Here is a 144,179-nt window from a genome sequence, read left to right as displayed (position 1 = left end):
TCCATGCCCGAGGCAGGATTCGAACCTGCGACTGTAGCAGTCGAGCGGTTCCGGACTGAGCGCCTAGAACCGCTAGACCACCGCGGCCGGCTGTAAGCTTAGGGACTGATGACCTTAGCAGTTAAGTCCCATAAGATTTCACACACATTTGAACATTTGAACCATTAAATACAGATACAACAGATAATGCTTTAAAAGCAAGCCACTGTGATCTGGGCAGAAGGCCTTACACGCCACGAATAGCAATAAATTAAGAATTCCAGAATGAGATTCTCACTCTGCAGCGGAGTGTGCGCTCATATGAAACTTCCTGGGACATTAAAAGTGTGTGCCCGACCGAGACTCGAAGTCGCAACCTTTCCCTTTCGCGGGAAAGTGCTCTCCCACCTTCCAAACTTTATAGGAGACGAGACGGCTTGGCTACCACACAGCTTACGGCTTGATTGTCAGTCTCTAGCTGAAATACTCTATGTTTGAGATAGTAACGGTACTTACCCAGCGCGAACAAGACGGACAATGCCTCATATTCGTAAACAGATTATTTAAGCTCGGCACTGGTTAACCGATGAGACGCGTATGCTAATGGCTGCCTTTGACCCTCCTCCTGGAGGAGGACTGCCGAAATTCCCGCATTAGAAGCGTCGGTTTGGATAGTTGAGACCTGGTGGTAGTCAAGGGAAGACACGATTCGGTTATGATTTTGGACGGGGCCGTAATCAGTTACTATTGGTTGCCTTTTACAATTACACACAATTTATTTTAAACCAGTAATTCCAGACTCAACAATAAATAAAAAATACTACACGTTATTAATGAAGGAATAAACTACAGTGTGAATAATAGTGTTTTCCGTGAGTTACAATTTAGCAAATCACCATTAAATACAGATACAACAGATAATATTTTAAAACAAGCCATTGTGATTTGGGCAGAAGGCCTTACACGCCAGGAATAGCAATATATTAAGAATTGTTTAAAACTCGCTGCAACTTACAAATCACATGTATTGAAATATTAAAGGCAAGTGGCCACAAATACATCAGAAGGCATCAGACTCCAGGAACAGCAGAAAATAAGGTATTAAGGCTTACTGCTAAAATACAAATACCAAATTAGAATTTTAAGGCAAATGACCAGAATCACAGCTGAAGGCCTTACACTCCAGGAGCGGCAATAATACAAAAAAAATTTTGAAACCTGCTGTAAAACGGCAAATGAAATAGCAAAGTTAATTAAAAAAACAAGCAACTAATCCAGAAGGTGCTCCAGGAATCGACCACTGAGAAGGTCCAGCAACAAACACTTTCGCGAACAATGAGATAGGCAGCCAAGAGTTGCATTTTCTTCACAAGATGGTAACTCAAACTAGTGGCAGACTAACGAATGAGTACTGCACTACATCCCCAGAATACTGTGTTTAGAGCGCCTGGTACGAGAAAGGAACCACTACCATCAGAGTAAAAGAATCATCCAGCATCCCTGCTCTTCGCCTCGGAGACACTGCTAGCAGCAACAACAACACAGGTCACTGGAGAATAGCGAGATATCCCAATGGTGGAGGCTTCTCTACTGGGATTGAAATGTGCTCTTCTTCAACCTTGCTGGATCCGGTTTACGAAGAGGTCGTGCATCTTCATGATCTCAGCCCTTCCATGCGGCAGTCCGTGCTAGCCGTCAGCGGTCCCAGTCTGTTCTGGCACTGCACCCGGACCTGGATCCTCCTGAGTCCCCAACCGAACTGGCTCACTCACATGACCCGAAAAAACTACGACGTCGCCCCAAAGTTAGGACAACAGTTACTTTTTTTTTGGTCATCAGTCTACTGACTGGTTTGATGCGGCCCGCCACGAATTCCTTTCCTGTGCTAACCGCTTCATCTCAGAGTAGCACTTGCAACCTACGTCCTCAATTATTTGCTTGACGTATTCCAATCTCTGTCTTCCTCTACAGTTTTTCCCCTATACAGCTCCCTCTAGTACCATGGAAGTCATTTCCTCATGTCTTAGCAGATGTCCTATCATCCTGTCCCTTCTCCTTATCAATGTTTTCCACATATTCCTTTCCTCTCCGATTCTGCGTAGAACCTCCTCATTCCTTACCTTATCAGTCCACCTAATTTTCAACATTCGTCTATAGCACCACATATCAAATGCTTCGATTCTCTTCTGTTCCGGTTTTCCCACAGTCCATGTTTCACTACCATACAATGCTGTACTCCAGACGTACATCCTCAGAAATTTCTTCCTCAAATTAAGGCCGGTATTTGATATTAGTAGACTTCTCTTGGCCAGAAATGCCCTTTTTGCCATAGCGAGTCTGCTTTTGATGTCCTCCTTGCTCCGTCCGTCGTTGGTTATTTTACTGCCTAGGTAGCAGAATTCCTTAACTTCATTGACTTCGTGACCATCAATCATGATGTTAAGTTTCTCGCTGTTCTCATTTCTACTACTTCTCATTACCTTCGTCTTTCTCCGATTTACTCTCAAACCATACTGTGTACTCATTAGATTGTTCATTCCGTTCAGCAGATCATTTAATTCTTCTTCACTTTCACTCAGGATAGCAATGTCATCAGCGAATCGTATCACTGATATCCTTTCAACTTGTATTTTAATTCCACTCCTGAACCTTTCTTTTATTTCCATCATTGCTTCCTCGATGTACAGACTGAATAGTAGGGGCGAAAGGCTACAGCCTTGTCTTACACCCTTCTTAATACGAGCACTTCATTCTTGATCGTCCACTCTTATTGTTCCCTCTTGGTTGTTGTACATATTATATATGACCCGTCTCTCCCTATAGATTACCCCCACTTTTTTCAGAAACTCGAACAGCTTGCACCATTTTATATTGTCGAACGCTTTTTCCAGGTCGACAAATCCTATGAAAGTGTCTTGATTTTTCTTTAGCCTTGCTTCCATTATTAGCCGTAACGTCAGAATTACCTCTCTCGTCCCTTTACTTCTCCTAAAGCCAAACTGATCGTCACCTAGCGCATTCTCAATTTTATTTTCCATTCTTCTGTATATTATTCTTGTAAGCAGCTTCGATGCATGAGCTGTTAAGCTGATTGTGCGATAATTCTCGCACTTGTCAGCTCTTGCCGTCTTCGGAATTGTGTGGATGATGCTTTTCCGAAAGTCAGATGGTATATCGCCAGACTCATATATTCTACACACCAACGTGAATAGTCGTTTCGTTGCCACTTCCCCCAATGATTTTAGAAATTCTGATGGAATGTTATCTATCCCTTCTGCCTTATTTGACCGTAAGTCCTCCAAAGCTCTTTTAAATTCAGATTCTAATACTGGATCCCCTATCACTTCTAAATCGACTCCTGTTTCTTCTTCTATCACATCAGACAAATCTTCACCCTCATAGAGGCTTTCAATGTATTCTTTCCACCTATCTGCTCTCTCCTCTGCATTTAACAGTGGAATTCCCGTTGCACTCTTAATGTTACCACCGTTGCCTTTTTTTAATGTCACCAAAGGTTGTTTTGACTTTCCTGTATGCTGAGTCTGTCCTTCCGACAATCATATCTTTTTCAATGTCTTCACATTTTTCCTGCAGCCATTTCGTCTTAGCTTCCCTGCACTTCCTATTTATTTCATTCCTCAGCGACTTGTATTTCTGTATTCCTGATTTTCCCGGAACATGTTTGTACTTCCTCCTTTCATCAGTCAACTGAAGTATTTCTTCTGTTACCCATGGTTTCTTCGCAGCTACCTTCTTTGTAGCTATGTTTTCCTTCCCAACTTCTGTGATGGCCCTTTTTATAGATGTCCCTTCCTCTTCAACTGTACTGCCTACTGCGCTATTCCTTATCGCTGTATCTATAGCTTTAGAGAACTTCAAACGTATCTCGTCATTCCTTCGTACTTCCGTATCCCACTTCTTTGCCTATTGATCTTCCTGACTAATGTCTTGAACTTCAGCCTACTCTTCATCACTACTATATTGTGATCTGAGTCTATATCTGCTGTTGGGTACGCCTTAAAATCCAGTATCTGATTTCGGAATCTCTGTCTGACCATGATGTAATCTAATTGAAATCTTCCCGTATCTCCCGGCCTTTTCCAAGTATACCTCCTCCTCTTGTGATTTTTGAACAGGGTATTCGCTATTACTAGCTGAAACTTGCTACAGAAGTCTATTACTCTTTCTCCTGTTTCATTCCTTGTCCCAAGCCCATATTCTCATGTAACCTTTTCTTCTACTCCTTCCCCTACAACTGCATTCCAGTCGCCCATGACTATTAGATTTTCGTCCCCCTTTACATACTGCATAACCTTTTCAGTATCCTCGTACACTTTCTCTATCTGTTCATCTTCAGCTTGCGACGTCGGCATGTATACCTGAACTATCGTTGTCGGTGTTGGTCTGCTGTCGATTCTGATTAGAACAACCCGGTCACTGAACTGTTCACAGTAACACACCCTCTGCCCTACCTTCCTATTCATAACGAATCCTACACCTGTTATACCATTTTCTGCTGCTGTTGATATTACCCGATACTCATCTGACCAGAAATCCTTGTCTTCCTTTCACTTCACTTCACTGACCCCTACTATATCTAGATTGAGCCTTTGCATTTCCCTTTTCAGATTTTCTAGTTTCCCTACCACGTTCAAGCTTCTGACATTCCACGCCCCGACTCGTAGAACGTTATCCTTTCGTAGTTTATTCGATCTTTTTCTCCTGATCACCACCCCCTTGGCAGTCCCCCACCGTATATCCGGAAAGGGGGCTAGTCCGGAATCTTTTGTCAATGACAGTTTTTCATAACAGGCCACATGTCCTGGGGATACACACTGTGTGTCTTTAGTGGTTTTCATTGCCTTCTGCATCCTCATCATTGCTGATTTTTCCGGCTTTAGGGGCAGTTTCCCGCCCCAAGGGCGAGAGAGTGTCCTGAACCTCTGTCTGCCCTCCGCCCTCCTTGGCGAGACCGTTGGCAGAATGAGGGTGACTTCTTATGCCGTAAATCTTCAGCCACCCTTGCTGATGATTTTTGTTCAAAATTTAAACGATGACGCTCGGAACCCGGGACCGAGAACGTTTTGATTCGTAGTCAAAGACGCCACCCCTAGAACACGTGTGCAATATAGCAGTGACAACGTCACGAAGGAGGCATGCGCCCATGAAAAATTTTGTAGACTAGATACAATACCCAGTTACGGCAAAGCCAGAATTGAAATATATTCACCCACGGCGGACTGCATGACAAACACAGCAACTGAGCATGTAGAACTAATGGATTGACATCAACTGAAAGATGAAATATTAGCAAAGATAAACGTAACTCCCAGGTTTACACAACTACTGACTTTAACCTCTGAAGCCGGCAATCGGAAAACCTCAGGATAAAAACGTACGTAGAAAGAGGTGTAAAATATAGAGCAAAGCAAACAAAATTAATATCTAATGAATGAATGAACTTATGAAAACAACAATATAACCGAAATTGAACTAAACTAAAAAAGAGCAAAACTGAAAGATCGCCAAACAAAACAGAGAAAATACATAAACAAAATGTCAAATACGCAGACATAAGCTGGATGTAAGAAAAATTTTGCAAACCGTTAAGGAAAAACCAAACAAATATGTAATTGCTATTCTAAACTAAGATGGCAAAAACAAAAACTATAGTTAATTTTAGTTTGAAGTAAGCTAAAAATAAGTTAGGTTAAGAATTAGTGCCCAAATGAAAAAATAAATTGAAGCTTCAACGTCAGATCCGATAAAGTCAAATTTCTGTGGTCCGACTAGTCTCCTCAAGACTGAAAAAAAAGAAAAGGCAAATCAGTCGTTAAGACCACCTAAGGATAACAAAAGTCAGATTACTGAAATACTGCACCGCTTCGACGGAGCCATCTAGCTGAAAACCCGAGAACATCCAAAATACCACATTCCGACATTATGATGAATTTCTCTGAACTCTTCATAACTAATTGTGGTTGTGCACGAAGTTAAATTGATAACGCGAAAATTACGGACCTAGGCATAGCTCTTAAAGTGGGTAATTTGGAAAACAAACATCTGGCTCTTACTAACGCTATCTGATTGGTGTAATATGTAGGTGATAAGTTTTGAACTGATTGTCAATATCTTCCAGTATACATATTAGAAGCCTACAATTTAAAGTGTGTGAAGGGGTGAACAGAAACAATGCTTAAACTCAATATTCATATTTATTCATAACCACATTTATGAGTTCAACATATCAACGAATAATCAAAATATGTGATGATTATATCTACCCACATTTATATAAAGATGGAATGCAATGTCACTGCCTATCGGTTATTACTTCTGGCCCCCTTAAGAATTTACTCTCTCCTGATTTTCATTGATAACTGACAACTATTAAATCTCGTAATGCTTGATAGGAACAATGACTTAAAGTTGCTGATTAAAAATCCAGAACATCACAAATTCATTACCAGTGCAAAACAGATGAGACATGCGATCATCCTGGATTCTACAACTGTGAAATCAGTTTAACTATGCCTGTGCTGCCAGATACTCTCACCGTAAGTAAAACTGTGATTCGTCAATCTGCTCAGAGCAGACGTGCAGGCTAAATCGGCAGCACCTGAGCTGGACTCCAAGATGCCGCACCTTCTAACGCGCTGCTGCTCCAAGTCGATCCGGACAGTTTCCATGTCCTGTCTCCAAGATCTTTTCCGATGTGGATACCGTGACCTACTGGCCAGAGCTTCTCTTGAGGCGCTCACGTACGCTTTGAGTATTACTTGCCGCCAAAACAGGTCCAGTCAGCAACCGCAAACTACGAACCACTGCCGTGCAACCTCGAGGATTCCCTCCAACAGAGAATCTCGTCAGAGGTTGCGCGTCTTTTACAGCCTCCAATTTCAATATGAAATTCTTCCCTACTACCGAAAAGTGTTCATTTGAACAATGCGGTCTAACGCCACACTTCTTTACGCCAATCGCACTTCCTCCCGCCTATGTCCATAGCCTCGCAACTGGATTCGGAAAATTCAGGGAGAACCACTACGAGTCTAGAGATTGTTTCTGGTGGCCTGCACCTTCTGTAAGTGGCAGCTACTACTCTTGGAAAGAACACAGAAACCCACCTAAAACACACTTCAGACCCCTGCACGTGGCGCCCTTCCACCCGAGGCCGGACCTTAGCCCCCAGCGTCGTGGGAGGACAATTCTCACCGCCCCCTATAGGTTCAGGCCCTACCTCGCTTCCCAGAATCTTGCCATCCAGGCTGAGATCCTGTACACCGGTCGCTGACCTGCTCGGGCAAAGCGTTTCCTGTCGCGCTTTCTCGAATCCTCTGCAAATTCGCACCCACCCGAGACAATCACAGTCCATTAAAAACCATCACCGGGTTAATAAGAAGGGAACGCAAATTACTTAGTGCACCCTACTGCCAATCACCGTGTTTTATGATATTCATAACATTTTTCATACTGGATTTGCATGTTGTTAGCCTCATAATGCTAAATCTAGTACACAAAATGCTTACCGCTTTTCACATTATTTTTCGACAGGACATATCGCTTTGAGAGATACATATTCGTCGAACAGGAGAGGCTTTCGTCAACACATACGTTTAAAGTGGAGAGTGGATCTGAAAGTTTCTGTTATGTGCCCACCAACAGATCGTATCTTTAACATTTCCTCTTCTGCAGGTCGATTTGCATTACCGCAAAATAGGAGAGAGTTGGCCGCGGATATGATACACTAACTGGGGTGGCAATCATTGAAACATTGGCGTTTTTCGTCACTGTAGAATCTTCTCGTGAACTTTTATTCACCAACTTTCTCCTCCGGATACGAAAATATTTCGTAAAGCCTCCATCTACATAGAGAGAAATGATCATTGTAATAAAATAACAGAAATTAGAGCTCACACGGTAAGATTTAAGTGTTCGTTTTTCCCGCACGCTGTTATAGAAGGTAGTTCGATGAACCCTCTGCCAGGCACTTAATTGTGAGCTGCAGAGTAGTTTTATAGATGTAATCGTAGATGTAAGATGAACATCGAAAACCTGAAGAACGTTTTTATCACCCTCCAGATGCTGCAGGGCCATAGTCGACCACAGCAGCAATATCGTCGTCCGAAGACGAAGGAAAATCAGTCCTCTGTATCATTATTCAGAAACGGTCTTTCTACTTCCACATTTGGCAGTCCGCAATTCCACAACTCCGAGCTGCTTCGTACACGCTCCGGCGCTATAGTCTCGCCAGCAGGAGCGAATGGCAGTCAGTCAGTAATAATAGATATTTATTAATAAGATAAACAACCGCACGAAGTGCTGCAGGTCATGTCGTGTACTCATGTTGCGATACATCCGTCACTCCCTCTTCTGGCACACTGTTGGGTCCTCCAGTGTTGTTAGCATAGGCGGAGCACAATTCAAGTAGTAACAGTGTTAACGGATTCTTCAGTCGCAAGCTCGCACAGAAATTTCGCATTAACAATGGAATACGGAATCATCTAACTTTTACTGTGCAATGTCGCTTTCGAATAATTACGGGGTAAAAGCGAAGTCTTGTAAACGGAGATGAAGTATTAGCCGTGTCTAATGTTGCTTGGAGTAAAGGAAAAAAATGTTCAGTACACAGGATTGAAGACCAATCCACTCAAAACCAAAGCGATCCTGTTTCGTGATTCTAGCTTCGTTAATCTGAAATTTCGTAATCTCTTTTATTTCTAGTCTAAACGGGATAAATATAAATATCTCTCCGTCAGCTAAGAGCCTATAAATAATACATGAAAATCTAAAGTGGAGTGAACATATTTTATAAGAAGGCAACAGATATTTACATGCCCTAAAAAAATTGATCTAGGAAATACATGCGTTCCAACATGTGTAGTTACAGTTGTTCTTTACAGCTATGTTGTGCTAAAAGGCCTTCCTCAGAAAACCTAACAGTGGATGCACTTGGACGCCTACTTACGATGCACAAGTGATGTTTTAATTTTTATTGTATTTCACCATCTTATGTACACTGTCTCGTGAACTGACATACGGCCGGGAGAGCAGTGTGCTAACCACATGCCCCTCCATATCCGCATCCATACGGCGGCCGGTCGCTACAGTTAGGCCTTCATAGTCTCTTCGGGAGGAGTTTCGTTTTTTATCTTATGTACAGCTAACGTGGGTACGCAGAAATTTCTTCATACACTGCTTCCTCTAAGTCTTACAAACGTATACAGTCCCTCATCTCTCTTCTGGACTCTCTTTTCTTAACAACACAGTAGAGACACGTGCTCCCATCAGACTAAAATCCTTTCTGTACCATTTCGCCACAAAGCGGTCTTTTATATGTCCTTTTCAGTACCAGAAATTTATATCGGAGAACATCTCCACCATCCAAAGGAAGTTTATGCTTAATCTGGAGCATTTGTGCCTCCGCAGCTGAATTATGTGAATGTTAATAAGAACTACACAGCTGTTATTTCATGTGCGTTTGTTACGCCACAGCCGGTTTTGTTCTAAATGAATATCTTCAGGTGAGTGAAATATGCATATCTATGCTGGTATGCAAAATTTTCGCATGATACACTATATGATCAAAAGTATCCGGACCTCGCCAAAAACATACCTTTTTCATATTAGGTGCATATTGCTGCCACCTACTGCCAGGTACTCCATATCAGCGACCTCAGTAGTCATTAGACATCGTGAGAGGGCCGAGTGGGGCACTCTACGGAACTCACGGACTTCGAACGTGGTCAGGAGATTGGGTGTCATTTGTGTCATGCATCTGTGCGCTAGATTTTCCCACTCTTAAGCATCCCTAGGTCCACTGATCAGATGTGACAGTGAAGTGGAAAAGTGAAGGGACACGTGCAGCACAAAAGCGTACAGACCGACCTCGTCTGTTGACTGACAGAGACCGCCGATAGTTGAAGAGCGTCGTAATGTGTAATAGGCAGGCATCTATCCAGACCATCGTAAAGGAATTCCAAACTGCATCAGGATGAACTGCAAGTACTATGACAGACAGGCGGGAGGTGACAAAACTTGGATTTCATGGTCGAGCGGCTGCTCATAAGCCACACTATCACGCCGGTAAATGCCTCGCTTGGTGTAAGGAGCGTAACACTGGACGATTGAACAGTGGAAAAAGTTGTTTGGAGTGACGAATCACGGTACACAATGTGGCGATCCTATGGTAGTGTGTGGGTACGGTGAATGCCTGGTGAACGTCATCTGCCATCGAGTGTAGTGCCAACAGTAAAATTCGGAGGCGGTGTTGTTACGGAGTGGCCGTGTTTTTCAAGGAGGGGCCTTGCACCCCTTGTTGTTTTACGCGGCACTGTCACAGCACAGGCCTACATTGATGCTTTAAGCACCTTCCTGCTTCCCACTGTTGAAGAGCAATTCGGGGAGGGCGATTACATCTTTTAACACGATCGAGCAGCAGTTGACAATGCACGGCCTGTGGCGGAGTGGTTACACAGTAACATCCCTGACCTTAATCCTATAGATGTTTGGGATGTTTTGGAACGCCGACTTCGTGTCAGGCCTCACCGACCGACATCGATACCTCTCCACAGTGCAGCACTCTGTGAAGAACGGGCTGCCATTCCCCAAGAAACCTTCCAGCACCTGACTGAACGTATGCCTGCGAGATTGGAAGGTGTGATCAAGTGAAAGAGTGGGCCAACACAATACTGAATTCCAGCATTACCGATGGAGGGCGCCACAAACTTTTAAGTCTTTTTCAGCCAGATGTCCGAATACTTTAGATCACGTAGTTAATATTATTGCCAAGTAACATAGCGCCATAAAACTTGAGCCATACATAGGTAGAGCAGCTACAGTATAGTACAAGAGCAATTCAAAGAAGACTATGACTATATTGAAGTCACAGTGATTCATATGATGGTCCCCTGTACATTACAAACGGAGAGAATTGTTGTCTACAGGATGACAATGCGTGCACTGCAGCTTGCTTCCATTCTGATCACAAGGATGGTAAGGAGTTCTTGAGGTAGAGCTTTCCATTCCTTCACAGCGTGGCTGATAATCGCTGGACAGTCGTTGGTGTGTATTACGTGCTGCAATATGTCTTCCCAACACATCCACTCCAAGTGCTTAAATGCGGTACACTCACGGGTCAACGTCACTGTGACACTACGCTGCTTCCCCATTTGCGTGCTGTCAGGAGTGCACTAGTACCTGACTCCGTTTTTACGGTTGGCAAAGAGCGACAGCAACGAAGAGCGCAGGTACAGGAGCTCTTGGAAGGAGTTGATATTCAGCTAAAGGATTGGTCTGGTCGCACCCCAGTTTAAATCCCATTGGGAACGTGTGTGACGCTTTGGGGAGACATACTGCAGGGCGTGTTCGTGAACCAACGACTATCCAATAGGAGTCCGTCGAGCTGATGGATGAATGGAACTCTCTTCTACAAAAACTTCTTACTGATCTTGTGCGTTGGAGCACTTTGAAGTGCATGCATGGCCGTCCGGGGTGATCACAAATCCTGTAAGAGACTACGTTTCGGCGTTTGAGATGTCCAGGTGACCATCACGAATGATGGTGGCTTCAATGTGATTATTGTCTTGTCTTACCTGTTCCTCTCATTGCGTATTTCTTGCAGCTACGTTTGCATTATACTGTAGCAATGTTCGCTGCATAACGTTTAGGCTTCATCGAGGTAAGTTGCATGGCAGCGAAATATCATGCGAAAGTTTTGCACACCTGTATACGATAAGTAAACGACGTCCAATATTCACTAACAGACTTCATGACTAAATCTCACATAGCAGCAGAAATGTGCCGGTGTTGTGACTCTAAAATGCCTGGGGCACAGGGTCCCGGGTTCGATCCCTGCCGGGTTGGGGATTTTCTCTACCCGGGGACTCGGTGTGGCCGCTGTGGCCGCGCGGTTCTAGGCGCTTCAGTCCGGAACCGCACGGCTGCTGCGGTCGCAGGTTCGAATCATGCCTCGGGCATGGATGTGTGTGATGTCCTTAGGTTAGTTAGGTTTAAGTAGTTCTAAGTCTAGGGGACTGATGAGCTCAGATGTTAAGTTCCATAGTGCTTAAAGCCATTTGAACTTTGTACGGGCGCCGGTGACCGCTCAGTTGAGCGCCCCAAAGCCAAACATCGGCATCTAAAATTGCTTATCACCAGACAAAACGGTAAAATTCACTTTCTGGAACACCAGAACACCTACCCATTTCACTGAGAGCCTGGCGTAAGGGGCAGCCTGGCATAAGCGCTGTCAACTGTTGGTGCAGGAATATCATAACACGTCGCGCTATACTTGAGTGTCCATGCGGGGCCGCTCAGCGGAAAGATGTGAACATATTAATATCATGACTGGCATATATCAAGTGTGATATATCGATTGTGGGTCATTCTAATCATTTCAAAAGAAGGTAATGTCCTTAAGTGGGTGAACGTAATACGCATAGATACTAGTTGAGCTGAAAGGTAAAAAGTAAAATTACTTAACACACTGTTCATGCCGTGAATCAGTAAATGAAATTTTTAGATGAACAAGTTATGAATACGGTAGTCAAGTGTAAAAGACACCACCCAATTGTCCAAACAATCTGAATAAACCGCATAAAAACAAGAGTAGAAAGAATATTTATGTTCAATAGCCGGCCGGAGTGGCCGAGCGGTTGTAGGCGCTTCAGTCTGGATCTGTGCGACCGCTACGGTTGCAGGTTCGAATCCTGCCTCGGGCATGGATGTGTGTGATGTCCTGAGGTTAGTTAGGTTTATGTAGTTCTAAGTTCTAGGGGACCTCAGAAGTTAAGTCCCATAGTGCTCAGAGCCATTAGAACCATTTTTATGTTCAATACAAGAAGAACAGAAAGTCATATCGTTATTGCACATGTAACATAATAAGTAACTGAGATTATAGAAACTCATGTTGGCGTTGCATACAAAGAGTGTAACGGGCATAAGTGCAGATATTCTTATTGGTGACTGACGATGGTGTACTGAACAACATTGCGTTAGTATTTACGTCATTTTCAGACTAGTACTTATAGCTGTTACAAATACCACGCTTTTAGATTGGGTACTATCTCCATGTGTGCAGGATACAAGTAGCCCAATAATGCTTATTTCCCCTCGGCAGCAGATCAGGTGCTGAAGTGTGGATGCGTGGACGCAAAGAGGTTAGTCTATATTGGCTAGCGTAGTCCACTTACAGGTGCAGTCGCGGCCATGCAGAAAACATAGGGTGGTAAAGTTTGTAATGTATTGTGGGAAGACTGTTCTACATAGAGAAAAAACAATCAACCCTCTGATGTGAGTAAATATCAAGGTACCACATATTAAAATATTTGCACTTATACCAATTACATTCTGTATAAATTGTGTGAGTCATTCAATTAGGTGGTTTCAGTCATCTTGTTAACAAAAAATAGATCAAAACATTTATTTACAATACAATAGAAACAGTAATTGTAATCATACAGAATGACCATGACCCACGAATAAGAATTATCTGCAAAAACTCGCATTGTCGTTAAGTATGTATAGCAGCTGAATGAATAAACTTCATGATTCAGCCATCTGTTGTTGACAATAATAAAATCTAGTTATTTTAAAATTGATCAGTTGTGTTTAGCGAAGTCGTTGCAAAAGTATGTTAAGGTAACCTTCATTTCTAAATTTTTTGTTAACGACACAAGAGTAATTCGTTTGTTTCTGGAAATTTATCCATCTACTATTACAATGTTATGATGACACAATTTTTGTAGTTAATGTTCTTAATACCCAACGGCAACACAAACGCCGCATACATAAATTTATTCTAGTCCATTCATGATGATATAACACTCTAGTCTTGCGCTGTTTTTGGAATTGTATGTGTGCCAGCAGTTTCTTACACTATTTGCATTAAAATTCGTCTTGCCACACTCGTGAAACGTCAGTGTTTAACACACCATAGCAAGTTATAGTTTAGTACTCTGCTTTCTCACCACATCACCTAGTTTTCCAAAGTCTCTAGATTGTGTATTCTATCTGACATTGTCTCAATCACTACTTCCTACGTCATAAAATCTTTTATCGTACATCCATGAACACAATCTGTAGCTTTTACTGAAAGTATTATTAATTTATAATTATTATTATTATTAATATTAGCAGCAGCAGCAGTAGTATTGTTCCTGCTAGAATTATTGAAATTCTGTCTTGGTAAGTACAATTACTCCATATGGAATGATATAAACATCTTGTTTCAAGTAATCCTATCATTCTATTGCTTCTATTTTAGATACTATTTGTTTTTTTTTGCAATTACCATTCTCTAATAAACTTTGATGTTGAATGTGCAAAACCTGATTCGACGTTTGGGAGGTCGACAAGGGGTTGATCTGAGCAGATCAAATACATAAATTAATAAAAATGTGCAGTGCTGTTAAAGTGATGTCTATACGAGGCGAGGGCCAAAGGTCCCAGATGAGTACTAAATCAAACAATGCCACAATAAATATGACGCATGCATTTTTAACGTTCGCTGAGACTTGGAAACTTAATTCGCTTACACTGTAATGCACCAAGCGCTAGTTGTCTTTCTATTCAGTTCGAAACAATTTTTCAGCTATCAGGTTTCGTTTTTTATAGTATCACGTCAGCCTCAGTACTATTTTATTGCACATTCACAAAGTTAAATTTATTGACACGAGGGACGTTTTACCCATTTTCCGTCAGCAGTAGGGTCTTCTCCGAAAAAGCATTTGGTTTCGAGGTCGTAAAATTCACTGCTGCAGCAACAGCCGTCGGTTTCCGACTGCAGGCTGGCAACCCTCGACCCCTGCTATCTTCGATTTCTATACAGCACGTCACTTGTTTGAGCAGGGCCGCAAAGCAAGGACACGGCGTGGAGTGAAATATCAGTCACTGCTTCCACTGTTCCACGTCAGCCTGAACTCTGAACACATTGCTGTGACCAACAACAATGGAAAACCAATCACGATACATGGAAAAGTCAAGTCCAACACATACATGAATAAGATGAAAAACACAAGTTTCTTACAAATTTTGCTACTCAGATGGTAATGAGAAAAATAGTAATGAAAGATTTGCGTTCCAACAAGAAATTACAACAGTGGCAGAGTTAATTAAGTCAAATATAACTAAGGCAGTTATATCTATTGTCTGTAATCACGCTGCTCAAAGCTCTGTAGTGTCGGAAAATCCAGTTGCTAGAGATGTCTTTCTAGTATTCAGTTCGGCGCGATGAAGTCAGGCAGCTCGCTAACAGCTCTGATAACGTTCTTTGCTATACTACTGGCCATTAAAATTGCTACACAAAGAAGAAATGCAGATGATAAACGGGTATTCATTGTACAAATGTATTATACTAGAACTGACATGTGATTACATTTTCACGCAATTTGGGTGCATAGATCCTGAGAAATCAGTACCCAGAACAACCACCACTGGCCATAATAAAGGCCTTGAAACGCATGGGCATTGAGTCCAACAAAGCTTGGATGACATGTACAGCTACAGCTGCCCATGCAGCTTCAACACGATACCACAATTCACCAAGAGTAGTGACTGGCGTATTGTGACGAGCCAGTTGGTCGTCCACCATTGACCAGGCGTTTTATTTGGTGAGAGATCTGGATAATGTGCTGGACAGGGCAGCAGTTGAACATTTTCTGTATCCAGAAAGGCCCGTACAGGACCTGCAACATGCGGTCGTGCATTATCCTGCTGAAATGTAGGGTTTCGCAGGGATCGAATGTAGGGTAGAGCCACGGGTCCTAAAACATCTGAAATGTAACGTCTACTGTTCAAAGTGCCGTCAATGCGAACAAGAGGTGACCGAGATGTGTAACCAATGGCACCCCATACAATGACGCCGGGTGATACGCCAGTATGGTGATTACGAATACACGCTTCCAATGTGCGTTCAGCTCGATGTCGCCAAACACGGGTGCGACCATCATGATGCTGTAAACAGAATCTGGATTCATCCGAAAAAATGACGTTTTGCCATTCGTGCACCCAGGTTTGCCGTTGAGTACACCATCGCAGGCGCTCCTGTCTGTGATGCAGCGTCAAGGAAACCGCAACCATGGTCTCCGAGATGATAGTCCATGCTGCTGCAAACGTCGTCGAACTGTTCGTGCAGATGGTTTTTGTCTTGCAAACGTCTCCATTTGTTGACTCAGGTATCGAGACGTGGCTGCACGATCCTTTACAGCCATGCGGATAAGACGCCTGTCATCTCGACTGCTAGTGATACGAGGCCGTTGGGATCCAGTACGGCGTTCCGTATTACCCTCCTGAACACACAGATTCCATATTCTGCTTACAGTCATTGGATCTCGACCAACGCGAGCAGCAATGTTGCGATACGATAAACCGCAATCGCGACAGGATACAAAACGACCTTTATCAAAGTCGGATACGTGGTGGTAGGCATTTCTCCTCCTTACACGAGGCATCACAATAACGTTTCACCAGGCAATGTCGGTCAACTGCTGTTTGTGTATGAGAAATCGGTTGGAAACTTTACTCATGTCAGTACGTTGTAGGTGTCACCGCCGGCGGCAGCCTTATGTGAATGCTCTGAAAAGCTAATCATTTGCATATCAGAGCATCTTCTTGCTGTCGGTTAAATTTCTCGTCTGTAGAAAGTCATCTTCGTGGTGTAGCAATTTTAATGGCCAGTAGTGTATCTACACTGCTAACACTGTCCAGCACTGCACGTCCTACGGAAGAAGCACCACCTTCAGCAACACCTACAGCTATACCGCCTTTTTGCCAGTTCTGTGAACAAGAAGGGGAATCGCTCAAGTGGTTGCAACAGTTTGAATTACACGTAACTGCCCACAACGTACCAGGTACTGTGAAAAGCCATTACGCCATTACTTTTTCTCAACACTAGGAAATGAGTGCTTAGGCTGGTCAACACACTATTTCCTAACGTCACTCCGAGTGAACTTTCGTATGATTAGGTTGTAGATTCGCTAACTATTATTACCAACAAGTGAATGTGGTAGCAGCTAGGTAATCAGTTCATTAATTGTAAAAAACTGTCAGAACAAACTTATCGCGAGAGGGTACCAGATTTGCAGGGTATGACGAGAAAATGCTAATTCGAATGTTCTTGTGGTGGTTTATATTCAGATACTATGTTGCGTGATGCCATCATGTACAGTGTACCTGATGTCAAACTCAGAGAACAAATTTTGAAACAGTCCCATCCATCATTTCAGCAGGTAGTGCAAATACTAGATCAGTACGATTCACGTGCTCCGTCGGCCGATAAATTTCAGCAGCCGGCTATTTGCAACACCGACTCAAAGGAAGACCTCGGCGCTTGTTGGTGACGTCATGTCAGCTAGGCGCGGCGAACGCCAGGTCTGTTGCAGGCAGAAACGCCTGGGCGTGTTTATCACTATAAATCTCTTATTTTTGGACAAACTAATTGGTATTGTTTTGGATTCTGCAGTTTTATTTAGATGAAAGATTTTCTTACTATCGTAAAGCTACAAATGAAGATCATAGTTCCGTATTACTGAATCCTGTCGAAACAAACGTAGATCAATATGAGAAGATGCTTTGCACCATTGCAAGCTTCGGAAATTTTACGTTCAAGAAACTATATTTACTTGATCCATTTTGTTATCGGAACTTACCCCAACCTTCTTACAATGAACTCGTTTCTTTTATATATTCGTTTATTTTCGTTTGACATCGTCACTGGAAATGTGAACTAATTTACATGTGTAATTGTCCAACTATTGCCAGTCATTAGATCACAGTCGTTCTCAACGAAAGCAATTTTAAACAGGAAACAAAATAGCTTCACACATCGAAAATACTGCTGAGCTTAAACTTTTTTAAACATGTACATTAGAAAAGATAATTATTCCCCTCTTGCAACTGAAAGGAGAAACTTTATAAGATAAAAAAATTTTATTTGATAAAACAAGTATCTCTCTTTTTCCTCTTCTTCTGTCCCCCACCCCCTCCCCCAACGTGTACAATCGCAAGATATTTCATTAACATTCAGTGCTCCTCACCCCGTAGTCAACCAAGATACCAAAAGAAGAGCACCAATATGTTCACAGTTTCTTTTAAAAGCAACCCAGTACAAACGTAACTTCCTCAGATTTGCAAATAAAGTAAAGAAGCACGAATTCTGTTGCTGCTGGACCATGAAGTTAGTTTTGTATGTCAATCCTTAAAACAGGTGGAAATTTAAGTTCAGGAGTACACTATTTGTTAAGAAGTGTAATGAACTGCACAATTAATTGATTGCAGAAATCTCTCAGAAGAATGTGTGTTGCCGGCCGGTGTGGCCGAGTGGTTCTAGGCGCTTCAGTATGGAACTGCGCGACCGCTACGGTCGCAGGTTCGAATCTTGCCTCGGGCATGGGTGTGCGTGATGTCCTTAGGTTAGTTAGGTTTAAGTAATTCTAAGTTCTAGGGGACTGATGACCTCAGATGTTAAGTCTCATAGCGCTCAGAGCCATTTGAACCATTTTTTGAATGTGTGTTGGTCAACTGCCGCCAATAGTTTCACATTTTCCTGTGTCAGAGAGGGAGACACCACCATTATGTCTGTAACAGACCTAGCGTTCGCTGTGCCTAGCTGACGTGACGTCACGAACAAGCGCCGAGGCCTTCCTTTGAGTCGGTGTTGCTATTTGTCGGGTTGAGACCCCTGTTTGCGACCGGCCCATTCATCGGCAGCTTGTGCTCGCCATGCGGCGTAAACACCACTCCACACAATGTAAGCAGCTCGCTAAACATGCGGCTACACAGGCAACCAGGATTAGGTCTTACCCTCGGTGTTCCTCACGGCACAAGCCCCAAAAACGCCCCTCCCAACAAGATCAGTATTACGCTTGTGGCAAGAAAGGACATGTACAATCTGTATGTTTGCAACGGAACAAACATAAGAATTCAGCCCACTCACCGAAACCTAGTCATTAATCCAGAATATTCAAAGTCTGCAACAGGCCTTAGCAAAACTAAAAAGCGACCAGTTTTTTCAGTGATACGCCAGTCCAACAAACTTTCTTTTCGATTTCTTTCTTGTGGGAAGCGTGTGAAATATCAGTTGAAAATAGCTGTCTCTGTCAAATTGCTAAACCGTCACACATATGAACTGTTAGGCTCCTCATGCCTGTCTAGAAGTAGCACGTAACTGATGGCTTATAATGGACAACACATTCCCATTCTTGGACAATGTACTTTACCTGCCACATATCGTTCGCACAGGTGAACAGTGACATTTACAGTGCTACAATCACGCAATGTGAGAACATATTTGGTCTTGATTCATTTGATTTGTTTGGCTTAAACATTCAGGACAATGTGCTGTCGGTGTCAGCATTCCATGCAAAAGATAGTGTAGCTAGCTTGCTAAAAGAATTCCTGGAACTCTTTTCTCAAGGTTTAGGCAAGGCTAACAACTTTGTTGCACATATTACTCTGAAAGACAATGCTCAGCCAAAAATTTGCCGGGCCATAACTGTTTCCATTGCATTACGGGACAAAGTCGCTGATGAACTTGAAGAACTGCAAGATAGCGGAGCTATTGCGCCCACACAAGCTAGTCAGTGGGCAAGTCCACTGGTTTTGCTCCCCAAAAATGTAGGTCGCATTCGCCTCTGCGTTGACTTGAAGTCTGCAGTCAGCCCACCAACTGTGATTGATACTTATCCATTACCAAGGCTGTAGGATCTCGTGAACAGATTAGGCGTTGGTCACTACTTTTCAAAAACTGATATGCGCAACGCGTATCTTCAAATACGGCTCGATGAATAATCTCAAAACGTATATGTAGTAAATACTCATTTGGGATTGTTCGAATATTTGCGTCTGCCTTTTGGCAGTATATCCTCACCCGCCATTTTCCAACTGTATTTGGAGCAGCTCAAGTGCCAAACTGTTCAAACAAGTTGGACGATATTGTCGTAGCAGGACGTACGCCTGCGTGAAGAACATGTTGCAAATCTGCCTGCTTTCTTTCGTATGTTATCTGATGCAGGACTAAAGTGTAGACTGGACAAGTGTGATTTTTTTAAAACTTGAGTTGGAGTATCTTGGCAATCTCATAAACAGTCAGGGTGTAAATGCTCCTCAGTCGCATTTGTTAGCCATGCGAGATTTGCCAATTCCTCGCAATATCACAGACTTGCAGTCATTCTTAGGTAAAATGAACTATTATATTCGGTTCATACCAAATGCTGCACAAATCGCAGCTCCATCACATCGCTTGCGTCGGAAGAATGTACAATTTGTTTGAACAGATGAGTGCCAAGTATCTTTTCAAAAAGTTAAAGATGCATTGCATAGTGATCGATGCTTAGTTCACTTTCATCCTGACAAACCAGTTCTATTGAAAGTTGACGCTTCTTCTTACGGAATCGGTGCAGTGCTTTCGCACGGAATTGGTCATAAAGAAAGGCCTAATGCTTTCGCTTCAAAAGTGTTACCCAAAGCTCAGTGTAACTATTCACAAATTGAGAAAGAGGCTTGTCACGCACTGAAGAGCCTGTAACGCCGGAAATGCATATCCTCCTATTTCCATCTATTGTACTATTATTTTTTTCCTTGTTTTGTTACCTCAAGATATGACATTTCTGTCTCTTTATATATTGTAATTGCTTTACTGTTTGGATATATATATATTTATGCACTTATGTCGATGTATAATTGGTTTGTTTCGTAAATATTATTTGTATTTTTACGCTGGGTCTTGCCTAGGGAAAACTGCTATCGAACGATTACGTCGATAGGTCGTGTGAAGAATCAAAGTGTGTAGGATCTTTGGTAGTGTTAACTCTGCCGCGTGGAGCGCGGGCTGAGCAGTGAGAGTCTGGCGGGAGTAGCGAGTGGAGCAGGTGTTGTGTGACGCTCCCGCGAGTTGCCGCGCTTTCGGGGTTTGGCAGCATGTAATTGCGCTCGACTCGCGATGATAGTTTCTGACATGGTGTCGCGGACGGGAAGCATTAACTGGCGCACATCAAGAGCCCGTTTCGCCTGGTGACCGTGTCGAGAAGAAGGCGCGCCAACATCCAGCTTCTGCAACAGCGACGGCCGACAATGAGTGACTGTCGCCACCTCCTCGATCGACGGCTTCAAACCTTCAATCAACCAACAAGGAAGACTAAAAGCACGTAAAGTTTCAGAACTGTATGGCAGACCTCAGCTTTTCAAATTGTTCCATTTGTCTCGCAAAATTACAGCAACTTAGCATGAACCTTTGTTGCTCATTGTCCCAATTTCATTGCCAAGCAGGGTCCCTTCCTTTTCCGAAATGAACCCGAGTGTCGTTGAAATTCAAACGCCAGCATAATTCCATTTCACTGCTTTAATTTCAAAGTTCAGTTAAAGTCTCAGAGCTGGCTACAATATTCAGATTACACAAGCACGAATTAAGAGTGCGAGCTTTGTTACCGTATTTTAGCTTACCTGTGACTGCAGCTCAGCTTGGTACGTACTACATTTTACTATTGTTAATTGTTCAGAATCATTTAATTCAAGATCAAAGTTAAATCTCTTATTTCTAAATTGCGTAGATTCAAGTAGCTTTTGAAACGATTGTTGAGGTAGTCCAAGACTAACTGTATTTTACTGAATTTCGATGTGCTTCAGAAAGAAAGCTCACTATTAACTTAAGTCACTAAATTAACTTTCGATTTTCCGGTTTTATTAATTCTTTTGCTAAATTAAGTCAGAGTGTAGCGAAATTTATTACTTCTGACAAACTTTCAGTTTTCACACTACACGTGTCAACCTTCAGTTGCCACGCTTCTAGTGTTAATTATATGTGTAATAACCTTTCTTTTTCAGTTACTATAGTAATTGTCCTTAGGACTGGCGACCGTGATTTCTCCCAAATCTCAAATATCTAATTACCGCTAGTTAATTGTTAACGTAACGGCCGCACATTTACTTTCTTTATTAACTCTACCCCTTTTAAAAATTAATTTCCACCAGTTTCATTTGCATTTTTCCTTTCATTTAGATGTAACCCTTTCCTCCCTCTTTACCGACAGGTTAACTTCGGTGACGATTGCTTTTCCAAAACTCCCATTAGGTACACGCGGTTTCATTTTTCACTGTCATTAAGGTCGGTAAGTGAGGGGGGAGGTTACACGTGGCGACCTGGTGACAGGACAATCTTCAGATTTGAGGTTGTTCTGGACACGAATTTTCTTTGGTGCAAATGTCGTAACAAAGTACTGGTTACGTACAGGCCGTTACGTCAGCGAGAATAAGTAGTGGGAGTAATCCTAATTACATTTGAGATTTGTCATTTATATTGAAAATTATTAAAATGAGTGAAGGCAACAATTACCAAAATTTGGTAGACTTGGATACGGAACAATCGGTCGAACAGTGGGAAACGCGCACGGCGGTTCCCATTGTTCAGGGGCAGGCGGCTAGCATGAAAGACGCGACCGCCGAAACGCAACAAAGAGCAAAAATGGAATTCCAAACTTTAGAAAATGTTTCGGAATCGGAAGCGAAAATCAAATCAGTACCCCTTGATGATGAATACGGGGGAACATGTATAGAGGAACCAGCTACGGAAGTAAAACCGGTAGTCTCCGGGAATTTAACTGATTTATTGAATGTTTTGATTAATGAAATCAAGAGTCAATCGGCAGAAATTATAGCTCTGTCTGCCAAGCAAGAAGCTCAGTCTGAAAAGATTGAACGAAAGCTAGACAATCAGAACAAAGCTATTAATGTTGTTAACAACAATGTTGGAGTTGTTAATACAAAAGTTGATAAAATCAAAGAAGATATTGTTGTAATTAATAACGAAATCGGTAATCTTAAACAGGAAATGATAGGCGTTCAGGCGGAAATTGCGAGCATAAATACTCGCTTTGATTCCGAAATTAGCAGAATCGAGAAAAGTGTAGGAGAAGCAGTTGCTCCGATCATCGAGAATAAGGTGACGGAACAAATTCAATTAGTGAAAAAGAGGATCAACAGAAGGTGGAAACTTTAAAGGCTTTAGTGTCCGAAGTAGACACTAAAGTGAGGGAGCAGGCTAATACCTGTGAAGAGAAAAAGAGGGAAGTGGAAACGCTTGCGACAACCACTTGCCAAGTAATTACGAGAGTGTCGGAATTAGAAAAGAAACTTGACGAAAAACAGAGCTATGTGCCAATCTGTACACATAGTTCGGAATTGTTGACGAAAGAGGAGCGGTTCGACCCCTTGAAGAAAGGCGGTATACACGCGACGGATTTCATTAAAAATTGTGAAAGAGTTTTACCCAGATCATGGACTAATGAGAGAAAAATTAATGCGGTTATTGATGTGCTGGCTGGTGATGCCAAGCGTTGGGGCTTAAACCTCGACATTACGAACCTGACTTTTGACGACTTTAAAAATTTGTTTCTGGCTGAATACTGGTCAGAGCAAAAACAGCAAAGTGTCTGGCGCGAATTTGTCGTATCGAGGCCTTTCGATGCGAATTCGCGCGGTTCGATGAGGGAGTTTTGTGAGGGCTGGATCCGCAAGTTGGAATATTTGCGTGATCGCCGCACGGAATCCGAAATAGTCTGGGAACTCTACAAGAAGCTTCCAGATGATACAAAACGCTACGTAGGAAGCAATTACAGGACAATCAATGATTTCCTGGAAAGAGTTGAGGACGAGGACAATTGGCGCAATAATCGCGACAGTGGTAGAGGCCGTGGTAACAACAACGGGTACCACCCCAACCATAACAACGATAACCATGGGAATAATGCATACCGCAGCAATAACAATAATGGTTCGGACCGTAATAACAATCGGTACAATGCAAATAATAACAGGAATGACAGAAACCAGTATCATACTAACGTGATACGGGCTTCACAGAATAGTAATTACGCCAGAGGGTGTGATCAGCCGCCTCAGCAGCATCCGGGGAGCGTATCTGCTGGGACGAGACATGGAAACCATTAGCCGCGCCGGTGAGGGGCCGAGCGGGCGTGGAGAAATTTTGGCGGCCCAATAACAAGAGAAAACCCAGGTGTCGCCGTTATGAAAATTCCGTATGGAATAATCAACGGCGGGAGAGTGTGCCAGTGTTAAGAGAAAGGAGTGCGCCCACAAGTAGTAGATCAGCAGTATACACGGCAGTAGGTAGTACATTCACTGTCAGTGAGAACAATTTAAGTAGTGTTCCGGAAATCGATTATAAAGTGGCAGCTGTAATACCCACAGCGGAACTGGAGATTGAGTTTAAGAATGGTTCGCAATTGTTGAGAGAAGATCAGATGTCGGATAAAACGTCCGTCATCGAGCGAGGGGATGCAGAGAGGGATGAGGTCTGGTTAAGGCAGTTCGGTCGCTTATACGACGAACTAAGAGATTATAGGGGCCTGTACGGGAGGAGTGTTTATAGGGAGCGCGGGCAGGATTTGCCGCGTCTCGTCCCACAGGAAGATAGTATTTGTGAAGTGATGGAAAGTTCTGGCCCTAATCGGCAGACTTTACTAGAAATAGTTGATGTTAAGGGGGAGCACGAGCAAGATTCGTCGTGTCTCGTCCCACAGGAGTTAGATGTTGAAGTAGTAACGGAAAATTCTGGCCCTAACCGGCAGACTTTACCGAAAGTTATAGTGGTAGAAGTAGCCGACCCATCCGACGCAAACTTCCAGTTTAAACATTGCGAGAGTATTAAGGAGAAAGATTACGAAAATTTTAGTGATAGCCGGACACGATTGGTAGAAAAGCACATAGATTACAGCGTGTATGAGGTTAGAGCTGACGTTATACGGTCAGACGGTAGCAGTGTGGGTTGCGCAGATCCAGAGGAAGTAATTTCAGATGCTACTGGGCACATTCCTCCAGGTAGATTGGCAGATGAGATCAATCTGACCAAAGTGGAATCAACGAAGGTGACAATTAGTGAACTGATAGCAAAGCAACACTCACTAGTTGACGAGTTACAGGAAAAGGTTTCGGTATTGGAGGCGAAGCTACAGACTAAGCCTCAGGACAAACGTGTTAAAATTAAAACTGTATGTAAACAGAGGCTGAAAAAGCCGCCAGATAAATCGGATTTAGGATCAAAGCCGAATGGTTTTTTCTGGAATGACCTGGATATAGACGAGGATTTATTGTGGGAAAATAAAGAAACAGTCGAGGACAAGTGTAGACAGATAGTAGTGTCTGTTAATATGCACGACCTACAACTAAACGTGTTGATTGACACCGGTGCAGAATTGAGTGCTGTATCTGGGAAAATATTTTAGTTACTGAAAGACAGACCTGGCATCGTAGTTATGCCAGTAACAGGAGTGAAAATTATCGGTGCTACTGGGAAGGCCAGTAAACCGGTCACAAAACAGATTTTTGTCAACTTCGAGATATGTGGGGCACGATTTGAACAAGAGTTTGTCGTCGTGCCAGACTTAACTACGGAAGTAATTATCGGGTTAGATTGGCTATTAAAGTACCGTGCAGTGATTAACTGCGAAAGCAAAACTTTGACATGTATGTCACTAGATAAAACAATGGTAGTTGGTTTTGACGAGGCAGGAGACGGTGTGCATAGGCAATACCAGCCTATACACATTGTTAACTGGCCGGATGACATTGACGTAGGAATGAGTTTGAACTGCCATAACATGAGGAATTTCGGCATTGACAAAAGTGTAGAAAGTGAATTGGAAGAGATAATCAAATTCCCTCCACGGATTAACATTAGTATTGGTGTGAAAAAAGATCGTTTGCGAGAAGTAATGAAGCTAAAAGCCGATGCTCGCATACGTCGTCATGACGCTAAAGCGCGTTTTGCTAAGTTTGCAATCGGAGACTTAGTACTTGTAAAAGCTCATGAGAAATCGAGCGAGATAGACCATGAAAACTCTAAATTTAAGTTTGTTTATAATGGACCATATAAAGTCATTGGTATGCCTCACACAAATGCTTACGGAATATTGTAGACTTGAAATTGTACCAACCTAGGATCGATTAATACCACACAATGGGTAATTTATACAGTATGTAAAATAGAGTGTAAGATTTAACGATTTGCTAGATTGCCGTGCTTTTGACTGACCAAGGTCATTAAAGAAGTTGTAATTAATAAGTAATTAATTTTGATTAATCAATTTAATTTTAATCAATTTAATCATGATCTAATCAACTGAAAAATCCAAGCTGCTAGTTTAAGTTTTCAGCTGAGTCACAGTAGATTAAGGAATGTAAATATGATTTTGTAAATAACTGTAAGATTTCATAAATATGAGATTTACTAGTCATTGCCGATGTACTTAGACGCTGCTTTAAGTTTCAGGCTAGTACATGCGTGTGATGATGGACAGTGTTGAGTTATCCACTGTGATAGTGTTTAAGGACTCCTTGAGATTACTCGGGAGTGAGTTTTTCCGAAAGAATTCAGTGAAACGGACGTTCTGGAAACGCCGTCACAAGGGCGAGTGAGATCAAGCGTGCCGCACACGCGGGCGCAACAATACTGGCGAGGTGAGCCGCTGTCGGCTCTTGTGCCGCTGTTGGCTCTTGGGCCGCTGTCGGCATTCTTTGTACTTGCGAGTACGGAAGGCGGAATTGTTTTTCTTCCTGGACAGCTGAAAGAATTCTACTGTCAATATTTATGTTTTTTTCGATCTGATGTGTGTTATTTTCTTGTTTAGCGTTTAATTGACTCCCATGACGAGAATATTAATTATGAAAAGGTTATGTAAAAATGTGTATTCTATGTAATTAATTATTAGTTTGCGTATTTTGATATACCTGTTTTTTATGACCATGTACTCTGATCAATTTTGCAAATAGTATTCCATTTCTTATAGTGTTACGAATTTTAATGATTTTGGAATAGCTAAACCGTTTTCTATGTTTTCTATGAATTTTGATATGTTGTCAACCTGTTTTATTTTGTGCAAGATGACAGAGTGGAATAAGATTAGGAGTTTCTCCACTCAATTATTATTGTCTACAAATTGGTTTATGGTTAATTAGACGAATGCTAAATTTTTTTTGATGTTTTGAGCATATGCATTTCCGCTGTTTCTTTTTTGGGACATTTTCTGAGTCTGTTTACGTTACACGAACATCCTCAGACAATGTGGGGCACGTGTAACGCCGGAAATGCATATCCTCCTATTTCCATCTATTGTACTATTATTTTTTTCCTTGTTTTGTTACCTCAAGATATGACATTTCTGTCTCTTTATATATTGTAATTGCTTTACTGTTTGGATATATATATATTTATGCACTTATGTCGATGTATAATTGGTTTGTTTCGTAAATATTATTTGTATTTTTACGCTGGGTCTTGCCTAGGGAAAACTGCTATCGAACGATTACGTCGATAGGTCGTGTGAAGAATCAAAGTGTGTAGGATCTTTGGTAGTGTTAACTCTGCCGCGTGGAGCGCGGGCTGAGCAGTGAGAGTCTGGCGGGAGTAGCGGGTGGAGCAGGTGTTGTGTGACGCTCCCGCGAGTTGCCGCGCTTTCGGGGTTTGGCAGCATGTAATTGCGCTCGACTCGCGATGATAGTTTCTGACATGGTGTCGCGGACGGGAAGCATTAACTGGCGCACATCAAGAGCCCGTTTCGCCTGGTGACTGTGTCGAGAAGAAGGCGCGCCAACATCCAGCTTCTGCAACAGCGACGGCCGACAATGAGTGACTGTCGCCACCTCCTCGATCGACGGCTTCAAACCTTCAATCAACCAACAAGGAAGACTAAAAGCACGTAAAGTTTCAGAACTGTATGGCAGACCTCAGCTTTTCAAATTGTTCCATTTGTCTCGCAAAATTACAGCAACTTAGCATGAACCTTTGTTGCTCATTGTCCCAATTTCATTGCCAAGCAGGGTCCCTTCCTTTTCCGAAATGAACCCGAGTGTCGTTGAAATTCAAACGCCAGCATAATTCCATTTCACTGCTTTAATTTCAAAGTTCAGTTAAAGTCTCAGAGCTGGCTACAATATTCAGATTACACAAGCACGAATTAAGAGTGCGAGCTTTGTTACCGTATTTTAGCTTACCTGTGACTGCAGCTCAGCTTGGTACGTACTACATTTTACTATTGTTAATTGTTCAGAATCATTTAATTCAAGATCAAAGTTAAATCTCTTATTTCTAAATTGCGTAGATTCAAGTAGCTTTTGAAACGATTGTTGAGGTAGTCCAAGACTAACTGTATTTTGCTGAATTTCGATGTGCTTCAGAAAGAAAGCTCACTATTAACTTAAGTCACTAAATTAACTTTCGATTTTCCGGTTTTATTAATTCTTTTGCTAAATTAAGTCAGAGTGTAGCGAAATTTATTACTTCTGACAAACTTTCAGTTTTCACACTACACGTGTCAACCTTCAGTTGCCACGCTTCTAGTGTTAATTATATGTGTAATAACCTTTCTTTTTCAGTTACTATAGTAATTGTCCTTAGGACTGGCGACCGTGATTTCTCCCAAATCTCAAATATCTAATTACCGCTAGTTAATTGTTAACGTAACGGCCGCACATTTACTTTCTTTATTAACTCTACCCCTTTTAAAAATTAATTTCCACCAGTTTCATTTGCATTTTTCCTTTCATTTAGATGTAACCCTTTCCTCCCTCTTTACCGATAGATTAACTTCGGTGACGATTGCTTTTCCCAAATTTCCATTAGGTACACGCGGTTTAATTTTTCACTGTCATTAAGGTCGATAAGTGAGGGGGGAGGTTACAAGCCGAAGAAACTGGTACACCTGCCCAATATCGTGTAGGGCCCCCGCAAGCACGCAGAAGGGCCTCAACACGACGTGGCATGGACTCGACTAATGTCTGAAGTAGTGCTGGAGGAAACTGACGCAATGAATCCAGCAGCGCTGTTCATAAATCCGTAAAAACCTGTATAAAAATAAAGACGGCATATGAAACTATACAACAGACCGCAGCTGTGTGCTGGACAAGGAGACGAACATGGAATATTACTATATATTTCCAAGCTGATAGAAAGCTAGCAAGGTTACTACCCATTATTCTAATAAATTAATTGAGACAGAAATGTGCACCTGGTAAATCATTACAGTCTCTAGTAAAAAAATAAAATTTGGTTCTGGGTTCACCATCAAGTATTATCGTTGAAGTACAATATTTTCGTCTTTGATAGTTTTACTTATAAGTCAGCACAGACGTTTATGTTTCATCCACCCATTTTGTACGAGAATTCTTTATCCAACATGAGTTTGTACAGTGCTAGAATTTGATGACATTTCCTCCTGTGTTTCACCAAGCTACCAGATTATAAGCAGTGCTATAGCCTGTTGTTGTGGCCAGTTAGTGATTTCTTCCATATCGCTTGTCATATATTACGTGTCTGTTCGAGCACACTCGACACTGTATCGAGAGCTGCGATTTAACGGGAAATCTCAAACCCGTTCGAAAGCCAGTTTGTTTTGCTCAGACTTAATTTTTAGTCAACAGTGAAGTTTGTCGAATCTTGAGCAGTAGTAACAACACGACGCGAATGTTAGCGTAAAGATATGAGAGTGAGGATCATAAAGTAAGTTAACACCTTATGTTTGACGATTGCAAATGACTGGACGAATTTTCACTGCAAATGGACTTACGAGTATGAAAGGTAAAATTGTGAGCTCAATAGAGTAATTGCAAGAGCTAGAAGTAATATAGATTGCCGTATGATAATAAATTACAAAGTTGATAAATTAAAAAGTTGATTTGAGCTGTTATTACAAAGTACTTTTGCCTTCATACTTTTAACAGTGAATTCAACTATGGCTGTGTTAGTTAAGAGCTTGCTCTCGTTGCCAGTAACGAATACAAAGAACATATGTGAGCTCTGACACTAATTAAACAAACAGATTATGAAAAATTAATTAAAATGTGATAATTATGTAGTAAACAATTGCTATACGGACTGAGCTCTCCAGATACAGTTCACAATCTGCCCTCATAGTTTTTCTTCAGCCAGTATCTCACTATGATCATCGTCACCCCTTCATCATCATCATCATCATCATCATCATCACCATCATCATCATCCTTTCTGCCACTACCACCACCAACACGACCATTATCATCGTTCTCTCCACCACCACCAACACTACTATCGTCAGCATCGTAATGTATTTCATGAGTCAGATCTATAGGTTTGTTTCACGTATCATTTCGCCGCTTCCTCGCTCTTTCCCAACATTAATAAAGAGTCTAATTTTAAGAAGTCTTCATCATATCTGAAGAGTTTTAAACAAGGTATAAAGTAAAGTGAGAGGTAACTGAACTGGAAAATGAGCTTCACCTTTTTTTACTATAAACCTAATTTCACCTCTACAACTGTTAGATGCATTTGTCAGGAATCTTATTCTTTTTTTGGCCTTATCCCTTATACACGGTGTTTCCTTAAGAGCGTGCAAAAATGTAACAGGACATAGAGAGTGCTCCAGTTCTCCACTGAACAATTTGTGACAGGGAGCCTGGGATCAGAGAAGCCAGCATAAGGAGATATGGAAGTAAACTTGTCTACCGCTTTGTCTAGCATTACTATTTTCCAGCTTATTTACAAATGACATGCGTACAAGATTACACATACTGTGCTGTTTATTTACGAGCGAATTCTTTATTTCCTGCAAGAAAACAAGGAGGATGAGCATGATTACTATGAAGCCACGATGCAGGTTTTGTTTACTTGCGGTTCGTGCAAAGAGTTCTACGTGAGTTGTTGGAGAACGTACCTTTGGCTGTTCGTGAGAGGATGTGTATACAGCATGGCGATGCACTGCCTCACTTCAGGGTGGATGGCCGCAACCATCTCAGTGCTATATTTCCTGGTCGCTGGACTGGAAGGGGAGGTCCTATTCCTTGATCGATTGCTGCTTCTACAATGGCAGGTTATCAAGATTTAAATGAGTTTGGACGTGGTGTTATAGTCGACGCACGAGCGATGGAACACAGCATCTCCGAGGTAGAGATGACGTGGGGATTTTCCCTTCAGACCATTTCACGAATGTACCGTGAGTATCAGAAATACGGTAAAACATCAAAGATCCGACGTCGCTGCGGCCGGAAAAGATCCTGCAAGACCGGGAACAATGACGAATGAAGAGAATTGTTCTATGTGACAGAAGGGCAGCTCTTCCGCAAATTGTTGCAGATTTCAATGTTGGTCCATCAATGTTGCGAAACATTCGATGAAACATCACCAAAATGGGCTTAGGGACCCGAAGGCCCACTCGTGTATCTTTGATGACCACACAACACTTCGCCTGGGCCCTTCAACACCGACATTGGACTGTAGATGACTGGAAACATGTCGCCACGTCGGACGAGTCTCGTTTCAGATTGTATCTAGCGGATGGGTGTGTACGGGTATGGAGACCGCCCCATGAATCCATGGACCCTATTTTACAGTGAAGCACCTTGGCATTTACAAAGCACACATCCGTGATATCAACATGATTTACTAAGTCGAAATTGCACGAAGATTGATGTGTAAAGGCATTCTTCAGATTTCGTATAAAGAATTTTAACTATCAGTTTGCAGCTCCATTAATTAAAATGGGAAATAAAATGCTATATTCAGCGGCTTTCACCGAGATTGGAACTGCAATCTCATATAGCACTAGCATCGTAACGCACAAGGGAACCACTGAGCTAACGACACACTGGCGGCAACAGGCGGACTACAGTCATTGCGATATTGCCTGAGCCTCAAAACGCAATCTTAAACACACAAACAGGTACTACTTATGTGAAGAACGCCGTTTTTGGAGTCCGGAAATTAAATATACTTTATAAGTATCTCATCTTACAGTGGACTATATCATGTGAGTCTTCGCTGTGGAAAATGAATGTTAAGTGAATTTAGCGAGGTAATGGCGGGCTACACCCGGAAGTAAATGCACTATCACAGTGTTGACAAATACTTGCTACGACGCTGCCAATTCTCGGCTCTCTTACGAGGCAGCTCTCTAGCGAAATGCTTGTCGTGGTTGTCCTATACGGTTCTTCAGAGGGCAAACGCGCGCGCATGTTTGCTTTTTATGCGGCGTTCTCCCCTGATAGTTTCTGACGTCGTCTTGTGGGCTACGTATACATTTGAGCCATTCATTTATCATTAATGCAGAATGACACAAGTTTCAGCTTCCGGCGAGGAAGAAGGCTGATGACGTCGACATTATATCATTTCAACGTAGGGAAAGCAAAACCGATGATTCAGTGTTTCCTATTCAGTATAAAGTATATGAGATAATTTTCTTGGAATTCATGAAACAGACCACTGTGCCGCGTAACCCCCCCCCCCGCCCCCCCCCCCCCTCGAGGGTTAGGTCTCAAAACTAAACCGTTTTTTATCCAATGGCATAATTTATTCAGACAAAATCAACAAAAGGTTATCAAACAAAGCCTTCTATTTACAGTTGCAACACTAACCAGCAGCTGACCCAAGGGTAATCCACAGTCATGGTCCGAAATTAGCAGCTTTCTCCTACTGTTGCAAAGTCCGTACTACATTTTCGATTCCGCAGCACCAGTTTATCTGTTAACACTGTGTTAAATCAACATGAGTAGTTGCAGAGTTGTGCCAGAATATCTGTCCTCCCATTGTCAACTTTCTGTATCTCACTTCTCCTGTAGCGTTGATTACGAAGAGCCGAAGTAAGTGAGTGTATGCTGCATGACGTCACTCTTCAGGTGCATCGATACCAAATTGGGGTGTGAAAACTCTTGCTAGTGAGAGAATGACAATAATAATCGTAACAAGAACAAGCATATAATGAATAAAGTTTATTGCAATGCAGAACGAGAATGGCTGTGAAAATAAAAATGTATAAAAATAGCTTGACTTTGACTGGAGTAGAGTAATCTTTTCGGATGAAAAAAATATTTTCTTCCTGTAGCGACGCCCCTGTTCAGGTGAGACACGAAATTTTCTCCATAAAGTTATTAGTTTATGCTGTTAGTGATTTTACATTTGTAGTAGACACAAAATAATAAATATAAGCAGTTCCCTATATCATGATTTTGGTAGTTTATCCGTCATGTGATAAGTACATGTGAATCATGATTTGTGAATATTTGCTTAACACGCAAATGTTTTTGCGTTAGGTATACCACCCCCGAGACAACGCTTCCATTTAATGTATCTTAACGAAAGACAAAGAAGTGGACGGTTCTCTGTGGCTGTATGGAGCTATATCTCGGCTCATGGGGCAGGTCCTCTTTGGAGAATAGAGGGTATTCTCAACGGAGAGGCCTACATTAACATACTGAATTCTATTATAAAGCCGAGTGCTGAAATGCTGTACCCAGACGGTGAAATATACCTTCCGCGGGTATGAACAGTGGACGTGTGAAACAATTAGGAGTATTTCCGGTTTTTCCTACGATTTATTCATTGCTTTGATAAGCTCTACTTCTTATCGAAGCAACTACTCTACTTTATCAGTCGTATAATTTTGATTTCTCCACCTTGATTTGATATTGATGGCCGTGAGCTTTCCCGGGCATCATCTTAGTGCCTCGTTCCATAATTGTATGTGTAAGGAAGACGCCGTGTATAAATAACTGATATATATATATATATATATATATATATATATATATATATATATATATATATATTTCATTTTCCTACTTACCTTTTTTCTTCTTAGGCTTCTCTCCACAGTTACTTCTTATACGACTCTGTGATTTGTTTCTGTCTCCTTCTACCTTGTTTTGGTCATTTTCCGCTACATTCAGTATCCTGTTACCTGTAGGCAGACCATACTTTATTTTTTCAGATCCAGTCTTTCACTTCCAAAGAAAAGAGTACTGCGCATCATCCATTTTGCAGTGTGTTTCTATATTTTTATCAATTGTATGTTTACTTGAAAGAATATTATTCGTAAACATAAATGGTTTGCTGGCCCTGTTATTCGCTTTACTGTCTCTCTCATTCTGGTCCTGAAGTGGCTGAAGAGCTGTACTTTTAATGCCATTAGTTTTTATTGCTGTGTTCATATGTTTATTACTTTTTCTCATTGCCATTACCATTTGTTGTTGTTCTTACATTCCAGTGTTATTATTTTCTCGATTTTCGGATAATACCTACAAAATGTTGTTAATTTTGTTTCTAAGTCTGGAACTATTAGGAAATTGTTAACAAATGTGATGTAGCGTATCTTTTTATAGTTGAATTTAACTGTTAATGTTAACTGTTCCGTTGTTTGTATTGCTTCTGAAATATATATACACGGTGTTAAGGAAAGTGGTATTCCATACTTTGCGAGTCGGTAGTAAGGACTGAAACAAGACAAACTGCATATCATAAGAGCTAGACTCACTTCTTCAGTACAAGAGAAGTGTTTTAAGAAGAACAACAGATGTGTTTCATTGTGGTAAAGGTGAAGAAGTGCTCATTGCTCTTAAGATATTCATTTCAGACTCATTGCTCTTGTTTACTGGATATATTTGTCTCGTTTCTGTCCATCCTATCAGCTCTCCAAATATGGATTACTTGTTTTTAATACTTATGTTCGAAGCAGATATGTAGACAAAGGACGTCCTAGCTTACTCATTTCCAGACGTTAGATTCCTATTTTACTACATTTGTATTGATTATTAGGCTCTAATGTATTCAAAAATTGGAACTAATCAGCTCAATCCAGGCTAGTTTTTTTTATAATAGTAAAATTATACCTTCCATTTCGAACCATTCCTAAATCAATGAAGGAATTATTTCTTTATTCGGTTCACTTCTTCTCTTTTAACTAGCAGCACATACGAACCTGTAACTGGATTTGGTTGTTCTTACTTTGTTGCCGAATAAGCCTGCCCCAATAAACCGATCTATATTTCCTTTTATTAAAATCGTACGATATTCGTACGTTTCTTGGAGGCATGCTGTACTTTTCACTGTTGACAGCCTTGGCTGATTTTTCTTTTAGAGTTAAGAATAAGATGAAATATACTTTACAGTACTTTACTAACATTACAGTCATTTGAGGTTCCTGGTGTCTCAACCTAAAGCCGTTTACCCTAGCGTGCTTTCTGTCAGGAAATATCGTCCTTGAAAAGTGGACAGGATGGTTTTCTCATCCTTTGAAATTGTGAGATAGCCGCATCAGCACGTTTCCAGGATAGTACACAGTTGTTCATGGGTTCAAGATTTGTTTCTCGTATATCTTTTTCTTTATTCCTCCTTTACATTAAATTTTGATATCAGCTGGGAACTGCCCGCATTGCCTTGATTAAAACTTATATGACAAAGAGACAAATTATTTTTGTGTTTAATATTGCGTAGGTGCACGCAAATATATGAACTGGGTTACGATTTACAGATTTTATGATCTTAATCATAACAGCAACGTTGCATACACGAATTGTTCTTGAGCAATGAGCATTACATAAAGACACGTACTCGTAGTGGTATTTAGTTCTCACTGATAAGAAGGTTAGACTTATTTCATTAACATTCCTGAAATCAGCTAGTTGTCTCAACTGTAGGCGTTTACTCCGAGTGCGGGGACGCGTTGACACGAGGCGTGAACAGGCGACGTCAGCGGCCACTGTCGCCTTCGGTAAATGCAACACATTGAGCGAACGAGCACGTGCAGAGTCCGTAGAGAATATCTCGCTATAAAACAGATTTGTTTCTTCTATATATCTTCGTCAGTGGAAAGATAGAAATAAGAATTCTATAGTGAAGGCTAGCAATTGTTTTGAATAAGCGAAGCAGATTAGCTTTACAACCAGCAACAGAGTCTAACAGTTCAACAGACTGCTGCACTGTATTGAACAACTTACACTCCACCTCATCATTACCAAAGCATAGGAGGGCGGTACATTCTGAAAGAAGGCTTACCTGCGTGTTATAACTGGCGCCTTAAACTATATTACCATTCGCTCTGTATTCTGATCTCCGTCCCAGCACCCTCCCCTTGTCAATGAAGGTTTTTGTCAACAGCTATCAACAAAGTATTTTGTAGTGTGGAATCCTCCGAATAATTTATAAATCTGTAGCTTAGACTACACAGCCATTGCAGTTGTCGAATTTTTTCACAGTATGGAAATTAAGTATTCATAGTATTAGAAGTATTGAATTTCTAAGTTAATGGATGTTCATTTCTTTACAGGGCCATAGCGCGATTCATAATAGCAGAGCCGTCCAGAACTGGTTCCAAGGACAGCAGCGAATAAAACTTCTACCTTTCGTGCCAAAATCACCAGACCTCAACCCCATTGAAAATATGTGGGTGGAGGTTACGAGGTCGTTACCACCTGGGTCAAGGTATTCAGAAACCCTGTGGGAAAATATAGAGAATACATGGTGGGAGAGAAACGACCATCACAATCTCTCGAGGAATTGAGCCTTATCACTTCCCTGACACCTTCGAGCAATTATAGGAAACGAGGGAGGATGGGTACTGTACTGAAAGAAAAATAAAGGCCAAACCAGTTGCGAGGTCCTAAAGTATTCCGAAAACCTAATAAAGCTAAATGGTGCATGTGTATTCTCATTAAATGTGTCACTGCGTGATTCTTACACATAGCAACTACTAATTAAATTCTTTACTCAAAGAAATGAATAAACAAATATATGCGCAACAGATAAATGTTTGATTTTGTAGTATTAACCCCAAATTTGGTACACTGTTAATCACCCAACTGTGTTTCAAGAAAATGAATAAGTAACCGGAATCGCAACTGGACCTGCATAATAATCCCTTCTCCGTTCTGTAAGCTATTTCTTTTCATTCTGTCTTACTTTCATCTCTCTAAGCATAATAACTGTTATATCCTAGCCAGTAATGCCACCCGAGCATCAAAGTCCGGACGCCGTCCGCATAAGCAGCGCCAGCGAGACAGGAAATCGCCGCAAGTCTGCGCGCGCCACCGCTGGCTTCTGGGTTCTTAAGCGCTGGAGTCGCGAGCGCTAGGACAGTTCTGTATTCACCGCTCAGTTGTATACTCGCCACCGAATTGTGTACTTGCTAGTCAGTTGTGTGTTCATCGCAGCAGAGTTGTTTGTCGTCAGCCGACGCTGACCTAGCCGCTCCGACTCGAACTAGACAGATCTCTGTAGACACGGAGTTCACTACTGTGTTCTGTATCTTCGTTAACAAAGATAAGTACCGACTTCTATTTAATCAGAGTGTTTGGGTTTTCATCTTTCTGTTCACTGTTCCAGCGGACCGGTCGGCCCGCTATTAAAAGTGTGGCGATGACTTCGTAAGCCGTTTCTACAGCGAATTGCTTGTCGCTACGAACGCCGCCACAAAACTGGCGACGAGGACTTCCGAACTCGTGTGCAGGGCTGGTTCAACTTGTTTCTGGTTATACTAATTATAGCGATAAAATTTTGGGGGCTGGTTTAATTTGTGTTCACTATGTCTGCCGAATTACAACAGTTGATCTTGTTACAGAGTCAGCAAGTACAAAGTCTGGTGGAAGCAATCGCCAAACAAACGGCTAATCCTCCACCACAAAAGGAACAAGCACAGGCAGCACCACCTTCCCGTGCTTTTGATGCATCAAGAGAAGAATGGCGAGAATATTTCGCGCAGTTGCAGGCGCACATGACAGTCTACAAAATCACGGGTACTGAGCGGCAGCTTTATTTAATTTCCACTGCAGGCGTGGAAATCTATCGACTACTTTGTAAGTTGTTCCCGGAATCCAAGCCAGAAGCTTTAGACTATGACGTTGTTGTTAACAGGCTTGCTGAGTATTTCGAGTCGCGAGTTCATGTGGCAGCAGCCAGATTCAAGTTCTTCAGATTAAAGAAACTGCCACATCAATCTAATAAACAGTGGTTAACAGATTTACGGGGCCTCACCCGTCAGTGCCGATTTAATTGTGTGTGTGGAGCTTCCTACAGTGATGTCATGTTACGAGACGCTATTACTCAAAACATTGCAGATTCTCGTATTCGTGCTGCTATCTTAAAGTTGCCTGACCCGTCATTAGAGACTGTGATGAACATCATTGAAGCCCAAGATACTTTTGACCATGCCGAGTGTGAGTTAGATCAGCCATGTATTTCTAAAATTGCCTGTGCTAAGCAAGTTATGTCACGCCCGCGGCCCCACCGGCAGAGTCAGACTGTAAACACTAGCCGGCCGCGTCATGTTAAACACATTCGTCAGCCGCGTGTGCAAAATGATAGAGTTTAGTCTTGCCCTAAGTGTGTTCTTGCTCATCCTCGTGAACGTTGCCCGTTAAGAAACGCGGTTTGTCACTTTTGTCAAAGGAAAGGACACATCCAGACTGTTTGTTTGCATAAACGCAAGAACAATTCTAGTGCTGCCCAGCCCATGGATGTTCATGTTCTTCAAAGCCAGCCCGCCCAGAAGGTCGCGTTTAAAGACTCTTCCACGGTTCGTGTGGGTAATAAACTTGTTCGCAATAAGCCACCCACCCATCCCTCTGCTATGCGGCCCAAGCGTAATTCAAACGCTGTAACAAGTAATGTACAGACTGCAAGTGAAGCGGGAGTTGTTGTTCCACCCGCCCAACCCACGAGTTGTCGTAAGCAGTGAACACGCGCTAAACGCGCTGATTTTGTGTCTTCCGCCTCCACTGCACCGATCCAGAGACAGTGTAATAAACTATTTGTGAAGCTACGCATCCAGGATAAGACCTTCAATTTTCAATTAGACACTGGTGCGTCTGTGACTCTCATAAACAGTGCTACGTATGCGGCTATCGGCCGCCCTAAACTTTCAGCGGCAAAACATTCTTTGGCTACTTATAGTGGAGAACAAATTCCTGTGTTAGCTGTATGTAGCGTGCCAGCCACATTCCGTGGCAATACAAAAAGTTTCATTCACAGTGCTCCGCGCTACAGACAGTGTAAACATTTTCGGATTAGACTGTTTTGACTTGTTTGGCCTGTCTATCCAAGACAATGTGTTGCAAATTAATTCTGTTGTTGTTCCTCAAGACAGCATAACCGATTTGTGTAAACGATACAGTGACATATTTAAAGACGAACTAGGTTGTGCTGCGAACTTTGCCGCTCATATTACGTTAAAAGATAATGCTCAGCCTCGATTTTGTCGTGCTCGTCCAGTGCCTCACGCCCTCCGGGCACCTGTAGAAGATGAACTTCGTCGTTGGCAAAACAACGGTGTTATTCAACCCGTTTCAGCGAGCCAGTGGGCTTCTCCCTTAGTTATTATAAAGAAACCGTCTGGCAAGTTACGTTTGTGTGCTGATTTTAAGTCGACAGTTAATCCTCAGACTGTCATTGATTCTTTTCCTTTGCCTAGACCGGACGAGCTGATGGATAAGTTAGTGGAAGCTCGTTTCTTTTCCAAAATTGATCTCCGTGACGCATATTTGCAATTGCCCCTCGACGAGCAATCACAACAGTATTTTGTCATAAACACGTCGTTGGGGTTGTTCCGTTTTCTGCGTTTGCCTTTTGGTTGTGCGTCAGCTCCAGCTGTTTTTCAGCGTTTTTTGTCACAACTTCTGGCTAATGTGCCATCGTGTTGCAACTATTTAGACGATATTGTTGTGTCCGGTCGGACGCCTGCTGAACATTTCCGTAATGTGGAGTGTTTGTTTACAGTGTTGTCTCAGGCAGGCCTACGTTGCAACATCGATAAATGTTCATTTTTCCTTACGGAGATGGAGTATCTGGGACATGTTATTAATGCTCAAGGCATTCATCCCTCCCAGTCACATTTAGCAGCTATTCGTGATTTGCCCGCCCCTCGCAATCTGCATGAATTGCAAGCAGTTCTTGGCAAATTGACATATTATATTAGGTTTATACCTAATGCATCACAGATTGCTGCACCGTTGCATCGTCTCCGCCGTAAGAATGTTCCGTTTGTGTGGTCAGCTGATTGCCAATCAGCCTTTCAGCAGCTTAAAGAGGATTTATTGAATGATCGTTGTCTGGTCCATTACGACCCTAACAAGCCTCTGGTGTTAGCTTGTGATGCCTCTTCTTTCGGCCTCGGTGCTGTGTTGTCTCACCGAGTCGGTAACACCGAACGTCCTATTGCGTTCGCATCTAAATTGCTAAACAAAGCTCAGTGTAATTATAGCCAATTGGACAAGGAAGCGTTGGCTATTGTGTTCGGTGTCACAAAATTCCATCACTACCTCTATGGTAGACCATTCTATTTAGTAACAGATCACAAGCCCCTGACGTCACTGTTTCATCCGTCTAAACCAGTTCCTCAGCGGACAGCTCAGAGACTACAACGTTGGGCTCTTTTGTTATCACAATACCAGTATGAGATACTGTATCGCCCTACAGCTCAGCATGCAAACGCTGACGCGCTTTCTAGATTGCCGATTGCTGCGGATGATGTCTTCGATTTCTCTGACGACTCTTGCCATCAGATTGACGCCGATGAGCATCAATCCCTCCGGGATTTTCCGATTGATTATCGTCAGGTGGCACGTGAGACAGCTACGGATCCTCATCTGAGTTTACTATTACGTTTTGTTCAACGTGGTTGGCCGTCCAAGGCAAAGGACATATCGGATCCTGCGGTTCGTCGCTATTATCCGCAACGTCATCTGTTGTCTGTTTCGCACGGAGTTTTGCTGTTACGCACCGAGAATGACCAGCTTCGTGTAGTGGTTCCCCAAGTGCTCCAATCCAAGGTCCTCGACTTGTTGCATCAATGTCATTAGGGAGTGGTCCGCACCAAGCAGCTTGCCCGCCGTCATTGTACATGGATCGGCATTGATAAGCAGATTACGCAGATGTCTACAGATTGTTCGACGTGTGCCGAACACCGCGCTGCTCCGCCTCAACGCTATTTTGAGTGGGCACGCCCTGCCGGTCCCTGGCAGCGAGTACATATTGATTTCGCTGGTCCATATTGGAATTCTCGATGGCTCATCGTGATAGATGCATTTAGTAATTTTCCGTTTGTTGTGCCCATGCAGTCTACAACGTCTGCACAAACTATACAGGCGTTGACTTCAATTTTTTGTATTGAGGGTCTTCCAGAAGTTTTAGTGTCTGACAATGGTCCACAATTTACCTCTGCTGAATTTGAAAGTTTTTGTTCTGCCAATGGCATTCGCCATGTTCTTACTCCGCCGTTCCACCCTCAATCGAATGGTGCAGCGGAACGTTTTGTACGCACATTCAAGGATCATATGGACCGCCTTCGTGCTACGCACTCTCGTCAGCAGGCCCTCATCACGTTCCTGTCGTCGTACCGGACCACGCCACGCGACGGCCCTTCGCCTGCGGAGCTTCTCCACGGCCGTCGTCATCGCACCCTACTACGGTTGTTGCACCCCCCGGATCGACCCGCCGCTTCTGAGCATCGCACGCGTTTTCAGCGCAACGACGCCGTTTTTTTCAGAGTTTATCACGGTCGCCGTCGTTGGGAACGTGGTACCGTGATAAGTGTCCAGGGTCGCGGTTTTTATACTGTTCAAGGTGCTACTGGGGTGTACAGGAGGCATCAGAACCAGTTGCGCCGCGCTGGCCGCCCGGATTCTGCCGCTCGTTCTTTGTCCACAGATTTGGTCCGCGGCGGGTTCCAGCCGCGCCTTCCGACTTCGCTGCCGCCCCCAGGGCAGCAGCAGCAGCCCTCGCCGCTACCACGCCGACAGCCCGTCCCGTTGATGCCTCCCGCGCAGCTTCCTCCGGGAGCGCCCCAGGTGGTCGCTCCGGCGCCTGCGGTCCCTCTTCAGTCGCCACCGCCTTCGGAGCTGATGGACGTCGACCCCTCAGCCGGGCCGCCTTCCCAAGCGGTGGCTGTGCAGCCTGTCCTGCAGCCGCTTTCCTTGGGCACCCCCAAGGAGTCTGACACCGCAGCGCCTTGTCCGGCGCCCACTCAGCAGCCGTCGACGCAGCGTCAGGAGACGCTGCCTCTCTTCGTGGGTCCCGACGCCCCGTCGCGTCCAGTACCAGAAGCTGCGCCCGTGGTTACAGGCGTGCACCCTGACCTCGGTTTTCAGTCGGTGTTTCCCGAGGCCCCGCGCAGCCAATGCTGGGGTGCGGACCGGGGACTGCCACCGACAACAGTCTCCGCCCCGGTCTCTTCTGCTACGCCTGCGGCCAGACCCCTCCCCCGCCGTCGACGCTCGCCACGTCATTACTCAACGACGGTGCGGCGATTTGGGGGGGAGGAGTGTTATATCCTAGCCAGTAATGCCACCCGAACCCGCTGCCAAAAGGTTGGCAGCATCAAAGTCCGGACGCCGTCCGCATAAGCAGCGCCAGCGAGACAGGAAATCGCCGCAAGTCTGCGCGCGCCACCGTTGGCTTCTGGGTTCTTAAGCGCTGGAGTCGCGAGCGCTAGGACAGTTCTGTATTCGCCGCTCAGTTGTATACTCGCCACCGAATTGTGTACTTGCTAGTCAGTTGTGTGTTCATCGCAGCAGAGTTGTTGTTTGTCGTCAGCCGACGCTGACCTAGCCGCTCCGACTCGAACTAGACAGATCTCTGTAGACATGGAGTTCACTACTGTGTTCTGTATCTTCGTTAATAAAGATAAGTACCGACTTCTATTTAATCAGAGTGTTTGGGTTTTCATCTTTCTGTTCACTGTTCCAGCGGACCGGTCGGCCCGCTATTAAAAGTGTGGCGATGACTTCGTAAGCCGTTTCTACAGCGAATTGCTTGTCGCTACGAACGCCGCCACAAAAATAACGGTATTACCAGTGACATACAGGATTAAATTGCCTAACAGCTGATCTTGTAACAGCACATATAAAGATATTTATACTTCCTATGATCTCTTATGAAGATAACCTTTTTATTACCCACGGGAAGGAATGAAGGATAGCCCACAATGCTTGATTCACAACGTCACAACAACATACTATCACTCTTAATACCATTGGGCAAAGCAATTATCGTATCTCCACGCGGACTAGTACTAGAAATATTCTGCAACTTCTTCAGTCACTGCCTGATCCCAAAAACACCTCTCACTTATTGACGTGCCTCGATATGAACTAAGTCTCGCGTGGTTGGAAAGTTCGCGCGGTCGCGATTCTGAAATTTACGTTCCCCTCATATTCGTATGCGGCACGATATTGTAACTGAAAAAAAAACCTCCACAAGTTACTTAGATTGATTTCCTAATTATATCTCGGCACCATTAAATAATATACCATCCAAAACCTCCCCTCCACAAGGTACATAAATACACACACAGAACTTTTCACAATACTTACAGTTAGTGTATAGCGTGCAAAGCATGGCTACACGAATTACTATTATGCTGTTGTCCCTTTATTTAATTCAGGAAAGCGATCTCACTGATTCCCAAGTATCTTTCAAATACCGTTGTTCTAAAAATCAGCTTCACACGTAAATTTCTACTGACTCGTTTCACAAAAGGTGACTTCTCATTCTTTCGTATTAAATTAGCAACCTTGCCTTTATTCTTGAATTTCAGAAACTAGTCAAATTACAAATTGGAACACATGCAAGCTACAAATGGCTTCTTTGAAAACTATTTCTTTCGGATCAAAATTAAGAGCATTACTTTCTACCATGAATTTCTGTTAGCAGCTCGATTGGTTAAAGCCACGAGATAATATTTTCCTGCACTTCCAGGTCAGATTTTGAAACAAACAAACCAAAATCGTGTATTTGAGTTGACCATTAATAAAAATAATTATGGTAAATCAACACATTCCTACTTATAAACTAATGGTTCCTAGCACTCAGTCATCCGCACTTCATTATTTTCTTTATCAGCCGCATGTGGTGAGTGCCAGGTCTTTAGGCTATAATAGTTCATCACATGCATCCTATTTGTGTCGAACCTGCTTTACAATTGAATTCTAACATTTTACTGTTCACTGAATTACTCAAACGAAATATCAAATTCCGTTAACTTTCAAGTTACTCTTCACGGTCGCGACATAGTATTATCACATTCGCCTAACTTTTACCTGCCTATATGCAATTTGTTTCACTCCAAAATATTATATTAAATTAAATTTACCTTGAAAGACAAGGTTTCCACCTAAGGTGGAACATTAAAGCCTAAAATATCTCATTTCCTTTCTCTTTGCGGAGAGCATTTTGCTCCGCCACTTCCTCAGTCCATCCGGCTGCTTGAGTCGTCCTTCTTGATGGGGGTAAGGATGCTAATATATATATATATATATATATATATATATATATATATATATATATATATATATATATGAGGTTCAGGAAACCTTCTCTGAAAGTTATTGACAGGCTTCCTGCTATTATGTAATGTCGCTTGTTTTCAGTAGACATACAGATAACCCATGGCAGGGCTTTCTCCTCATCCGAATCACATAAATCGGAATAACAATCAGAGGGTTATTACTAAATTGTGGGAACATGGCCACACCACATAAAATTTGGAGAGCAAAATCTCTCGCGATAGACTGGATGTCTGGATCCTATAATGAAATATTCAGACTACGAAAACACGTTCTTCTTGCTGTCAGCGTGGTCCAGATTGCAACGTTGTAGGCATCCTTTGGCAACCCTGTTGGCATAAGAATGATTTGCAGCTGTGGGACAGATTTATCCTGCTAAATTCGCCTGACATTTTCTTGTCATCTGTATGACCTTTTCTGAATATTTTGTGAGTACAATTTCATGAATAAGCTACCCCTTGTCTCATCCTTCTCGTGGCGAGTTATCAGTTATCTACTGCAGCCGCGATTATGGCAATGACAGTGTTTATGCAGGAATTCCTTGGCAGCGTAGTTGTAAAGTAGTGACTTTATAAAATGTAGTTGCCTCCGAAAGCAGTTCCAGGTTTGCTGAAAAAGATGTATCAATTCCTTTAGGTAAGTTTTAAATCAGGTACTGCCTGTCACATGTAAGTGTGTCCTAGCAAGCTCGCAGGAGTTGCCATGATCGTAGACCTCAATAATCTTAAGTCACATCAAAATTACTGACAAAATTACTGAACAGATTCGAAGCATCTGTAAGAGTCACGAATTTGTACTATTTTTAATCAACCCGGTCTGAAATAAGAGGGAAAAAATTACAGGGACAATGACCAAGTTTGTTAGTATGCACTATCTATGGTAGATCTGGAGGTGAAAACGAACGAAAATGCAAAACCACACTTTTGCGAACTTCTGTTTTATTTTCGCATCAATAGTGTTGTGAATCCACCATCTGGTATCAATGCATTACATTAGCATCCATTATATACAATCATTTTGACAGTACACTTGATATTATATATGAGTAGCACACAAGGCAGGACGTAGATAATGTCCGTTTAACGTCAACAGTGTGTAACATTTTACTTTTTTTGAATAGGACAATGCTGCTCTCCAATCATTTTTAGATTAGTTGCAATAAACTTACTCTGCAAGAGAATTCGCTTGTATTTTTCAATATGTGGTCTCTTGTCGGTTTGAAGGCCTTCCATTATATCGGCAACTTAGTGCAGCTCCACCGAGGGATGTCTGGAGTAGGGTGCATATAGCAATGTGAAAGCTACGAGCTATCGAAGACGATCTTCATATTGTTAGTGCGATTGGGACTTTGTATATATTTGACGACGTTTAGCACTTGTGCGGTCAAGCACCCAATTTCAGAATTCATGTTGAGTAATCCTGCTCAATTCCAATAATAGTGTCTTTTTATACTGATGAGTAATCTGAAGAGGCGTCACGTTCATGTGCCATATACATCGCAAATTTAGTATCACGATCCTAGGAATTAACCTGCAATACGTTTTGTATATCGTAATCAGAACTATCTGCATAAACCATCATCAGAGCAATGTCAGGGAACACAATGCAGCATTGCCTTGGTAGCAACTTGGGGACCTGCTTGAGTCGTGTTCTAAGGAAAGGGTAGTTGCTGGTTCACATTATATTACCCTAGCGAGAAGTACCGACTTTTCCTTTTTCTCTGGAAACATCCAGAACTAAATTCAGTAATAAAATGCTAAGAAGATATTTGCATTGTGCCAACTCAACGATCAACCTATTTTTAAAGATTTATATTTTAACAGCCATTCTCGTTCTGCATTGCAATAAACTTCATTCATTATATGCTTGTTCTTGTTACGATTATTATTGTCATTCTCTCACTAGCAAGACTTTTCACACCCCAATTTGGTATCGATGCACCTGAAGAGTGACTATGAAAGAAGGGAATACTGAATGTTACGTCATGCAGAATACACTCATTTCCTTCGGCTCTTCGTAATCAACGCTACAGGATAAGTGAGATACAGAAAGTTGACAATGGGAGGACGGATATTCTGGCACAACTCTGCAACTACTCATGTTGATTTAACACAGTGTTAACAGATAAACTGGTGCTGCGGAATCGAAAATGTAGTACGGACTTTGCAACAGTAGGAGAGAGCTGCTAATTTCGGACCATGACTGTGGATTACCCTTGGGTCAGCTGCTGGTAGTGTTGCAACTGTGAATAGAAGGCTTTGTTTGATAATCTTTTGTTGATTTTGTCTGAATAAATTATGCCATTGGATAAAAAACGGTTTAGTTTTGAGACCTAACCCTCGAAGGGTGGGGGGGGGGGGGGGGGGGGCGTGCGAGGCACAGTGGTCTGTTTCATGAATTCCAAGAAAAAAAACACAAAAAACAACGCAGGAAGGGTTCGAACAACTACTTTCATGCAGAGACATGCATTTGGAATCTATTCAACGTTAAGGGGCCAATCAAGAGGGTAACATTACGGAAACAATGATCAGGCTACTTAGTATATAACTAAGTATACAGATTTCGAGGAGGAAACGTATGAAGACGCAGATTTCCTCGTTATCCATATGTGCGTCATATCTTTCGTGTTAACGAAAGTAATATCCCGCTTTACCTCTTCTTACATCTCAAATGAAATGAATGCCATAAGGAATGGAATATTTGTTGACTTCGTCTCTTCTTGCTTCCATCCCTACCAACAAATTTCTTCTTCTCATGGTAATCATGACATTCTATATGTATGATGCTAAAGACTGCGCGTGGACACATTCGACATCGAGATGCAAAGCGTTTGATATCTTTCATTATGTTCAATTCAAATAAGCTTCCGATGTATTTTTACTTCGTTTGTATTTTTAGATGATTATGGACGTTACGGAAAATTATCTCACATACTTTATACTGAATAGGAAACACTGAATAATCGGTTTTGCTTTCCCTACGTTGAAATGATATAATGTCGACGTGATCAGCCTTCTTCCTCGCCGGAAGCTGAAACTTGTATCATTCTGCATTAATGATAAATGAATGCCTCAAATGTATACGTAGCCCACAAGGCGACGTCAGAAACTATCAGGGGAGAACGCCGCATAAAAAGCAAACGTGCGCGCTCGTCTGCCCTCTGAAGAACCGTATGGGACAATCACGACGAGCATTTCGCTAGAGAGCTGCCTCGTAAGAGAGCCGAGAATTGGCAGCGTCGTAGCAAGTATTTGTCAACACTGTGATGTGCATTTACTTCCGGGTGTAGCCCGGCATTACCTCGATAAATTCACTTGACATTCATTTACCACATCGAAGACTCACATGATATAATCCACTGTAAGATGAGATACTTATAAAGTATATTTAATTTCTGGACTCCAAGAACGGCGTTCTTCACATAAGTAGTACCTGTTTGTGTGTTTAAGGTTGCGTTTTGAGGCTCAGGCAATATCGCAATGACTGTAGTCCGCCTGTTGCCGCCAGTGTGTCGATAGCTCAGTGGTTCCCTTGTGCGTTGCGATGCTAGTGCTATATGAGATTGCAGTTCCAATCTCGGTGAAAGCCGCTGAATATAGCATTTTATTTTCCATTTTCATTAATGGAGCTGCAAAATGCTAGTGAAAATTTTTAATACGAAATCTCAAGGATGCCTTTACACATCAATCTTCGTGCAATTTCGACTTAGTAAATTATTTTGATATCATGGATGTGTGCTTTGTAAATGCCAAGGTGCTTCACTGTAAAATAGTTCCTGAAAAGATTTAGACCGATTGTCAACGATACGAATTTGAGCTATGTTCGTCATATAGGTCTAACGTGTCAGGAGGTTCAAAATGGCTCTGAGCTCTAAGGGACTTACCTTCTAAGGTCATCAGTCCCCTAGAACTTAGAACTACTTAAAACTAACTAACCTAAGAACATCACACACATCCATGCCCGAGGCAGGATTCGAACCTGCGACCGGAGCAGTCGCGCGGTTCCAGACTGTAGCGCCTTTAACCGCTTGGTCACCACGGCCGGCCGTATCAGGAGGCTGTTTATGAAGTGCACAAGTTGATTAATATAATTCCTCTCTTCTAAATTTTTGCAATAGCATGTAACTACCGCGATCGCTACGGTCGCAGATTCAAATCCTGCCTAGGTCATGGATTTGTGTGATGTCCTTAGTTTAGTTAGGTTTAAGTAGTTCTACGTTCTAGGGAACTGATGACCTCAGAACTTAAGTCCCATAGTGCTCAGAGCCATTTGAACCATTTTTAGCCATTTAACTGCAGACGTTTTCTGACACCGGCTTTATCAAATCATTTCCGTTCTCTGAAACCTCCAAAACGATAAATTTTTCTGGTATAAATCTGATGACCTTAACTATCACTTCCGATCAATGTTAAATACTTCATTAATCCGTACATGGAACTCCAAATGTGCAGTGTTCCTGCACTGCTACAGAGCATGCATTGCAAGGTATTCACACAGTTTATCGCATAGACTTACCTTAAGGAATGAAACAAGAACTGTAATACACTTTACACCAAAGGCGCTCTCTCTGGCTTCACGAAAACATCCGAATATTGGCCAAAAGTTCCACAAATAATTGACTTTGAAAGGAAAAGAAACGATGTATGAAGCATTTATAAATTCATCGAATGTAGTGAGGTGGTTTAATTTCGTGCCAGTATATAAAATTAATTTCGGGCCGTACTCAGCTCTTGCTGATTAATGTAATGTAGTACCCACCTCCTAATCAGGGCGTCTGTTTCCGTTGCTTTCGAGCGTGAATGGAATTCGTGGAAATTTTGTGTGGAGCAACATTTAATAAAAGGCGTTTTAAACTGTCAAAAGCGATGAGCGGAAGCAGGTCGAGTTTTATGTCAATGAGTGTACGTGTCACCTGTCAGAATCGTATCTAGACGTATCAGGGGTTCCATATCATTCCAACTGCACACGACCCACACCAACACAGAGCCTCCACCAGCTTGAACAGCCCGCTGCTGTCATGCAGGGTCCATGGATTCATGGGGCTGTCTCCATACCCGTACACGCCCATCCGCTAGATACAATGTGAAACGAGACTCGTCCGACGTGGCGACATTTTTCCAGTCATCTACAGTCCAATGTCGGTGTTGAAGGGTCCAGGCGAAGTGTTCTGTGGTCATCAAGGATACATGAGCGGGCCTTCGGGTCCCTAACCCCATTTTGGTGATGTTTCGTCGAATGTTTCGCATGCTGCCGCCTGTTGATGGACCAACATTGAAATCTGCAACAATTTGCGGAAGAGCTGCCCTTCTGTCACATAGAACAATTCTCTTCATTCGTCATTGTTCCCGGTCTTGCAGGATCTTTTCCGGCCGCAGCGACGTCGGATCTTTGATGTTTTACCGTATTTCTGATACTCACGGTACACTCGTGAAATGGTCTGAAGGGAAAATCTCCACGTCATCGCTACCTCGGAGATGCTGTGTTCCATCGCTCGTGCGTCGACTATAACACCACGTCCAAACTCTTTTAAATTTTGATAACCTGCCATTGTAGAAGCTGCAATCGATCAAGCAATAGGACCTCCCCTTCCAGTCCAGCGACCTGGAAATATAGCGCTGAGATGGTTGCGGCCATCCACCCTGAAGTGAGGCAGTGCATCGCCATGTTGTATCCACATCCTCTCACGAACAGCCAAAGGTACGTTCTCCAACAACCCACGTAGAACTCTTTGCACGAACCGCAAGTAAACAAAACCTGCATCGTGGCTTCATAGTAATCATGCTCATCCTCCTTGTTTTCTTGCAGGAAATAAAGAATTCGCTCGTAAATAAACAGCACAGTATGTGTAATCTTGTACGCATGTCATTTGTAAATACGCTGGAAAACAGTAATGCTGGACAAAGCGGTAGACAAGTTTACTTCCATATCTCCTTAAGCTGGCTTCTCTGACCCCAGGCTCCCTGTCACAAATTGTTCAGTGGAGCACTGGAGCACTCTCTATGTCCTGTTACATTTTTGCACGCTCTTAAGGAAACACCGGGTATAAGGGATAAGGCCAAAAAAAAGAATAAGATTCCTGACAAATGCATCTAACAGTTATAGAGGTGAAATTAGGTTTATAGTAAAAAAAGGTGAAGCTCATTTTCCAGTTCAATTACCTCTCACCTTACTTTATACCTTGTTTAAAACTCTTCAGATATGATAAAGACTTCTTAAAATCTAGACTCTTTATTAATGTTGGGAAAGAGCAAGGAAGAGGCGAAATGATACGTGAAACAAACCTATAGATCTAACTCATGAAATACATTACGATGCTGACGATAGTAGTGTTGGTGGTGGTGGAGAGAACGATGATAATGGTCGTGTTGGTGGTGGTAGTGGCAGAAAGGATGATGATGATGGTGATGATGATGATGATGATGATGATGATGATGATTATGAAGGAGATGACGATGATAGTAGTGAGATACTGGCTGAAGAAAAACTATGACGGCAGATTGTGAACTGTATCTGGAGAGCTCAGTCCGTATAGCAATTGTTTACTACATAATTATCACATTTTAATTAGTTTCTCATAATCTGTTTGTTTAATTAGTGGCAGAGCTCACATATGTTCTTTGTATTCGTTACTGGCAACGAGAGCAAGCCCTTAACTAATACAGCCATAGTTAAATTCACTGTTAAAAGTATGAAGGCAAAAGTACTGTGTCATAACAGCTCAAATCAACTTTGTAATGTATCAACTTTGTAATTTATTATCACACAGCAATCTCTATTACTTCTAGCTCTTGCAATTACTCTATTGAAATCACAATTTTACGTTTCATACTCTTAAGACCATTAGCAGTGACAATTCGTCCAGTCATTTGCAGTCGTCAAACATAAGGTGTTAACTTACTTTGTCATCCTCACTTTCATATCTTTACGCTAACATTCGCGTCGTGTTGTTACTACTGCTCAAGATTCGACAAACTTCACACTGTTGACTAAAAATTAAGTATGAGCAAAACAAACTCGCGTTCGAACGGGTTTGAGATTTCCCGTTAGATCGCAGCTCTCGATACAGTGTCGAGTGTGCTCGAACAGACACGTAATATATGACAAGCGATATGGAAGAAATCACTAACTGGCCACAACAACAGGCTATAGCACTGCTTATAATCTGGTAGCTTGGTGAAACACAGGAGGAAATGTCATCAAATTCTAGCACTGTACAAACTCATGTTGGATAAAGAATTCTCGTACAAAATGGGTGGATGAAACATAAACGTCTGTGCTGACTTATAAGTAAAACTATCAAAGACGAAAATATTGTACTTCAACGATAATACTTGAGGGTGAACCCAGGACCTAATTTTATTTTTTTACTAGAGACTGTAATGATTTACCAGGTGCACATTTCTATCTCTCTTAATTTATTATAATAATGGGTAAAAACGTTGCTAGCTTTCGATCAGCTTGGAAATAGATCGTAATATTAAGATGGAACTATGAAGAAAAGTAATCAAGTAATTATTTATTTAGTCTTCGTTTTTACGTATGAACTTCACTCCAGAAATACTGCAGTGTGTGTTTCAGTTCTTTTTATTATTAAAATCAAAGCACAGCATTACTAACAGTAACTACCGACCAATGCCGGGATGGTTCCTTTGAAAGGGCACGGCCGATTTCCTTTCTCATCCTTCCCTAACCCGAGCTTGTGCTCCGTCTCTAATGACCTCGTTGTCGACGGGACGTTAAAAAAAACACTAACCTAACCTACCGACCACATTACCAATGTGAATACCGTGCATGTGGGCTTAATTATTATTAAATTGAAAATAATTTTTATTTTTCGTAGCTGTCTGTCCGATTACGCAAGTCTCGTAAACGGTTGGCCCTGATTAGTATTTGTACGCAATCTGACTGCATAGAACAACAACAAATAATGAAATGAAAATTTTCGTTAACACAATTGATTAATTAAGTTCCCAGCAACTATAAAACCTACGAAGCCAACAAAGCACAAGTGTAGCTGTTCTGTGTGTGGAAGTGTGAATCAACGTACACATCTGGCACGGTTCTTCTTCAATAAGACAAGAAATTTTAAATATCATTTATACTGAAGTAATTAAGAAAATAGAAATACTATAATCACGCAAGAAAACCAGAATTACACTCTAATACAAGAACACACGCCAGATGCTTTGTTGACTGAACCTGTAATGCTGCATTGTTTAAGACATTGTGATAATAAAAAGAAAACGAAAAATTTTTTTCTTTTACCTTCATATATTGACGAAAATCACTCTAATCATTACAATATATCTCCACACCGACTCTCTACTACCACATCTCAACAAGAACTCTACACCGCGACTTCTCGGCAAGCATTTTTCACTAGCACATCTCAACAAGCACTCCCTACGAGTTCTCCCCAAGCACTGCCAGTGGAGGCGGCTGAATAATACTCTTTGGCGCAATCTCTGGGGCAGTGGCTCAGTGTAGCCACCTTTCATATGCCCCTCCTCTACGGGCCAGAATTTGATGGTATTTTTGCCAGCATTAGTGGTGAAAATACCACCAAATTCGTCCACAAAAATACAGACAAAAATAAAAGATAATATTAATACCTAAATATCACATAATTAGTCAAAATTTTGGGTTTGCACTGACCTTTCAATAACCTAATATATGAAATACAGTAAGCAATACAAATTCTTTCATACATGTGACTTTACATAATAGTTTACACAATACACAAAAAATCAGTTTATACAAATGTTCACAGAGAATGCTTTCAATGATTAAAAAAAAGTAATTGATAGTTCCAGCAGTAGCACCCAGCAATGGTCTACAGGTGCAGACACCAACAAGTGACATCATTCAGTAGAAGCAGTTCCATCAGTGGCACCCAGTAATGTTGAACAAGTGCAGACACCAACAAGTGACATTATTCAGTAGAAGCAGTTCCATCAGTGGCACCCAGTAATGTTGAACAAGTGCAGACACCAACAAGTGACATTATTCAGTAGAAGCAGTTCCATCTGTGGCACCCAGCAATGTTGAAGAGGTACACACAGCAACAAGTCACATTTCTCAGCAGAAGCGGTTCCATTAGTGACATCCAGCATTGTTGAACAGGTGCAGACACCAACAAGTGACATTATTTCAGTAGAAGCAGTTCATCAGTGGCACCCAGCAATGTTGAGTAGGTGCAGACACCAACAAGTGACATTATGTCAGTAGAAACAGTCCATCAGTGGCACCCAGCAATGTTGAACAAGTGCAGACAACAACAAGTGACATTATCTCAGTAGAAGCAGTCCATCAGTGGCACCCAGCAATGTTGAGCAGGTGCAGACACCAACAAGTGACATCATTTCAGTAGAAGCAGTTCATCAGTGGCACCCAGCAATGTTGACAGGTGCAAACACCAAGTGACATCTTCTCAGTTGAAGCAATTCCACCAGTGGCACCCAGCAATGTTGAACAGGTGCAGAAACCAACTAGTGAGATTATTTCAGTACAAGCAGTACATCAGTGGCACCCAACAATGTTGAGCAGGTGCAGACAGCAACAAGTGACATCACTCAGCAGAAACAGTTCCATTAGTGGCACCCAGCATTGTTGAACAGGTACACACAGCAACAAGTCACATTATTTCAGTAGAAGCAGTTCATCAGTGGCACCCAGTAGTGTTGACAGGTGCAGACACCAACAAGTGACACCATTTCAGTAGAAGCAGTCCATCAGTGGCACCCAGCAATGTTGAACAGGTGCACACAGCAACAGGTCACATTATTTCAGTAGAAGCAGTTCATCAGTGACACCCAGCAAAGATGAGCAGGTCCAGAGAGCAGTCCATAATATTCCCTATCACTGATCACACTGTTCATCAGAGTTTATAAGCAGAAATTAAACATGTCCTAGTGGCACCAATCATGTAGAAAAAGTACAAGTAACAGTCCATAATATTCACTATCCTAATCACACAGTTCATCAGCAGAAATTAATCATTTCTAAGTGGCACCCATTATGTTGAAAAAGTGCAGGTAACAGTCCATAATATTCACTATCCTAATCACACTTTTCATCAGCAGAAATTAATCATTTCTAAGTGGCACCTATTATGTTGAAAAAGTGCACGTAACAGTCCATAATATTCACTATCCTAATCACACAGTTCATCAGCAGAAATTAATAATTTCTAAGTGTCACACATCAATGTTGAACAAGTGCAGGTAACAGTCCATAATATTCACTATCACTAATCAGACAGTTCAGGCATGAACAATAGTTTGAATACACATACAAATGCTTTTACACACTAAACATATAAATTCTAATAAACACACAAATGATATCAGATAATTGTCATATTAACTATTACAAATACTCAAATATCAGTAAACCTATAATATTTATGGGTGTCAGTGCAAGCCACTACATACAAATAAAATAATATTTAGGAGATAGGTGGGTAGGATTAGGAAAGGAAAACACACAAAACACACTCACTCATCTTTCATCCATATTAAGTACTACTGTGTAACTGAAAAGTGTTAACTGTGTAAATGCAATTCTGTCAAAATTTCATGTTCATCATGTGTATCAAGTAGTAGTGGCAGCAATGTATAACAGTCAATAATAGTTAAGTCAACGTCATAGTCATCATGTCAAGACCAATGTTTGCCAAGCCAGATCAAAATATATGGTTGCTGAACAACTGTCAGTGAGCCAAGATATGCAATTACTTCCTCTCTCCAAAAAAAAAAAAAATATGTACTGCTTATTGACTTAACAAAGTGTGTGTATAGACTATCTGCCTTCTACTTGAGTGTTCTAGTCTGCTATCTTCATCCTCCTTGTTCCATATAGACCAAAAAAAATATGCACCTCACTTACTTTACCTCTTATACACCAAAACTCCAATAATCATCAGCATCACATAATCTCAATACTTCAATAATACCTCTTCAATACGTCAATACATATAAATCTTATCATCAATATCATTTACCTTACCTCTTGTCCACAAAAACTCCAATAATCATCAACTTCATATAATCTCAATACCTCAATAATACCTCTTCAACACGTCGACACATATAAACCTTATCGCCAATATCATTTCACTTCCATAACAACTCTTTCCTCTAGTCAGTCTCCTCGAACAAGTACAGATAAAATCCTAATGCAAACCTCATCATCCCATACAATCCGAAGACACACTGTCAACACACAACCTCTGTGTAATCCATCTGAGCCAAATCTTCTACTCATTATGAATTATAAACAAAAGAAATGCATACATGACCTCTAACAGACTTAGTTCGAATAATTCTCAGAAATTAAGTACGATTACGGAGTGTGAATGATCATAATATTTCACAGTGTGTACACCACTTCAAGAATTATGGCAGAAGCAAACATGTGGAGTATTTTTTGTGTCAAGTGTCACATACTATTTCAATTGCTCACGAAAAATGCAGTGTAATGGCTGTCAATGGTCTAAACCTAGTGTTGGTATGTCACGTCGTTAGCTTCCTTCCTATTAGCATAAATTTATACAGCTTCCATAAAACGTCCAACTCATGTGACTTCTATGAAGTTTCTTGTGCTAATGTCGTTTATGTCGAATTATAGCAGTTCATTTTCCTATCTTAAAAATATAAGGCACTAAGCGTAAGCAAAATACGCAATAGCGAGTAAGTATACCAGTAGAGAACAGAATGTCAACAAGTGGATGCAGCACAATTCTTACAACGAGGCTCTGCCAAGCGAACAATCTATAATTAATACCATAGTGTAACCTAAACTCTATGTTTGTACACAGTACATCAGCATTTCTATATACCAAATTAAAGAGTAGTTATGACAACAAACAGAAATGTGTAAATATGCAATCCATAAGCAAGGCAGCAAATATGTTATCTAACATAATAAACAGTTCATTAGCATCATATCAGCATAAGCAAATAAATGTTCATATGTAATCTTAATAAGTAAACATGAAGGCGCAAGCAGATAAATCACAAAGTATAACTTACATACCTAACCACATCAGCACAATTAATCAGGTGACAATTATAATTAAATAAATAAGCACAGCAGGCATATAATAAAAAAAATATGACATCAGTGAAAAAGCAGTGCAGCCAAGCGATGCATAATATATACAAATTACAACCCAGTTCATTAATAATCATTGTCAAAATCAGTTAACGTACGCAAGCACGTCGCTTCACAAGTAATTTCATAGAACATGAAATTTGCACAAAGTATGAATCACATAATTGCGAGCAGCAAATTACGTCTAAAGTACGTACCTAAGTGGAAATTTGTTATCTGAAAAATGAACTCAATTAATAGTTACCTTTTTAGTTTATTAGTTTCTTCTTGGAAATTACATTCTTTCTGAAATTTTCTCGATAGCAAGTCCTCTTAACGTCGGAGACACACAGAATTTACCTGAAGTTCTTAAATATTTCATAGAACCGTATCCTGAAAAATACTGAATGTTAATAACATAATTCATCAAGTCACTATAGCTTTATACTGAATTTAGTCGGAGAAATTAGACTGTGTATTTGTTTACGGCTGTCAGTGCATTCGCGCTGAGCGCTCCATCAGCTGTAGGCGCGTGACGTAGGAAGTAATTGTTGGCGGTCAACGACTGCCTTCTGCGGCGCGCAGACTTGACTGTTGCTTTGAGTATATGCCGCCGCCAAAACACAGCGCGGTATCCTTGTATTCTCTGCATGTTTACGTAAACTGCTGGTTTCTCGAAAGTATGTCATTCCACAAAAATTTTAACGTTTGATATATGATGTATTCCCTTAGAGCGTCGTGATTTAAGAGTTTCTACTTCAACAGTGTTATCATGAATAATTTTGCGAATTCTATATGGACCGTTATAAAGCAGAAAAACTTTGCGACACAAGCCTTTTCCTTTGTGAGACAAACGATGAGACTTAATTAACACCTTCTGACCAACTGACAAGATTTTTAAACGACCAGGATGTTTAGCTGATTTCTCTCTTCTAGCAGCCGCAGATGCAATATTTTGCAGAGCCAGGTTGACAACTTCAGAATGCCGCAGTTTCCGTGAAGGCGGAAAAGGAACGATTTCAGATATGTGATTTGTCGGTGCTTTGTTTTTTAATATCAGTATAGGCGGTAAAGAAGTTGAATCATTAGGGAGTTCATTCAGAATGTTTTGAAAAATATGAAGATACTGATCCCACGTTCTGTGATTCTGATGACAATAAAAACGACACAATTTATTGATTTCCTTCATCCATATCTCTGAAGTGTTAGATTGAGGGTGAAAAAGTGAAATGAAAATTGGTTTAATTTTACGATGCCGTAGAGTACGAAGCCAAATTTTAGAACGAAACTGTGATCCATTATCTGATATAACCTTATCAACATGACCAACTTCTTTAAGAAAATGGTTAATGAAAGCGTTAGATACTGAACGAGCTGTTGCTTTGCGTAAAGGTGTAAGACACACATATTTTAATGTCAACTCCACTGCTACGAAAATGTGCGCAAAACCATTAGTAGAACGAACCACTGGACCGAACAAATCGACTGCAGCCATATCCTTTAATTTCGCTGGAATGACAGGAAACAACGGCGCTCTGTGAGAAATTGTTGGCGGCTTAGCCTTTTGACATAATTTGCATTTGGCAAGAACAGATCGAATACGTTTTACCATATTACTGAAGTAGTAATTTTCCTGTAATTTACGAAAGCATTTTCTGGGACCAAAGTGTGCATAACTGAAATGCGTATACCAAATCAGCTTATTAACCCACTCATCAGGAATACAAACTAACCAAACAGAGTTGTCGACCGATTTTCGTTTAAAAAGAATTTTTCAGACAGTTCGCAAAAACGAGGTGTGGCCAAATCGTCCAATCTAACAAATCGCCTAAGAAAATTACATACACCAAGGAAACTACGAATATCACGTTTTGTGGTAGGAACAGCATAATTACGAATAGCATCTAGTTTCTCTGGATCAGGAAGAATACCTTCTGTAGAAATAATGTGACCGAGAAATTTCACCTGAGACCGACCAAACTCAGATTTTTCCAAGTTCACTGTAATGCCAACTCGTGCAAAAATACGTAATAATGAATCCAAAATTTTGTTGTGCTCACTCCAAGAACGTTTAGCAATAAGAATATCGTCAACATATGAAGTAATATTGTCACGAAGATAAACAGGTAAAATTTCGTTTAAACTACGAATGAATGCTGATGAAGATACAGTAAGTCCAAACGGTAATTTCCGAAATCACATTTAGGTAAAATAGTCATATCAGGTTATTGATTACTTACTCACTAGATAGATTGATAGTCGAAGAGTTGTTTTGACAGATGCAAAGAATAGTAAAAGAGTAGGCAGTGGTACAGAAAACTAAAAGAGAAATAGCACCACTACAGCTCGGGGCCCTATGCTCGCTACGGCACATATTCACTTAGAGTAGTGAATCCCCTGAGGACCTTAATAGCCGCACATAATTTCTAATTTGTGACTTAATGGCCAATTTAGTGGAAGTGCGTACATAAATTGATCTAACCATGAACATGGATGTATGTTATTCTTAGAATTGCGAGAGATCTTAAATTTCCGAACAGTCAAGAAGTGTTTATAGTCACAGTTTTCGCCTCGTGGCGACAAAGACCTACCGCGACTGTTCCAGTCCGAATGTCGATTATTGTTAAGTTCACGCGCCTCGCGCTCTCTTATTGCACCCCGTAAATGAAATAAATTACTTTCTTCAAGCCCCTCTGCTAAACTAAGACTTGCCAATTTATCTGAGATCTCCTCAACTCTTTCCGATGAGTCACTTAATTGTCCTTTCTGTTTACTTACATCTTCCGTAAGTGTCGCGACTCGGGTTTCAGTATTGACACATTTGGTAGTTAACTGCTCATATTGTTGTGTTATGTTATTTAATCTGTCATTTGATACGGACTCCTCGATTCTCTCAAGTATTTCTTCCTTATCGTGTGCACGTTGTAAATTTAACTCTGAAAATTTCTGTACTATCACGCGATCTTTTTCTTCCTGTTCCCTGCCCTGTTCCTCTTGTCTGATTTCTGTTGAAATTAAGCTATTATTGTGAGCCTTCAAAATCGGTTGTACTTCTTCTCTAATTTCTTTATTTGATTCGTCTTTCATGTATTTGAAACATGTCCCTGTTCGTGAGCCTAACTGTGTTTCCATTGTTCCCATCTCGGTTTTACTTGTTCCTATTTGTGAGCCTAACCGTGTTGTCATTGCTTTCATCTTGGTTTCAATTGTTCCTATTTTTGATCCCAAATTTAATATAGCACTCATCAACTGCTCCATTTCGTCTGTCGTTAACTACGCAATCTGAGAATTTTTCGATTGTGAAAAATTTTGAACTGTTTCCGGACTATTTTCCCTACTTATTAAATTGTTTTCCACTACATTATTCATCACACTGTTCTCCTGTGTTGGCGAGTTCGCCATGTTAACAATTTCGTCATTCTCACTATTCATCATTTTTACCTTTTTCATTTATCGCGTAATCATTTACAAAATATACAAAACTCGTCACTATATGAAAATTGCACACAATGACACTTTATCTCCAACAATACCATTCACACGAAATGTTTCCTTCAAACACGATTAACGAACAATTGAAATAATTGCACTAAATTGTCAAACGCGTATACAAGGCAACAAATCAAATTCTGAGAAAAAAATACCATTAGAAGAATGACAATTACCAAATCTACACATGCAAAATAGACTACAATTACTAAACTACAAATTACTACATCAATACTACTGTCTACTATTTTTACAATCAGAAGAATTCCAAGGGACGATCCGAAGCAGCGGTCGCCACGTGCATGGGGGCTTAATTATTATTATTTGAAAATAATTTTTTTTTATTTTGGTGGCTGTAAGTCCGATTACGTAGTCTCGTAAACGGTTGGCCCTGATTAGTATTTGTACGCAATCTGACTGCATAGAACAACAACAAATAATGAAATGAAAATTTTCGTTAACACAATTGATTAATTAAGTTCCCAGCAACTATAAAACCTACGAAGCCAACAAAGCACAAGTGTAGCTGTTCTGTGTGTGGAAGTGTGACTGAACGTACACATCTGGCACGGTTCTTCTTCAATAAGACAAGAAATTTTAAATATCATTTATACTGAAGTAATTAAGAAAATAGAAATACTATAATCACGCAAGAAAACCAGAATTACACTCTAATACAAGAACACACGCCAGATGCTTTGTTGACTGAACCTGTAATGCTGCATTGTTTAAGACATTGTGATAATAAAAAGAAAACGAAAAATTTTTTTCTTTTACCTTCATATATTGACGAAAATCACTCTAATCATTACAATATATCTCCACACCGACTCTCTACTACCACATCTCAACAAGAACTCTCCACCGTGACTTCTCGACAAGCATTTTTCACTAGCACATCTCAACAAGCACTCCCTACGAGTTCTCCCCAAGCACTGCCAGTGGAGGCGGCTGAATAATACTCTTTGGCCCAATCTCTGGCGCAGTGGCTCAGTGTAGCAACCTTTCAACCGCTGGTTAAAGACATGGCCAAGGAGAGAATTATGCTGACAGATTCCATGTTCGTCTCCTTGTCCAGCACACAGCTGCAGTCTGTTATATAGTTTCATATGCCGTCTTTATTATTACACAGATGACAGTCGTCACATGTATGCTACATTCAATAAACTGCCATACAAGATGATTGATGGAAAAGATATTGCTAGATTTTGGGGTTTTTATTTGAAGTACAGTTATTTATTTGCAACCTTCAACTTGAAAAATAACTGAAAATTCATCAAAGTAAAAGCCGAAAAAGTATTAATCGCAGTTAGCCTGAGACAATAATTCAAATATATCATCACTGAATAAACGTCGTTAGTAGCTCAATAATAACAAACTACAGTAAAATAAGAACACTTAATCTTGAAAGTCTCCTGATTTCTACAATGAATCGTTGCAAAACATTCGATTCCAAAAAGACTTGGAAAAGAAAATAAATACAATAAGAGTATTACGACAATTTACGAATATAGTTGGTAAGAAAAGATATATATTCAGATTCGTGTACTTTCGTCACATTGTTAAGAAGACCGATGCAAATAATGATGTACAGTCTGAATCAAACAGCAAAACCGAAACTACAAGGAACACCACAACGTCAGTTTCAAACATAGAAACTTAACAGTGTTGTGTTTGGCATACTTGGAGAACAACATCGTACTGTGGAGTAAAAAGAATTTTGGCCTATTAGTAATTCACGTGAAAGACTTCTTTTTCTCATGGAGCGATGCCTCACACTAGACACGGGAGAATGAAAAGTTGCTCCTCTGCTATACATTGCTTTCACGTGCATCAGGGATACAACGCCCCTAACAAATCTTAAGGAGCCCTCACACTTAACCCCTCGTAAGTTTCATAGAAACTTCCGTAAGGGGTCTGCAACATTCTCAGACAGTAGAACGAAAGAAACACTGCAATTACTTTATTTTCTGCGATTAATCGTTGGCTTCCCTTGACACAGTTTTAATTTAATCATCTGAGAGGAAAAAAGAAAGAATTAATGGTCTCCTAACGAACGCCTGGAGTTTTTTCGGTCCACTTATTAAATTTATCAAATAAATGCCGTTACGGTTTGGTAATTGCACCATAAAAGTGTTTTACGTGGGACCTGCAGTTGTAACTTGGCGAAACGGGCAAATTATTCTAGGCCTCGCACCCAGTGTTTCCGTCCGCGCGGATTCGGCGTAAATTCGCAGAATTTACCTCGCGGCACGCCTGCATGTCTTTGAGGTCACACACCACCACTCCGGTGAAACCTTCTCGCCCCTACTGCAGAGCAGGGTGTCTAATTAACGTACAAATCTCGTGTTGAAATATTAACCTGCTGGTGTTCGTTGAACGTGACCTGCGCCAGTAAAACCGCAGGCAGCCTCACTTAGCGGTTACCTGCATTTCGTTGAAATTATTGATGCAGAGTGTACATGTACACGCCAGACTCTTACTGATCCCTGAATGACAATAGTAACGAAAGTATACCTAACCCACCTGCAAATTAGCCAATTCAGTAAAAAAAATTCTGATGCTATTGGTAAACTATCATCAATTTTGATGTTTTAATACGATTACACATGACAGTATTTTAAAAACTAGGTGAGGCTTCTGTTTATCTGATCATCATCATACGTGTTAAACAACCAGAATATGATGAATTCATCGTCTTATGAGTACTCCAAGGTGTTTAAAACACAAGGCAAGCGACTGAATGGAGACAGGATGCGGATATGTTTTAGTATTTATTCTCTTCTTCTTTAAACTTAATACGAGGTAATATTTTACTTCTTACACGTTTTATACATTATACCAAAATGATACTATCTGTACTGGTAGCCGGCCTCAGTTGTCGAGCGGTTCTAGGCGCTTCAGTCTGGAACCGCGCGACCGCTACGGTCGCAGGTTCGAATCCTACCTCGGGCATGGATGTGTGTGATGTCCTTAGGTTAGTTAGGTTTAAGTAGTTCTAAGTTCTAGGGGACTGATGACCTCAGAAGTTAGTCCCATAGTGCTCAGAGCCATTTGAACCATTTGTACTGGAAATGCTGCATTGTTTCCGTGCAGGAATCTGGACAATAAGAATATGAGAATCTGTAGTCCTTGACGCATTTTTATATTTAAGAAGAATGAAACACAGAATATAAAATACATAGGTATATTCAACTGCCATAACCTCAGCATCAGTTGTAGCCGCTCACCGCCACCATAGCCTGCCATATATCGAAAGGATGTCGTAAAACCAGAGGAAATACATGTACACATACAAAGAAAACTCGAGCCCAATCAGTTTCATAAAACGTTAGCTCAACTCATTTGATTTCGAACATTTTTAAATGTTCTCTAATCACAAATTTTGAATGTTGGTCCACGAGTAAACCGAAAAAGGAAAAATAATATATAGTATATTTTTTGTAAAGACAGGTAATGCCACAGAGAAATTGATTTCTTGTTGCTGACGAATCAAATCTCATTTTTATATTTAAATGCAGTTGCCACTCTCAGTAATATGTATTTAGTTATAGACTGAAATTGATTCTGACGCCTGTACTTCCCATTTTTTGCAGTCGGTGTAGCAAACCACGTTTTTATACTTAAGGTCAGCTGCCACACTCAAGAGCAAATTTGTAGTTATTAATTACCAGAAACTTTTCACTCCGTAGGTATTGTGATTTAATATTTTCTCGATACCTGTTCTGCAAGCCGGCCGGTGTGGCCGTGCGGTTAAAGGCGCTTCAGTCTGGAACCGCGTGACCGCTACGGTCGCAGGTTCGAATCCTGCCTCGGGCATGGATGTGTGTGATGTCCTTAGGTTAGTTAGGTTTAACTAGTTCTAAGTTCTAGGGGACTAATGACCTCAGAAGTTGAGTCCCATAGTGCTCAGAGCCATTTGAACCATCTGCGGTCATCAGTCCCCTAAAATTACAGGTACACTACTGGCCATTAAAATTACTACACCACGAAGATGACGCTCTACAGACGCGAAGTTTAACCGACAGGAAGAAGATGCTGTGATATGCAAATGATTAGCTTTTCAGAATATTCACACAAGGTTGGCGCCGGTGGGGACACCTACAACGTGCAGACGTGAGGAAAGTTTCCAACCGATTTCCCATACACAAACAGCAGTTGACCGGCGTTGCCTGGTGAAACGTTTTTGTGATGCCTAGTGTAAGGAGGAGAAATGCGTACCATTACGTTTCCGACATTGATAAAGGTCGGATTGTAGCCTATGGCCATTGCGGTTTATCGTATCGCTACATTGCTGCTCGCGTTGGTCGAGATCCAATGACTGTAAGCAGTATAGGGAATCGGTGGGTTCAGGAGGGTAATACGGAACGCCGTGCTGGATTCCAACGGCCTCGTATCACCAGCAGTCGAGATGACAGGCATCTTATCCGCATGGCTGTAACGGGTCGTGCAGCCACGTCTCGATCTCTGAGTCAATAGATGGGGACGTTTGCAAGACAACAACCATCTGCACGAACAGTTCGACGACGTTTGCAGCAGCATGGACTATCAGCTCGGAGAACATGGCTGCGGTGACCCTTGACGCCGCATCACAGACAGGAGCGCCTGCGATGGTGTACTCAACGACAAACCTGGGTGCACGAATGGCAAAACGTCATTATTTCGGACGAATCCACGTTCTGTTTACAGCATGATGATGGTCGCATCCGTGTTTGGCGACATCGCTGTGAACGCATATTGGAAGCGTGTATTCGTCATCGCCATACTGGCGTATCATCCGGCGTGATGGTATGGGGCACCGTTGGTTACACGTCTCAGTCACCTCTTGTTCGCATTGATGGCACTTCGAACAATGGACGTTACATTTCAGATGTGTTACGACCCCTGGCTCTACCCTTCATTCGATGCCTGCGAGACCCTACATTTCAGCTTGATAATGCACGACCGCATGTTGCAGGTCCTGTACGGGCCTTTCTGGATACAGAAAATGTTCGACTATTGCCCTGGCCAGCACATTCTCCAGATCTCTCACCAATTGAAAACGCCTGGTCAATGGTGGCCGAGCAACTGGCTCGTCACAATACGCCAGTCACTACTCTTGATGAACTGTGGTATCGTGTTGAAGTTGCGTGGGCAGCTGTACCTGTACACGCCATCCGAGCTCTGTTTGACTCAATGCCCAGGCGTATGAAGGCCGTTATTGCGGCCAGAGGTGGTTGTTCTGGGTACTTATTTTTCAGGATCTATACACCCAAATTGCGTGAAAATGTAATCACATGTGAGTTCTAGTATAATATATTTGTCCAATGAATACCCGTTTATCATCTGCATTTCTTCTTGGTGTAGCAATTTTAATGGACAGTAGTGTAGTTAAACCCAATTAACCTAAGGACATCACACACATCCATGCCCGAGGCAGGATTCGAACCTGCGACTGTAGCAGCAGCGCGGTTCCGGACTGAAGCGCCTAGAACCGCACGGTCACAGCGGCCGGCAGCTGGTTGTTAATAGAGTGTGATCACCAGGGACGGGAACGTGCTCCCATGCTGGCCATAAGGTTGTTAAGGATTGTGGTGTGGCGTTCCATTCCTCCACCAGCACAGTCTGCCAACTGATGGGTGGTCGTTGGTGCGTGTCGACGTGTTGCAATATCTCTCCCCCAAAGTATTTAACATGTGCTCTACGGGAGTTAAGCAGCTGCTACGAACAGGCCAGTCCATTCAATGAACATCATCTCTTTCCAAGCGCTCCCCCACCTCGACTGTTCGGTTAGGTCGCATATTGTCATCCATAACAATAAAGTCAGGGCCGAATACACTCACGAAAAGACGCACGTGGAGGAGGATTACAGTGTCACAACAACATTGACCGGTGACTCTACCGTGTTCAAAGTCTCTGAGTTACTTGTTTTGTTTCAGAGAGCAAAAACAACTACGGTCGCGCCTATGTCAGAACCGTTGAACACGAAGACGAAAAATAATTTAAAAGGGACTACCGCTAAGCCCAATCTAGGAACGGAAAGACAGCTGAAACAGGGACTTTCTCTCGGAGAAATGGCCACAAAAGACTTCATAGTGGCAAGTTAGGTCCTGAACTAAAGATTAAATGTCCATCGCTATATTTCTACGACAAAATAAAACTCGGTCTACAGCCGTTGCATCGTTTGCTAAAACGGCCGATAACTCAGACGGCCAACATAAATTAGAACGCAAGTGTTTTAAAAAAGTACATTCCGTCAGGAAATGGCGAACCGTGAAAGGTTGATCACAATGAGCACAGAGTGGTGGGGGTCACCACTAGTCAAATGGCGATGGTTGAAAAGACAGTACCCAATACGCAATCTAGCTAAAATGATTTGTCGACGAGAGGGCCGAGAGGAGGTCAGCCAAGCCTCTGGGAGAGGTTTAATTGCCCAGAGCTTGTTCCCATAAAGCGAAGACCAATGGTGATGCCAAAGTGACATCAACCGCTGACCCAGAGATCATCGGAGGGAATGGAAGAAATAGGGGATCGAGGTACGAGGAGTGCAGCCTTGGCACCAGCGTCAGACGGACGTGACCAGTGACCCACACAAACATCACAGTGGCTCTATCAATAGTGAGTAACTGAAAGCTTTCTTGGGCCTGTAACGCCGGAAATGCATATCCTCCTATTTCCATCTATTGTACTATAAATTTCTTCCTTGTTTTGTTACCAGAAGATATATTTCTGTGTCTTTATATATTGTAATTGTTTTACTATTTATATATATATATATATATATATATATATATATATATATATATGCATTTATGTCGATGTATAATTGTTTTGTTTTGTAAGTATTATTTGTATTTTTACGCTGGGTCTTGCCTAGGGAAAACTATGCTGTCGAACGATTACATCGATAGGTCGTGTGGAGAACCAAAATGTTTAGGATCTTTGGCAGTGTTAACTCTTCCGTGTGGAGCCCGGGCAGAGCGGAGTCTGGCTGGAGTAGGGCGGTGGATCAGGTGTGTCGAGTGACGCTCCCGCGAGTTGCCGCGCTTTTGGGGTTTGGCAGCATGTAATTGCGCTCGACTTGCTGTGATAGTTTTTGACACGGCGTCGCGGACGGGAAGCATTAGCTGGTGCACGTCAAGAGCCCGTTTCGCCTGGTGACAGTGTCGAGAAGAAGGCGCGCCAACATCCAGCTTCTGCAACAGCGACGGCCGACAATGAGTGACTGTCGCCACCTCCTCGACCGGCGACTTCAAACCTTAAATCAGACTGGAAGCACGTAAAGTTTTAGAACTGTATGGCTGACCTCAGCTTTTAAAATTGTTCCATTTGCCTCACATAATTACAGCAACTTAGCGTGAACCTTTGTTGCTCATTGTCCCAATTGCATAACCAAGCAGGGTCCCTTCCTTTTCTGGAATGAACCCGAGTGTCGTTGAAATTCAAACGCCAGCATTAAAGTAATATCATTCCATTTCACTGTTTTAATTTCTTTGTTCAGTTAAAGTATTCATAGCTGGCTACAATATTTAGATTAGACAAGCACAAATTAAGAGTGCGAGTTTTGTTACCATATTTTAGCTTACCTGTGACTGCAGCTCATCTTGGTACGTACTAAATTTTACTATTATTAATTGTTCAGAATCATTTAATTCAAGTTCAAAGTTAAATCTCTTATTTCTAAATTGCGTAGATTCAAGTAGCTTTTGAAATGACTGTTGAGGTAGCCCAAGACTAACCTTACTTTATTGAATTTCGTAGTGCTTCAGAAACAAAGTTCACTATTAATTTCAGTCACTAAATTAATTTTCAATTTTCCAGTTTTATTAATTCTTTTGCTAAATTAAGTCAGAGTGTAGCGAAATTTATTACTTCTGACAAACTTTCAGTTTTCACACAACATGTGTCAACCTTCAGTTGCCACGCTTTTAGTGCTAATTATATGTGCAATAACCTTTCTTTTTCAGTTATTATAGTAGTTGTCCATAGGACTGGTGACCGTAATTTTCCCCAAATCTCAAATATCTAATTAACGCCAATTAATTGTTAACGGAACGACCGCACATTTGCTTTCTTTATTAATTTTACCCTTTTCTCAAAATTAATTTCCACCAATTTCATTTGCATTTTTCGTTTCATTTAGATGTAACCCTTTCCTCCCTCTTTACCGACAAATTAACTTCGGTGACGATTGCTTTTCCCAAATTTCCATTAGCTGCACGCGGTTTAATTTTTTGCTGTCATTAAGGTCGATAAGTGAGAGGGAGGTTACAGGCCCGTTGCACTGAGGGATGGACGGTACACAGTGCACAGAGGCGCTGACGAACACAATCGGATCAGATGACACAATCGAAGAGCCTTTTCCGCAGGATGTACTGCGTTGCCTAATACAGGGCGGAGAGCTCCGCTGTAAATACTAAAAGTGTTCCGAAAGCCGATACCGAAAATCGCGACACGACGGTCAGCCCGAGAGCCTTCAGTGTAGGCAAAGGTACTATCACGAAATTCCTTGCGAAGGCCGAGAAGCTTACGGCGATAGAGCGAGTCTGGAGTAGTGTCCTTAGGAAGCGAATGAAGTCTAAGGTGAACGTGGACCGCCGAACGAAGCCAATGAGATGAAGGGTTCACACCTATCGGCGAAGTGGCAGATAGCGAGGAGTTAAGCTGCCGGAGATATAGCCGAAAACGATCTCCAGGAGGTAAAAGAGAAGAGGGACGCGCCCCGTACTGGCGGTCAAAGGAGTCGTCGAATATGGAGGCACAGAATGGGCATGGCAGACAATCGGCATGAGTATCCGCTGCGGAGAACATGACTTCGGTATGACCACGATAATTCGGCGGCATCGGCATTCACCAGGCTAGTGTAAAAGGCGCCAGTAGCCCAACGGAGGCGATTGATTGTACTGAGGCGGTCCATGAGGGACGGACATGTAGATGCGTATAAGAAACACTCATAGTCAGGTTCCGGATGGACAAGGGATCGGTACAAACGGAGGTGGGTGATCCATTCTGCTCCCCAGGAAGTACTGCTAAGGACACGTAGGACACTGCAGGACTGAGTGCAGCAGGCGTATTAAGAACCAAGTCCTGCCTTTTTAATTGTCTAGACGACCATCATAAATCGTGTTAAGTTCATGGTAATTATTACCTTTGAACAAAGGTGTCACACTCTCTTCGTCTCATTGTGTGTTGCTTTTAGTTATCTTTTGTACTGTACTGTACTGTCCTGTACTGTACGGTATTGTATTGTATTTTATTGTATCGTATTGCAGCAGTTCCTTTTACGTTTATCGAACCGGTGTAGATGTAGGTAAAAATGCAGCAAAACAAAAGTCAATTAATCATGGTATTTTAAACTGGTTTTACTGACACTCATAAAAGGATTTCTGGTTAACTTGCTTTTCTTGTAGTCTGATCTTTTTTTATTTTGTTGTTTGTATTTTTTGCTTGCCGTTACGTCAGCGTACACCGAAAATCCGCCGTGTACTCAGGATGGGGTTCTTTGCGGAATTTTCATATCGGCCCTGTTTGTGTTAAGCGCTGGTAGACGTGCTCTTGTTATTGCCCGTCTTGAGATTTTTGTGGCTTTTTGTACAGAAAACGTGAATACCGAATCACCTACCTCCCTTTGTCAGCAAGTTACTGTCCTGTACCGCTGTATGCAGCTCATTTTCTTTCGCATACATTGATTAAATTTTCTGCGTCTTTTGAAAATACCATGGAGCCTCGAACTACGATATTGACATGCCTCTTACAAGTTATTTTCCGTTCCACTTGGTCACTGCATGTCAGTATCCTATGATTACAGTGTTTCTCTTACTTACACTCTCAGATCTCAGTGGTCATTACTGACTCGAATTGTTACATGTGTTTGATTGGAAATAAAAGCTGCAACACTTTCGTTTTTACTTATTTTAACTTCTACTCATTCTCAATAAAAAGACCCTTCCACAGGTATTGAAAGCTTAAGAATTACCTTATGTAACCATATTATATTCCCTCAACTAGGATTGTTCAAATCGTTCAAATTGCTCTAAGCACTATGGGACTTAACATCTGAGGTCATCAGTTACCTAGACGTAGAACTACTTAAACCTAACTAACCTAAAGACATCACACACATCCATGCCCGAGGCAGGATTCGAACCTGCGACCGTAGCAACAGCGCGGTTCTGGACTGAAGCGCCTAGAGCCGCTCGGTCACAACGAACGACAACAAGGACTTGTCTCACTGACTTTCAGAGCAGACCGACGCAGCTGTTCCTTGAACACTAAGGCATTTCTGACAACAAAGAAAGCTGCTTCTGCGGTTCACTCATGTTTGACAGTGGTGTAACAGAAACATCTCTGCCGCAACCCAAAACAAGCAGAAAAATGTAAAGTTTCATACCTCAGACATATCACTATTACACAACCCGATGAGGCGTAGCGCCGTATAACGATCCCGCTACGGTCGCAGGTTCAAATCCTGCCTCGGGCATGGATGTGTGTGATGTCCTTAGGTTAGTTAGGTTTAATTAGTTCTAAGTTCTAGGCGACTGATGACCTCAGCAGTTAAGTCGCATAGTGCTCAGAACCATTTGATTTTCGTATAACGATCCTTCCTTGGGGGCGGTTAAGTGGAAGATGTATCTCAGAGCTGTATAGTGATAGCTGGTGACGCGAGACTGGACGCGCACGTAGTTTATGTATCAGCCGATAGAGGACAATATTGGATAGGGAGACTTTGATTTTACTTTCGATTGTGCCCACTAGAGTGCATTAAAGTAATAGAATGTTTTTCATAAACTGTTCTAGTATTTTCATAAAGTGTTATTATGTCTTTTTGTGTATGTAAAATGTTATAAATGTGTTTTAGTAGTATGAATGATGCGTGAGTGTGGTTTAAGGTTAATATGAAGATAACTGTTTAACGAGTTATGTAGTAGGATTTAGTGTGGGAACATTGCGAAGAGGTATGGATATGGACAAAGGGGATTTTTGTAGAATAGTTTTGTAAAGTAAGTTTATGGTTAAGGGAATGTTAATTCAGGTATAAATAACAATAGTAAATAACTTTATGCATAAGAAAAACTTCAGCGTATTAGATAATTACTTCGGTAAAAAGTGCAGTCGTGAGGTTTAGTATTTTGCGATTGGTTATGGATGAAAAGCGCGGACTGAAGCGGGAGAATGTTGTTTAGCTATTGGCTGTTGAGTAAACTGACCAATGGTAAAGCAATATTCCTCGCGCGCCTTTCTCTGCTGGTAGAGAAAACAGAGTATTCTAGAGAAGAGTGGGAGCCTAGCCATGAAACAGTTCGGACGTGTGTAGTAGCAGTTCCGATGGAAATGATAAGTTGCCGGATCTAGCAGTGTTTCACACATCAGAAGTGTTGTAAAGTGACGGCAGAATTATTCCGATAGGTGTGTAGAAATTTCGGAATTTTTAAGGGAATTTTGAGACGAGAAAAGACATAAATTCCGCGTGGCATATTGAGCAGGTCAGTGGCTAAAATCTGTGATGGCATTTGGTACCGACAGACTTAATATTTGGCGAGCATTATCAATCAAAAACAATCAGTATTTTTGTAGCTATTATGTTTTCGGGAAATGCAATACCATAAACTTGCTAACGTGAGTGAAAGGGATTGTGAGTGACTGTGTTAAGACTAGCACGGGCTTGGCAGTGATACTTGTTCACCTAAGTTTCAGAATATATTAACTGAGGACAAAATTTCCAAACTTTCATTTGTGTGAAAACTATCTCCCGAAACGTAGATTAGTGACTTAAATTGCAGCCTGGTTTACGTCGAAGTACAGTAGGTTTCACTCGGCTTTCCTACTGATGATCTGCTGAAACAATGTTCACAGGTAGGTGCAGGTTCGTCGCAAAGGGACGGAAAGAACCGCGCCGCCGCACGTGGTGCATCGGCCGGGAAACACTAAAGCCGTAGTATTTTGTATCCGCGGTCGAGAGAAAGATTTTGATGGATTGAACAGTGAATGTTAGTGAAAGAATTTAGTGAACCGCTACTAGCACAAGTTTGAACCGTTGATGACCATGCAGCTTTGTTAGAATGAAATGATTATTAAATGGACACCCTACCTCCAAACAGGCGTTGATATACTTCATTGGGGCATGTTGTAAATGTGTGCCCCGACCGGGACTCGAACCCGGGATCTCCTACTTATATGGCAGACGCTCTATCCATCTGAGCCACTGAGGGCACAGAGGATAGTGCGCCTGCAGGGACTTATCCCTTGCACGCTCCCCGTGAGACCCACATTCCCAACATGTCCACACCACTACATTCGTAGTACAGGCGCAATATCCTCTGTGTCCTCGGTGGCTCAGATGGATAGAGCGTCTGTCATACAAGCAGGAGATCCCGGGTTCGAGTTCCAGTCAGGGCACACATTTTCAACATGTCCCCAATTAAATATATCAACGCCTGCTTGCAGGTAGGGTGTCCATTTAATTATCATTACTGCTATTACGAAAAGGGCCTTCTAAAGACAACGAAAATAGGAGCTTTGTAAAACACTGCCTTTTATAGTGAATGATCAAATTGAGTCTATTACATTTTGTATTGATCAAAGTAAGAAAAAATATCTAAGAAAAAAATTAACAAGATTTCCCTCCCTAAAAACATTCTTCAGTCTTTTTTTTTTTTTTAATTTCAATACAAGTCTTTTGCTATTGGTTATCTGTCTTGAGTTGACTGTAGTCAGCTTTACCTGATACTGAAGTAGGCTGGAGATGTCAGTCACAACAGCCACGAAACTGCATCTATCTATCGTGTAATAATAGAAACAACATGAGGCAAAAAATTATTACTAAGATGAATATATTCAACAAAGTCCTATGAAGCAACATCCTGTAAGGTACTGTAAAAACTCTTACTCATATACGTCAGCAGATTACTAGACTCAAGTGATAACAGAAATAATTGCCACGATAACAAATAAGGACATCATACATTGTCGTCGACTCTCGCAAGGTTAATGTTTCAGAATTAGAATGCCATCAATTTTATTACAGTTTTTTAACTTAATAGAAGAGAAGCTCACCGAAATTTACAATGAACACTTACTAAGTAACATTTTCCCGCCACAAATAACGGAGAGAAAACTATTTCTGATAACAAATACTACCGTGAATAACAGGCTGCAAAATCTCCATCGTATTATTACATAGCTCAATGCTGACTTTAAAATTCTAACGCGCGTTGTAAACAATAGAATAAAACGACTACTGCTTTAAGTAACAGGGCAGTATTAACCCAGTACAACTATAGGATGTTCAAATGTAAATTTTTTGGTATAGAGATGTACATTTTACATTAATATGCAAGCTGAGATTAGCAATAGCTTTCCTAGATTTTAACCACAGTTTTTAATTAAAACTACGGAGAAAATGGAGGCTAGACACTAATCGATGACTGACAGCTCCAGAGCCTATCCACAGTGATAACAACTGCATATGGAAGTGGACTAGGATAATAATGCCAGACGGTCATCCGACATTCGAGACATTAATAAGAGTCTAAGATATTATAAAACCCGTCTGGAAATTATGCTCTCATACAAAGAATAACACTTCCTCGGAATTTTTGTCTCGTAATTTCAGGTTAAAACCTCAAGCTTTTGACGACTACCTCCACCGTCTTCGTCAGAAGAAACTGACAATGGAGATAATCGTCGAAAGCCCGAGGATTTACCATAAAATAAAGCATCAAGAATTCCGAAAATGTTTTATACGGCATTGCCGTTACGAAAGACTTCGTTGCCACAAAGAGTAACAGCTGAACCTGAATTGTTAGTCATTATCATCATTATGTGATGACAAAGAAGGGACAACATGCTATAGCAGAGGCAGTTACCTGCAACAAGAACTGCCAAGCTACGAAGTCTTGACTGGCGAATTTCCATGCATAACATCTCTACCATCATCCGACGGATGCCCAAAACACCCCAGCATTTTTTATTTCATTTATTTTATTTTTAAGTTAGCCACTGACAGTCATCAAGAGAACATATGGCACGAATCTCGACACCCACAATGCTATTAGCGCCATGTCGCCATCAGTGACCAGCGGTACTATATTCACGCGCGCTAGTGCTTGTGTACTGATCGCTTTTCCACCAAGCACCATTTAATTGCTTGCAGTACGTTGAGGAGTTCCTAGAATAATTGAGCTGATTCTTATGTTACATTGTTGATTGCGTTTACTTAAACATCTTGCATGACTTTTTTTGAGTTCATAAACGTTTCATCTGTTGTAATTTCATGTACTGACACGTTCCATGACCTTGGAGATTTGCTCCTCAATTTGGTTCTACGAAACTAGACGTATAAATAAATACAAATAAATAAATAACCTGATATCCATCTGCCAGACATGCTCTTAAGATGCTACCCAGTTGCTAGTGAGACATTTCAGTTCCCTCAGCGAGTGAATCTATACCTCATCATGAGCAGCCAGCAGTCACAGTCAGAGCCCTGGCCTCCTCGAACCTCACCTTACTTGGACAGTGTGCTCCTGAGATAGTTACACCGGATAACTGAGATATTTCGATCTTGCCGATTAACTGTCATCCAGTCATACTTGGAATTGCGCCATTTAATTGCTGCAGTGATAGGCGTTCAGTTGGGCCTGTAATTATTCCAAGTGTCGTTGTTATAATCGTATCAGAGACTATAATTTCTCATCTAAATTCAAATCAGGACAGTTGTTACTTAGGTGTCATCAGATTTAATTACTTTAATTCCTAGAGGACATTGTGTTGGATTTTTCATTTCAAATCCTTTTTCTAATAAAATGTGTATTTTGTTACTCTCTCGGAATCTTGTTGGAGTATGTGTACTCACATAGGTCACCAAACAACACTATTGGAACATTCTGAATATCTTTGGCAGTGAACTCCTTGTAACAAAACATCCCAAATACCACGAGTGGTTTTAGAGATTTTTAGTTTTTGACTTTTTAAAAGAAGGAGTATTACTCAGCTCAAGAGGAATGGCTTTATTCCATTTCGCAAAAATTGAGTGATGAACTTTACTTCACAGTCATAATAAATGTCTCAGTTTCAGTTTCTTATTTATTTTTTACCAAACTGCTAGAAGTATAGTTTATATTACATATGTTATACAAATTATTTATATGGCCTCAAATTTCATATTCTAAGGAATGGAAGACATTAATTCATTTATTGTCCATTTACTACTAACAAATATCTTGTGTTTAATTTCCAGTTTACATGTATTCCACTTGATGCGAATAACGAAGTCAATTTCATAGGAGATGACTCTGTAAAAAAAATAAAAAAATAAAAAAATGGCTTATAGATCAAATAAAAACTTACACTTAAAAAGAAAGTTTTTTTAAAAAAAACAAGTTTTTAATTACGTCTAAAGAAGAATAATTTAGTTGATTTAGGAAAACACGAATACAGTTAAATTAAGCATTATCTGGTGAGCGCAAGGACAGTTTGTAAAGGTGGAAGGAGTGCCCCCTCCCAAATAAAGGAAGCGTGGCTTATGTGGCTAGCAATGAAAACGTTCTGCGCCCCAGGTTCCACCCCACTCTGCCAGACACTGGTTACACTTTGAATATAACACATGGGATGTTGCAGAAGTGTCATATTAATAATTATGTATTTGACGTAAGCTGCTTTTTGATATCAGTTTCTTTTATAAGACTAGTTTCGACCCCTCAGCCACCTTATTTTATTATGTGTTGTTTACAGTGTATAGCGATTTTTGAGTAGACTATCGTAGATGGATGTTAACTTTCAAATTCTAAAGGCAGTAGGGGTAAAATACAGGTAGCGAAAGGCTATTTTAAAACTTGTGTAGAAACCAGAAGGAAAAAGGAAAGAGTGGTTGAGAAGGGAGTGAGACAGGTTTGCAGCTTTTCCCCAATTGTGTTCAATCTGTACATTGAGCAAGCAGTGAAGGAAACAAAAGAAAAATTTGGGTCAGGAATTATTCAGGTAGAAGAAATAAAACCTTTGAGGTTTGCGGATGACACTTAATTCTGTCAGAGACAGCAAAGGGCTTGGAAGAGCAGTTGAATGGAATAGACAGTGTCTTGGAAACAGGATATAAGATGAACATCAACAAAAGTAAAACAAGGGTAATGGAGTGTAATCGAATTAAATCAGGTGATTCTGAGGGAATTATGTAAGGAAATGCGACACTTAAAGTAGTAGATGAGTTTTGCTATTAGGGTAGCAAAATGACTGAGGTGGTCGGAGTAGGGAGGATATAAAATATAGACTGGTAATGGTAAAAGAAAGTTGTATACCTCGAAGAATCCTGGAGATACTAAAAGGTATCAGATAGATTATATAATGGTAAGACAGAGATTTAGGAACCAGGTTTTAAATTGTAAGACATTTCCAGGGGCAGATGTGGATTCTGACCACAATCTATTGGTTATGAACTGTAGATTGAAACTGAAGAAACTGCAAAAAGGTGGGAATTTAAGGAGATGGGACCTGGATAAACTGAAAGAACCAGAGGTTGTAGAGAGTTTCAGGGAGAGCATAAGGGAACAATTGACAGGAATGGGGGAAAGAAATACAATAGAAGAAGAATGGGTAGCTCTGAGGGATGAAGTAGTGAAGGCAGCAGACGATCAAGTAGGTAAAAAGACGAGGGCTAATAGAAATCCTTGGGTAACAGAAGAAATATTGAATTTAATTGATGAAAGGAGAAAATATAAAAATGCAGTAAATGAAGCAGGCAGAAAGGAATACAAACGTCTCAAAAATGATATCGACAGGAAGTGCAAAACGGCTAAGCAGGGATGGCTAGAGGACAAATGTAAGGATGTAGAGGCTTGTCTCACTAGGGGTAAGATAGATACTGCCTACAGGAAAATTAAAGAGACCTTTGGAGAAAGGAGAACCACTTGTATGAATATCAAGAGCTCAGATGGCAACCCAGTTCTAAGCAAAGAATGGAAGGCAGAAAGATGAAGGGAGTATATAGAGGGTTTATACAAGGGCGATGTACTTGAGGACAATATTATGGAAATGGAAGAGGATGTAGATGAAGGAAACAAAAGAAAAATTCGGAGTAGGTATTAAAATTCATGGAGAAGAAGTAAAAACTTTGAGGTTCGCCGATGACATTGTAATTCTGTCAGAGACAGCAAAGGGCTTGGAAGAGCTGTTGAACGGAATGGACAGTGTCTTGAAAGGAGGATATAAGATGAACATCAACAAAAGCAAAACGAGGATAATGGAATGTAGTCAAATTAAGTCGGGTGATGCTGAGGGAATTAGATTAGGAAATGAGACACTTAAAATAGTCAAGGAGTTTTGCTATTTAGGGAATAAAATAACATAATGGTCGAAGTAGAGAGGATATAAAATGTAGACTGTCAATGGCAAGGAAAGCGTTTCTGAAGAAGAGAAATTTGCTAACATCGAGTATCGATTTAAGTGTCAGGAAGTCGTTTCTGAAAGTATTTGTGTGGAGTGTAGCCATGTATGGAAGTGAAACATGGACGATAAATAGTTTGGACGAGAAGAGAATAGAAGCTTTCGAAATGTGGTGCTACAGAAGAATGCTGAAGATAAGGTGGGTAGATCACGGATAAGGTGGGTGGATCACGTAACTAATGAGGAGGTATTGAATAGGATTGGGGAGAAGTTTGTGGCACAACTTGATTAGAATAAGGGATCGGTTGGTAGGACATGTTTTGAGACATCAAGGGATCACAAATTTAGCATTGGAGGGCACCGTGGAGGGTAAAAATCGTAGAGGGAGACCAAGAGATGAATACACTAAGCAGATTCAGAAGGATGTAGGTTGCAGTAGCTACTGGTAGATGAAGAAGCTTGCACAGGATAGAGTAGCATGGAGAGCTGCATCAAACCAGTCTCAGGACTGAAGACCACAACAACAACAATGGTAAGAAAAGAGTTTCTGAAGAAGAGGAATATGTTTACATGGAGTGTAGATTTAAGTGCCAGGAAGTCTTTTCTGAAAGTATCTGTAGGAAGTGTGGCCACGTATGGGAATGAAACATGGACGATAAACAGTTACGACAAGAACCGAAGCTTATGTAATGTGGTGCTACAGAAGAATGTTGAAATTTAGATGGGTAGATCACGTAACTAATGAGGGGGTACTAATAGAATTGGGGAGAAGAGAAATTTGTGGCACACTCTGATTAGAAGAAGGGATCGTTTGGTAAGACATTCTGAGGCATAAAGGGATCACCAGTTTAGTACTTGAGGAAAGTTGGGGAGGGGGGATGAGAAGGGTAACGTCGTAGAGGGAGATTCACAGGTGAATACAGTAAACAGATTCAAAAGGGTGTAGGTTGCAGCAGTTCAGTCTTAGCACTGAGGACCACAACAACAACAACAACGTGAGTACATGCTTTTCTACATTATCATATAGTGACGCCTTTTATACGTACTGATTTTTAGCATAAGCCAAAGACTTGCATGAATGCGTAATCGGCACCAGTTATTTTTACGTAGCCACTTTCGTACATGCCAAGATCATTGCTATACAAAATGATACCGTAATAATGTTATTAATCTTCAGGAATAATGGAGAAGAGTAGATGTACTAATCTGAGATAAGGGGTCCTGGTCCAGAAACAACAATCGTTGTCATACCTCTGACAGTGGAATACATTTACCAGTACGGTTGTTACTAAGACTGTAAAGCAGGCAATCGCAATGAGAACTTAGGTGTAGAGGTTTGGATGATAACTCAAATACTATGTAGATGGCGCACTAACATGAGCAGTCCTGCTACACAATGTCTGTGCTGTAGTAGACTGTTGTTTGTGTTTATAAGTTGAACTATTGACGCCTGACCAAATGTAATTCTACCCGGTGGTGTAACTTGCAGAAATGATTTTTGTGTATGAGAAAGCAACTGGAAGTAGCAGAGAAGCAGAAAGGTTGCACAGAGCCAAATATCCATGTACAAGATATACGGCTCGCACTATGTTTCCAAGACACTTCAACTGAGTAAGTAAAACAGGGCAACAGTTAACACGGTACAACGACTGAGGAGGGCGACAAACTGTATAGATTACTGACTTAGAAGATGCAGTGCTTATCGAGAGGATGAAGTGCCTGCAGCCAACACTCGATCAGCTGCAGCTGAAATGAATGTTTCGCAGAGTACCGTGTGGCGAGTATTACGTCAAACGCAGCTACACCAGTAACATCCAAAGAAGGTGTATCCTTTGACTCCTACAGACTTAGGCCTCGTGTCGTGTTCAGCCAATGGTTCACTTTCCTGAGTATGAACTTCCCATAAATGAAGCTTGTTTCGCCAGAGATGGGATGCCGAAAAGTCGTAATAGGCATGGGCCGATGAGAACCCCCCATACTATAGTTGTGAGGAACTATCAGTTCAGATTATCAACACGTGAGTGATTACATATTAGGCCTACTTAAACCCCCAAGCGTACACAATATTCAGAAACATACTAGCCAGGCTCCGGAATCATATCCTCCTCGTTATTCGTCAGAGGCTGTGGTTCGATTATGATGGAACCCAACCTCACTTTGGAGTGAGGGTTCATGAACATCGACATAAGACATTCCCAGAAAAGTGGACAGGCAGAGGAAGTACTGTTTCGTGGCCAGGTGATCTCATCCCACTTGATTTCTTCTTGTCTGGCCATGCCAAAAGTCTTGTGTATCAGATACCTATCCAGACAGAAGAATTCTCGCTGAATGCAACGCTGTTCAAACTGGCACGGCAGAATATTGTGCCTGCATTGACACAGCGGGACGCCATTTTGAACAACTGTTGTAAATGCACCAGCCTCTGAAACTTGTGTAAGAAAAAAGAATTCATTTTTATTCTACCTTAGGAATTCCGATCTCTCTGACATCAAATTACATTCCCGTTCCTAGGTCATCAGTAGGGGTATTATCTCAGTCTATTGAGAAGTATTCAGCTGGAATTCGGTACATCATTACCAGGTTCGGAAGTTGGAGCCCTTACTTTGAGCGCTGCGCGAGGCTAAGGCGGAAGATGAGTAGATTTTAGCTTAAACCTGTCAACTCAGTGGTTTCCAGACTATGCTCCCTTACCTCAGATTGTCACTTTTTTCAGGCAGCCATTCCCTAAAACTCGTACGACCGTCAGGGAATTACTGTGTATGCCATGTACTATAAATAACGTTACTTCCAATTTATGTTGTATTCTAAGGATTACTACTGAAATTTTCGAAAAAATTTTGTTGGTTTAAGGATACAGGGTACTTTTCCGGCTCAATATTATGTAGAATTCAACACCTACTTCTTTCAGGCACTGTTTATAATGTATTTGTATTACAGATTTTTTGTTGATACCAAGTAATGCAAAACACCTTCTAAACAAATCAGAAGTACTTTGAATATTTTTGAACCTGCTTAGGGTTATTAAGAAAATTACAAAAAAATTATCATTTTTTTCCAATATGCTTCCTCAAATTGAGGTACCATTTAATCCAATGTTATCCGTTTGAAGGAGATCAATTTTTTACCAGATGTGCATGACATGATGGCTGGGGTACTACACCTGTTTAATTCCACCTACTATGTATATTACAAGGATGAAATATCATATCTTACATTTTAATTTTTATAATTTTTTCCCAATAAAAACGTTATTTTTTCTATAATTTAGTTCATTCTGCAATAAAGATTACGTCTACTACATAAGTATAGATTATTGCAAGTTACAAAACAATTAGAGCAATGCTTTATAATCTTTAGGAAATATTTGTACCTGAATTCTGAAAAATACAATTTGTGGGAAATTGCAAATGGAGATATGAGTCCAATTAAACTGTGCCTCAGAACATTCCGGAAGAATAGTCTTCATCCTGCAGCATTTCTTCATCCCCAAGCTTCCCCTTGGCATTCGTTTTAGCACTTCTTGCTTCTTTGGTAACTTGAAGAGCGAATCTTTCAGCTTCATGCACCCGTTTTCTGTCACACGCAAGCAAATTATCCTCCATATTAGAGCCACATTTTATGGCTAGATTTCTCACGACATCCAACCTTCCTATCACTCCATGATTGAAACGTATCACTGCATCCAGTACACCAACTTTTAATGCATTTAGTCCTGCAAAAACATTCTTGAATAATCTTTCCCATATGCAATGGCTGAAACTTTCATTTGTATTCTGAGTGCCCCTATGAAGACATTTGCTAAGCAAAACAGGGTCACTCAGGTCTCTAAAAATTGGTTTAATTTCATTCATAACAGGGTCAGGAAGAGAATGCTTATGACGATATATTTGACCACTTTCCTTAGCTTTTTGGTAACCACACCACGAATCTGCTCCTTTAGGGCAAAGTCCGTGAACAGGGTGGTCATCTGTGGACTAGTTCTGAAATTAGGTGGCCCATACAGCTATTCTCATTGCTGTAACATCATTCAGAGATGCAGTTCGTCTAATGGCCAGTCCATAATAACTCTGAAGAAGGTCTCCTTCAGTTTCCGTCTATCTGCCCCGGCCAGATAGAAATTTTCCATCAGATAACAACTTTTCTTTCATTTCTCTTCGTAGCTTCCTCAATCTAGCACCCATCCTCTTTTGCACATGTCCACAACATTACGGTTTATATCATCATAAACATTGAACTCAATAATTAATTTTATTGAAAGTTTTAGAGTCCCCATCGCCTAGGTACTTCATATGTCTACTGTTATAAATGGGCACCATCCTCTGAAATATTTTTAGAGCTCCATCACACTCCATACATCCACTGTAACTATCTTAATTCTTAGAACACTGATGTTTAATATGTCCTTCAGTGTTACCATGGCAGGTGTGGCAGTACGTAGATAAGCACTAAACGTCAACAATTTTTCCATTCTCCATAGAAGTAATACTTACAACATCGTTCCAGGAACTATGTCCTCAGCCGGCCGCTGCAGACGAGCGGTTCTAGGTGCTTCAGTTTGGAAACGTGCGACCGCTATGGTCGCAGGTTCGAATCCTGCCTCGGGCATGGATGTGTGTGATGTCCTTTGGTTAGTTAGGTTTAAGTAGTTCTAAGTTCTAGGGGACTGATGACCTCATATGTTAAGTCCCATAGTGCTCAGAGCCATTTTTGAACCAAGTCCTCAACGTTGCCATGTCTCATCAAGTGCAACAGCAATGTCCCTGGTTACACTAATATTTACAGTTTCTTCTACACGTTTCATAGATGCTTTAGACACAACCGTCAAGGCACATGAAACTATTTTTATATACTTGCTGAACCTACTGGGAGGAGGAGGATGGTCCATGAAACCACAAAACGTTTGAGCAGCCTTTTTTCCTTTTCCTATTGCACGCATTGCATACACTAACTTCAAATTCACATCATATGAATTATGGACAAAGTCATTTTCGAGGTAGATTTATTGCAGGATCTACACAGAACAACTAATTTTGACACTAAACCCTTCCTGCTACTTTGTTGTTCAGTTATTTCCAGACAGTCTACACCATCATGTTGTTTACATTTCGCCACTTCCTTTATTGAAGAAGATAAGATGCCCACATCAACAACAACAAATCCATTACAAACAGAGTCATTGTTAACACAAAAATTTGAATCACCTGGAGGTGTGCCATGCGGGAGTTTCTTCCCTGAAGAACTGATTCATATGTTACTTTCATCAGTGTGGTTTGCTTTGCTTGTGAACTGGTCCGCAGCCAGCCAGCGGTGGGCCACGCTTCTGCTTGCTGGAGTCTTCTGAGGCAAGGGCCGCAGATTCGGACGCCGGATCGCAGGTGGTCGTTGCTGCCGTGTTCTCAGCTACGCCAGCAAGGAAGAAGCAGCAGTGGGGCTGGCCTATGGCTCCTGGCAGGCTCTACTGTCTGGAGCCGAGCGACCGCTATGGTCGCAGGTTCGAATCCTGCCTCGGGCATGGATGTGTGTGATGTCCTTAGGTTAGTTAGGTGTAACTAGTTCTAAGTTCTAGGGGACTGATGACCTCAGAAGGTAAGTCGAAAAGTGCTCAGAGCCTTTTTTTTTTTTTTTTTTTTTTTTTACAACGCCGGCACGACACAGCGTTTCGTTGCACAGGCTTCTGGGGTGGTTCCTCAGCATTGCAGGGTCCAGTGACGCAAACTGAGGTGAATGGAGCACTGTAGTGGAAACAAATAAATCATTTGGAAAGTTCTCGCCAAGTTTCAATACGCCACATTTGACGTCTGATACCACAACACCAAGGAATTTCCTTTTATCGAATTTCTTGTTGCGTTCCATAGTTCGCATTTATTGGACACTAAAGGATATGTACATCCACAAAAATATGTAGCACATGGGCAATAAACATTCAGTAACACCTGAACAAAGTGCCTCAGTGAAACAAAAGTAAATACTAGAAAAGATAATCATTTACAGACACTATAAACCTGCACTGTTACCAACATATACGATGTATTATACATATAATCGCTGTAAACACAAAGTTCACAGTTCTTTTCCAAATAATACTGGTTTCTATAACAGAAACAAAGGGGGTTTGGCACCTGAGCCTTGGCACATGTTAGTCCTAACTATGAGGTGTAATAAAGATTCTAAAGTTTCTCAGATGGTGGAGTTCCTTTTACAACCGCGGTGGCCAATGGAAGTGGGTCATAGGCCTATTTGCAATATCAGCGAACATGAAAACTTGAAAATTTTTATAATGCATGGCTCTGCACACAATGCCCTGTTTACAGCTCCACTGTGTAGATGCATCCCTTCAGTCCGTTGCCCCCAGCCCAGCCTTCCACTGGCGCCATGGCAGGTAGCTCAGCATTGTTCTGCTGGATACCTGTCTCAACTAGGGTCTACTCTGTCTTCCCTGTGTGGCTGTGGGCCTGTCTGGCAAGATTTACCGAGGGATGGGCTCGCAACCAATTGCTTTCAACTTCTAACATGCTGTTTCTGTGAGCTATGAACCATACTAAGAACCATAAAAATACCTCATGCCTTTAGCGCCCTACCAGGTCCCATCTACGTCTGCTCAGGCCGTTAACTTTCTAGAGTCTCGCTCAAGATGCGTAAGGTTGTAACACATTCTTTAATAATTTTCCATGTATGAAAAATAGGTGAGGGAGTAACTTGTCCTCTCTCACTGCCCTCTACCTGCTGTTGATCTCTGTATGGGTACTGCCTCACTTCGGTATTAGTTAGTGTGACATGAACCAGAGGAAATCATTGAAAATAGTAGGAGAATCTCATCCTTATAACCGGTATATATGTGTGAAAGAAGGTAACTTTGTCCATCAGGATTTCCCATGGCTAAAACACATCCTAGCTTGACCTCATTCATTCCAGGGGTCATTCACTCACATGAAGCTGCAAACCAGCAAGAGTACATGGAAAGTTTGTTGTGAGTAGTTTGAATTATGGTAGACCCAGGAGTCATTGCTACATCACAGACTTCCAATAAGCGTTTGATAGGAGGTTAAAAGGCCTTGCAGCAAAGAAATATACCCATTCACACCATATTCTGCTGAGCTGCATCAAACCAATCTTTGGACTGAAGACAATAAATTTGTGACTGTAATATGTTGTGTGTCCTGAAGCTTATTTTTAAGTTAAAGTGAAAATCTAAGTTTGTATGAAATTATTTTCCAATATGGTGTGGCAGTTAATTGTATGCTTTATCTACTATTAGTGCTTATTAGGACAAAACATCTTTTATTTTGTTTTCCTCTGAATGTAGCCCCTGGCATAAATTTTCTAGAACAAGCCACGGTTGTGACCATTACATTTTGTTACTCTTCTTAGCGTCTTCAGTTCAGATGTGTTGTACGAGCCAAAATTGCATGCGCTATGTATATGCTTTTAATATTTCTAAAATTTAAAGAACCTCTCTCACACCGGCCTGATTTAGCTTCACTGATCAGGGTAGTAAAAACATGCGTATATTAAGGGAATTTTCATTGACAAAGCAGGCTTATCACATTCACACAGTTCAATACTGTTCTGTCCTGATTAAATTAAGCTTAACTTAAATTCCATAAGGCACTGAAGCAATTTCGAAGTCTCGGTGCGACGAAAATTGTCAGTTGATCTCCTGGAAACATTTGTAATAATAATTATTTTTCGGTAATCACATGGGGAAGACCGGAGATCTGCTGGTAAGACCGTGTTAGCCTATTTATTTGAAGTAACTGGACATCTTGAGCATTCAAAACGGCAGGTTCGTCCAGTGTAAATCAGACGTTCCCCACTGATCCCGTGCAACACAACGTAGTAAGCAGACACTGTCAATAATAATAATCCGTTAAATAATACGCGAACACATTTACTTTAGTTTAGTTCATGTATCAAATTCCTTCTCATACAGAATCTCATCAAGATGCCGACTCGCTCAACAATACGTACATATAGATTCTTCTTTCTCGACTAATCGGCAAGAAGTTTTTATTCTTTTCATAAGAGAAAACACAGATAGCAGAGAAGCTATACCATGGAGTAAATGGACGCTCCAAGGAATAATTGGGCTTGAAACTACTTTGCATTAATAATCGGTAAGATAAGAAAAGATATTTCGAGATATGTACTGAGTTATATAATTTATAAAATTTCTGAAAATATCGCGGAGAGACCGCTGCAAGAGACATTACATGCTGTAACTTAGGTGTCATTTGTAAGCCTATACGTAGAATTTTCCTGTCTTGATAGGTCATAATTGTTCTTTATCACTTTGTTCATTTCAACTTTACCTACACCACTGTGGCACACTGTAAACAGGATTTCTTTACACAATATAGATAGTCTATTGTATAACATATATATTTTTAGAAAAAGGAGCATCCTCCTGCTGTTCCAGGTAGTCCAGTAACCCTTTGTCCAACTGAAGTGCGAGACATATTCCCTGCATGAACAGCATTGAAACTGCAAGAACATAGTCTTGTAAAATCTCTTATGCTGACTGGATATGTATTCACACATAAATCATATACAGTGTACTCTTGACTATCTGTGGTAATTGGGGACTTGAACATCGCGGATAACCCGCAATTAAAGTATATGGTAATGTATTGTAGTTCTTAAAAAATCGTTACAGTGCCATAATTAAAATCACTTAACTAAAGTTTATATTAAATTCTGCTTTATTCATCGTATTTTGTGAGAGAATACAGTACTTACAAAGAATAGAGTGCAAGCCAATTTCACATTACATTGCACTGCTTTGAAACAAAACAGTCTTGAATTGATTTCTGCCTCAGTGAAGTAGCGTTTCCTTTACGTACTGTGCTACAATTATACACCAGCTTGTCAGAGAAGGAAGAATCTTCTTGCTGTTCCAGGTAATCCAGTAACCCTTCGGCCAGTTGAAGTGTGTGACTACTGTTTCTAGAATTAGAGGTATGTTGCCATCTTCGTCACTGTCATTCACCTACTCGGGTTTCCCCTTGTACTCACTGAACAACAGCACTGTCACACAACATCTCTTAATATGGCTGTGTATAGTCAACATCGAACCATTCATAAATATTTTCTAGTTACAAACCCAGGAGTACTTTTAAAAATAGCAGCCAACATTGCTATTGAGCAGTCTTCTTCGTCATCGCGATCACTGATTCCATCCATTTCAGGATTAATGATTTTATCCTGACTTGGCTATCGTTGATTGTTTTATCTTACACCACACCTTCGGCACATCATAAATTGCGTCTAACACAGTCAACTGTTTCCAAAAGTTTGAAGATTGCTGCCCTCACCAATAAGTTTTGTAGCGGATTTCCCCTGTAAATATTCTTCACTGCAGCAATAACATCTTGATCCATGAGCTGAATTAAGGCTCTCACATCACGGGGTAAGTATTTTAGAAGTATCATCTCGTCATCCGATTTCAGAACTAGTTCATTCACATGCTATGATCCATTGTCCAGTAAAAATACAGCCCTTACAGGTACGCCCTTCAACGTTAAATATTCTCCCACCTTTGTCACAAAGGAAAATAACAGACAGGTGAACTGCGAATTTCTACTCTTTTGAAACAGAGCGGTGTTTTAGCTTTACGTGTTATACCAACCTTAACTTTACGTGATCCTGTAGCATTATCATACTACCCAACGCAGTTATCCTTCCCTTATTTGATTTATAATCAGGTGCACTACGCTATGTCTCGAAAGCTGAAGTCTGTGTTAATAGACGTTTCCAAAGCAGCCTAGTTTCGTCCTTGTTGTGTATGTGCTTCAGCTCTAAATTGTTTCGTGCAATAAACTTCTAGAAACCATAACAAAGTTGGGAAGCAGCCTTATTATCTGCGCTTAAGTTTTCACCTTGAACGGCAATCTCCTGGATACCATGACGATGTTTAAATCTTCTTAGCCAAACGGAAGATAGATTAAAATCTCCTTCGATCTCCAAGAGTTTGAAGTAAAACTGGGTCTGTTTTGCGCATATTTGACCAGTACTTGTGTTTCCTCTGCTCTTTTCTACTGAAACCAACATGGTTTTTCCACGTCTGCATATGTAGACATTTTGATAGCGTTCCACTTTAACAAATCTTTAGATGATCCAGAACTTCTGACAAATTTAATTATTTTGTGTTTGTTATTCCGAATATCAAGGATTGCTTCCCAGTTTCTACAGTATCGTCAGTGCAACACGTTTTCTCTTTTCAGACAACTGTCTGGCACAAAGAAAGAAAAAATGAAGTCACCATACGTTAACACAGAAAACTTTCTACACATAAATCACTATACACAATAGATCAGCAGATACATTGTAAGAAGTATTTGACTTCTGTAGTAGCCACCAATGATGGTGAACGCCTGAAACAAGTTCGACAAAATAAGCTATCATCAAAGTCAGCTTATGTCAAACAGATTATTATTAATATGACATTTGCAAGTCCTCCAAGCTGCGGAGCACCACAAGTACAAAGCAAAACTCCTCAGCAGTGGTGGCCTAAGACTTTTGGTATAAGGAGGCATCATCCTTCTTTTGATAACCTTACACGTTACCCCGTGTAAATTATCGAGTATCGACGTCACTTGGGCTGTGATTTATCATAAGGGCGCCGAACTGTCAGGGTAGTGTTCACTGTCATTTTCGTCTGTCTTTCTTATGCTTGTTGGATATGGACGCCCGTGTCTCCATTATATTCAAAGGGGAATGTGATTGCAAGATCCGGTAGACATTCAGACTGATTCATTGGCTGATATCTCAGTATAATGTTTTATATGTTAAACTTCCGTGTTGCTTGTGAACCTTTAGCCAGTACAAGGAGCCATTTTCCAGAACAAAGCTTATTTTGAAGATTGGCGGTGTGCATTACTATATGTTTACCTGTTCTTGTCCACCTCCCCTTAATTCTTCTGATTTTCAAAGTAGATGATTAGTCATGTAATTTTCAATTGGTACAGTGAAATGCAGTTGCCACGGGTGATTAATTGTTCGTGTCCGAATGCATGCCTGTTTTGCTGTTTTATAGGCCTAGTTTTAATTTCCTTTTGTTGTTTAGGTTTCTTTGAAGCTAATGCTACAGGCCAATGTTGTCTAAGAAGTTATATAGTGTGTCTGTTCTGTTTAAGTGTTTGAGATAAATTTTAGTCTTTTCCAGAAAGCATTTCTTCTGTCCGAACCGCTGTGGACTAATGTGTGTTCTGACGAGCTTTCAATGTCATGCTAGTGTTCTTGTGGCTGATTTAATGGTTTGCTAGAAAGAAAAAGTTTTCTTATATTGCCATTTTATTACTGAAATTATTTTTTTAATATTTATAACTGGTTTCTTAATTTTTTTATTAATTTATTAAAATGGAGTGTCACAGTTTTTGGTAAGAGTTCAGATTAATTCTACCCTAAGAGTTAGCTATTTGATGCTTGGCTGTATGTTGGAATTCTAGCAAATTAAAATTATTTGTGCTACAGGAAACTGACGTCAACAATCCTTTGTACTCCATTCCTGGTGCTTGTTCCCCAGGATCGGGCCCCACTTAGTCATGCCCCGTCGGCTTCCTTAGCCGGCTGTGTACGTCATTTGGAGTTCATATACTCGGCAGCTCTCGCCGCTGCGTGTCTTCCAAGCTGTTTCCTCCAGCCGCAGCCGCACTACTTAATGTTCCTGTTGAAGTTAAGTCTATACTTGGAATAATTCTGAATTTGTATCCGTTAGTTTGGGATCCCAACACATACCTTAATCTGTTGTAGCTTAATTATTTTTGTGTTATTGGAAAATGTGTTAAATCTTCAATTGATGTGTTTCTGGATTTAAAATTATCTTGCCTAGACACTGATGTTAAATTGTTTTACATTGGTTTAAGTATGGTTTTAGGTTTGTAATATGTCAAGTTTAAATCTTGTTCTGCTCTCGCCACTTGGTAACTAAGGCCATTCTGATCTGTTCTGGTATTGTATAGATATACGTCTGCCTTTAGTACAGGCTCACCCTTATTACATTCTATGTCTTATATAGGACATGTCTTGCCTCAGAAAATATTAAGTCATTTGGGTAAAATTTAACTTTAAATTTTCTGTAAATTATTTAAATTGGCCTTGAATTTTAAACGAGTCTCATTGCTTGGCCTTTTAATTAATTAAAGTAATAAAAGCTTAATTGGCTGCTACATGAATAAAACTGTGTAAAGTAAATGAAATGCCTGGGCTAGCAGGACAGAGCAGCTTAGGTTGTGGAAAGGGGTCAAAATAAGTTGCTACCAGTTGCACTCAACATACAAACTTTATTTATCAACACACAGTATTACAACAACGATGCAAAACACTCAAAACTTTAATCGACTTCCTTTGATTAAATTTAGATCAGCTGAAGGCCACACGCAAAATGCAAGACACAAGGCCTAAGCAAGAAATTGAAATATAACGTTCTTCTGGAGGTTTGACCCAAAAATATTTTCTTAATCTTCAATCTAAACAGGCTGAAGGCCTTAGCAATTTAATTTCAATGGAACTTGGCTGGAGCCCGCATATCAAGCAATAAGAACAGTTTCAATCAAAAGGCAGAAGGCCATATCTTCATCTCATGTACAATTCGGCTGAAGGCCCCATATAAAAGAATAACAATATCATGCCTTAAGGGCAAGACAAGAACTTAAGTTTAAGAGATATTGATACTCAGCTGAAGGCCACACATCAACCAAATAACTAAAACCCAAACAGGGAAATTACTATGTAACACACAAAGCATGGCGCTCAGAAGTTTCCAAGGGTCGGCCTGAGATTGAAACACTAACTCCCGTTTAGGTGAGACAGGCAGCCTGTCCAACGACTTCTTAATCTGAAGGCAACTCAATCGACAGACAGCCGACCGACTAACCAACAAAATCAGTTCCGCTCCACGCAACCAGCAAAACGGCCACAAGGCAGAAGATACCGCTGGTCAACTTCAATAACAGGGAAAAAATTGAGTTAAACTCCACAGGAAGACGACTGGAATCTTGGCCGACTGGAATAGACACATTGTTGAACAGAGGAATGTCCCAAAGCGACAACCAGGATCAAACGAAGAAATGTAAACAGTTGAGGCTCGGTAGTAAGTTAAGTGAAATATCGGTGATCGACGAACTTCGTAGCACTCGCAAGCAGCACCTCATACTCCAACCGGGCGTGCACACCGCCAGCGGCCCTGGGCAGAGTACGCGCGACGGAGACTTCCTTGCTGCTCCAAGCCAACCGACCGACTGGTCACACGCCGCCCAACCGGAAACTATATCCGCCACACCAAAGGTAGTACAGCAGTACTGGTAACCATACACGCTGCTGCTGCCACTCACGGAGAGGACAGCAACATTATCGCGATAACCGTGGGAGAAATAGAACCACAGGACTGAAACCAGGTTTTAACCCAAGGCAAGCATGACTCGAGCCAGCCACGGCTCAATAAATTAGAATTATAGTGAACGAAGTGTGTAAAATCACCACTTATCCAGCCCTTCTCGGTTTTCCTTCCTGGTTGAATTAAGAGACCATAAATATCACCATTTCATAATCCTTCAGTAAAAGTTGAACCAGCATATGGACCTTTGCACCAGCCGCCTGATCCATGCACTCATGATGACAGCTGCGCATCGGCGACAAAGGCTGCGATTTGCAAACCAATACGGCAGCTGGGCGTCCACTGAGTACACAGGTGGCCTTTTCAGATGACTCATGTTTTATGTTTCTTCGGACAGATGAGCGTCGGCTTGTACGGCGTGAAATGTGCGAAATCAAACACCTTGCAACGAGGAGGGTCCTGCCCGGAGGAAGGAGCGCGATGGTGTGGCGAATATTTTCGTGGGATTCCCTGGCTGATCTCGTCATTCTGGAAGGCCCTGTGGATCAGCAAAAGTATGCGTCTATTCTTGGGGACGATTTCCACCACTACATGCAGTTTGCTTTTCCTCCGCACGATGGCCATATTCCTTGAATTCCGGACACACTGCAGACTCCTAACTAAGGTACGAACATATGGGATTGGTGCCCAAGTATGTGAGTGGCTCGAAGGCTTCTTAAGTAATAGAAACCAGAATGTTGTCCTCGATGGTGAGTGTTCGTCGGAGGTGAGGGTATCATCTGGAGTGCCCCTGGGAAGTGTGGTAGGTCCGCTGTTGTTTTCTATCTACGTAAATGATCTTTTGGATAGGGTGGATAGCAATATGCGGCTGTTTGCTGATGATGCTGTGGTGCACGGGAAGGTGTCGTCGTTGAGTGACTGTAGGAGGATACAAGATGACTTGGGTGGGATTTGTGATTGGTGTAAAGAACGGCAGCTAACTCTAAATATAGATAAATGTAAATTAATGCAGATGAATAGGAAAAAGAATCCCATAATGTTTGTATACTCCATTAGTAGTGTAGCGCTTGACACAGTCACGTCGATTAAATATTTGGGCGTAACATTGCAGAGCGTTATGAAGTGCGACAAGCATGTAATGGCAGTTGTGGGCAAGGCGGATAGTCGTCTTCGGTTCATTGGTAGAATTTTGGGAAGATGTGGTTCATCTGTAAAGGAGCCCGCTTATAAAACACTAATACGACCTATTCTTGAGTACTGCTAGAGCGTTTGGGATCCCTATCAGGTCGGATTGAGCGGGGACATAGAAGCAACTCAGAGGCGGGCTGCTAGATTTGTTACTGGTAGGTTTGATCATCACGCGAGTGTTACGGAAATGCTTCAGGAACTCGGGTGGGAGTCTCTAGAGGAAAGGAGGCGTTCTTTTCGTGAATCGCTACTGAGGAAATTTAGAGAACCAGCATTTGAGGCTGACTGCAGTACAATTTTACTGCCGCAAATTTACATTTCGCGGAAAGACCACAAAGATTAGATAAGAGAGATTAGGGCTCGTACAGAGGCATATAGGCAGTGATTTTTCCCTCGTTCTGTTTGCGAGTGGAACAGGGAGAGAAGATGCTAGTTGTGGTACGAGGTACCCTCCGCCACGCACCGTATGGTGCATTGCGGAGTATGTATGTAGAGGTAGATGTAGATGGCATCAACTAGCAGTACAATGCAACGTGTGCCACAGCTGTGACATAAGTTGTCCGACGACTACGAGGATGAGTTACCGTACTCCCCTGGCCACTGAACTCTACGGATTTTTACCCAATCGTGACATATCATCATCATCATCAACAACAACAACATCATCGGGCTGTTCACACATGGGTCTTCAGCAGAGAAACCTAGCACAGCTGACCACGGCTCTGCAGTCGGCATGGCTTTACATCCCTTTCGATACAATACCTCACTGACGCTCTACCTGCACGTTTCGAAGCGGTACGTGCGTCAAAAATTGTTACTCGAGCTTTTGACAGGTGGTCACATTAATGTGACAGGATACTGTATGTGCTTGCCCTTTCGTATCCTCTTGATGAGGTACCCTATGATTTCTACCTCTTTTCTCTGACGAAGAAACCATTGTGCGGTAGCCAATGCGAGAATGACGATTACGTCATTTTCGCGGTGGAACGTTACCTGAATAGCCAAATTGCTACCCTCTGTAACCAAATTCTCCGCCATCCGTCGTTGAAGAAATGTGTCACACTGAAAGTTGAATATGTAGAGTTGGACCAGTACCATGACCAAGTTTGACATTCTGCGACGTGATAATGAAAATTTAATAGCTACCTCTCCTCTATTGACGTTACTCCCATGGCTTTAGACATCACTCCGTTCAGTTCGTGCGTCACGTCCTTGAGCCGACATGCCAACGCGCCGGGAAGCTAACCGCTGGAATGCGGCAGGCATTCCTATTACGCACATATTCGGTCTACATCGATCGGATACGCATAGCACTTACTTTACAATGGAAGACGAACGTAAGCCAATGGATTTTAATTTACCCATATCCGTTAGTGTGGCAGAACGTGTCTCAAGTAGGAATGCTTTCGCGGTGTCTTTGAAGAACAGCGCCAGCGCACATTTTGGGAAACTCTGTAACAAAACGATTGTCAAGCTTAAAATCACAGGATCAAAGATGGACTTTTTTTTGTGAGTCGTCAGTCTCCTGCGCCAACCTCTTCGTCTCAAAGTCGAACTTGCAACCTACGTCTTCAGTTAAATTAGTTGTTGCATATAATACAGTCTGTCTTTCTCTGTAGTTTTTACTCTCCGCAGCTCAAGAGAGGCCATTTCCTCATGTTCCACCAGATATCATCTGTTCCCTTCTTCTTGTCAGTGTTTTCGATATATTTCTTACTTCGCCGATTTTGCAGAGAACCTCATCATTCCTTACCTTGTAATTCCACCTAATATTCAACATTTTCCTGTAATACCACTTCTCAAAAGCTTCGGTTCTCTTCTGTTCCGGTTTTACCACAATTCATGATTCACTACCATATGATACTGTGCTACTATCTAAAAAATTTCTTCCTCAAATTAACGCTTAGTTTCGATTTTTTTTCCTTTATTGAATTTCGATTCCTCCCCAAAGGGGGTGGGCTGGTAGCAGCTTAGTACGCTGATCTTCAGCCTATAGAATTTTTAAAACGCTAGAAGATAAGAAACAATAAAAGCAGGCGATAAAACGGAGACGTAAAGTATAAAAAGGCGGAAAATTGTGGAAAGTTAAAACATAAAACAAATGGTGGGCGATGACAATAAAATACGCCCGAACATCTGTGAGGCGGGGGTTAAGTTTGTAAAAATAAATGAATTGCTGTATAAATGCTTGCAAGTTGAATCAATTTCTGGCTTTTAGAATGTTGTTAATGCTGTCTTTCGCCGTTCTCAACACTGGCTCTCTATTTACTTTTTAGCACCCAGAAAGTGATTTAACAAAACGTGAAGCCAGTACTTAGAGATCCTAGTGCCCACTTCATCTGAGAATACCATTATAGCTGCAGCTTATAGCTCTGAGGAATTAGGAGATTGTCTGGGATTTCTAATCTAAAACGGTTTTCCAAAATAGTTGAGTATATTCTGAAATTCACTGATAAAAAACACAAGTATCCCTACAACCTAACTAACAGAGCAGTTCAGAGTCTAATGCGCTGATGCAACTATAAATGTCCGAATTAAATGTTAAAAAGAATGCTCGCCATAATTTGATGAAAATATTTCATCAAACGCCACGCTAAATAATTGGTAGAATGTCTGTCCCGCGACGGCACGTGAAAATACGACAATACGCAAACTGAAGCTAGTTAATGAAAATCATCCCAGAATTAACCCTTCACTTGAAATGATTTCATGGTTCCGCGTATCTCTAGTAACTTAATGCGGCACCCGAGGCTGTTTGTAGCAGTGATACCGATGCGACGCGACTCCCGACACAGATGGCGTGTTATTAAGCGTCTGGAGAGAACTGGGGCCTTGCTTCCTCGCGCAACGTTCTTATATATAAAGCCGCGGTGCGGACGGCGAAGGGAACGCCTGATCAAATCGGCACTCCCGACTAGCCGCTGGGCTAGTAACGCACCACTTCAAGTTACATAATAATTTATAGCTTCTTTTGCTGATGGCCGATGAAGCTCTTAATTTAAACGTGCATTCAGCACGCAGATAAGTATTGATAATAAAATTTCGATGTGGCTAAGTTAAATATTTTGGGCGAGAGAATTAATTTAATTACACTGCACGCAGTAGATGAGCTCTGAACTGGCCCTTTTGAGATCCGCTATCGCTATAATTTTATAGGTATTCAAAAGAAACTTTTCACATCTTCATAGTCATAGCGGATCTCCAACCTATTTAAATCTAAACATTCTAGCCTTATTTATTAGCCTACTTAATCTATCTTGCTTCCTTCAGTTTTGAGATGAAAACCAGAAAATCATGAATTTCTACTAAAATCTTAATTTGTGAAATCCAAAGTACTGTTTTTATTAAATCATTATGAAAGATGAATCTAAATATAAATTTTGAAGTCTCTAGCTCTTTTCTGTTGCGCCAATGATTTTTTCAGAAAAACGTCCAAATTTCGAAAATGGCTGAAGTTATCGAACTGATATTTAACACACACTAATTTAGTATTATTCCTGACATGCTAGAAAAGTTTTAGGTCATTTGCTTGATTTTTAAGGTATTGCACAACATTTATCACGTCAGAGCTAGTTACAGCAGACTGGCTGGCACACAATGGAAACTGATGTGAATTTACTACAGCGTGAGTAGGCTGCTTCCCTACACATCGGACATTCCCGTGAGCACGGTCCGTAAAATCCTACGAAACATCCGTCTTTGATATCCATTCAAAATTACTCATATGCACGAGTTGCTTCCTGTTGACCTGTCAGCAAGAGAGACTTTGTTTTAGAATTTCTTGCTCGCATGGAAGTGTAAAATGATAGGCCGTGGAAGTTCTTCAGTACAGACGAAGCCCACTTCCATTCGACAGTATATGTCATCACACAAAATTGTCAAATACGGGCAACGGAAAATACACATGTAAATCAGCCAGTACCGCTTCATCCTGAAAAGGTCACTGTGTAGTTCGGATTTACGGCATCATTTATCATAGAGCCATATTTTTTTGAAGAGACAGGTGCTTCAAGTCCTGTTACCTGTATTGTCACTGGTAAGGGCTGTGAGTGTCTTTTGCGCAACCACGTCATTTCAGCTCTAAAACAGCGTGGATGGGATCATTTTTATGCAAGATGGCGCACCTCTGCACATTGCAAATCCACTTAAGCAGCTGCCATTTCGGAAATGCTAGAATTATCAGCCGCCAATTCCCTACAGCCTGGCCGTCCCTATCAGCTGATCTCAAACCGTGTGACCTCTGGCTGTTGCGCTATTTGAAAGATGTTACGTTCAGTGTTGCGATTGCAAACTTAGCTGCATTGAAGGCATGCATTGAGCAACACATTCTGAACGTGACCCCAGAAATACTTCGATCAGTTGTGGAACATGCTGTTTCTCGATTTCAGCTTGTTGCAGGAAACGGTGGACAGGATATTGAACAAGTTTTGCGCCGGTCACACGGAAATTAATAATCCGATTCGGTTTTGATTGATGCTTTTTATGTGGCTTTTGGCCTCAGGGCAATTAAACACCGATGTGGGTGATGCTTTTTATGAGGTTTTTGGCCTCAGGACAATTAGAAACCGACTTGCTTCGCCTTCTAGATGTCTTCAGTATAGTCTCTCCACTTATGCGCTATTCCCTCCACGCTTAATAGAGGAATTCCTATTGCATTCTAAATGCTGCCGTCCTTCTTATTAATTTCAAAGAAGGATTTTTTTGAACTTTTCTGTATGCTGAGTCAGTTCTTCCAAAGATCATTTCTTTTTCAATTTCTTGTACTTCTTACAAATTTTGATTTGACGCAACCTGCCATGCCTTCAAATACCAAGTGCAAAATTTTTATATACACTTGGTCGTGCGTCCGAACTATTGGTCCTACAGAAAAATTGAACAGGATCTTTTTGTAGCCACTAGAGACGGTAGTTCTCGAATTATTCCGGAAAACGCACAAAAGTAACCTTAAATAACTCTAAAACCATGGCCTGCAGCGAAAACTTATTACAGTACAGAATTTAACTACACTAAATTTTCTATAAAAAGGTTCTCTTCATCTTTTCTGTAGGACTAATAGCGCGTAGCGAGTGACAGAACATGAAAATGTTGTGCGTGTTTTTTGAAGGCACCGTGGGTTGCATGAACGCATAGATTGGGGCAGCTTTATCACCTTGTATATAAAGGTCGGTAATCAATTAAAAATTGTGTGTTTTTATACGCTGCAGTCTAATCAACAGAATAATGCAAGCCACCACTCATCAAAAACATTACGAAAAAAATGGGATAGTACATTGAGAAAAACGCTCTTGACATGTGAATCATTTTCCGAAATACGTTGTGAAAAATATAATTATAAGAACATGTCCAAAAGACCAGACACCACTCCCATAGAGACATACGCGACATGGAAGCTAATATGATCATTCAGCGCAGACCACTCTTCGTCCGAACTCATGCGGAACTTAGCGTGATGCGACGCACAAAAAAAAGGGAAAAGGACCAGGAGACGGTAGCTTGACAGTGTGCGACAAATGGGAATTTGGACTAAGGAGGGAGGTGTGCTTGGGTAGTCCATGCTGTTGCGTCTAATCACTGTGCCAAGGTGGGGTGGATGGATAAAGCTTCGTCCTAGTAAACAGGAGACTTGCGTTCGAATCCCGGCCTTGGTACAAGTTTTCATTTGTCGGAAATGATTTGTTTTATTGCTCAAATGGAGCAGAGAACGGAACCTCTCCTTTCTGAACACATTCTACGCCCGGCCGCGGGATCAAACACAAATATGGTACCTGTTCTTTCGGACATGTCGGAGCAACAGACGCCACTTATACAGACAGTTTACTCCACTTACAACAACTTATTTGTGCATGCTGGGTTTTCAGCTGTCACTGTAATAATGAGTAGAGAGATGAAAATAGGAAATGAGAGTACATCTGTGGCCTTGTGTCTTAAAAATAAGTCTCAGGTCTTGAAAATTGATGAAAGTACACCATAGCCACCATGGGACGCCTCGTCTGTTGGCAGGGGGGGCTCGAACATCTTGAATGATGCACCACTGTGCAGAGCGTGGAATTACAGGTTGTTGAGAGCCCTAACGTTGAGGTCTACATAAACTATCAGACCTGTTTGTCAAATTTGCTGTTTAGCATCCTTGAGTTTGTCAAACAAGCACCAAGACATACAAAACAAGTATGTCAAATTTAACCTCAGTTTTGAAGTAGCTGTAACACTGTTCATAGCGTATGGCGAAGAATCTTAACACCAGTGGGCAATCTACGAGGTACAATGCAGGATGCAAAGATTCTAAACCTCCTGCAATCGCCAGATATTTCAAAGTTATAGATAAAAGTCCGACAAGCAACTGCCCTTTTGACAAGCGCATGCATAAACGGTCAAACGGCATCCAGTCAAAATTGTACTGAAACTTGTCAACACGGCTTATGTTTGACAAGCACGCAAACAAAGCAGTCACCTGCAAAACAATTTTACAAACTACTGAAGCTTGACATATTATTTGACCGTTTACATGGCCTTTTATGCGGGTGATGGAAAACAGCAGACGGGTCTGGAAGGGAGTCCACTGACGATACTGTACGCTTGCTGGATGTAGTGAGGGTGGGAGAAGTGGGACGAGTGGGGACGGGTTCGTCCGAGATGTGGCGGACGCTCTGCTGGCGGCTATTGAGAGCTGTGGGCGCAATCGTCTCGAAACCGTAGTTCTTGTCGTCACGAATTACGTCCGCCGCCTGGGTTCAGAGGCCATCGTCCGTTTCTATTGCTGTGAGCATCCTGCGTTTGATGGAAGCTGAAGCAGCTGTATTATGCAGCATCGTTCTCAGAATCTATCCGTTCCCAGAACCTGTCGTGGTCTGATTTGGTGCCGAGTGATGATTCTAAAGTACACTCGGACTATTCTGTGATTCATGGATGCAGATTTCTATGGTGGAGAACTATAGGACATCTCTTGCTGTGTGAATCTGGTGAGGTGTGGTCGATTCACCTTAAGCTTTAGAACCACCTTTCGTTGTGCTCTGATTACGTTACTCGATTCAAATTACTTGCTTACTTTAGTTAATCACATCAAGACAAAATTTCTAAATGCAGAGAGCAAACACATAAACAGAAACACAGAATTAATCAGAGAACGACCACGGAAATAAACCCTCATGCTCGGTAGTGTAAGATGCTTAAACAGACCGCAGAGAGGAAGAGAACTATGAATTCAAAAATTTATTACATAAAACAGTTACAAAATTAATTAGCAGTGGAAAGTCATGAAATTAAATGACTACAATACTGCATTCAACAAATGATTCTAGTTGCGAAAGCAAACAGCTACAGGTCCTCATTGAACCCCAACATCACCTGAGATCCGCTTTATACAAGAGTTTACCACTGTATGGACAGGAATTTTTAAATCAGACTTAAAGTAAAACAGTTGCCATATACGACATATTTCAATAAATCACTTAGTTAATATTAAACGCTTTTTAAAAGAAAACCCACCTGAGCTCGGGACTATAGGTGAATTTTAACCAACAAATGGATAACTAATTAACATCACTTAAACGAGATGAAAAACATAGATTGCCCAAACGCGCTGAAATTAGAACAAGGTTAAAAAGATTATCTACGAAACAAATGAAAGTTTAAACTAAGCCGGCGAGTACTGCAATTAAAATTAACAGATAAAACTAAAATTTGAAATAGCTACACTAACTGTTAACTGCTCTGGTTTCAAATTACGGGTAGGCACAGTTGTGAATTAAATGAGCCGGAATGTGCTTTAAATTAATAACGGAAAAATAAAGCTGCACACGGCTTGGCATTAAACTTTACGGAATCAAAAGAAGAATTAAATTTTTCAAAACCACGAAAGCTGCAGAAGCAGCACAACAAGAAATCGCCACAACGTTATACAGAAGCAAGTTCCTAACAGCTCAGTACTGTCAAAGCATAACACTAACTACGTTAAGGGAGAGTGCCACTCTCAACTATTTATCTCATGACGAAGGCAAGAAATCACCTATATGTAAACTGATCGATGATCACCATTATCACCATTTTCAAAATGCAGACCAGCAGAGCCTCCACAAATAGGTTCCGTGAGCCAGTTATCCATCCACTGTGAGCGCTCGACAACGGTGAAGACAGCATTTAGCAGATGCATCCGTCTATCCAAATTCTGTCCACCAAACTCCTTTTGCTTTGGACCGTGAACGCCATCGGACACCGTGGCTATAACAGCCGGCCCTACTTAAAGTTCAATGTGGCAACGGATACACAGCACAGTGTGCTCCAGTGCAGGCTTCACACCACAACGGGCCTTGTACGAATTCATCCACTCGGAACGAAAGATTCGAGACAGGCTAACACTTTAGCCAAGGCACAAGGCAGCAATGGAAATGAGCGTACGGTATTGTCAACCAGTCTCCCATTCAGGGAAGTTCGGCCGCCGAGGGCAAGTACTTATTGCATTCGACGCCACATTGGGCGACTTGCGCGTCGGAAATAATGATGAGGACAACACAACACTCAGTCCCTGAGCGGAGAAAATCTCCTGCCCCAACCGGGAATCGAACCCGGGCCCCTTGGCGTGGTATTCCGCCGCGCTGACCACTCAGTAAACGGGAGCCGACGCCCAAGGCAGAGAGTGCCACAGACAGTCCCCGTGCCGATCCGCATACCAAATTAAACTATCGAAGAAACAACTTGCCCGCCTACAGATTCAAATTTTTCAATGCATTTAAAAGAGAATCATGAAGTCATGACAGCATCACTGAATATGGCTATAAATAGGAATGTAAAAAAGGACGATATTTCTGACTGGTAAGTCAGGCAAGTTTCAGGTTTCTTGATCAACCAGCATGACACATACATATTGGAGACCGAAAAAGTTAAGCGGGCTAAACGTCAAGAGTATTGTACAATAGGACTGAGATAAGTATGTGCTGAACAAAGTTGTGGAGAATGGAACTACCCGCTGTGGTTCGATTGCCGTCTTAGGAAGCTGACCTGAAACCAGAAGGAGCTTGACCGCGGATTCACAAGTAGTCAAAGCCTCGTAGGCTAACAATAGCTTAGTGAGAGCAGGGAAATAACGTTAGTTTCAAGACAGTCTGTACTGTAGCCAAATTTATTGAAGATGGCAACTCACCCTGGGTAGTAGATGTGGCAATGTCGCACAGATTACGTAACCACACCCACACCTCCCACCTCCCACCTCCCCCCTCCCCCCACTTCCCCTCCCCTCATCCACTTGGGAATTGGCGGGAAAAAGAGTCAATCTGTACTGAGCTGCTGGAAATGAACGACATAAGGCACTGTCTTCTGAATTGTGTTCATTTATTTATGTGTGTGTTATACTGATGAAACAATTTCCTAAACTTTTGATGGGGAAACCAAACTGACAGTTACCCTACAGCATTGCTGTTTGATATTCAAAGAAACTCAACTGCTTAAAATTCCCAGGGTGACAGAAGAAATCTCTGATGAAAAAGCTGATCTCGTGACATAAAATAAACAGTAAATTCGATCAATATATTGTTTATTTATTTAAACATGAGTTAAATTAATTCATTAAATTGCAGGAAGATGAGCTCAACTGATGAAATGTTGGTGTTGGGCAGAGAGCAGTTAAATAAGTGTATTACATGTAAGCATACAGCTGAAGACTGCGTCCATGGCCTCCTTCATGAGGAATGGAAGGAGGTGATAATGCATTAACATAGGGGGAATACTTTTCAGCAAATAATTGTGATGCAGCAGGATGTGCTGAGGATGCGTTTCGCAGCTCATAGAGACCACTGACTGTGCTGGAGCTGTCCATATTTTCGAAATGACCAGTCAATTCACAGCGCAGAAGACAACTTCGTCCTGTTCGACTACTCCAGACTGAAAGAACCAGAGATGCTCGCCTTGGTGTAAAGGACGCTTGAAACGAGTTAACAGGTTTTATTTCCACTTGCATTCACGTGTGTATGTACATTCAGCATGCAGTGCTCCCTAGTCCACAACACACACGAAGTTGGCAGGGAACTATGCTCAGACGAATTACCTCCTACTGATCTGCATGTGTGTAGCTTCTGAGTAACTTGCACACAGATACATTGTAAGAAGGGATAGGATAGCTAACTATCACTGAAGTGTAACAAGTGTAGCTTCCTACCGATCTACAAGTGAAATGGCTGCTGAGGAAGTAGCACGGAAGCACAAATACATGGTAAGAAGGGATTGGACAGCAAACGATTACTTAAGTGTACGAGGAGTTGCCTCCTATTGATCTACAAGTGTATAAATGCTGACGAATTGGCACGCACACACACACACACACATGGCAAGAAGGGTTAGGGCAGAAAACTACCCCTGAAGTGTAGGAAGCCCAATACATGCTACTACTAGCTATAGATGTGGACATTCTTCTTGACGAAAATTATATTAAATAGCTGATATTGTGATAAATTTGTTATGTCTTTTGGTGGGCTTAAAAGAGCAAATTACTTTTGTTGAAATTATGTTATAACTTTCCTGCTGTTTATGCCTCTTAAACTTGATAATGGTCAATGAGCGAAACTAGCAGCGAATTTACAAAATAAATGACAGCTGAAGATTTCACCATGAATTTTAAGACGCTACCACAACTGTCACAGAATGCTTCACTGCTCTAATTACACATCTGAATTGCCTTGAAACTAGGACCATCATAAACAACAGACCACAATACAAGACACGCACTTGGAGTGGCGAGTAATCATTGAAATAACACAACGACCACAAAAACCAACTTCAAAAGATGTCACCAGGAGAGAGTGGCGTCAGCTGCACATACATGTACGTTCACTTCAGTGTGTGTGGGTACAACTAAACAGCTTAGAGCCAGTCTTGACTCTCTACCTACCTCCCCACCTTCCTCTCTTTCCTTCCCCCTTCCCCCCTCCCCCCACCACCTCCTCTCCTTCCTTTCTGTCCTTCGCCTTGCCCCCTCAACCCCCATAGTTTCCCAGGACTGTTCTAATCTGTCGTTGATGGTACACAACGAGACTCATCTGCTGGCAGTGAAATACCGCTTCTCGTCTGCTGAAATCAGTCACTGATGGACAAAAGACTCAAGAACGCTCCCTGGAAGCCATTAAACTTATTTCTTGGAAATTTATTTCTTGGAAATTCAGGCTCCCCTGGAACAATAGCGAAAGATCTGACTATTCGTCACAGATGAAGAAATAAGAGGTCAACAGCCACGTGCTTTGAAACGTCCTGAATGTGCCAGTACTGTCTGAAAGCGGTCCTCAGCTACTCACTTAAATGAGATACATGTGGGTCTACATACTATTTGTCTCACCGTGCGACGATCTGCCCGCTCTGTCCCCAACGGATGGAGAGCAGTGCCCGCCTCCACCGCTGCATGAAGCTATAGCCAGTCATCACTCACATTTATTCTACACTTCAGATAAACTATCCGATAGCTGTCTGACAGAAGTTTCAGACGCTCCACTGCACCGAATAACAGCTTTGTGTACGTGTGTGTGAGTGTGTGTGTGTGGGTGTGTGAGACAGAGGAATAGACGATGGAGTAACTTTGCACAGGTCACTTACTCCCCGTGAAGTAACACACTGTGTGTTTGCCTGAAGTATTGCTGTTCTTCACAGCTCAACTGCTGTGACATAAGCTCATTTTTTTTTAAAAAAAAAGTGACTGAATAAACACGAACACGCATTTGCTGCTTGAAGTATTACCATCGTGTATTCTCCAGGTGTGATTTTTTATCATTGCTACAAGGAAAATTGTACAAACACACCTTACCTCACATCGTGTAAAGGGTGTAGGCTTATGCTTTTAAAACGAATAATGTGACAGTGCAATTAGTGGCTGTTGTACTAAAATAAATGAAATCTCCAGCTAAATAAGTGCATACTCACTGTCCAGGTGCGACTCTTATGCTTGCTACAATGAATATTCTACTGACAGACCTCACCTCGCATCATAGAAGGGATATTGTGTTGTGCCTTTTAAATGAATACTGTGATGGCCAAGTGCAAGTAGCGGATGTAGAACTAAAATCAATGAAATGTAAATTAGTGTAAACTCACTCTTATGGTATGAACTTACGCTTGTTACAACGAATATTTAACTGAGAACATCGAATCTTCCATTGAATACAGTGCAGAATAAGCACTTGACATCATCCAACAGTCCTTAAGCATACATTCAATACAAAGTTCCTCTCACTATGGTGAGTAGAAAACTTCACCAATAACATAATGCTAGAAGAACCAAACAACATCATGATAACCAATATTGAGCAAACATTCTGGATTGGATAGACATGTTTTCTTGTGAGTGGTACCAGTGGGTCTTAGGAGGACGGAGATGTAATCCTCTTAAAAGTGAGCAACTTTCTTTAAAAAAATAGCAATGATTATATTATGCTATGAATGCATCCCGACCTTGGTTCAACAAAAAGACGAAATTTTCACCACAACAGTGCGTGTGTCTTCACCTCGATGTATGGATTCATACCAAGCAGCTAAGAACCGGTCCTACTTCTCCTCCTACCTCCCTCCCACCCCTCTCCACCTTTATTGGTTTTCCAGGTCTTTTCTAACCCGTCGCTGCTGGTATACAAAGAGATCCATTCATTGGAAGTACTCTACTTTGGTCGGTGTTCGGTATACTGTTGCAGGTCCGCAACTGGACCCTCCCTTAGGTAGTGGTTCTGCTTGTCCAGGCCTGATCTAACCTCTCATTGATCGTACACAAAGAAATTCATCTGCTGGCGATGCTCTGCTCTGGTTCGTGTTGGGCTGACATGATACACCGTTTCAGATCTGCAGGAATCAAACGTATTTCTAGGAAATGCTGACCTCTGGAACGTAGCGAAATACTTGACTATTCGTCACCACGGGACCCGACGTCAAGAATAATGAGGAAGACATCAGAACTTCTAAATCAGTCAACAATGGAAGAGGGCGTTATTAAGAATCTCCTCCCTCAGGCGTCGAGACCACCTACGCTTTATGGACTACCAAAAATCCACAAATCGGATTCTCCTCTTCGTCCCATTGCGAGCACCATTGGGTCACCCACTTACACATTGGCGAAACACCTGGCCAGCCTCCTTGCACCGCATGTGGGTCGTTGTGTGCATCACATCAAGAACACCGACGACTTCATCAACAGAATCAAACAAGTGCGACTTAATCAAGGAGATATAATGGTTAGTTTTGATGTGGTCTCCCTGTTTACACGTGTTCCGGTCAAAGACTGTATAGATATCCTCTCCCAGTTATTTGATAGCACAATTGTGGGACTGTTTAAGCACACGTTGACATCGTCGTATCTCCTACATGGCGGCCAGTATTTCGACCGGTTGGATGGCGTGGCTATGGGAAGCCCATTAGCTCTATCTACAGCCAACCTTTTTATCGAAAATTTTGAAGACGTCGCCTTGGACACGGCTCCAGCTAAGCCAAGTTGCTTTTATCGTTACGCCGATGACACTTCTATCATCTGGCCCCATGGTCGTGAAAAACTGGGAGAATTCTTACAACACCTGAACAGCATTCACGGCCACATCAAGTTTACGATGGAAGTCGAGACAGATGCCGGCCTTTGTGGCCGATCGGTTCTAGGCGCTTCACTCTGCAACCGCGCGACCGCTACGGTCGCAGGTTCGAATCCTGCTTTGGGCATGGATGTGTGTGATGTCCTTAGGTTAGTTAGGTTTAAGTAGTTATAAGTTCTAGGGGACTAATGACCTCAGATGTTAAGTCCCATAGTGCTCAGAGCCATTTGAACCATTTTTTCGAGCCAGATGGTGCAGTGCCCTTCCTTGACGTCCTCGTTCGACGGAAAACCAATGGGCACCTCAGCCACAGTGTCTACAGGAAACCGACACACACATATCGGTATCTGCACGCTCTCAGCCACGACCATCCGGCACAAAGACGCGGTGTTCTGAATACCCTCTTCCGTCGTGCTAAAGTCGTCTCAGACGTTGAAAGTCTGCCACTAGAACTGAGCCAACACCGGAAAGTCTTCCGGGAAAACGGGTACAGCCACATACTGGTGTCACAGGCTACATCTGGTGTGACACGCAAGAAATACACCAACAGAAAAGAGAACACCGCCGAAGAAGAAAACAAGAAACTTGTGTTTTTGCCTTTCTGTGGTACAGTGGCAGGAAAGATCAACCGGCTCCTGAAGAGATATAACATTTCATTAGTGTTCAGGCCACCATCAAAAATTCGTCAGCTCATAAGGCCTGTGAATGACGATCTAGGGCTTAGAACGCCTGGAGCGTACAAGATACCATGTCAGTGTGGCTGTTACTATGTCTGCCAAACACTACGCCCTGTGGAGCAACGCCGGACGGAACACGAGAGCTGCTTACGCCTACGCTATCCAGAAAAATCAGCCGTAGAAAATGGACACCGAATTTTATTCGACGAAACATCTGTCGTTATGAGGACGAAGGGATTTTGTGATAGCGTCATAAAAGAAGCCATTGAAATAAAACCCTCTGAGAAGACCATCAACAAGGACGGCGGTTTGCAGCTCAGCACAGCCTAGGACCCGGCCATCGTGATGTTAAAACGGGAGCGACGGACGCGGGATGAAAACATTACCATATGTGGCGAGGAAGAGAGCACTAGTGACGTCACAGGCAGCAGTGCAGCTACATCACGACGCGGCCACGGCGACACAGCAGTCATTCTTACCATTTGACAATGACTGATGAGAGCTCGGTCGATAGATCGTGAGATGTTAACCACCTGACGCTGCTGGAAGCCTGAGAAGATTTTATTAATTCATGCAGCAACTGTTCTGTAAGGTATTTGTTAGCTGACACCGCATGGTTGTGATTGGCACGTAGTATAGAGAAGCACATCGTAAATACTGCTGGTTAGTGTTTAAAACGCTTAAACAATGTGTAAGTAGGCTGTTTAGGTTCTTATATTAGTAACGCCACCACCACGTAGCGCTCTGTATGAAAATCACTGGCTGTGCTGTGTGCAGTCTTTGGCTGCTTGGCATTGTTGTAATATTCGCTATTGTAGTGTTGGCCTGTTGGCTGTTAACAGCGCGTAGCGTTGCGCAGTTGGAGGTGAGCCGCCAGCAGTGGTGGATGTGGGGAAGTGAGATGGCCGATTTTTGAGAGCGGATGATCTGGACGTGTGTCCATCAGAAACAGTATATTTGTAAGAATGGATGTCATGAACTGCAATATATATTATGATTTTTGAACACTATTAAGGTAAATACATTGTTTGTTCTCTATAAAAATCTTTCATTTGTTAACTATGCCTATCAGTAGTTAGTGCCTTCAGCAGTTAGAATCTTTTATTAGCTGGCAGTATTGGCGCTCACTGTATTGCAGTAGTTCGAGTAATGAAGATTTTTGTGAGGTAAGTGATTTGTGAAAGGTATAGGTTAATGTTAGTCAGGGCCATTCTTTTGTAGGGATTACTGAAAATCAGATTGCGTTGCGCTAAAAAATATTGTGTTTCAGTTTCAGCACAGTCATGTATAATTTTCTAATGGGACGTTACATATGTCGGTCCTTAGCCGAGGATACCTCACTGGAATTGTCTGATTTTTTCTTGTAGTTTGTGTAATTAGTGTAGCTATTGTTTATTGCTAATGCATAATTGTAGAGAGAATTTCCTTTGTAGTTGTAGTTTTTCATTGTTGTACAGTAAAACAGTTGTGGCATGCATGTAGATTTGCACCAAGTATTGCGCATCTGCACTAGCAATTAACGAGATTTTATTTTCAGTGCTATGTTATTGTGTTTTTTTATGTTGCTCTTCAAATTTTGCTTTTCTGTGTTGTCGTGTGAAATATTGTGACAATAATGGCGTGTGAAAAACGTAATAATAGGCTCCAAAGTAAACTGAGAAATGACAGTGAAGACGTTAGCGCCACCGTGTAATGAATTAACTAATGTTCAAACTAGTAATTTGGTAATTGTGCATAGGGAAATGGAGCACACTGCAAATAATGGTGTAGACAGTGAAACAATTAGTGAACAGGGAAGCATTGTCGATCGACCGGTCGGCAACAATTCGCCTCAGGAATCCGAAATGACAGGACACAATCTTGCAAATACTGTAGATTCAGGTCTTGCGTCTTCACCGTTTCTCAAATAAGTCAAGACACATTTTCTGCTCGTCAAAATGTGAATGTTGCCGGTGCAAATCCACTGCCGAAAATCATAGAGGAGCAGATTCCAGACACTAATACATTATTATTGCAATTAATGCAACAAATGAAACAAAATCAGAGACAAACACAGTAACAGTTAGACACAATGGAGCAAAATCTTCAAAAGTTAGACACAATGGAACAAAATCTTCAAAAGTTAGACATAATGGAACAACGCCAGAAACAACAACAGCAACAGTTAGACGCAATGGAACAAAATCTTCAAAAGTTAGACACCACACTTGAACAAACACGTGAAGATTTAACTACTGAGTTACATAAAATTGAATCGAAATGTCAAAAAGTCTGTAATGAAGTAAAAACACATATTTGTGAGCATTTCCAACCTATTTTTCCGCGTCATGAAAATGCATTACAGAATCACGAAGAAGCCATAAAGGAACTGCAAACTATTGTCCATGAAAATCACGACACCTTGCAAGCTAAAATTGACTCAGTTGCATCTACCGATTCGGTTACGCAACTTGCAAAAACTCAGGAATACTTAAAGGGCACAGTAGATACGATTTCAACACAAATGGACACTCTGAAACTTGGTTCAGAAAAACACACTGAGGAAATCAGTTCACTATCGGAGAAAGTAGCCGAACTTTCGGATCAGTTCACTAACTTATCTACAAAGGTGGATGATGATCTGAGTGACACAAGACCTGTAGCCTTCACTGACACTGAAGAGTATGAACAAATTAAGAAATTCAAACAAAATCAGAATCAAATTAATACGCAACACAAAAGAGAAATCCGGGAAGTACAAGATCAGTTGGCAAAAGTAATACAAGAATTACATATTTCAGAGGACACTCGTGCTCCAATACGGTAAGAGGGACATAAAAATACGGAACAGCCACAAAATAATAACACAGCGCATTTCGGAAATTATGAAAGAAATTGGCAAGGTGCACAGAATTTTGAAATGGAACCGCCGAAACGACGTAACTATGACCGACATGCGACTCGCCGACACAATAATTTTGACTATAAGCTGTTCATTACTACACGTAAATTCAAAACATTTAAGAATTCTGGCAACGACAGTCATCCACAAGCGTGGCTTCATCAATTCTCTCATTGTTTTCCTCCCAACTGGTCATTAGAGCACAAATTAGAATTTATGTGTGGCTATTTAGAGAAGGAACCGGCTGTAAGAATGCGATCGGTCATTCACGATTGCCACAGTGAAGGAGAATTTTATCATGCCTTCCTCTCAGCATATTGGTCTCAAGCTACACAAGACCGAGTAAAACATAGCATCATAATGATGAAACATTTCGAACAATCTGAATTTTCCAGTCTTGTGAAATATTTTGAAGACATGGTGCAGAAGAATCAGTACCTGTCAAACCCATACAGCCCTTCAGAACTATTCCGCATTTGCTCAATCAAATTGCCTAGACATTTACGACACATTATTTTGGCAGAACGTTGCAAAGACGACATTGAAGCTTTTCAGGAACTCTTACAAGAATTGAAAATTGACACTGACAATCGCAGAACGCGAAAGCAGGAGCACAACAACCACAGGTCTAATCCGTCACAATTTCGCGATGATAGAAATAATAAATGGACACGACAAGGCTATTCTTACAACGTAAATCGTGACCAAAACAGACACCACCCGTAATGACAACCGTTGGCAGAGTAGTAATAATTGCAGGGAAAGATCACCTCTCTGCGGTAATGGCTATCACAGAGACAATAATTGAAACAGACAATATGGAAACCAAAACAATTATTATCAAGGGAGACAGAATAACTTCAGACGCAACAGCTCAGCTCGCAGTTACGATTCAGAGTGAAATTCTCCACCACGTGACCGACGAGAAAGAAATGATGGAATCTACTAACATGACGACAGACGATATAATCGTAACGACAGACCTGAATTGCATCAGAGCTGGTGGGATGAAACAGGGCAGGGCCCTCTTGACAAGGTGAATTTGTTGAAGTTAGACCTCCAAATCCCAATAACGACGCGCGCCAACAAAGAGACAGACAATGACTCGCACCATAGGCAGCCACGTGCGCCGGTTGGCTCAACGAAAAATAACATAGACGCTAACCTTGAGAAAAATTTTAGCATTCCTTACCAACGTATACTGCAGGATAATTGCATTCAAGTTGAAACTCTGCGTACTAGGAAGAGTAAAGGCTTGCACCACATTTCACATGTAAAACCGTTTATTGAGAGATAATCTGCTTTTTAACTTTGTCTTTGCCATACAACTTATCACTTCACGTTACTAGTATGGAACTGTTAACATGCAACAATGTTTGACGTTAAATATCCAGTCAAGAACCAAGAGAACTTATTTAAACAGAAATTACGAATGTATTGTTATAGTGAACAGACGATGCAGTGTTCTTGTGTGTGTACATTCTTGCTTGTTAGTTGCACGATTACATAACGACCATAAAGCTCACATACTTAGAACATGTACCGGTACTACTAACGAGATTTTAATGCAACATTTTGGTTTACTTGAAAATAAATTCTGGATTTAAAGTACTTTCTGAGAGATATCACATGACACAGTGGTTAGTTTATTTGACAGCTACACGATTATATCATGATGCTGATAATGAGTGACACAATTTATATTATTGCTTTTGCGCTGTATCTGTTTTATATCTGCACAGTTTTTCTGAATCCTTCTGGAAAGGAAAACATGTTTTAGTAGTAACTTTTGTGGTATAGCTACAATGAGACAGCCTTTCCTGTAGCACAACAATATGTTACAGTACAGTACTTACTTCATCGCGGCAATAAGCGTAACAACTACGACATCTATACGCATAGCAATTCACTTCGTTTATTACGAGGTAAGTACATTGACTTCTACAGAACTTTGCTTACGGACGACGATAATTACGACACTTGGCACATTTTTTACCCTCAAGTAATGACAGAGATTATGTTACAACAAAACACACTATTTAGCGCCGCAGTACACGTATTTGAGTGATTAATATTGTACTTAAAACATTTATTTTTAAAGATTTTTGAATTACAAAGAAAGTTTTCCATGATACATTTCATTCCATTTCTGTAATCTGTAACACCTGAGGGTATAATTACATTAATCCTCTTGGGGGTACACGCATACTTTGTGTACCATGTGTTTGGCAAGCACAAGGAGCCCTAGCTAATATGGTATTTGCTTATACAACTTTACACGTCAGTACCATATTCCTCTAACACAGGATTACACAGCTATCTGATTATTTAACAGAGAAACAAACATTTTTTTTTTACTACATCAGTGACAGATATTTACGCAATTACACAGTTGGATAATTACACACTTATGAAATTGTATTTCGTCTGTACTTTGTGAACTGTTTATATTTTTTCGGAACCATTGTGATACTATGAGAGCTCTGAATGATGTATTTGGTATGAGGTCATGATTTTAAAGTATGTTTGAGGTAGGTGACACTATTGAAATGAGCAGAAAATTTTTTTAGGTTTTGAAATTATTGGAGGAAGCTATGACGATTTTGAGAATTGACTGAGATGTTTGATATTATTACGATGACGATGTGTATTATGCTGTTGAGGTATGTTTATGATCAATTAGCTGATGCTATATGAGGAATTTGATTATGCTATGTATTTATTATGAAGAAAGATTGAAGTGTCGACAAATATGTATATAGCAATAAGGTAAGGAATAATGAGTAGTGCTTAGGGACTCCGACTTGTGAAAAAGGATGTTGGAAACCAACAATCATACTTTAAGAGTTATGAATTGTGTGTAAATGCGTGAATGTATCACAATGCCGGCGAAAATTTTTTGGACACTGTTATATTTATAGGATTTTGTTTCTACACATTTGTAACGCAAATTCTCCACCTGTGAAATTTTTATATGAGACTGTCACTGTAGCGGAAACTGCTGTCGTAAATATTTCGGTAAGGAAGGTAGGTCAATGTAAGGACCCAGCTGCGCGACAGTCGCCTGGAAAAAAGCCATTAGTGTGTGCCTTCCAGAGGCACAGGTGGAAAAAAAAGAGGCCATTATCATCACTATTGACATTCTTTTGTAGAAAGCATTGCAAATACGACACGCTCATTACTTGGAAACATATGATTACTCGTACTTTGTGCTACTTACTGAAATGCTTATGAATTGATTGGAAATATTCGTACATCTGCACACCTGATTACGACAAGTGTCTTTCTACGAGAATTGAGAGAATTTCTACTAACTTATGAAAGGCCTCATGTCTACTGAATGATATTTTTATGCTTTACTTTGTACATAGTTGCATATTTTATTTGATATCTGTTTTCCAGGTGTGTTGCATAATTGGTTTTATAAAATAAAATTAAATGCATTTGCTAATGTGAACACTTTCTGTCAACAGATCTAATAAATAATAATTTTTCATCCACATTCTTCGAAAAAGGAACACTTGGAAAGGAAAGAACAATAAGAAGGGACTAATAACAGTAACTGCATACATAATTTTCTTTTCAAGTACTTGTTAATTTCTTTAGATTAAGATGTGGTGCACCACTTTAATGACATAGATATTAAGATGTGAATAGACATTTCCCTTATCTACATTGTTGTCTTTAGTGTACTATTTTTTCTGCTTGTGGGTTTGTCATGTTTAGATATAAGTTATTACATTTGCTGCTGCTGCTTGCCAGGCATAGTGCTACTGAATTTGACTTTGTATTACTCTGTTAAGCCAGTTTTACTACGGATTTATTTTTCTTGTTTGCTGCACATTGCCTTACATTAGTTGTAATATTGCAATTGCTTTGCTAATTTATATATACTGCTGCTTGCTTTCCCAATTTGCATTTTTTTGTCATTGCAGTTTGTATTAATTGTTTTGTGCTGCTGCATTGCCTCTTCCCTTAGTTTATGCATCTGAGCTCAGTAGATTTAAGTTAGCTTAAGAGGGGGTATGCTATATAAGAGAAGGAGTTGTGATGAATTGGAAGAAATGCTTTCAGTAGTTATACGAAAAAGTACAGAAAGCAGGTATTGATAGGACTTTTTGGAAATAATGAAGAACGAAGGGAGATCTCCGAGAAGTAAAGAAACTTTTGTTTGCAAAATACTGCAGTAAAACAAACCCTGTCCTTTCCTTGTGTTATCCCACTATGTGTTTGTGTACCCTTGGGTGTTTGTGTTCTTCCTGTCTTTATGTGTTTATCTGATGAGAGTTACGTTGTAGAATTTTTCTGATAATATGTTATTTACTTTGTAAAGATGTTTAGACATTATTTATTCTGTTTTGTTTTAATGCTCATGTGTGAAGTTGATGTTTCAAAAGTTATTCTGATCTTTTATGTATGTACTTATGTCATAATTCCTGTAACACTGATGTATATGTTATTTCGATTCTTTTGTAAAGCCCATATTACTACAAATGTTATCTGTATTGTTATGTTCTTTAATGATGTATTTTGTACCTTTGTTATTGTATTCTCATGTTATAAAATTGTAATTGACACCAGTTCATCAAATTAAGTAACTTGTAAGCATTTCTGTTGGTCATAGTATATGCACAATATGTGAAAAGAAGAGGACTTTTAATATTTGGACGAGTGTTAATAATTCAGCAAGGGACTGATTAACAGCATTACTGGTTCTAAGGACAATTCCAAAAACTTTGTGAGTGCACAAGTGGTGGTTTATGGACTTGCTATATTCTCCGCAAGACTCTTCGATGGTGATTGTGCACCTGCACAGTCCCAATGGATGGCTGCTAGCCGTCTCTACAAGGACTACAGTGGGGCTGCATCTTTGATGGCTCACCAATACCATTATTTCTACAAGGACTGCAGTGGGTCTGCACCTCTGGTGGCCCACCAACACCGTAATCTCTAACAAAACTACAGTGGTCTGCTCTGTGATGACCTACCTACCAATATTCTTCAAAACTTCGACTGACTGTGGTATGGGTTTGCTCTGTTGTGGCCCATTACCTGTCTGCATGTCAAGAGTCAGCACTGTCTTTCCATTGGAAGGACAACAATACTTCTTCAAGACTGCATGGGAATCCACTACTTCTGTGCATTTTCTTTTACTGCTCAGACTTTGAGAAAAAAAACTGCAATTTTACTGTGACGGATGATCAGGACTGTCTTTATGGACTGTGAGAAAATTTTAGCTTTTGACCAACACTGTATCAATAAGTGCGTGCATTTGATTTCTTTGTTACTGTAATTATGATTATGAAAATTTTTTCAAATATGTATTGGCTAATGCCCAAAAAAAATTTGTAAAATTTTTTGTGGGGAGCATGGGGGCTACGTAAGTAGGCTGTTTAGCTTCTTATATTAGAAACGCCACCGCCACATAGCGCTCTGTATTAAAATCACTGGCTGTGCTGTGTGCAGTCTTTGGCTGCTTGGCATTGTTGTAATATTCGCTATTGTAGTGTTGGCCTGTTGGCTGTTCACAGCGCGTAGCGTTGCGCAGTTGGAGGTGAGCCGCCAGCAGTGGTGGATGTGGGGAAGTGAGATGGCCGATTTTTGAGAGCGGATGATCTGGACGTGTGTCCATCAGAAACAGTACATTTGTAAGAATGGATGTCTTGAACTGCTATATATATTATGACTTTTGAACACTATTAAGGTAAATACATTGTTTGTTCTCTATAAAAATCTTTCATTTGCTAACTATGCCTATCAGTAGTTAGTGCCTTCAGTAGTTAGAATCTTTTATTTGGCTGGCAGTATTGGCGCTTGCTGTATTGCAGTATTTCGAGTAATGAAGATTTTTGTGAGGTAAGTGATTTGTGAAAGGTATAGGTTAATGTTAGTCAGGGCCATTCTTTTGTAGGGATTACTGAAAGTCAGATTGCGTTGCGCTAAAAAATATTGTGAGTCAGTTTCAGCACAGTCATGTATAATTTTTCTAAGGGGACGTTACAAATGTTACACGGGGTGAAACAGACGATCTATTGCTTAGTTGTACATTGCGATCCAAAAGTTGGTAATTCAATCCTCTTTAGCTATAGAGGACGTAGAGTTTATCGTATTCACACGTCCAGAAACTGTATAAAAATCTATAGAATGGTTGCGATAACTTTGGGATCACACCTGGGCTTGTAATCCGACATACATAAATTTATTAATCTACATTTAAACAGTCTACTCCAGCCCTCTTATAGCCGTCGACGATCAGCTAGTGTTTCCCTGGTTCCCAGTGTTTCCATTTCGACTTTTTCTCCCATTCCTCTTGCCGTCACATTTATCCCCACGTACAAGAATTTTCCTGCAACAAGCGGACATGTGAGTACTCTCTCAGTCACCCATAACTTTCTCTATTTTTGTCGTATTCTCTCTCAGTTCATACGTAGTTTCCGTCCATTTTCGTAATTTTATCGAGTTTATGACATCTTTTCCGGTTTTTTTTTCGATGTGTATATGTTCATATTCCTATTATAACCGGGTGTGCATCGAATGAATAAAGGTAATAATGTCGTAGAAAATCCTGAGTAGCAGTATGGTGTAGTGGTTATGATACTGAACTATTGCGTGGAGCGTCGCGTGTTCAAAACTCACCTGGACTCTATAATTTTAATTTCTATATTCGGTTCGAGTACATTTAGAAGTATTCAAATGTTAGGATTGTTCTGTAGTTGTATATATACTGTATGTGTTCTGGCCGGAGGCAGTGCGCTCCGCGCTCTTGTGTGTCTAATTACACCTTCTTCTACGTGATATTACTCTGGTGGAGACGCTGGGTGCCGATCCCAGTACCTCTCGCACGCCTGAGGAGCGTCCTCTCCAGCATACTGGATCCGCAACAAGCGGAAAGGTGACGAAGAGCGTAGCGGTAAAAAAAGTTCTAAGAAGATCACCGCCAGGGCGAGCATGAGTCATCGGTCCGGCACACTCCGACTCCCGATGACTGATGCTCGCCCTCGCGGTGGTCTTCTTAGAACTTCTTTTGCCGCTACGCTCTTCGTCACCTTTCCGCTTGTTGCCAGTCGCTGGAGCTTCGAATTTACCCTGGGTTGCAGGATCATTGTAGGGCTTCATTCGAAGGACGTGAACCGTATCTCTGATCTTTCGTCGTCTTCCGTGAGGGTCGCAATCTTCAACTTCGTAAGTAACATCAGACAACTGTCTTACAATGTTATAAGGTCCAAAGCAGCGTCTGAGGAGCTTCTCAGAGATACCAACCTTCCGAACGGGAGTGAAGATCCAGACGAGGTAACCAGCCTGGTAGACAACAGGGCGGTGGCTCGCGTCACACCTTCGGCGATCGTTTTCTTGAGCCTGCAGCGTGCGAAGTCGAGCTAACCGCCGGGGTTCCTCAGCTCTGGTTACCACCTGGCCAATGTAGTCGTCGTCCACGTCATCAGGATGTAAGAAAACACAGTGTCCATCGTCGTAGTCGCCTCACGCCCATGCACCACGAAAAATGGCGTAAATCGTGTGGTGTCATGTTTGGCGGTCTGTAGGCAAACGTCACGAAAGGTAGCACCTCATCCTAATTGCTCTGCTCAACATTGACGAACATTGACAGCATGTCGGCCAAGGTTTATTAAGGCGTTCAGTAAGCCAGTTAGTTAGCGGATGGTAGGCAGTCGTCATGTGATGAGTAATGCTGCACCGACGATTTATCTCTGTCACCAGATTCGATTGAAAAACTTTCCCTGGATCCGTAATTAACGACATTGGGGCACCGTGTTTTAATGCAATGTCTTCCACGATGAATTTGGCTACCTCGGTTGCTTCGTCTGTTTTCACGGCTTTGTAATGGCATAGCGTCTCAGATAATCAGTGCAAACAATAATCATCTATTGCCACTAGCAGACGTTGGGAATCGTCCGAGGAGGTCAATCCAAACACGCTGGAAAGGCGTGTCCGCTGATGGAATTGGTATGAGTCAGCCAGGTGGTCTCTGAGGAACAGCCCTTCACCTCTGGCACTCTCGACAGTGCGATACATAGTGTCGGACACTCCTAAATAAACCTGGCAAGAAAAATCTCTAGTAGATTCTATCGTATGTCTTAATAAAACCTAAATGTCCGGCCTCAGGTGTGCCATGGAATTTCTGTAGAACATCTAAGCGCATGTGTTTAGGAATCACTGGTAGCCACCTCTGTCCAGACGGATCAAAGATTTTCTTGCAAAGAAACTCATTAATTACCTTAAATTGTCCTTTCAAATCCTCTGACCGATTTAAGGCAAGCATAATTTGAGATTTCTTGGCGTCCTTCTTCTGCTCAGCAGACAGCTCCTGGAGTGCAGCGAGACAGCCACTATCTTCATCAACGTCTTGATGGTCTTGCTCAGGTTCTTGAGAGATAGTCGGCATCTTGGTGTTTTCTTCCACTTTTGTACACTATGGTAATGTCATGCTCTTGAGGACGTAGTGCCCACCTGGCGAGTCGTCCTGGTGGATCCTTAAGACATGTCAGCCAACAAGGAAACTGATGCTCCGTAACACCTGGAATAGCCTTCTATAGAGATACTTTCGAAATTTGCACATGGCCCAGATCAAAGCAAGACATTCTCTTTCTGTAGTTGGGTAGTTTTTCTCGACTTTTGAAAGTGTCCTAGAAGCATATGCTATGACCCTCTCTTTTCCATGCGAAATTTGCACCAGAACAGCACCGTTCCCATACCCACTGGTATCTGTGTGTAGTTCTGTAGGTGCTCTCTCATCATGCAGACCAAGTACATGGTCCGTCGTCAGAGCTTTTCGCAGTACATCGAAAGAATCTTGTTCAGCACCACCCTAGATAAATTTAGCATCAGCTTTTAACAACTCTTGGAGTGGCCCGGCTTTGATACAAAAGTCTTTGATAAAAAGATGGTAATAAGAACACAATTCGAGGAACCTTTTCACACCTCTAACACTTTTAGGAATAGAAAATTCCGTTATACATCTCTCGTTTTCTGGGTCTGACCGCACACCTTCGTTTGACACAAGGTATCCAAGTATTTTGATTTCTTTTGCTCCAAAGATGCACTTTCTTGGATTAAGTTTCAGTCCCGCCTTGTTGGAGACACTTAAAAACGGCCTTCAGTCTTGTCTTTGTATGTGTTCATAAAATGTCTCTGAGAACACTGTAATGTCATCTAAATAACAAAGGCACATCGTCCACTTCATTTGACGTAGAAGATTATCCATTATACGTTCAAAAGTTGCTGGTGCATCAAACAAACCAAACGGCATTACCTTAAACTCATACAGGCCCTCAGGGGTGATGAATGCAGTTTTCTCACGATCAGCCTCATCTACTTCGATTTGCCAGTATCCCGTGTACATGTCCATGGTTGAGAAAAACTTAGCCCCCCTTCAGACAATCTAGTGTATCGTCAATTCGTGGAAGAGGGTAGTTATCTCATTAAGATTCCTGTAATCAACACAAAAGCGCCAGCTGCCATTCCTGGCGAGGACCACTGATGACGACCATGAGCTCTGCAAAGGCTGAATGATGTCATTCTTCATCATTTTTTCTCCCTCGTCGCGAATTGTCCAACGTTCCGTTGCTGACACGTGGTATGCTTCTGGCTTATTGGTTGATGGTCTCCAGTGCTAATCCGGTGCTTCACCGTCGATTTGTCTAATTTGCTCTTCACTTGTGGTTTGAAGCATTCAGAGATCTCTTAAAGAATGGCAAGTAGCCTCTTCTGTTGTTCCTTAGTGACTTCTGGTGATAGTCGAGCTGGAAGATCTTGTCATGTAGTGGTAGCGCTAATTTTGCCCACAGACTCGGCATGGGAGGTTTCTATGAAAGCTCAGCTGTTCTGCAATTAACGGCTCAGCGTTTGCCACGCACATGTGTCTTGGAAGAATCTGCGGTATTCGGCGACAGTTAACTATCCACAATTCACCGAATCCGTTGCTAAACGAGACGACAGAGGCTGAGATGACCAAGTTATTCTTCAGTGGTATGCTTCTCTTACATTCCAGTACAATATCCATGGGTTGATGCATGGCATGACACATGACAGTTACCTTTCTAGCGCTGACTGCAGGAATGATCACTTCATCCAGCACACATAGTCTCCACACTCTCGGATGCGCATCTTCCTGTCCACAGTATCTCATCTCGTCTAGCATAATCTTCGAGCGACCACAATCTATAGTTGCCTGAGAAGCTTTCAAAAAGTCCCATTAGAGAATGACGTCATAATTACACTCTTGTAAGAAGATAAATTCTAAGGGCTGTATATGGCCACTTATACCCACACGAATGAAACATTTTCTTGTAGGTTTTACATGTTTCATTGTCGACGAATACAGTTTTCTGCAACTGGCAACGCACTACTCCGAAATGACTGAATATGATGCTCTAGATTCCACAAGAGCTTGAGCTGGGCGGCCATTCATGAGAATATCGACGTAGTTTCCTATCATTTTTGTAGCAATCGACGGCGGAGGATTTTTTTCTTCGGCCGCCTCACCTCTAAGGAAGGTCGCACCGTTTAGTTTTCCAGGTTACGGCGGCTAGGTGATCGGCTGGAGCTTCTAAACGGCGATGGAGACCTAGATCGGCGTGTTGGGGAGCGTCCTATCCATCGGCTAGCAACAAGCGGAAAGGTGACGAAGAGCGAAGTGGCAAAAGAAGTTCTAAGAAGATCACGCCAGGGCGAGCATCAGTGATCGGGAGTCGGAGTATGCAGGACCGATCACTCGTTCCCGGACTAGGACGGCGTAACAGCGAGATGCTGTTCTCTTAAGGAAGGAGCAATGTCGCAGCAGAAGCTGAGTAGCACCGTGGCATAGTGGTTATGATACTGAACTGTTGCATGGAGGGTCGCGAGTTCAAAACTGACCTGGACTGTACAGATTCAATTTCTATATTCGGTTCGAGTAAATTCTAAAAGCATTCGCAAATATCAAGAATCATTGTACTTTAATGTTCTGTATCTGTATATATACTGTATGTGTTCTGGCCGGAGGCAGTTCACTACGTGCTCTTGTATGTGCAAGTGCAGATAAACCTTCGTTTAGTATAATTAGTGTTTGTCATTCATCTAATTACACCTTCTTCTACATGACAATATTCACCAACCTATTCAAAACTGCTGAAAGTTTCCTTCTTCCCCGATCATCTACGTGTATGTATCTTGGATAGAATAAGCATGAAAGTAATCGAACGAAGCAGTTACAAGTAAAGTAACATTCGTTTCGCAATGTTCACTCGACGTGTGTTTCATGCGAAGGATATAGTGGAAAGTCGAAATCTGGAAACAATTCCGTGTCCTACCTTGATGCATCAGAGAGTGTGTCTGCAGACTCACAGTCGTGCAGTTGATGAAAACTCAACTGGAAACAGTTCTGCATGTTGACTTGATTCCCACTGCAAAGTGTAGGGGGCTTCAATAGGTAGTCCACTTGTGCACGGAACTGATTTCGGCTGCTGCTACGCCCCCCCACCTCGATTTTCCATACGTTTATGCTCTTGTTGCTTGTCAGATGTGGTCTGTGTTTCAGTTTACACCATCAAACACGTGTGTGTGTGTGTGTGTGTGTGTGTGTGTGTGTGTGTGTGTGTGTGTGTGTGTATGTGTGTGTTGTCCTTAGCCTAAGTTAGTATATGTTAGGTCAAGTAGTGACAGATGACCTCAGAAGTTTGCTCCCATAGAACTTATCACGAGTTTCCAAAACACATGTACATGGATTGCTGTTTGGTGTCTAGGTTTCCAGTTTCGCCATACTGTATCAGAGATGCTCAGCATGACTGTCTCAATGCAGGACCATGACCCGCTGGTTAAGTCATTTGACAAGGCTCAAATGGTTCAAATGGCTCTGAGCACTATGGGACTCAACTGCTGAGGGCATTAGTCCCCTAGAACTTAGAACTAGTTAAACCTAACTAACCTAAGGACATCACAAACATCCATGCCCGAGGCAGGATTCGAACCTGCGACCGTAGTGGTCTTGCAGTTCCAGACTGCAGCGCCTTTAACCGCACGGCCACTTCGATCGGCCATTTGACAAGAACAGTGACTTCCTGCCAGTAGCCCTGCAGAAGCTCCGGACACTCAGGGGTATGAAAAAAGCAGGTGCTTCTGAAGTTTGGTGTAGCAGAGGAAGGGAAGCAGCTGAACTCACGTCTGTCGAAGATGTGGCCACAGCATTGCAGGACAGGTCGAGCGATGGTGTGCAAACATGTAGTGCACAGGGTTTTGCCCGAACGGCGGACATGCCAGAGAGCACGGTGCGAAACATCCATCACTGCTACCCACACAGACTAACCCATATTCAGGAGTTGCTTCCCACTGATCTGTCAGCAAGACAACCGTTCCCTCTGGAATTTCTTCCTCGCGTGTAGTGGACAATGAATCACCAAGGAACATTCAATCTCCAAGGATATGTCAATATGCAGAACTGCAGAATACGGGCAGCGGAAAATCCGCACGCACATCACCCAGTGACTGTTTAGTGCGACTTGATGGTATCGTTTATTGTAGGGCTCTACTTTTTTCAAGGATATGATTTCTGCCGGTCCTGTTACCAGTATCATGACTGGTAAACACTGAGTCTTTTGCGCACCAACGTCTCCCAACAGTAAAATTTGAAATTTTCCCTGCGAATCAACTGTTCAAAAAGATTTCAGGCTTGCAGCCGGTCGTCGTAAACTTCATTGCACGATATTTCAGCTGGACAACTGCCAGCCATCTTCAGGTGAGCCGAACGAGGACTGACGAATACGTTCTCCGCTCCGTCTTATGTAGCGCGCTGATGGTGCTGCTACGCATGCGTTGCAGTCGCGGAGACAGAAGGACCACACCGCCCAGCGACAGCACCCTCGCTGGTGGAACTGCAAGACTCAGCTGCCGTGGCTATTGTCGCTGGCCGCAACTATCGAAGTCTTCTGGCGTCTTCGTCTCGAGCAAATTTCGGAAATGACGGGATTCCACGCCTTATTCAATTGGTAACCATTGCCACGGTTCATCAGATTTCCCGCGATGCATATTTCAACGGATTATTTGATAACGGAGTCCCAAAAAGTTGTTGCTGTTGCCAAAATAGAAGTTTTGTCGTACTCCATTGAATTTCCGTTGGAAATGCAATGTTCCGCAACTGAAGACTTACTGGGTCGCAGGATGCGAGTGCAACATTGATGTTCCGTACAACGCATATGCGTTGTCTGTCCTATATAGGCCATACCAAATTGACACGGTATTTTGTAAATACCCGCCTTCCGCAGTAACAAATCAAAGATCACTATCACATGAAAATTATTAAGAATCCTCGCTATTTTCAAGGATATATTTCCAACGAAGGGAAGAAAAGCTAGGGACTTGGTTGGCGCGTTCTCCTCTTTATCCACTTCCTGGTTCCTGGCTCTAGTTGAGAAGGCCATCTTAATTTGCCTGGTCGTGTATTCATTGTCTCTGAACACCGTCCTCAAATGTGCAAGTTCCTTAGGTAAATTCTCTGCATCCGACCCCCATGTGCCCTGTGCACAAGGGTTTTGAGTCCACACTGGTTTGGGATGGGTGATGCCAACTTGAAGAATGCAAGTACAAATCAGTGTGAGTGGGCTTACGATAAACAGAATATCCCACCGAGCCGTCACTCTTCCGTTTAACCAAAACATCAAGGAATGGAAGGCAGACATCTTTCTAGTTCCATAGTAGATCGAATATTCTCATGGATGGTGTTAAGATGATGAAGAAACTCCACTAACTTTTCTTCTCCGTGGGGCCACACTATGAAAGTTGTTGTTGTTGTTGTTGTGGTCTTCAGTCCTGAGACTGGTTTGATGCAGCTCTCCATGCTACTCTATCCTGTGCAAGCTTTTTCAGCTCCCAGTACCTACTGCAACCTACATCCTTCTGAATCTGCTTAGTGTATTCATCTCGTGGTCTCCCTCTACGATTTTTACCCTCCACGCTGCCCTCCAATACTAAATTGGTGATCCCTTGATGCCTCAGAACATGCCCTACCAACCGATCCCTTCTTCTGGTCAAGTTGTGCCACAAACTTCTCTTCTCCCCAATCCTATTCAATACTTCCTCATTAGTTACATGATCTACCCATCTAATCTTCAGCATTCTTCTGTAGCACCACATTTCGAAAGCTTCTATTCTCTTCTTGTCTAAACTATTTATCGTCCATGTTTCACTTCCATACATGGCTACACTCCATACGAATACTTTCAGAAATGACTTCCTGACACTTAAATCAATACTGGATGTTAACAAATTTCTCTTCTTCAGAAACGCTTTCCTTGCCATTGCCAGTCTACATTTCATATCCTCTCTACTTCGACCATCATCAGTTATTTTGCTCCCCAAATAGCAAAACTCCTTTACTACTTTAAGTGCCTCATTTCCTAATCTAATTCCCTCAGCATCACCCGACTTAATTAGACTACATTCCATTATCCTTGTTTTGCTTTTGTTGATGTTCATCTTATATCCTCCTTTCAAGACACTGTCCATTCCATTCAACTGCTCTTCCAAGTCCTTTGCTGTCTCTGACAGAATTACAATGTCATCGGCGAACCTCAAAGTTTTTATTTCTTCTCCATGAATTTTAATACCTACTCCGAATTTTTCTTTTGTTTCCTTTACTGCTTGCTCAATATACAGATTGAACAACATCGGGGAGAGGCTACAACCCTGTCTTACTCCCTTCCCAACCACTGCTTCCCTTTCATGTCCCTCGACTCTTATAACTGCCATCTGGTTTCTGTACAAATTGTAAATAGCCTTTCGCTCCCTGTATTTTACCCCTGCCACCTTTAGAATTTGAAAGAGAGTATTCCAGTCAACATTGTCAAAAGCTTTCTCTAAGTCTACAAATGCTAGAAACGTAGGTTTGCCTTTCCTTAATCTTTCTTCTAAGATAAGTCGTAAGGTCAGAATTGCCGCACGTGTTCCAGTGTTTCTACGGAATCCAAACTGATCTTCCCCGAGGTTGGCTTCTACTAGTTTTTCCATTCGTCTGTAAAGAATTCGTGTTAGTATTTTGCAGCTGTGACTTATTAAGCTGATAGTTCGGTAATTTTCACATCTGTCAACACCTGCTTTCTTTGGGATTGGAATTATTATATTCTTCTTGAAGTCTGAGGGTATTTCGCCTGTTTCATACATCTTGCTCACCAGATGGTAGAGTTTTGTCAGGACTGGCTCTCCCACGGCCGTCAGTAGTTCCAATGGAATATTGTCTACTCCGGGGGCCTTGTTTCGACTCAGGTCTTTCAGTGCTCTGTCAAACTCTTCACGCAGTATCGTATCTCCCATTTCATCTTCATCTACATCCTCTTCCATTTCCATAATATTGTCCTCAAGTACATCGCCCTTGTATAGACCCTCTATATACTCCTTCCACCTTTCTGCTTTCCCTTCTTTGCTTAGCACTGGGTTTCCATCTGAGCTCTTGATATTCATACAAGTCGTTCTCTTATCTCCAAAGGTCTCTTTAATTTTCCTGTAGGCGGTATCTATCTTACCCCTAGTGAGATAGGCCTCTACATCCTTACATTTGTCCTCTAGCCATCCCTGCTTAGCCATTTTGCACTTCCTGTCGATCTCATTTTTGAGACGTTTGTATTCCTTTTTGCCTGTTTCACTTACTGCATTTTTATATTTTCTCCTTTCATCAATTAAATTCAATATTTCTTCTGTTACCCAAGGATTTCTACTAGCCCTTCACTACTTCATCCCTCAAAGCTACCCATTCTTCTTCTACTGTATTTATTTCCCCCATTCCTGTCAATTGCTCCCTTATGCTCTCCCTGAATCTCTGTACAACCTCTGGTTCTTTTAGTTTATCCAGGTCCCATCTCCTTAAATTCCCACCTTTTTGCAGTTTCTTCAGTTTTAATCTACAGGTCATAACCAATAGATTGTGGTCAGAGTCCACATCTGCCCCTGGAAATGTCTTACAATTTAAAACCTGGTTCCTAAATCTCTGTCTTACCATTATATAATCTATCTGATACCTTTTAGTATCTCCAGGATTCTTCCATGTATACAACCTTCTTTCATGATTCTTAAACCAAGTGTTAGTTATGATTATGTTGTGCTCTGTGCAAAATTCTACCAGGCGGCTTCCTCTTTCATTTCTGTCCCCCAATCCATATTCACCTACTATGTTTCCTTCTCTCCCTTTTCCTACACTCGAATTCCAGTCACCCATGACTATTAAATTTTCGTCTCCCTTCACAATCTGAATAATTTCTTTTATTTCATCATACATTTCTTCAATTTCTTCGTCATCTGCAGAGCTAGTTGGCATATAAACTTGTACTACTGTAGTAGGTGTGGGCTTCGTATCTATCTTGGCCACAATAATGCGTTCACTATGCTGTTTGTAGTAGCTTACCCGCATTCCTATTTTCCTATTCATTATTAAACCTACTCCTGCATTCCCCCTATTTGATTTTGTGTTTATAACCCTGTAGTCACCTGACCAGAAGTCTTGTTCCTCCTGCCACCGAACTTCACTAATTCCCACTATATCTAACTTCAACCTATCCATTTCCCTTTTTAAATTTTCTAACCTACCTGCCCGATTAAGGGATCTGACATTCCACGCTCCGATCCGTAGAACACCAGTTTTCTTTCTCCTGATAACGACATCCTCCTGAGTAGTCCCCGCCCGGAGATCCGAATGGGGGACTATTTTACCTCCGGAATATTTTACCCAAGAGGACGCCATCATCATGTAATCATACAGTAAAGCTGCATGCCCTCGGGAAAAATTACGGCTGTAGTTTCCCCTTGCTTTCAGCCGTTCGCAGTACCAGCACAGCAAGGCCGTTTTGGTTATTGTTCTCACTGTGGGGTTATCTGCCAGATAATGCGCTCAGTGCTCCAATTACGAACCTAACTGAACTGAAGACACGCGTTCTGAACGTGACCCCCAAGGCACTCGGATCTTTTGTGGGACATGCTGTTTCTCTATTTCAATTTATGGCAGGAAACGGTGGACAGCATACTAAACATGTGCTGCGCCACTCGCACGACAATTAGAAACTGAAGTCATTTAGATTTTTAATCTGGCTTTTGGTCCCAGGACAATTAAAAACCGATGTCATTTTGCCTTTTATGCGGTTTTTTGCCTCAGACGTGGTGCCACAACTGTTGACTTTCGAAATTGTACAGTCATGAGCATCGAAAGTACTGATGGTGTAATGTGTAACTGAAAGCATCGCTATTCGTCTGTCATTTTTATCCAACCCCACTTACGTTAAGACATTTACAGCTCTATCTATTGGTAAAATATTGGTTAATTTTCTTTTTTTTTTGTTCCATGACACTTTCCCCTTGGCCGTCAGCTGTGACCGAGCGGTTCTAGGCGCTTCAGTTCGGAACTCCGCTGCTGCTACGGTCGCAGGTTTGAATCCTGCCTCGGGTATGGATGTGTGTGATGTCCTTAGATTAGTTAGGTTTAAGTAGTTCTAATTCTAGGGGACTGATGACCTCAGATGCTAAGTCCCATAGTGCTTAGAGCCATTTAAACACTTTCCCCTGTGCCAGTAACATGGTGTTCAAATTTCACGTCATTCTGGCAGTGGGTTCACTTTCTACAGCATTTCGAAACTGGAACTTTAATTACAATTAGGGAAGGATAGCTGTAACAAATCCCGATAAATTAGCAGAACGAATCACTCGTCCGTTCAAAAATTCTGCCAGCAGTAATGCTAGCATAAAGACTGTGTCTAAAGACTTAAAAAGTATGGGGTACAAAGGCTGAGCAATTTATCATATGCCATACACTTCTGCGGTCAACGCCAAGCGACGTTAGTGTGGAGAAGGATATTTTACGGTACATGGGAGTTGTTAGTAGTCAGGGTGCAGTCCAAGAAACGCTGACTGCAGGAGAATGTAAATATACTACTGGTCATTAAAATTGCTACACCAAGAAGAATTGCAGATGATAAACAGGTATTCATTGGACAAATAAGTTATACTAGAACTGACATGTGATTACATTTTCACGCAGTTTGGGAACATAGATCCTGAGAAATCAGTACCCAGAATAACCACCTCTGGCCGTAATAACGGCCTTCATACGCCTGGGCATTCAGTCAAACAGAGCTTGGATGGCGTGTACAGGTACAGCTGCCCATGCAGCTTCAACACGATACCACTGTTCATCAAGAGTAGTAACTGGCGTATCGTAATGAGCCATTTGCTCGGCCACCATTGACCACACGTGTTTAATTGGTGAGAGATCTGGAGAATGTGCTGGCCAGGGCAGCAGTCGAACATACAGGACCTGCAACATGCGGTCGTGCATTATCCTGCTGAAATGTAGGCTTTCGCAGGGATCGAATGAAGGGTAGAGCCAGGAGTCGTAACACATCTGAAATGTTACGTCCACTGTTAAAAGTGCCGTCAATGCGAACAAGAGGTTACCGAGACGTGTAACCAATTGCGCTCCATAACATAACGATGGGTGATGCGCCAAATGGTTCAAATGGCTCTGAGCACTATGGGACTTAACATCTATGGTCATCAGTCCCCTAGAACTTAGAACTACTTAAACCTAACTAACATAAGGACATCACACAACACCCAGTCATCAAGAGGCAGAGAAAATCCCGGTGATACGTCAGTACGGCGATAACGAATACACGCTTCCAATGTGCGTTCACCGCGATGTGGCCAAACACGGATGCGACCATCATCATGCTGTAAACAGAACCTGGATTCATCCGAAAAATGACGTTTTGCCATTCGTGCACCCAGGTTCGTCATTGAGTGCACCATCGCAGGCGCTCCTGTCTGTGATGCAGCGTCAAGGGTAACCGCAACCATGGTATCCGAGCTGATAGACCATGCTGCTGTAAACGTCGTCGAACTGTTCGTGCAGATGGATGTTATCTTTCAGACGTCCCCATCTGTTGACTCAGGGATCGAGACGTGGCTGCACGATCCGTTACAGCCATGCGGATAAGATGCCTGTCATCTCGACTGCTAGTGATACGAGGCCGTTGGGATCCAGCACGGCGTTCCGTATTACTCTCTTGAAACCACCGATTCCATATTCCGCTAACAGTCATTGGATCTCGACCAACGCGAGCAGCAATGTCGCGATACGATGAACCGCAATCGCTATAGGCTACAATCCGACCTTTATCAAAGTCGTAAACGTGATGGTACGCATTTCTCCTCCTTAGACGAGGCATCACAACAACGTTTCACCAGGCAACGCCGGTCAACTGCTGTTTGTGTATGAGAAATCGGTTGGAAACTTTCCTCATGTTAGCACGTTGTAGGTGTCGCCACCGGCGCCAACCCTGTGTGAATGCTCTGAAAAGCTAATCATTTGCATATCACAGCATTTCTTCCTGTCGGTTGAATTTCGCGTCTGTAGCAGGTCATCTTCGTGGTGTAGCAATTTTAATGGCTAGCGATGTACATTTTACAGCTTTGCGTACTACGTACAGTAGAGAAACAGTTCAGAAACGATGGTTGTTTGCATCAACCTAATGGTGCACTGCCTCGTAAAGCAGCGTTTGCGAGGCAATTGGTTGTGAATAATAACATTCCTGCAATGGACAGCCCTACTCAGAGTCATGACCTGAATGCAATGGAACGCCTTCGGTATGAGTTATAATGTCGATTTCGCTTCAGACCCCAGCGTTCGAAATCATTATCTTCTCTCGTTTCGCTCTTTATGAAGATGGGCTGCCATTCTCCCACAGACATCTCATTGAAAGCAGCAAATATCAAGCCGTTAGTAATTCGAAAAATGGATAGTCCCATATTAATGTTCAATAATAGGTGTCTGCATACTTTCCATCAGAGAGTGTAAACTCTCGAATAATGCTGATGTCACATCGAGTGAGATGGCGGAATGGTTAGGAAGCTGACTCGTATTCTGGAGGACGACGGCGCAAACCGGCGCAAACCGGCGTCCGGCCGTCCATTTTTAGGTTCTCCTTGATTTCCCTAAATCGCTCCAGGCAAAATACCCGGACGGTTCTGTGAAAGGGCACTACTGATTTCCTTCCCCTTCCTTGACACAATCCGAGCTTGTGCTTCGTCTCTAGTGACCGCGGTGTCGACGGGACGTAAAATCCAATCTTCCTTCCTTTCTTCCAATAATGTAGTTGGAAGCCTCAGGTACTCATTGGCTAGTTTATTCAACTTCGGGAATACAATAAAAAAGAAAATAATTTAAAACAAGGGTATGTCTAGCGAACGAACTGTTGTCATTGTTCGTACACCTCACACCACTCGTTCAGTTGTTAGCCTATTGGTTCTCGGGCATTCTATTGTTGAAAGTGTTGGAACTGAGTCATGTGGATGAAATTTTGAGTAAATAATAAAGGTAATAAATCATTACTAGGATGGAAATGATATGTGCTACAAGTACTCATATAAGTAAATGAATGATATGGAAATCAGCGTTTAGCATAACTGGCCGGGAGGCCCCTTGCGGGGCAGGTCCGGGCGCTTTGGTGAAAGTCTTATCACATTCGACGTCACATTGGGCGACCTGCGCGCCGGATGGGGATGAAATGATGATGAAAACAGCACAACACCTACTCCCTGAGTGGAGAAAATTCCCAACCCAGCCGGGAATTGAACCCGGGCGCGTAGGACTGCAATCCCTCACGCTGACCACTCAGTTATCTTTCTGTTTTTTTCTTTTTTTTCATTTTCTTCGGTATTGTTCGTAAGGTTTGGCCTGATCGGACGTCACACGATATCCGCTCAAGATGATCGTTGATTCCTTTACTCAGTTTTTTTTTAATACAGAGGGCGCGCAGCCCTCTGACCGAACACGCTGAGCTACCGTGCCGGCAACTTCGGGATTACAACACAAAAGAAAACATTTTTAAAACAAAGGTATTTCTAGAGAATGAACTGCGAACGAGCTGTTGTCAAGGTTCGTACTCCTCACACCACTCGTTCTGTTGTTAGCCGTTGCTTCTCGGGCATCCTATTGTTAAAAGTGTTGAAACTGAGTCATGCGGATGAAATTTTGAATAAATAATAAAAGCAATATATCGTTACTAGGATGGAAACGATATGTGCTACAAGTATTCATATAACTAAATGAATGATATGGAAAATGGAGCCGGCTGGTGTTGCCGAGCGGTTCGAGGCGCTACAGTTTGGAACCGCGCGACCGCTACGGTCGCAGGTTCGAATCCTGCCTCGGGCATGGACGTGTGTGGTGTCCTTAGGTCAGTTAGGTTTAAGTAGTTCTAAGTTCTAGGGGACTGATGACCTCAGCAGTTAGGTCCCATGGTGCTCAGAGCCATTTGGAAAATGGAAATGAGCGTTTGGCGTCGTTGGTCGGGAGGCCCCTTGCGAGACAGGTCCGGCCGCTTTGTTGCAGGTCTTATCACATTCGACGCCACAGTGGGCGACCTGCGCGCCGGATGGGGATGAAATGATGATGAAGACATCACAACATCCAGTCACTGAGCGGAGAAAATCCCCGACCGAGCCGGGAGTCTAACCAGGGCCCATAGGACGTCAGTCCATCGCGCTGACCACTTTTTTTTAAATCTCATTTTGTTCTATATTGTTCGTTGGATTTGTTCGTGGCGGACGTCCAATGACACCCGTTCAGGTTCTTTGTTGATCCGTTCTCTCAGTTTTTTATTACAGAGGGTAGGTAACGCTCTGACCATGCACGCTGAGCTACCGTGCCGGCTGTCTACTCAGCTATCGGAACGGACAATGAATGACATGAAAAGTATAGAGTAAAAAAGTGGCGATGTCGAGATCATTGTATTCGGTAGCAAAAAATATCCACACTTTTTCCGTGTGTCCAGGGGTGTAACAGAGGTTAGTCGCCGAGCAGAAGATGGCAAGAGAAATAAGCATGAGCGTAGTTTAGATATAGTTTGCGCGGGTCCAACTTGACGACCATAATGCGCTCAGAACACGTCGCACCTGCCCCAGACTTCGTGCAGCCCATTGCGAGCGCAGTCGAGCAACCAGCGGAGTGCAACGCGCATGCGCGAACGGATGCGCGACGGTCGCGGGGCTTTGGGTGGCGAGGCGGCGGCAGTCGCTTCTCCGACGTCGTCCAGGCAGCACGCACCAGGGCGCACTTCCAGAGGCAGCCGACTTGCGGTCAACCATGGTCGACCCGCTAAAGATATTCTGGGTGCTGGCGAACAGCACATACCTCGGTGCGTACTCCTATAGCTGCTCTACATCACCATTTTACTCTTCCATTTGAATTCGCGTAAATAACTTTTGTATTACTAATATTCATCCCAGTAACAATTACACATCCTGTTTCGTGGATGTTTTATTAATGTTAGAGGATACGTACGGTGTACTGCCAAATTCAAATGTCATGTGTATGTAGTTTATGGATCATAGATAAAGACAAATATATCCCCAAATAGTTGTAGTCGCATTGTTGTTACTAGTACACTATATAAAGTCCTTGCTACAGTTATAATCAAAAACAAGAAATAAAACTGAAGGGAAGCTGATTTTTACTCTTTTCTTTGAGTTGTGCTCCATAGCTTTGATAAATTGCATGAAACATATCCTTACAACACCTGAATTCTGCTGTTATGTCATCCTTTTTTCTACAATAAGAACACGGAAAAGGATACTGAGATTGGCTGGACGAGTTCTGAACTCGATCCTTCTGTAAGTTGCTCGATGATTTTAAATCAAATATGAAGGAAAAATTATTTATTAGTAGTTTGGAGTACCACTTTCGGATTTCATGTTATTCGAAGTCAGAATATTTACTTTTTATTCCATTTATAACTAAGTATTGTACACGATTGGTATTGGAAACCATAGGTAACTAGAATGTAAATACTATGAAAAATGAGTTTATTAAAATAATCGTGAATATAGTCATATCTTTAGACTAGAAAAAGCAACAAATTTAACATTTTAATGGAAGGATAAAGAGAAGTTATTGGTGAATTATTAATGCCATTCAAGTCTAGGTGTTGGTTCACTTAGAGTGGAGAGAGCAAATATTAATCCAAGTCTAAGTGCTAGTTCACTTAGAAGGAGTGGGGAGAGTTAATATTTATCCTGGATATAAAAAGCAACCGTCATGACATTTGACTGAAGCTATTCAGGGGAAATTCGAAAAGCGAAGTAATGTTTGGATGAACTTTGAGCAGTAGAAACATGATCTCTCTTCATCTGCACTATGAATAGAGAATTTAATATATATTTTACATATAATAATAGATGTTAGTTACATTTTAATATAAATATTTTCCATTGGTTTTAGAGTCCATCAATAATTTTTAATGATTTCGCTGTGCAGGTAATTTCATATATATATATATATATATATATATATATATATATATATATATATATATATATATAATTTTTTTTTGTTTTGCTGCATTCTGCTTCAATAAGAAAGGTGACTAACAACAGAAGATAAATTTAAAGTCCGTAGCAGCTAAGACCTCAATATGAGTAAAACACTGAAGACCTGCTAAAACAAAAATAGACTTATTGCGGCGGTAAGAACTGCCTGAGCGCTATATCCTGCTTTCTTGGGATGCTGTTCTTGGGTAGTTAGAAGAGCTCAGCGGACCTAGAACTGAAAAGAAAGTATCAACCCCACTGCACAGTAAAGTCCTGCTGTTCAAAGAAAGGAACCAGTGTTCGATTCTCAATGTGGCACAATGTCATATCCTGTGAGCAATGTACAATGTACGGTTTTATTATGCAAGAGGGGTGACCGCGTAGTTACCATGATGTAGTGTGGGCTATATGGCCAGCACTGAAAATTGCTTACGTATATGGTACATATTCACGATAATAGGCGAAATATCGGTGTGTTTTACGTTATCTCGCAGTCACAAGAATTATAATGACTTTTCTGTTAAATATTTCACATGCATTCAGACAATATAGCTCACCAAAATTAACAGTATTTGCCTAATAGAGCATCATAGTAGGATCTCCTAACTTCGTATTTCTAAAGAGAATACATCGCACATTTTATGAATCACGATTGGCTTTTCTTTAGCGTCAAAGATGTTGATAGTAACACAAATATTCAGAGTTTCAATGAACATAAAACACAGTACTACACTGAAATCTTACAAACCAGCTACGCCAACATAAGTGATCTGTGAATATGAAAACTATAGTTAATATTACGATATTTCTTAGAACATCTGAAAGTAATGACAGTAATATTTCGACTTCAGTGGTTTCCTTTTTTAAGGGTTTATTTTACAATACAACCACATACAAAGTAATTTCAACAAGAAACTACCGTTTCGTTCCTCGCGGCCCATCTTCGGATCATAAGAAGGAAGCAATAGTTAACCCCGAAAATCAGATGTCAATCGATATCCGTTGCATTACTGCTTCCTACTTAAGAAGGTGCTTGGTGGCAGCACAATCAAGCAATTTCATATTTAAATTATAACTGATTGTGCTGGAAAGAAAAAACTTTTTAGCAGATTATTTGCCGGTCGGAGTGGCCGAGAGGTTCTAGGCGCTACAGTATGGATCCGCGCGACCGCTACGGTCGCAGGTTCGAATCCTGCCTTGGGCTTGGATGTGTGTGATGTCCTTATGTTAGTTAGGTTTAAGTAGTTCTGTGTTCTAAGCGACTGATGACCTCAGCATTTAAGTCCCATAGTGCTCAGAGCCATTTGAACCATTTTTGAACAAATTATTTCAACAATTAATGTAGTCTTTATTGCACCCCAAATGTCGTTATTTCGCTTGGTTCTGTCCACGGATGCAAATCTGATTGTTTAGCGTCTCCCTCACGCAAACGGTGTTTGCCGTCGAGAAACAGGGTTTAGTTCACCTCGCCTCTGCTATATCTCTTCGGTGATGATTGAACGCACACGTCTCACGTATTATACTCCGAATGAGAAATCACAGTAGTCATACGCAGGAGGTCTGAGGATCATATTTATGTCCCGACACCCATGTATGGTATTAATGAAGTTTCTCTGACTCAGGTGAAAACCGGGGAAATTTCATCGAATGGCACAAAGTCTATTTCCTTGCCCATCCTTGTCCTATGGCCTCGCATCAGTGAGACGATTAATTCTAATCACCGTTCAATCCTTACGTATGGTGCATCCTAAATTTATAAGTATCGCGAAGAGTATGAGAATATATGGGAATTTAGTTTTGGGAATTTAAAATCGGGAATATTTTCATCACAACAAAGTTTGTTGCGACAAAAAGTTGTTAACTTGAACTCTTTGGATCAAATCCGCCTAAAAATAAATTTATAACTCAGTTTCGAGAAAGCTGCTGTCCTCAGCATCAGGTTACACAAATCTCTCCGTCAATTTGCACCGTGACTGGTTGCCGCGAGTTCGTCCTTGAACGGAAACTTTTACAACTATCTACAGGACAACACCTGCCAATCGCAGTGAAATCTTGTGTGAATATAGAGTGGTGTAGGGGGCACAAATAGGTAGTTTCTTATCCCCTTGCCATGAGGACGTTAGAATGATCCTGGTAAGGTTGGCTTGTAGTTTTGACATAGTTTAAGTACCGATATGGATACGTTAACAATATTTTCGTGTCGCCATCCCGATCTAGGTTCGATATGAATGTTCCATCAATCGGTGTGGCTTTCGTTTTTATAGCTATGAGAAGAAATGAAGAGGAATTTATTTTACAATGGAACCATCAGACCTTTGAATCACGAATTTTGACGAATCTTAGTTATGTTGTAGAGGAACCTGTTCTGAGTATCTGGCTAGAGGATTTTCATGCGACAGTCACAAGTTTTTCAGATAATATAGACTGAATTTTTGTGTATACCATCTGTACCCGTAAATTTAGACTTGTTGTCACGAAGCGAGCGTAGCGCAGCGGCTAAGATTCACGGCCTCCGCCCTGTCAGTAAGCGTTTAAATCCCGTCCAACAATTTTTTTTTTCTTTCAACTTCATCCTACGGAATATCCCTCATTTTGACCTCTATTATGTAATTGATAGCAAGGAAACCGGTTGTCAGTACTAATCGATGTACAATAGGTCCGATGCGGAATAAGAAGTGAAAACCGCCCTGGGAACAAAAAAATATCTAAATAGGATTAGCCATTACTTCACAGCATATTATACTGTAACTGCGCCAGGAAAGATATTCCTTTACGTTTTGTTATGTATGCATGAACCATAGGCGTCCGGCCATCCCGATTTAGGTTTTCCGTAATTTCCCTAAATCGCTTCAGGCAAATGCCGGGTTGGTTCCTTTGAAAGGGCGCGGCCGACTTCCCTTCCTATCCTTCCCTAATCCGATGAGATCGATTACCTCCATGTTCAGTCACCTCCCCCAAGTCAACCAACCAACCAACCAACTAACCATGAACTATTCAGAAAATTTGGTTGGATTGTTCAAAAACGGGTTGTCGAGTTGGCTCATTAATCAAAAAATGTAACTGTAATATGCACGATATCTTGGGAGTTCACCAGTTTTTTTCCGAACGTGGGACACGAAAAATTTCTTTATATTATTGATTCCCGCGGAGGGCAGACTGATCAGTTACTTTAAGAGTGCGAGCGCGGATTGGTCACCAGTATTTTGTTCCGGGGCCATATTTACAGTTCATAAGCGTAGTCTTACTCTACGTTGCTGTGGCTGATGACCCACATCGCACTAGATAACCTCATGATGCACTACCAGCTCGAAACGCGTCGTTTTTCAACCAGTAAACAGCAGTGTGGAAACTAGGACTGTCTTTTAATATTAACCGCAAGATAAGGATGCTGTGTCACATCGCCACAATGGATTGGAATGAATTTCGCGGAAGGTTCTTTTGGCTAGAATCAGCCTTTCCGATGACCATTATGTTTTCGATTTCTTCGCATTCTTCCTGCAATCATTTCACCTTGGTTCTCTCAACTTCCTATTTATTTCATTATTACCCACTTATATTTTCGTGTTTCTCTCTTTTCCGGGTCATATTTGTACTTCCTCATTTCGTCGATCAATTGTGGTGTTTCTTCTGTTATCAAAAACTTCTTCGCAGTTCTTTTCCTCAAATATATACGTTTCTCCATCCAACTTCTGTGGCTGCCCTCTTCCTCTTCAACTGAAATGTTTGCTGTGGTATTCATTATCACCACCAACTTCAAACTCATCTCATCATTCCTCAGTAGTTCTAAATCACACTTTGAACTCTCCGTGCGATTCTCAAACTACATTTTACTCTTCGTCATTACTGAATTGTGATCCTAGGAACGCCTTAGGATCTGATATCTTATTTCGCAAACCCCTTCTCACTGTGATGTAATCCAGCTGGAATCTTCCAAGGTGTCTGAGACTTTTCCATGTATACAGTTTCGTCTTCTGATTTTTGAACAGTGCATTTGCTATTACTTGCTGAAACTCAGTCTATTAAGCTCATATTCTCTTTCTTCCATTCCTACCCTTACGACATTGCAGTTCCTCATTATTAGACTATCGTCTCCCTTTAGATACGGAGTCACTCCTTCATCTTCTGCTTGATACGCCGGCTTGTAAAGCAGAGGTATTATTGTTGGCATCGGTTTTCTGTCGATCCCATCACAGAAATTTTCACAGTAACCCACTCTCTGCCTTACTTTTATATTAACCTACTCCCGTTATATCTTTTCCTGCTGCTATCGATATTACTGTATATTCACGTGACCAGAAGTCCTTAACTTCTTTCCGTTTCACTTCAGTGATGTCCACTGTATCTACATTCAACCTGTGCATTTACATTTCCAGATTTTCTTGTTTCATTACCACATTCAAACGTCTGACATTCCACCCTGCGAGTCCCATTTTGTTGGTTATTTAATCTTTTCCTCGTGATTATCTCCCTTTTGGCAACCCTCCCCGAAGATAACCCAACGGGGGACTAATTCGCAATCTTTTACCAGGATAGACATCATCTATTCATTCATTCCGACCGAGCGGGGTGGCGCAGTGGTTAGACACTGGACTCGCATTCGGGAGGACGACGGTTCAATCCCGCGTCCGGCCATCCTGATTTAGGTTTTCCGTGATTTCCCTAAATCGCTCCAGGTAAATCCCGGGATGGTTCCTCTGAAAGGGCACGGCCGACTTCCTTCCCAATCCTTCCCTAATCCGATGAGACCGATGACCACGCTGTCTGGTCTCCTTCCCCAAACCAACCAACCAACCATTCATTCCGAAACCGAAGATAACGTAAAGAAAGTCGAAACACTGAATTCGGTCTTTCCACCGCGAAAGATAGTAACACGGTCGCTCCTTTCATCATCGTAAAAACGTCTAAATGGCAGATTTTCAGAAACCCGATCGCGGAATAGAAAAGCAACTGCAGTCGTTTAATACTGGAAAGGGATCACGACCACAAGAGATAACTGCAAGATACTGTAAAGAATACGTGAAATTAGCAGCTCCCTTTCAAGCAGCAGTTGATCATAGATCGCTGGAGCAAATAAAAGTACCTAGCGACTGGAAAAAAGAGCAAGTCATTCCTGTTTTCAGGAAGGGTCACAGGACAGATGTGCGTAATTACTAGGCCATCGTCAATCTGTTGTGGAACTTTAGAACATATTTTATGCTCCAGAATTGTGAAGCTCTTTGAGGACGAAAAATCTCCTACATAAAAATCAATTCTTCGAACAGAGATCTTGCGAAACTCAGCTCGGCTCTGTTCCTCTAAGAGATTCCTAGCGCTGCAGACGACGGCGGTCAAGTTGATGCTGTGTTGCTTAGCTTCAGGAAGAAGCTTAGTGAACAATACGGGCTTATTGAGTACTGGACCACATTTGTGACTGGGTTCAAGACTTCCTTGCAGACAGAACTCAGCACGTCGCTCTTAATGGAACAAAATCGACAGATTCCGGAGTACCCCAAGGAAATGTGATAGTAAGTTATTGTTTACAGTGTACATAAATGGCCTCCCAAAAAGCGTCGAAAGCTTCATAAGACTGTTCGGCAGGAGCCAGTATCGATTTGTAGAATGACGTGCAGAGGATAAGTGAAATATATTGCGCATACATAGGAAAATAAATCCACTACTGTATAACTACATTATTGATCATAGCGTGCTGGATAGTGTATCTACCGTAAAATACCTAGCAGTAACTACCAAGAGCGACCTCAAGTGGAAAGACCACGTAAAACTTGTAGTAGGAAAGGCAAAGAAGAATCCTAAGGAATTGTAACATACCCACGAAGGAAGTTGCTTACAAGAAGCTCGTTCGATCGATTCTTGAGTATTATTTATCAGTCTGGGGTCCTTACTAAATAGGACTGCTAGAAGAAAGAGAGAAGATCCAACAAGGGGCGGCACGTTATAGAGATGTTCAATAGACTCCAGTCCCAGACAAGAGATGCGATGTGCATCATGGAGAGGTAAGGTTTTGAAATTTAGAGAAAGCGCTTTCCGGGAAGAGTCAGACAACACATTATTTCCTGCCACACACATCTCTCAAAATGACCAGGACGGGTAAATGCGAGTAGGCCTAATACAGAAGCTTTCCGATAATCATTCTTACCACGCGCCATTCGCGAGTGAAACAGGTAAGGGATGATTAGTTTGTCGTATCCTGCACCACACACCATTATGTGGCCTGCGCAGTATGAGGTAGATGTAGATCAGGACGCTTTTTTCAGTTATAGGCCAGGCTTCGACCGGATGCACATAGATTGTCATTTTTCGCCCCCTCTCCATCTACGTGTGAAACAGGAAAAAAGTGACAAGCAGATGTACAAGATACACTGTTCCATGCACCGTACTGTGGCTTTCGGAGCATGTACGTAGATGTGTGTAATTAAATGGTTGATTTTTTCCCCATTAACATAAATTTGAGCTACAAGATAAGCAATCTTTCGGATTTTTCTTTTTTTTAGTTTTTCCAACCACACGCACCGCGCCTCTGTTCGTTAACAGCTGTGTTAGATGATCGGTGTCACGACCTTTGCTGAAATGCACAAATACGGGTAGAGTGTTGTTTGAAAAAGCGGAGTACGAACCAGATGTAAACTAAGTTGAGAGAAGTTGAAGCGGTTTCGCTCCAGTTTTCAAGACAGTCTGACATTGAGAAAATGAAATTAGTTACCAGCGTCATTAGCGGTGCGACATTCTGTTTTTTTTTTTTTTTTTTCCATACGTCAGTCGGTAAAAATGAAACCGTTGGAGCATTCCTTTCTTGTCCGTCCGTCCGCCTGTCTGTCAAGACTCCTGTTTCTCGTGATGGACGTATCAAGTTGAAATTTATTTGACATACTAAGGTCTATGACCCCTTGGTGGTACAATAAGCGTTAGCCTCTCAGATCAGTCAAAAGGTAAACGCCATTTATCTCACATATTTTGACAATCGCAACCTCACTCATCAAAACCTGTAGGTTACTTTCTGCTGACCTACAGTCACGAAATTCAGCAAGAGGCAAGATTTCGCAGCACAAGTAAAGGAATCAATTTGTAATTATATCACACGAAAAAGATTTCACTTGTTATAATACTCTGTCTGTCCGTCCGTTTGTTAGGAGCCTTTTTTCTCAGGGACCGGGAGACGTATCAAGCTGAAATTTGTCACATAAATGTCTATGGTCCCTTGGCGATACAACGAACGTTAGCTTCTAAGTCAATGTAATCAAAAGCTATGGCCATTTATGTCACTTTTGATAATACATTTTTAAACAGGGCTGTTTCTTAGCAACCATATGCAATTTTCGTACACAGGAATTATATAGCCAACCGGTTGCAAATAACTGTTTGGTACAACTGACCTAGGTCCGACAGCTACCGTAAAATTACATTGCGAGAGAGCAATGGTCAGAATTTAGAGCAGCCATGCTCAAGCGCATTTGGGGTGCAATGAAGTATAGCTGCTCTAGATTCTGACCACTGCTTTCTTGCAATGTAATTTTACGGTTTCTCAAAATTTCATTCTGGTGAAGACAGCCTTAGTACGTTTCGAAACCTACGTCAGTTGTACCAAACATTATTTGCAACCGGTTGGGTGTATAAATCCAGTAAACGCCAGTACTCTCTTGTAGTAATACATAGACTGTTGGCATTATTTTCCATAAATGGTTACAGCATATCGCGCTGTGTTTCGCGTACGGCATCATTTTGCAAAAAATTTGCGTGGATAATTGGTAACGAATAATAGAACCTATTTTGATACAGTCTTCTTTTGATGTGAGTCCTTTCTTCTCTTTCGACGAGATAAGAGTTGTTTTGAAGCTTCTTTATCAAATTCCTGACGGTAAGAATAGACATCACAGGGTTTCACTAACGGAGTTCATTTGGGCTGAATCACATTAACACTGCACGACAGCAACACTTCTTCATCTTGGAAAATCTCGTCATATAACTGTGGATTTGTTTGTCTGGCTGTGTACGAATGGGTTACTTTCATCATTTTTAGGTTTAGTTGCTGTGTAAGAAACGTAAAAATTGAAATAAAAAATTGTTTTCTCATAGTAACTCGACTCCATAACTCTGATTACCGTTTCTTACTCTTTCCGCTGTGCCACCCACTGCCTAGAAATTGCGCTAAAATTAATGGCTCATACCTCGCCCGATCTGCACCAGGAATGTTTTTGAACGTGGTTGATTGACTGATTACCGTAAAATGTGGTGAATAGAAACAAAGGCATCAATAGAAATGAAACTTACAAAAACATTCGAGAAGCAAATCGGAATATCACTCAGTTGTTTGTCTAGGCTGGTAGTGAAACAGTCTATAAGGAAAGACACGAATATCACAGTGGGCGACACTTTTTTTGTTTATTCGCAAAAAGCTCCGTTACAACTTTTTATAATACTGTAGGAATGTTTTGTGTTCTGTGTGGAGTGTAATGTTTGTGTTGGATGATGATCATGATCTTGAGAGAAGGTGTAGGGTGAAATCTGGTTCCACCACGTAGCTTACTCCTCGCGAGCAGCACCAAGGGGTCGTCAAGTTTAACGTCCCCATTCTACGGACAGATCACCATCAGCAGTACCGCATGCCCTTCCTCCGTGAGACACTACACGGAAGTTCGGTATTTAAACCGGGACATTGCTGCGAAGTCTGGCGATCAGGAACTTTCTCACCAACGCCTCTCCTCCCCTTGCGGGCAAATACTGGCAGTGAAATCCCTCACCACCAGGATTCGAACCCACTTACCCTCGGGTGAGTGCCAGTGCACAAGCGTGCGATACCGATATCGGCAACGGAAGCGGATTGGGGGAAACCTACAGTTGATTTTTTGTTCACTCCATGGCAAACATCGGATATGGTGTTGAATTTGCTTTCTTCGAACTTCACCTGTAAGATCCATAATTTTTTTTTTTTTTGTTACACTTTAATCTGATTTGTTTCGGATAATTGAAAATGTAGATCTGCGTAATTTGTGGGGTGAATAAAAACAGAAGTCGTCACTGTTTCTTCAGAAGAACGCCAAAATTTGACGGAAAACACAGGATATTATACTATGACCCTACTTACTTGTGTGAAATGTATTATATAGAATACAAAAGTTAATCTGATCCTCTTTTGTGACAACCACTTAAAACGTTTATTTTAGCAGGTTCTCGGATGTTCTTTGCTATTTCTAGGAGTAAAACTTGTATTTTATTCAAAGATGTCAGTTTCAAAATCATGTCAGTAATTAAAGGCATTAACAAACAAACCGATTTCATCAGTTTAATGCCGCAATAAAACAATTGATAAAATATTTTTTTTTTTTTGTAAAATCGTAAAGAAAATCACAATATTTGCAATACTTACAGTTTTTGTACTGAGCAAATCTTTCGTTGACCCACACAAATTTTGTTTCAATTCTTTTAGATCCAGAACAGATTTTGACATGTCTAACCTCCCCAAACAGCAGAACATATAAATAATAACGATATTAACACAGCTGTTTCTATTCATTTCCCTCTGCGGGATGAGTAGAAATAACAAGTTATAGTGTCACTTTTCTAATATTCTGTTTTATGTTTTTTACGACTTTATACTTCCCTTTTTTTTTATTCATGGTATTTAACGACACTTTATGCAGTTCTGGGTCTTCAATGTAATCCCATTTCCATAATTTTACAATCTTTGTCTTTCAGTGTTTGTACATGCAAGGTTCTACGTCTATACTTTGAAAACTTTAGCGAAAAAAAAATTTCATACAAACTTTTATACTTTCTGAGTGAGAACTTACGACTTTATAATTGCAAAAGTTCAAATTTTGAATATCTTTAGATACTCATACAATTTTCAATACTTTATTTTCACTTTCTACTGTTGTATCCCCTTTTACAGGTCTGCACATCCATTCTCGTATTAACAAAAGGTTTTTTTTTACATTTCGACGTTTTCCAATTTTAGAACAAGATCTCTTGTTGAACCCATAACATCACTGCCACTAACCCTCCTTCCCCCCCTGCCTTGCCTTCTTTGCCCCCACTCAATCCCCCTTCGATCTGTCTTATAATTTCTGTATTTGATGTCGTTTACTTTTTACATACCCATTGTTCTACACTAGTAGTGTATCAACCAGAGTTTTTAAGTAATTTTACGTTCTATAATTTTAGTAGGACCTCTCTTGTTAAATCCATAATGTACCCTGCTTCTTTTCCCCCCTCCCCCAATCACCCCCACTCCATTTTCCCTTCCCTCCACCCTTCCTTACCACCAACATATACTTATTTAAAACACTGACCAGAGTTGCAAAACACAGTACTCTGATGTGTGGTTCTGTGTAGATAAGGATTGCTGACACGGCTACTAAGGTAAGTTCTACTTACCGTAAAATATTAGATGGTACATACTAAGTTTTACTTTGTTTTAGATCTGGAGATGATCCATTGTGATCCAAACATGTAAACTAATTTAAATTGAGACGGAACAATAAATGAAAATTATCTTTCTAAAACTATTATTTTTTAAGTTTTAGAAGCATGAGCTAGATCTCAAATCTAATTATAAATCAGAAATTAGGCTCAAGAACTATTAGCTCATACAATTTTGATATTCTTATTTCTTTTTCAAATTATGAATTTTATTTATTTCAATGTTGAAAACTATTTCTGTTCACTCTATTTTACCGTAACCTTCCCTATTGTAACGTCTGTACTTTCTTACTTAGTTTTGTTACATTCTTACCACTACTGACAAACTGTACCTTCCAGAACTACGTATCAATACGTACATGACTTTTTAATCTTATTTGCAGTTCCACAGATGGCAATTTTTACCGTGCCGCATTTAAGTAATATTTAGTTACACCCTATTGTTCCTTTGCTCTGACCTGCTAGTAATATCGAAACTGGTCATCATTAATAAAAGAAATAGTGATGAGTACGTCAGGTTAAACGTAAATATTGTTACAGACAATTATTTTATGCACTTTGTATCTTTAATTTCTGGATAATCTTCTATCAAGTAAGGAACCTCGCCTTTCTCAGTCAACACATTTACCATCCTGAGTTATCCGAGCACGACACACAACCCTGCCCCCCGCTCCACAATTTAATCTTTGCCAGTTCCTCTGACCTACTTTCCAAACTTCGAAGATGCTGTCCCCAGTGGTCTGCTGAACTAGCAGCCTTTAAAGAAAGGATATAGCACAGAAATGGTTTGCTCCCAGAATAAATATTTTACTCGGCAGCAGAGTGCTGATCTCTCACCATAAGCAACAGAGATTATCACGTCTGGAGTGTACTAGAAGGGTACTGGACGAAATCACAAGTGAATGCGGGTCGCGGGTTGTGCCACGGCAGATAATTATCCTGCACATGTTTTTAATTTGTCCTCCTACAAACGGCAGCATGCTCCACGAACAATGTTAACCCGTCATTGTGAGTCTGAAGCGAGGAAAGGTGAATCCTTAATATGTTAACCAACTGAAGTCAGTTTGTATCGAAGGATTAAGATAGCCCATTTTGCACAAGAATCTCAAAATGTACGAAGAAATCGTTGACATGCAGACCTCTTCCATAAATACACAATGAATTGAGTTCTCCATTAGCAAGATCTTTCGGCGATGACACTAAATAGTATCACGAGGGTCGAACGTTACCACAGGTCTAGCAGTTTACTGACATCGCACACTGAGGCTACAAAGTCTTGGGCCACCGCCTAATATCGTGTCAGATCTCCTCTTGCGTGGCTTAGTGTAGTAACTTTTACGTAGCAACTCGACGTGGCGCGTACGCAACAAGTCGTTGGAAGTCCTCCTGCAGAAATATTGAGCCATGCTGCCCCTGTAGCCCTCCATAATTGCGACAGTGTTGCCAGTGCAGGATTTTGTGCATGGACTGACTTCTCTATTATCTCCCATAAATGTTTGATGGAATTCATGTCTGGCGATCTGGTTGGCCAGATCATTAGCTCAAACTGTCCAAAATGTTCTTCAAACCAATCGCAATCAATTACGGCCCAGTGACATCGCGCATTGTCAGTAACAATATTCTGTCGTTGTTTTCGTACATGAAGCCTTTGACATGGTGCAAATGGTCTATTAGCCGTACAGAACTATTTCCCGTCAATGATCCATGTAAACACAGCCCACACCGTTATGGAGTCACCGCCAGCTTGCACAGTGCCATATTGGCAACTTGGGTCCATGGTGCTGTGGCAATTGCGCTGCAGTCAAACCCTACCATTA

The 144,179-nt window shown here is 41.5% G+C and overlaps 1 protein-coding gene across 1 annotated transcript; it reads left to right on the top strand.

The window, feature by feature from the left end:
• Positions 1-38,234: 38,234 nt before the first annotated feature.
• LOC124620009 (proline-rich protein HaeIII subfamily 1-like) lies at positions 38,235-101,100 on the top strand. Its single transcript, XM_047146674.1, has 3 exons — positions 38,235-38,448; positions 41,426-41,832; positions 101,083-101,100. The coding sequence occupies exons 1-3, from the start codon at positions 38,235-38,237 to the stop codon at positions 101,098-101,100; spliced, it is 639 nt and encodes a 212-aa protein (XP_047002630.1).
• The last annotated feature ends 43,079 nt before the right edge of the window (positions 101,101-144,179 follow it).

Source organism: Schistocerca americana, chromosome 6 (genome assembly GCF_021461395.2).
Source record: "Schistocerca americana isolate TAMUIC-IGC-003095 chromosome 6, iqSchAmer2.1, whole genome shotgun sequence".
Lineage (NCBI taxonomy): Eukaryota > Metazoa > Arthropoda > Insecta > Orthoptera > Acrididae > Schistocerca > Schistocerca americana.
This window is presented reverse-complemented; position numbering and strand designations above follow the sequence as displayed.

Bases quoted from the DNA above. Each gene is read 5' to 3' on its own strand.
- LOC124620009 (XM_047146674.1), top strand. From the start codon at position 38,235: ATGGATGTTCATGTTCTTCAAAGCCAGCCCGCCCAGAAGGTCGCGTTT. The intron at 38,449-41,425 runs GTAAGCAGTGAA...CTTTGTCCACAG, and splicing joins CGCCCAACCCACGAGTTGTC to ATTTGGTCCGCGGCGGGTTC.